General features: G+C 33.0%; 1 protein-coding gene across 1 annotated transcript; it reads right to left on the reverse strand.

Moving 5' to 3' along the window:
* Nucleotides 1-17,115: 17,115 nt before the first annotated feature.
* Nucleotides 17,116-111,937, reverse strand: SI (sucrase-isomaltase). The gene is made up of 47 exons (XM_051983118.1): nt 111,820-111,937; nt 106,991-107,100; nt 104,787-104,904; nt 104,576-104,685; nt 103,270-103,421; nt 101,304-101,475; nt 99,859-99,958; nt 97,933-98,045; nt 95,799-95,924; nt 95,028-95,159; nt 94,821-94,940; nt 92,076-92,189; nt 90,186-90,270; nt 88,787-88,904; nt 86,087-86,258; nt 85,047-85,163; nt 80,738-80,892; nt 77,982-78,066; nt 76,601-76,657; nt 73,900-74,024; nt 67,700-67,788; nt 64,418-64,467; nt 61,099-61,269; nt 60,302-60,454; nt 58,363-58,569; nt 56,038-56,192; nt 51,423-51,591; nt 49,698-49,794; nt 49,476-49,588; nt 49,239-49,364; nt 46,006-46,134; nt 44,426-44,536; nt 43,021-43,083; nt 40,308-40,424; nt 39,565-39,652; nt 38,615-38,753; nt 34,933-35,066; nt 31,670-31,704; nt 31,462-31,578; nt 29,477-29,625; nt 24,343-24,427; nt 24,204-24,260; nt 23,646-23,770; nt 19,860-19,948; nt 18,748-18,797; nt 18,283-18,450; nt 17,116-17,317 (listed from the first exon to the last, which is right to left on the reverse strand). The coding sequence occupies exons 1-47, from the start codon at nt 111,935-111,937 to the stop codon at nt 17,246-17,248; spliced, it is 5,457 nt and encodes a 1,818-aa protein (XP_051839078.1). The 3' UTR covers nt 17,116-17,245.
* Between the last annotated feature and the right edge of the window lie 32,242 nt (nt 111,938-144,179).

The raw sequence follows: 144,179 nt of genomic DNA on the forward strand, positions 1-144,179 counted from the left end.
GACAAAAAGATGCTTCCACTCACCCCAGAATGAGATTCAATATGGAGAGCCTGAGAAGATTATGCACAATGGTGGCAGCAGAAGGAGCAATAGCAAGAGACAAGAGGCAATAGGAATTAAGAGTGACAGTGAATTTGGGAATCAAATTGAAAATCAAGTAACCAAGTAAAGAAGTCTCTCAAACCTGCAGTATTAATACTATGACTACATCCAAAATAATTAAATAAGTGAAATTTTCATCATGTTGCTGTCATACATTATTTACCAGTGAACATCCATGATATTCCTCATTGTCATTTTTCTATAATTTCTATTAGTGTAAGCAGATATTTGTGTTTGCACTCTTATCTTAGATTTCAGACTTCCCTATTACTAAAGTTGTAACTAAAACAATTGCCATAAGGGTTACAATAATCAATATGATTTCCAATTTAACAAATGTCTTTGCCATTGATGGGAGGGAGAGGAAGATATTTGTTTCCATGAAGATGAAGTCAAATTTCAATTGATGTGCCTTATCTGAATGTGATAAATATCAACAAGTAAAGACTGATGTCATGGTGATTTCTTCTATACCTCTCTATGTTCATCTTTCCCTTTCCTTGCTTTTTCTTTTGATCCTGTTTATTTAAATAGTTAATTTATTTGTTTAGAAAATACTTGATGGGTTCCTACAACTAATATGTAGATCTTGAAAGAAATGAAAATAAGAATTCAAAAAAAAAATGAAATCTTGCATTTTGATTAATCTAAGTTGTTCAAATATAGATCTGCCAGACTTGTGATAGTGACATAATTTGTGAAAACAAGCATAATTATTAACTAGACATGAGATTTATGTATACAGTATATATGTATCATGTGACTTGCTGCTAAACACACACACACATATTGTCAAATTGGATACATAGAAAGTTGATATCTATATTGCAGAAAATCCAAGCTTTGCTGACAACTCCTAATGACAATATTTTGTCCAATCTAGGACAAGTCTATAAATAAATTTTAGGGACTATATTTTTCAAGATTGAGATTCTTCCTTTTGCTGATTAAATTGTAGATATGTGTTATAATTATAACAACAACAATAATGAAAATAGCAATAATAATAAAGAAGTTCACCTTAGATCCCTGAAGGACTGTATTTAAGTCCCATCTAGCAGCATATTTGCTATATAATTTTGGGGAAGTGTCACTAGTTATTCTCTAGGACTTTAAATTGCAGAAAAGTGCCCAATTTCCATTACTAGAAGGAATTTCCTGATTGAGTGTTCCTTATACCATCAAAAGATCTGGTCCAAAAAAAAATTAAATTGTAGATCAAAATTCTGTCCTGGTTTTTCTGATTGTTGATATACAATTTGGCCATAGGATATATGTGCTCGTTTCTGACTTTTATCTTAAATTAAGGAGATGAAAATACAATTTCTAGCTCAATTTCTAGACTTTAATTTATCACACTAAAGCAGTTTCATCTTCTTTGTTGATTTCCCATATTCCACAGAAAAACAGGAAGTTTTATAAAGTTCAGTCCTGTGCTATCAAAGATGATTATAGTGGATAAACTTAACAAAGTCCAGAATCCAATCTTGTTTGAAGATTGCCATAGTTCTATTTAATGTTAAAATTTTCATTTGACAACAAGTCATACAAATAACTAATATCCAACTTTTATATGAATAGTTCAATAAACATCATTAGACTTTTCATTTTATGTCAATAACATGCTAATCTGATAATTTTAATTGCAGCTAAATAAACCCTTTTATCTGGGACTGTAAAACAGTCCATTTCAATTGAAAATAAAGCAATTATAAATCACACATGAGACTTTAGCCTGAAATCTGATTTACAAGCAGTGATTCAGTATTCATTCCTCCTCAAACAGGCGGCTAGATTTTCTGAGAAATCTGAAGCTTTGTCTCATATATTCCAAAGACAGATACCATTATCTCTGTACCATGTCCCTGTTCAGAGGAGACTGAGGACATCACAAAATCCTTCCAGTTATTGGGAACTTGTCTTTCTTAATTCAATCTGTCTCCCTATATGTACAGGAAGGAGTGCAAAGAGTACTGAACTTGGAGTAAGATGAAATGGTCACACTCTATACTGTGTGACCATGAAGAAAGAAGATGGTACTATCTGAGCCTCAGTTTGCTCCTCAAGGCTGAAGTGTCATCCCACAGGTCACGCCAAGCAGAGTTGTAACTAAAAATCCCAGGAATTATATTTGGTGAAGAAGGTTAGAAAAAAGAGAGAAGGGTGGTAAACCTTCTGCCACATGGTTGGGTAAAGTTAGTTCAAGCACTGGGTGGATTTCTGCATGATTTCCACACTCCAACTTCACTTGACTCTGGTCCCACAGACAGACTTCATCTCCTCAAATCCCACTGTGGGTTCAAAGCAAGAGAGAACTAAGAAACACAGGAAGAGATGTTTTCAGATCACTATAGACAGGTATTTCCCCCACTATTTTAGGCACTAGTGAAAACCCTACCTACTCCACTCTAGTTAGATTTTAGAAATGAAGATTTTGTAGTGACCTAATCCAAAAGCATTGATTAAACATTAACTATGGACCAGTCACTATGCAAGATTTTGAGAATATAAATCCAAAAATGAAATGAAACCTACTCATACACTGATAATCATTCCAGCTAAAATTTCAAATTATAATAACCAAAACAAAATAATTTAGCATAATTAACAAATTTTCTTTTTCTTCAAAATAGTCATAAATGAAATTTGCATAGCATTTTAACTTGAATATGTATTATTTAATTTTATTCTCTAAATATACATGAATTAAATATTATAAACTGTTTTATCTTCACTTTGCAGATGATAAAGCTAAGGGTCATGAGGAAAATTGATTTTTCCCATAGCCATAAATCATTTTAAGAAGCAGGATTTGAATCCATTACTCCCCTGAGTACAAAATCAGTATTTTATCCATCACAACTCTTAACATCCAATGCATCTCCAAAATAATTAGTATTAGATTTGTTGGCAAATCACACTAGTATTCCACTTAGGAATCAGTCTTGAAAGTGTTCTCTTGACTATATTTTGTGCTTACCTTTACTTCTATTAACACAATTAAGCTTCAATAAAAGGGAAAGATATCTTAGAATCAAAGCTAGGAGGTACCACAGAGACAGGCTAAGGAAGTATAGCTTCAGCAGCAAGCCCAAGTGGTCCTCCAGCCTCTGTTTGAAATGATGGTGAACTCTAGTCAGCATCTCTTTTTCCCTGGTAATTCAATCCATGGTTACAGAACTTCAGTAGGGAAGTTTGTGTTGGTTTTGTCTTTTACCAAGGCAAAAAGATTAGCTGTAATACAAATACAACATAGTAAAAAAATGTAATGTTCTCTGTTGAGGTTTTCTTGGGATCTCTGGGAGCAGCCTTTGTTTCAGTTCAGTAATCACCAAGAGAGTAGCCAGGGGTTAAAGTCCAAAACCTTTATTGTCTCCTTCAAAGTCCTATCTTCTTCACGTGGGGCTTGGCTAGTTTTCTGGAGGCCTTCCGGATCTTGGTTTCAGTGGAGAAATGAAGGAGGACAGCCTGCCACCACTTCTCTGTCTTCCCTAGTTCTAATTCTGGCTGAGTTTGTCTGAGCTTCTATGTTCTCTCTTATCAAGGGTGTGAATCTTGTAGAACTATAGTAAGTACTAAGTACATGTACTGAACTAGAGAACTGTTAAGCACCTTACTAAACAACCATTGTCTCTATCAATTCCACTGACTTAGCACCTTGTTTCAAGTTCTGGCCCATAACATAAACTCAGATATCTTCCCAAATATAATATAAGCTTTTGCTTTCTATTAAAAATTTATTAAATTACTTGAACTGTTTCTCAGTTCTGTGTTCCTGAAAAAAGAATTTTGATTGTGTAAATAATCACATATTGGGAGAAATGGTGAGTTTTTGTTGTTGATGTTGATGTTCACTTATGTCTGAAAAGTCCAACCCTTCTTCACAGATTAGGTAAATAGATCCAGAATATTATAATGACTTGCTTAAAAGAGAATCAGTTAAGTAAGTGGCCAAAAGTTGAACCCAGCATCTCTAAATCCAACTTAATTTTCACTACCTAGCAATTCCATCTGTGTGCTTATACTATAAAAATAAATTAGTTTTATAAAAATGAACTTGGGACAATGCAAATTTTTAAAAATCTTCTCTCATGTATTTTTTTCTTTATAAGATGATTTTCCCTTTTCTTTTCTTTTCTTTTTTTTTTTTTCTGAGGCAATTGGGTATAAGGGTTAAGTGACTTCCCCAGGCTCACACAGTTGGGAAGGATTTTCCCATTTCTTTTTGCTTTCAAATATTTTTTTTCTAATCTTCTTTACTTAAATCAAACCATTCTTCTCTTTTAAATTCTTTAGTATATGATTATTATTTGATTTTCTTCTTATATATTTTCAATCATTTCAATTATTTTCTGTTGTCATTGTTTGGTTGTATTTGACTCTCCATGAACCCATTTGGGGATATCTTGACAAAAATATTGAAATGGTTAGTCATTGCCTTCTCCAGTGGGTTAAATGACTTGTCCAGCTAGTAAGTTTTTGAGGTCTTCCTGACTCCCAGCTATGTAGCCACTGTAACACTTAGTTGTACTATCTACATGCATAGTTCATCACTTTTGGCATTAGTTTGGTTGTTTTAGAACTAGACAGAATCCTACAGGTCATAAGATGTAGAGGGCTGAAACTATTGGGTCAATGCACTGAGGTCAGGACTGCTGAGCACTTGAGGCTAACTACCAATTGGACAATATGGGCATATGCTTGGAAAATTGTCCTTCCCACTATCCTGTGCTGGCTCAACGATTTTTGTGTACAGAGGGTTGTATAAGGGACTAGGGGGTAGAGTAAGACTAGCCAGAGTCACTCTTTGCAGTAGAGGAGGAAGAAGGCGGTCAGGGAGATTCTGCTTCCATCCTGTTCAATCCTGCATCTAAAGACCAAGAATAAAGACTAAGGACTTTTGCTTATCCTGACTCCGGCTGATTCTGGGGTGTTGTGGGTGCTAGCCTGGTCGTCACAATAAGGGAAGTATTGTACTACTGGAAAAAAGAACTTTGTAGATTCAAATTTTATGTTATGAGACCACTTTTTCTTTCTCTACCTCTTACACATGAAACTACATGTAACTCAGGTATCTTCCTTGGGTGGGGTTGCATTTTCTTATATATAAAATTGGTGCATAGGGATTGAACTGAAAAGGCCTTGAGTATCATTCACCCATAAGTTTGTAATGTTTCTAATATAAACATCTAATTAAATAGAGTGTGGTAATGCACTGGAGAAGGGAATGACAAATTATTTCAAGCTCTTTGTCAAGAAAACCCCAAATGAGGTCATGAAGAGTAAAACACAATAAAATGATGACAACAGAGGAAATAATTGAAATGACTGGAAAATATGTAAAAAAAAAAAAAAAAAAGAAAGAAAGAAAATTAAGTATCAACCAGCTATTCAAGATTTTAGAATAAACAAATCATTTGACTTAGGCAGAACAAATGGAGGGGAAAGCTTGAAAGCAAAAAGAAATGGGGGAAAAACTCTCACAAAGGAAAATTTGCATAATCGAATTTTTTTATAATTTGTATTTTCCCAAGGTGCTCATATGAGGACCATAGAGATGCCATCAATGACCAGCAGAGCTGAACTTTATCTAAATCCAGGTGATCTGCCTCCAAATCCAGTATTATGTCTAAAATACCATACATCTGATAAGAGTCTTTCCTTTTCCTCTTTCTCATTCAACATGAGAGACCTCCTCACTGTCTCTGGGCAATTAGCTCCCAGAGCTACTTCTGTTACTATTGCAGCTGTTTTCAAACCTACAATCCTTAGGGTCATCCCCCAGTTCAATGTCATAGATCTCTCTTTGGGACATCCTAAAGATGTATCAAGATGGATAAATGCCTCATCTTGATTTTTTGATAACTCTACCACCACAGATTTCAAGTTGATATTTTATTTTCAAGTTGTTTGGAGGAGACTTGATGCTTGGATTTGACCAGGTTGACTCCCTTCATAATTTTTAAGTTAAAAAAAAAAAAAGGAGTGGAATCAAGATGTCAGAGTAAAGGTAAGAACTTACCCAACTTCTCCCCCAAACAAATTCCTTTAAATAAAAACTCAACAAATTTTAGAGCATTCCTTCTAGCCTCAAAAACAGTTCAGATTACACCAATTCAGACACATGGTTACTCAGTTAAATTATTGCAATTGCCTCCCAATTGGTTTCTTTTCTTCTAGTCTCTTACTGCTCTGGTCCATCTAAAGAAGCATTGCCAAAGTCATTTTCCCTAAGTGCAGATTTATCCATGTAACTTCTCCACTCAACCAACTCCAGTACCTTCCTATTACCTCTGAGATCAAATACAAATCCATATATTTAACTTTCTAACTCAAAACTTTCTTACCTAGATTCATAAAACTGCCATTAAGCTATCTTTCCAGCCTCACTAGCTATTATTCCCCTCTCACACCCTCTTTGATCCAGATAAACTTTTCTGTATGATTCAAACATAACACTGCATCTAGATTCTGCCATGCCTTTGCATGTGTTATTCCCCATCTTAAAATGTCCTCCGTCTTATTTCCACTTCACTGAACTGATCTTTCTCTTTGAGTCACAACTCAAGTACCATCTTCAGTCTGACGCCTTTTCTTGTTTTTAAATATTGTGTCAATTCTCTAGGGATGTATTCATTATATCCAGAATTATGAAAACTCTTTATGAATATGGATTCTTTAGGATTAGTGGTGATATAGGCGATATTTATAAAGCATTTATGTCCCAGACACTAGATTAAGTGTTTACAATTATTTTCTAATTTTATTCTCATAGCAATCCTGGGAGTTAGGTGATATTATTACCCCCACTTTATAGATAAGGAAACCAAGGCAAACAGATGTTAACTGACTTATCAGAGTCACATGTCTAGTGTATGAACACAGTATTTGAATTCAGATCTTTCTGTCTTCAAAATCAGTATTCTTTCCATTGCACCATCCTATTTTCCTAATATAATAGTACAGCCCTGGTGAAAAGAAAAGTTTAATAAATTGTTATTGATTGGTTGCGTAGAAAGACCCATTGGTTCATAATGGAGAGAATGCTGGACTTGAAGTTGATTTCAAATTATGCCTCTGACTCTTAATGGGATCAACTTTGGTCAACTCAACCATTTCAAACCCAATTTTTCTCTTTAAAAATAGGGAAATATATTTCACTTCCCTCTGTATTTTGTGAGGACAAAATGAGGTGACATGAATGACAAAATCATGATAATGACAAAGTGAGATGGCAAAGTTCTATGCAAGTTTAAAATATTACAGAAAACCAAGCTATTATTATTTTCAAAAAAGCACAGACTTCCAATCAAGAAAAAGGAAACATGAATGATTGATATATTCCTTGAGGAGTAGTTATTTTGTATCCACCATTATTTTTTAAATTATATGTTTTGAATTGTCTCCCTCACCTTCTCCCCGACCTAGAGAAGGTCACATATGTAAATATATTTCTGTATATATATATATATATATATATATATATATATATATATATATATAATATATATATATATTTCTGTATGTATGTGTGACATGTATGTTTATGTGCGTATATATAGTGTATACATGAGAGAGAGAAAAAGACAAACTATATTATGCATACTTCTATTTATTAGTTATTTCTCTGTAGATAGCATCTTCCTTCATAGGTCCTTTGTAGTTGATTTGAGTATTTATACTACTTATAGTAACTTACTCATTCGGTTATTTTTCAAACAGCATTATTGTTATATATAAAATATACCTTGGTTTGGCTCATTTCATTCATTATTTCATTAAAATATTTTAATTGTTTCCTTAAAATCAACCTGATCATCATTTCTTACAGCACTGTTAAATGTTAATCAGTATTATTATTATTATTATCACATTTGCTAACATGAAAGATTCCCTAATATGAGTGTACTTTCTAGATGAAACAGTATTCTAGTACCTGATATTTCTAATAATTATCAGTTGTGTGATTAAGCTCAAATTAACCTCTCTAATGGGACCAAAGAATCAAGGATCAAATGCTATTTCCATAAAGAGACAAATTTCTGCAATTTTTTTTAAAAAACAAAAACAATTAATTAATAAAAGAATGAAATCTTGATTCCATCATCTAGGTATTACAGTTGTTGTTTTTTTTTTCTTTTAGATTGAATTATCTTAACTTTTTTTCAGATAACAAAGTGGCAAACTATTATCTTTGGAAAGGACTTCTAATATCAGTTACCATACAAACAACATATTCATCTTGAAATTGATTAGACATGCATTCTTTTTTTAACATTTTTTAAGACATCTTAAAAATATGTCAAATAAGTGTATAGTAAGTAGAAGAATAAATTGCTATTCAATACAATGAAGAATCAATTCATATAAAACATTAATTTTATGAGTTCTTTCGAGATTTTCCAGCTGCTAATTCCTTAGTCTCTCCCATATTGCTTTACATATATGTTGTAAATACATAAAAAAGTATCTCCACATCTGTATCCCTAATGGAATTTAAGCTTCTCAAAGGCAAGAATGTTCTTACTTTCTTCTATGTTTGTCCTCCATGAGTGCCTTCTCATAGTAGGTACTTAGTAAAAGCTTGCTAGTTTTTGTCTTTGTTGATTGACTGATTGATTCATCTTACACAATAGATACTCATTAAGTACCTATTCTGTGCCAGACTGTACTGAGACTAGGGATCCAGAAAGACAGACAGTTCTTCGTCTTTCTCAAAGAACTCACACTCTAGTGAGGAAAAAAAAAAAAAAAAAACATGAAAATAACTGTGTACAAACAAGTTATAATACTGAACAAATAGGAAAATATCGGCAGAAAGGCAAGAAAAACAGGTGAGAATGAAAAAGATTCCTTGTGGAAGGTGAGAGTTTAGTTGAGACATAAAAGAAGCCAGGGATGTCAGAAAACAGAAATGAGGCAAGGAGAATGGAGTTCCATGATGGAGAGTCATATGAAAAGAACCACAAGGAGACCAATGTCACTGGATTTTAGAATATATGGAGAGGAGTATGTGCACATAAGTAGGGCTACTAGGAAGTAAAAATGGAATAGCTTATCAAAGGCTCTAAAAACCAAAGAGAGGATTTTACAGTTGATCCTGAAGGGAATAAAGATCATTGGATTTAATTGAAGAGAAAAGTGGTATGATTAGATCTAATCTTTAGGAAAATTAATTTGAAAGTTAAATGTAAGATAGACTGAAATAGAAGGAAATCAACCAGCAGGCTATTGTAATTATCCTAATGTAAGGGAATGATAAAGTAATAAGGACTTTCATCTGTATGGTGACAGTTTGAGAAAAGTTGAGGGGGTACAAACAAAATTTTATGATAGTATTTTGGTAATAGATTGGATAGTTGGTGTGGAAGATAATGAAGAATAGAAAATAATAGTTCTCTTGGGAACCTGGATGTCAGAAAAGGTCAGCGACTTTAACAGTAAATGGAAAGTTTTAAAGAAAAGAAGGTTTAGGGTTAAATATAATGAGTTCCATTTTAGAAATATTGAGTCTATGAGACATTTGGTTCAAGATACCCAATAGGCAATTGGAAATGTGAGAGTAGACATTAGGATGGAGGGTTAGACCTAGATAATTAAATATGAGAATTATCTACAAAGAGTTGATAATTGAATCCAAAGGAACTGATGAGATGAACAATTATGAATTAAATGAAATAACATATAAAAATATACCTTTACCCTTTAATTTTCCTTAGACATTAGTTCCTTAGGAACTAAAATGTATAAGCAGCATAGTTTGGAGTACTAGATCTAGAAGCAGGATGATCTGAGCTCAGATGCAGCCTCAGACATTTACTAGCTAATGTGACCCTGGGAAATTGGTTATCTACCACAATTTCCTCAACTGCAAAGGAAAAATCAAAATATATACCTTGACGGGCTGATATGAGAATCAAATGTAATAATATTGATATAGAGTTTAAACAAACTGTCTGACACATAATGGCTACATGTTTGTGTGTGTGTATACATATTGCTTTTATTGGTTTCTATTTCTGCTTTCTGCTTCTAATGATAACAGAGAACATTAGTTCACTTTTCTCTTAAGCTTCAAAGTGTCTGTACTTTTTCTTCATTCAGTTTTTTGTTACATATTTAGATTTACTCTTTGCCATATGTAAATTATATCCCAAAATATTAATATACAATGTTTTCAAACAAAGATTCCTCCTGAACAAAATTAATGTATCATAGAAAATAAAGTCTTTTATTTGAAGTCAGAAAGAATAAGGTTTGAATTTCCCTCTTTACCTACTAGCTCCCTGATCTTGGGCAAATCACTTTCTAATTCTTCATTTTCTTATTGGAATAAGGGGCATTGAAAGTACCTGTAACATTTACTTCATAAGATTTCTGTGGGGCTCAAATGATATAATGCATTTCAATATCTTTGTAAATTTCATGTTGTCATACAAAAACCAGTCATTCTTCTTTCCTCGATTTTGTTTGAATATTTTCATCCATTGCTTTAGGCAAGGATGTTTTTGTTCAGTAACTTTTTCATTAGCAACACATGTGCTTAATGGTTAACTTTTTGATATGGGTATCTTCAAAGAGTAGCAACTATTTATACATTTTATATTTTAAAATGTAATTTTGATTTAAAAAAAGCTTAATTGGAGCAAAAGATACTTATTCTTGTACTTTGATCATATTATTACTGTGAACCATATTGGTTATCAATGAGCCTATATATAAATCTCTATTAGGAGTAAGGTGATTTTAAAAGAGAGTTGATGACTCCATTTGTTTTATTGAAAGTGATATATGTGAAATATGCAATTGGGTGATTTTGGTTTTTTTGTTTTTATTTTTGGGAGAAGAAAAGTATATCTCAGAAACTTTGATTATATCAGTGTCAAAAAATTTCAGGGAACAAGCATTTTCTACTAATGCTGATCAGCATCTCCTTCGAATCTTCACCTAAGGCACTGAGACTGGCTTGTTCCTAGTGACAGAGCCCATGGTTATATACTTCAATCAATTATTTAATTAAGAAGTGCCTATTATATGTCAAGCATTCTGCTAGTTTAGTCTCTGAGAACAGGAACAATCACTACCTTCAAGAAACATTTTTTTAGAGATTAGAGAAACAATGATATTTCTCATCTAAGCATCTAAGAATCCATATTAAGTATAGTTTTGCTCCTGAATATCAAGAAAGTCAGCGATTCCTGAATGAGGATAGTAGGCATGTCACTAAAACTATCTAAGGTTCAGGTTTCAAATGCATAAAATAAAAATACTTCTACCCACTTCATAGTATTTTAAGCCTTAACAGAGGCATGTATATGAAGTTCAACTTCAACTTTCAAAAATCTTACAGAGATAGCTCAAAATTATTTATTTAAATTTTTTAAACGAACATTTAGTAAACTCTCTTCAACCCTAGTTATATCACTTGAATATGTTGTATAAAAAGAATAAATAGACACATGAACATGCTTAATTTTCATAAATTTATTCTTGGATGTTGTCTGAAGCAATTCTATTAAAATTAAATCTCAAACCCCAAAGAAAAGACAAATCACTTTCTTATACAAATCAAATTTAAAGACAAAATAATAGCAAAATTAATAGCAAAGGAAAAGCAAAAATAGCAATAGTAATTGTATGAAGCAGTCAAAATAGAAAACCTATAGTAATAAAAAAATGATTAAGATAGAAGCAGAAAGACAGCTTTAAAGAAAAAAAAAATCTAAAGTCTCCTGAAGACTGTATAACACAAGCTACATAGAAGAAATACACATTTTTATTATTGTGCATATCATTATATTGAGAATATAGGGCATGCATTACATCAGCCCTTTATGTATTTATAGTCATGTTAGATAAGGTATAAATACACAGAAATAAAATAGCAGTAGAGGCATAAGTAACAATTCCATGCAACAAATAATATTAAACAATACCTGAATAGTGGTTTTCTGAATAGTAAAGAAAATAAGATTAAAGAGAAGAAAAAATATTTCAAGCTAAATTATAGATAAAATGAGGGTAGGATGGGAAGCAAGGAGCAGGAAGCAAAAATTTTATGGGACATTGTCAAATGCCTATTTTCAAAGTAGTGGCAGGAAGTATAAATACTGAGCTCCAGCAATTGTAAAATAAAATATTATTACATCTCACTACAGAGAGGTGGTTGGTTACTAAGATAGAATATTAGGTATCACATCAGGTCCATTCCTAAAGATTCTGTATAGGATGATTTTGTCTTTCATAGGAAGGGCATAGAAGTAGGAAATTACCTTAACATACTAAGAAAAGTCATTCGTATAATAGAATTTAAAAAAGGACAAAAATAAACTAGGTAAAACAGGCTCAGTCTGAAGAATTGTTAAAAGATGTTTAATCTAAGAATTGCAAAATGGAAAATTATTTTGTTGTGAGGCCTTAAAATTTCAGCTCCAATTTATGTGGCAAAAGTTGTTAAGAAGAAAAGTCACATGACAAAAATAATCCTTTGGGGAAATTGTCACAAAAAGTTCATGTCTCCTTAGACCCGTTAGCCTAATCTAATCAAGGTTGTCCAAATATTTCACGTATGAAATTAATAGTAAGGTTATTGATGTGTTGATACCAAAGTTTCAAAAATATGGACTCTATTTCTAAAATACAATTTGAATGACTACTTAGTTGACATGTTAATAGATCACCTGGCATGAAGAGTTTTTAAATCACACTTTTTCTTTTAAATCACATAGATTTCTGTATATACCCATTTCATACCAAATCCATAAACTCTTAAAAGCAGTTAAATAAAACCAAGTGACAAAATTACCTCATCTAATATTGTGAGCAAAATCCCACACCCAAGTAACTTTTTATTAAAAGAGGAGTAGTTATATTTCATGATCCCTTTGCCAGCACCTAGATTATGTATTAGGATATGGACAATATTCAAATCTCTTTTAAATGTTCTTTTCATTTACATTATTGTAACTTTTCCCCATTTTTCATAAAGCTCAAAATATCCTCAAGTTATCTGAGAGAATGAAAGTGTTTAAAGATATGCACTGGCTTACCATTCTCCCTCTATCCCAGATGTTACAAAAGGATCTGAAATTTTCTCTATGTTTAATAAATAACTTTAATAAGTTTTTGTTGATTAATTCCTTGAAATATTTGTTTTTGTATTTCTGCTTATTTCATTGTGAATCTGATGGTACAAATCTTCCTATGTAAGCGTATGTATAACACAATAATATCCTATTATATATAAATACCATTGCTTGTTTGATCATTCATCAACCCATTAAGCAGCTACTTACCTTCTAAGTTGTTTTTTTGGTACTACAAGACAAAAATCCCAAACAGACAAAAATCCTTTTGCTATATGTGGTGCTTTTATTTCTATATTTGTTTTCCTTATAAGTTCAGTAGTGTGATCTCTGATTCAAAGAGTGTGAACGATTGAGTGATAATTCTTACATAATTATAAATTCTTTTTCATATTGATTTGCCTAATTCATATATCCATACATCACATATTACTATCCATGTCTTCTTATTGCTTCTCCACCTGTGATTATTTCTACTTTTTGATCCTCATGTCAAATTTCTGGGCATGATTTAAGATATCAAAATTGTTTGCTTTGCTTTATCTTATTAACAGTGATTGAACACAGTTATTTCTCATGTGATTTGAGAGCAATATTACTTTTAAGAACATTTTACACTTATATTTATTCAAATATCAAAGAGGTAGGATGGGAAAGGGTTTAGACTAACAGGAGAGGTCTAATTTGGAATAAAAACTCTTAGGAGTGAGTACTCCAGGAGGTAAAAATGGCATGGATTTTTCCATTGTCTGGAAGATAATTTCTAGCTCCAGTTGAGATTGGACTTTGAGGAAGGCAATATTTCACTAAAGAAAAACAGTTGAACCAGGTGAAAGAGAAGAATAGATCTATGACTTAGAATGTAAAGTTTATATAAAACATGAATTTTGACATGGAAGAATGAACTTTGAAATTTAGGCTCAGCTATAACAGATTTCCTTGCTATTTCATTCCCCTAATTTCTTTCAGGGTTCTAAAACTCTAGGCCTTAAAACCTGGAATGCAAACACGAGAATTTTACAGCATTATAATCTATTTCATCCTTCTATTCTTATTGTCATAGGAAAGATTTAATATTTGATTTTCAAATCAAATTCACAGTATATAGAAACTTGTTTTTTTTTTTTTTAGATGGACATATTGGATTTTGATTGAAAATTTTCCCAGAGTAGCTAGTCTAAAGTTTCACTATGCATTTGGATTTGATGAATACTTCCTCCTTTACGTAGATGATGTGAGTGTGTGTGGAATGGGGAGGGGAGGGTGTGAGTGAATGTGTGTGTGTGTGGGTGTAATGAATGAAGGATGGGAGTAGATTATGAAAAATATGGTAGAACAACACTAGCTGTATAGCCCTGGGCAAGTCATTTAATCCCAAATGCCTCAGCAAAAACAAAAACAAAAAAAAAAAAAAAAGTGAAAAATAAAGTCCACAGATATAAAGTGACTCACCATATTCCTGAGAATATATTTCAGAGATTAAATTAGAAGTTTGTTCTCTTCTAATTCCAAGACAGCACTTTTCCATAAGGTTACACTTTTCTTTCCTTTCTTCCCTCTCCTTTCTTTTTTCACTGTCTACCTTCCTCTCGCCTTCCTTCCCTTCCTTTCTTCCTCCCTCCCTTTCTCCTTCCCTTCCCTTCTTCCTTTCTTCTTACCTTCATTTCTTCCTCTTCTTCATTTCCTCATCTTCCTTCTTCATCTTCCTTCCTTCCATTAATCTTTATTGAGGTGAATAAACTATTTATTTTATATAGTTTCTTTAGGGATATCATGAAGGGGACCTTTCAAAGACGCCCTGCTTGTATTCCCAGGGACTGATACCCTGCTTCCCTATTCTTGAACAAGATTTCTTCTATCTATGAATTATAACAAAAGATATCTCACTATAAACCTAAAAAAGCATCCCATCCACCTCCACCCCCTTTAGTCTTCATTTAAGAATGAAGATAAATGTTTACTCAAAGAGAATCTACTCTTCTGGGAGGATGTGCTTTCTTCAGTGGGCCATCCTAGGACCTATTCATACAAAATTAAAGAAATTCCTTTTATTAACAGCAAGCAGAGACATTAAGCACTGAGAACCTGCACAGTATGAACAAGAAGAGAAGGGAAGCTCTCTTAAAATGTACACTTTAATGGAGGTGGCAATTAACTCTGAGTTATTTTAAAAGTAAGGAAAACCATGGCTTTTATACACCCTGTCAATATCGCTCCAAAGTTGGAGAAGAATAGAGTCCAATTTGGAAAGAATTCCAAATGCAGTGAAGTAACCAATAAGATTCTAGTAGTCTGATAGATTTGTACAATCCCTTCTTTGTGTTCAGTTCCTTATGGGTTCCCAATCAATAAGTCCACTCATCAACAACCTGACTTGCTATGTGTTGGAATCCTTACAAAGTGTTAACTCATTAGAGTTGATAGACAATAATTATCTAATTTAGCGTGGTACTTAGCAAATTCTCTAACTCATTAATGTATTTAAATACTCATTGGAGTTCACAAGTATGGGGAGATTCACAAAGTTAACTTTGTAACTTTGTGAAATTCACACCTCCCTTAATTCCTCCCTCGGAGGAGGGGTCAGCCTTTTACACCCAGCATAAATAGAGCTTCAGTGAGCCAGTCACGTCAGTTCAGAAGAAGCCCACTCTCGGAGGGGCAACCAAATTCATTCATCCCATCTCACACCATTGTGGTGGCTGGCCTCCTGCACTTCCCCCGCTGAGACCAAGGCTCCTCTGAAGGGCTCTGCAGAAAGCTGCCCAGCCCCAGGCAAGGAGACAAGACTGGGAAGGAGCACTCAGGGAGATTGAGAGCCAGAAGCCCTCTCTCGGAGAGAGTCATTCCATTTTTCACCTTTGTGCTGGCTGGATGCTGAAGGATAAACCTTTGGATTTGGAGACGTTGGGAGGGAGCTCTTGGAACCAAACAGAGAGATAGGCCACCAAGAAAATTAACCGGGCTATTTTGGAGGAAGCAATAAAAGATCTGAACTTCTAACACTTGGCTGCATTTAGAGTGATTATTACTCTCAACTGAAACTAAGGCTGCCTCCAGAAAACCTCCCCAAGAAATCTGCTCAGAGAGGACGATCATATATTATAAAAAAAAAGAACACCAAAGCTATGGGCCAGGCATTATGGTAAACTCTAGAGATGAAAAGATTAAAATAATATATTCCTTGTATTCAAGGAGCTTACATTCTTTAAGAGGATATTATTTGTGTATGTGTGACTGGAAAAAATAACAATATTTACTTAGCTGAAAATAATTTTGAACAAGAAGAGAGAAGATCATCAGTGGCTCGGTTCACCAGGGACAATGATCACTATTTCATCTTTGTTATATATATGGACAAAAGTGAAATGTCAAAGATTTGTTTTTTCTCTTATGCTGTATAATAGATCAGCATCCTGCTCTTAATTCTTGTTTTCCCCTTCAATAATTCCTGGACTTGTATGCCTGATAGTTGGTATATGGAAAATGGGCAGGACTGGGAGTGTGGATTTTGAATCTTGATCCAGATATTAGGTTAGCTATATGACTCTGGGAAATTGATGAAACCTTTCTCAGACTCATCTATAAAATGGGCATAATACTAACACCTCTCAGGATTGTTGTGAAAGTAAAGTAGATAATATTTGCAATATGCTTTGCAAAACATGAAGGAATAGAAACAGTAACTATATTTAGATGTGAGGGAAAAAAAAACGACATAGTAAATGAGAGAAGATTTCTGGAATAGCTAAGAAAATTAAATATTGCTTTTTTAACTTCCACTTGGTTAATTTCAATCGACATGTTCAGTAAATAGTTGACAGACATCTCTGAGCATGATATCTCTGAAATTATTCTAACTATTCAACAAAGAAATAGGCTTTTAGAGCTCTGTTTAAATTAGAAAAATAAAAAAAACAACACACAATTAATATCTTTTAAATATATTTCATAATATTGAATTATATTACATGGGGGATTTTAAGACAAAAAATTAGACATTAATTGAAATTGTAGTAGATTCATCCTTTTTGAAAATCGAAGTTGGCGTTTGGTTCTCATGTCTTCCAAGAAATTTCTATGTTTTTCTCCAAGATGACATTTTTATTATTAAGATCAATGTCTAATATCTAGGAGAGTTAAAGAAAATACACAACTTTAGTAGTCATTCAGAACTTTATATTCCTAGGTTATCGTGATGAACAGTAATAGCATAAAATATATCAATAAACTTTTTTTTAAAGAAACATAGCCTGTTAGATCTTGACATTAATAATCTAGTCCAACCCCCCTTCTCATTATAGATGAGGAAAGAAAAGATTAGGGAGGAAGAAACTTGCCTAAAGCCACAAAGGTAGTTAAGACAAATAGAATGTCTTTAAGATGAGGCAGATGGGATCAATGACATTGAAGGCCTCTATCAGTTCTAAAGATATGATTTAGTCTTTGTTTGACAATTTCCCAGAGGAATGAGAAGTGAGGGAAAGGAAAGCAATTTGCAATACATGGTCCTATATGAGACACCTACTTTCTAACAGCACCTTCTTGAGTGTTAATGCTTTCTCCATTGTTCCAAAACCGTGAACCTTAATGCTACTGTTTCCCTTGTGAAGCCAATTGTTCTTTTGAAATATTTCCCTTAAAAAAGTTTTTTTTTTCACCTTTCATAGAATCTAAATGTCCTATCCTGACACTTTTTTCTTTTCTTCCTAGTTCTATGCTTTGGGAACAAGAAAACTAATCCCTCTTCCATAAGAAAATATTCAAATACTTTAAAAAAAAAAAAAAAAAACCTAAACCTAACTAGTCTACATTAGTTTCAGGAAAATTTGCTTAAAGAGGATTGATCAATTAAAGCAAGCCAGTACTGTGTCTTCCTATTCAAAGACAACTAACTGTTGCTACAGAAAAAGAAAGAAAGAAGAAAAGAAGTGAAAGAATGGGGAAAATAACGAAAGGGAAGAGGAGGAAAACAATGAAAGAAGAGGCATGAAAAATGTTATTTTTCCACTCAAAACTTAGCTCTCTAATTTTAGGAAGCATAAAAATTCATAAAGGGATTTTTATATAATTGAAATCTTTATCATAATCTTACCCCGTTGGTTGGATCATCCCGAAAGCTGAGGTTTTCAGTCAGGCCATCATATTTGAGTTCCACACTTGAAACTGCAGTCTTATCTTTTCCCCATACTTTGATAGACCCAAGCTTCAGCTCACTGGGGTTTGAATACCCATTATGTGTGACAGTACTTGTCAGAGTAGTCTGAAAAGTTGTAGTAGAAAGACAATGTTTAAGTTGCAATAATTTTAACATGGGCTGAACACCATGAAGTATATACATTATATATACATACTAGTGTATATTTATAACATGAGGCATAAGTTTCCAAATGGGTTAAATAAAAGGGGTACATGAATTTGTTCTCTCCCCCTTGAAGTTTGTAATATGGTTATTACCTTGAAAAAGAAATACCTTACCAATTGCAGAATATTGTGAAAACACAAAATTTCCCCCACAAAGTCAAGAAAACAATAAAGATAATGTTAGACTGATTCTTACCTGATTTAACTTAAACTGTACTGATAAGTATTGGCCTCTTTCGTAAGTATCTATTTTAAAAAGAGACAAAATAGTTTTAATAGAAAAGCATGAAAGAATACAAAAATAGTTTTCTCCACCCTTTAACAATTACTTGAAATAGTTAAAAATCCACATGGATATCCTTCTCCAGTAAAGCATAGAGGATAAGGTTTTAGACTTGGGAATTAAGGAAATACTCTGTGATTCTCAGCTGTAACACTAATTAACTGTATGATTATGGCAAACACTTAGCTTCTCTTAGACTCAATTTCCTCATCTGTAAAATGGGGATAAAATAGACCTGGACTATCTACCACCACCATGAAGGTTTTGTGAGCTTCAAATAATTTAATAAAACTTTGTTAAATCTTTTACAATTACAAGTGCTATATAAAGATCAATTGTTATTTTCTTTGGGGTTATTTACATGAGAAACAGAATGGTGGAGCTCATTATGTTGAGCAGTTACTGACTGGATGAAATGATAAACCTTCTCTGGATAACAGACCTCACCAAACATGATATAGATATATAGATATAGATATGGATATATATGCTATATATGCCTGTATACACATATGCATACATATATATGCATTTGTGTGTATTATTACATGTGTGCTATATGCATATATTGTACATGTCTGTGCATATTCATGTATATACATGCACACTGTATGTATATTATGAATATTTTGTTTATTTATATATCTATATATTTATAAGGATGAGAGCCTTACATTTTCTCTTGAAAGTGTTGTATGTCTCATAAAACTCAATTCTTATTCTTATGTATGAAACAGTATGTTCTAGGTTATGTTTTCTATGCTATGACCTTTAGTGATCATACTCCCTCCCTCTAGTACACACAAGGTTAGTCAAAAAAGATAGCCTCTTGTATGATCCCATTGTGGGACCAGATAGCATGAAGAAGCTCATTTCATACTTGGTCACTTGAGATGTAACTATACTAAATTTCTACTTTACCCAAAAGGCTAAGGAATAAAGGAAGAGAAGAAAGAGAATAATTAGTGCCCTGGCAATATTAGAGGTACTAATGAGCTATTATTCAGTAGCAAAGTGAGACTCACCAATGCTATCTCCATCATCCCAAAACAATGACCCTTGTGCCATTTTGTTATCATCCACAGCAACAATAAGTTTCATTACATTTTTTCGACTGTAAGAAAAACATTTCCAGAATGCTTAATTTTAATTATGTCACAAAAAGCTGTAAACAAGAAAATAACTATGCAAAATATATAAACAATAAATTAATTCATCTCTGCTCTACAGCATATCCAGTGAATCATCATTTTATTTGTCTTATAAAGAAGGACACTGATTAGTAAAACCTGAGTACAATCTGGGCAAGTGCCCTTGTGTACAAATCCAAACAAATAAAAACAATATTGTATAGATCAAATGAAAACTAAGTGGTGACTTTATTATATGTTCATTTTCATATTTTGCCCAATTATCCTCCCTTCATGTTACCCCTCTCCTTCAAACCATATTATGAATTATGACCTTGATATTATGTGCACAGAAGATGAAGAGATATGTGTTTTTCAATAACCAAGAAACTGTTATTAGAGAAGAAACGTATCAGAAGTGAAGATAAAAATGTTAACATTGAAAAAAAGGTTAGTGATGATAAAGATAGTGAGAGACAGTATTGATATGTCTTAACTTTTACAGGACTTTACATTGGCTATTTCATTTTATCCTTACAACAAACCTGTGATGAAAGGGAATGGAGAAAAGCACTAAAATGAGGGACTCATTTTATCTTAAAAACTCTTAAATGCATCTAAATGGGAATTAGCCCAGAAACAGGCTAAAAAGATTTATAATTTTGGTAAATATGAAATGATGAAACTATAATACATTTATGATATATCAGAGAAATACTAGGAATATTCTTTGGTACAAAAGAATGATTTGTCCAAAATTATTCAGCTAGTACATATTAGAAAAATGATTAGAACTCAGGTTTTTGAGATATCAAGACCAATATCATTCATTATCCAATATTTTCTCTATCTTGAATAGAGGTTCTTGTCCCTTTTTATTTTGCTGGGGGTGGAGAGGAATCATAGAATCCCGTGGAGATCTGGTGAGGCCCATGAACCCTTCTCAGAATAATTTTATTTGTCAAAAAAATGCATAGGGAACATAAATGGTTAGAAAGGAAAATATGTTGATATATAATTCATGTATGTGTATGCATTCATATATGTATTATTTATAATATCACATTTCAATTAATCAATCAATAAATTTTAATAAGCACCTACTATGTGTATAGACATTGTGTTAAGCACTGGAGATAAGTAAAGGTGCAAAAGATAATCTCTACCCTCAAAGAACTGAGAATTTAGTGTAAGAAACAATATATAGATATATTAAAATCAAGCTATATAAAGAATAGTTAATAGTACCAAAGAGAAGATACTAGAATTAAAAGGGGTCAGTAGAAGGAGAGATTTTAGTTGAGAAGCTAAACTTTTATCTAGGGAGATCAATCATCTGAACTTCAGAGAAGGGAAGTAAGTCAAAACATCCAGAACCAAGACTTGGGGTATCTTGGAATGACCAGAATTCATTGGATTAGAATGTATATTGGGGAAGAAGGTATGAGAAGACTAGATAAGTAGGAAGGAGATGGGTTATGAAGGGCTTTAAATGCAAAATAAAATGTTTGCATTAGATGCTAGAGAGAATAGCGAGTGATTGCAGCTATATGTTTGGGGTGAAAAGTGACATGACTAGACCTACTATTTAGAATAATCAATTGAGGATGGATTCGAAGGGGAAGAGACTCAAAATAGATAGTTACACAGCAAGCTACACAATAGGTATGGCATCGGATAACGAGGATCTGCAGTAGAGTGATGGCAGTGTTTGAAGCCAGAAGGGGTGTATCCAAGAGATTTTATAAAGGTGAAATTGGCAGGCCTTGACAACAGATTAGATGGGAAGCAAGGGAGGAAAAATAAGAATTTCAGGATGACCCTAGGTTACAAGTCTGGGAGACTGGAAGAATTGCCTTCTACAATAGGGAAAGTGGGCCCTTTCTCATAACCTATTTAATGTTTCAGAAAAAAATCAACATCAATATTTAGAAGACAGAAAATACATACAATATTTAGAAGACAGAAAAAACTTCTATTAATGGGACATGGGGTCAAGATACAAGAGCAGCAAAGTAGGACAAGGACCCTAGGACCCACATGCTTTTGCCTACTTTATCTTTTCTCCTCTCACACAGTCAACACCTTGATGTAGGTCCTCTTTTCTGTTTATTTGGATAATCACAACACTCTTCCAACTCCTTGCCTCATTTCTTCCCAATCTAACCCTACCTACACTCAAAATACCAAAATAATTCTCTTTTTCAGCTCTAATCATGACATCTCCCCATTCAATAAACTGTACTGGCTCCTTAATTATCTCCAAGATCATTCTCTAGATGGCTTTTAAAGCCCTTCACCGGCAAATCCCTTCCTTCCTTGCTAACTAATCATTTTACATTTTTCTCTTCTCTATAATTCTCCAATCTAGAAATTATGGACTGACTTACTTGGTGCTCACCAAATACAACACTCCTACTACCAACTGTATGTCTTTGGAAATATTGTCCTTCATGCCTAAAAAGTGTTTACTCTTTACTAAAAAAGGTGTAGTCTCTTTGATTTTTGTAAAGACTACACTCAAATTTCTAAACATCACCTTCTGCAGATGTTTTAGACACACACACACGTGGATGGATACATATATGAATGAATGGGTGTAAATAGGTTTATGTGCATATGCTTATGTATGTATGTGTATATTTATATGTGCATTCTATAGATAGATAGATAGAGATAAAGATAGATATATCCCATAATTATTGGTATGCTGTTTTTTTCCAATTACAATGTGATCTCCTTGAGGGCAGGAGCTATATTTTTTGGTTTTTTTTTTAGCATCTCCACAGCCTAGAAAATGCCTGTGACACAATAAGTGCTTAATGGATCCTTATTGAATATGTGATTAGAGAGACAAGTAACAATTTATGAACAGGTCATGCTCTGAAAGTTCATTTGTTAGTTGATTATCTAGAACTTGTAACCCATTTTCCCATAAAAATCATGTTATGATTAGGATATTGCAAAAGTCCATTTGACAAGGAATGCACCTGAGTTGTAGTGTTTATAATATTTATATAAAAATGTTATTTTAATAGATATGATATTTATGAGTGTATGTTTCCATTCCAAACTTGTAATTTCAAGAAGGAAAAGTAACATCTCCAATGCCCTCGTATTCTTGGATCAGAAGTCTAATGGGAACTTCCGGTTCTTGGGATTAAAGAAGAAAAGAACTGATTACCAAATGAGTCAGATATAATGTAATCACAAATAATGATTTTTGACCTCATGAAGTAATGGTATGAAGGAATTATTGCTGGTGACAGTTGTGGTCTGGATCTTTTGCCAGTAAATGGTAGCAAGGGGTTGTCAATCACAAAGTTAGGATTTAGGGAGGTAGTGAGGCAGAAGTGGAACAACAATGGAGGCTAAGAATTAATATTTTAGAGAGAAGCAGAAACAATGATGGTAGAAATGGCAGAGGAGATCCTATAAATAGAAAGCTGTAATAGCCTGTAGTAAGTCAAAAAGCTTCACAAGTAAAATTTTTTTCACGAGTAGTGTTGTTCCTAAGCAAGAAACTTAGTGTATCTTTTGTTATATGTAGTATACATAAAGTGTACATAAAGATTTCATATATATTTTAGACCTTGAGGGTTTCCTGTTTGAATATGAGGCATTCAATCATTAGACATAGCAGATCTCAAATGTCACATTTCTCATTTCACTTTTTCTTACCTATGAAAGGTATTCTGAGCAGGCTCCTGACAAGGAAGAATATGACCCCCCCGGACATGGAGATTGATTTTTTCCAGAGGAGCTTGAAACTTTGTAAATCTTTTCCTAATTCCAATATCAAGTCCCTGAATGGAAGAGATTGAGTTTAAATATTAGGAAGAAGAACTGAAATCATAGAGAATATACTCACAAGAACCTATCAAAACATGAATAAAATATTTTATATAAAATAAATTCAATTTCAAAGAACATTATTAGGATTATTATTTATCTCCATTCAATGCATCTGACATACTGTGGTATAGGTGTGTTTTTGGTGTTTCTTCATAAAAATAAGCAATGGTAAAATTAAGCAATGGTAAGATTTAAAAAAAAAATCAAAGGCATTATTATACTAACATTTCTATCTATGCAATGTAGTTCATAAAATTTTTGCACACTTGGGCCGAGCTGTCATGGATGCTTTAATCTTTTTTGCATTATGACCTTCCTTTTTTATGACTATATTAGGAGTTTTCTAAAGTGGATTTTGAAAGAAAAAGTACATTCATCCCTTACTGTGTGGTAATCGAACCAGCGGGCATCAGGTACATATGCTTCTACTTCTGTGGACCCCTAAAAATTAAAAGGAGTTTAGTATCAAGCATAATCCAGTTTTAAATAGCCATCAAATAACTAGTGATGTTTCTATACTTACAGGCTCCATAACTGGGGTGACCAAAAAGCCTGAGCCCCAAAGAAACTGCTTGAAAATATACCAGGTTTCCTGATCATCAAAGAACCTTGAAATAGTAAACATGTAATCAGTCATCATACATATTTTGCAATGAATTAAGAGAATTCTGAGAAATTATAGCTAAAAGGAACATACTATATTTGATAGATCATGTATATGTTCATGTTTATCATATGTTTTATATGATAAACATGAACACATACATATGCAAAAACAAAATAAAGGTGTACATAATACAAAATACACACATCATTTACATTGAAAATTGCCCCCAAAACTATCCAAAAATAATGAAGTGCAGTGAAAATTATAGTGTGCTTTATAGAGCCCCCAAGTTAGGGTGCAAAATATACTATGCTTTCTAAACCCTCCCACACTGGGGTACCAAAATATACCATCAGAACTAATTCTCTGGAGGATCTCAGGACCAGCCCAAGTCCTTGATCTTAGTGGAGGAGTGATGAAGCAGGTCAAAGATGGAATCCATTTATTTCAAGTCCTCTCAGCCCCTAAATACCTTAATACAATTACATCACCATAGCACACTGAGCAAGGGCTAACTATAAGCACCCTGCTATTAATATATAAATGCCTCTCTTTACTGTAAGTATTCCTGCTTCATATAGAACACAGATGGACATGCCTGCCCCCACTAACTTCTCAGAAAGGGTGAGATGTCCCAAGGGGAGATGAGAGCAAGGCAAACCAGACATTGTCAGAAGGTTCCCTCTGGGCTAAAGGGTTTTATTCCTCACTGAAAGTTCCCCCACTGTCTGTGGCTCTCTACAGAAAATTTCATGTTAGACTCTCATCTCTACCTAGAACTATCAATATTACACTCACTACATCATTGCTTTCTTAATTTCTTTCAAATCTTAGCCAATGTTTGAATTTCTACAAGAAGCTTTTCTTGGCCCTATTTAATACTAGTACCTTCCCTTTGAGATGACCTCTCCAGTTAACTTGTATATAGTTGCTCTTTGTACATAATTATTTGGGTAAAGATATTCAATAAAGTTTCAGAGATATTATTTGGAATGAGGATTAGAATAGAAAGATATGAAGGAGGAGGAGGAAGAAGAAGAGGAAGAGGAGGTAGAGGAGGAGGAGGAAAATGAGGAGGAGGGAGAAGGAAGAGGAAGGAGAGGAAGAAGAGGGGAAGGAAGAGGAAGAGAAGGAGAAGAAGAAGAAGAATTTATTTTAAAATTATAACCATTAATCATTGCCACCGCTGGAATTTATCCATTGTTTTATCTTTAGAATAGAATACATTATGCCACTTGGAGAGATTGGATAGACACAGTTTAATGCATCTTGGACTTGGAGCCAAAAGACCTGAATCCAAAGTTTTCGACCCACTGTCCATGTGAAGACAAGTAAAATGGGACTAACATGTGTACTATTTTCTTCTTACCATTATTTTGGGCAAGGTAATTTGCCACAATGCAACTTTAAAGTGTGATCTATTATTATTGATCCTCACACTATGGCTTCTTATGATCTTGTCAACTCTCATTGCCTCACTTATCATTTTTAAGTAGATGATTCTCGGATCTGCCTGTCAAATCCTAATCTCTCTGCTAAGTTACATTGTCATATTTCCAATTGTCTATTGAGCATTTCAAACTAAGCTACTGTAGACATTGTAAACTCAGTATATCTAAAACTGGGGACAACTTCTGGGAGCCACACTGGCAGAGTAAGCAGTAATTCATTGTAACTCTCATTCACTTCCAAACAACCATAAAATATTGCCCCCAAACAAATCCTGTAATAGCAGAACCAGCAAAAGGAGGATGTGAAACAATCTTTTACCCAGATAAACTTGGAAGAATGATGAGAAAGGTTTGTCTAACTTGGGTAAAAGGGGAACTTAGTTCAGGATAGGAAGCATTTCAGGAAGGTAATAACAAATCCCAGGGGGAGATCCTGAGCCCTACTATGGGAGAGCAAATGCCAAGAAGGAGATATCTAACATGCCTCACCATAGCCAGGGGAATGTATATATTCCAGATTCAAAAAATTACAGTGTACTTCTGCATGGCATGGGACAAACAAACAACTGTCAGACCTCCATATACTCTTGGAAAATAGACAGCTTTCCAGATCACCCCACCAGAGCCCCAGGGAAACAGAGAAACATATCACCTGTTTCAATATTCTCCAAACTAGCACTAGCACCCTGATTCAACCCTAGATGAGCTGCAAGACTCCCTGTTGCATCCAGTAGCATTAGTCACCCTGACCTAATTCCCTCAGGCTAGCCCCAGATGTGAGGATTTCTAAGGGGCCTCAGGACAATATCACTGCAGCACCAGGTAATTAGTCAGTATCTGTAATCACTGGCCCAAGAGGTCTGAGCAGGATCTCTTTCATCCTGGGAGCAAAGCTCAAATTTAAAAGAAATGGTAAGAGTTTAAAAAAAAAAAAAGATGAGCAAAACAAACACCAAGCAAAAATAATTTGACCAAAGAAAGTAATTATGGTAACAGGGAAGATCATGACATAAACTCAGAAGAAGACATCAATGTCAAAATACCTATGGGCAAAATTCTAAAAAAAAAGACAGTGGTCTTAAGATCAGAAAGAACTCATGGAAGAACTCAAAAAGGAACTTTAAATCATATAAGAAAATTAGAAGGAAAAATGGGGAAAGAAATGAGAATTGAAATAAAAGAATTATGGGGGGGAGTCAACAGCTTTGAAAAAGTAAACAACTGTTTAAGTAGAATTAGGCCAGTAGAAGCTAATGATTCAATGATATAGCAAGAATTAAATATATTCAAAAGAATAACAAAATAGAAGATAGTGTAAAATACCTCACTGGAAAAATAGCGGCCTGGAAAATAGATCCAGGAGAAATAATGTCAGAGTTATTGGACTACCTGGATGTCATAATCATAAGGAGGACTTAGACACCATCTTTCAGGAAATTATTAAGGAAAGCTTCCCTGATATCCTTGAGCCAGAAGTCAAAATAGTTGCTGAAAGAATCCACCGATAACCTCAGGAAAAAAATCCCAAAATGAAAATTCCATACAATATTATAGCAAAATGTCAGAAATCTCAGGTCAACAACAACAACAACAAAAACTGTTAAGTGGTCAGAAAGAAACGAAATATTGAGGAGTCACAATCAAGATTAGCAGCTATAACACTGAAGGATCAGAGATCATGGAACATAATATTCTGGAAGTCAAAGAAACCTAGACTACAACCAAGAATCTCTTACCCAGACAAATTAAGTATAATACTTCAAAGGGATAAAAATGGTCATTTAATGATATAGAAGGATTTCAATCTTTCATAAGAAGATAGAACTAAATGACAACAACAAATGATCTCTGATATCAAGGCTTAATAGAAATATAAATAAGCAAAAAGGGATTTAATGGAGCTAAATTGTTTGCAACCCAACATGGATAAGTTATATTTGTAATTCTTAAAAACTAGAACACTAGTATTAAGGTACATAGGGAGTACAAGTATAAGGAGAATATGAGGGAATGGCATAAGCAATAGCTAAAATAATCAGCAAGCATAAATAGTAATGAAAATAAGCTAGAAGCTTCCCCAACATGATTAAGGTTCAAATAGAGATGTCCATTATTACCACTGTTATTCAATATTAATCCATGAATACTAGCTATAGTATAAGAAAGAAAAAAAATAAAGTAGACAATGAGGACTCAAAACTGTCTCTTTGAAGATGATATAATACAATGAAATACTTAGAGAACCTTAGAAAGATACTTGAAATATTTAACAACTTTAGCAAAGTTACATAAATATAAGCTAAATCCACATAAATCATCAGCAAGTCTTTACCTGATCAACAAAGTCCAGAAGCAAGAGACTTTTTTTTTTAAATTGCATTTAAAGTAAAGACAATCAATGTTAAATACTTGGAAGTCTACCTGACAAGACAAACTTGGGAGCTATATGAACATAATTACAAAACATTTTCCAAATAAATAAAGTCAGATCTAAACAATTGTGAAAATGTTTGCACATGGGTAGATCAAACCAATATAATAAAAATGACAATTCCTGAGTAAAATTTGGCACAAACTGCCAAAAAAAAAGCTATGTGATTTTTTTTAAAAGGACAACAAAATTTACCTAAAAGAAAAGATTTAGAACATGAAGGGAATTGATGAAAAAAAGGAACTTGACTAAATCTCAAACTATTATAAAGCAGTAATGATCAAAACTATTTTGTCCTATTGAAGAAACAGAGCAGTGAATCAGTAGAATAGATACACAAGAAACAGTTGTGAATGACTTTAGTAAACTATTGCTTGAGAAATCCCCAAATCCAGCCTTTAGAATAAGAATTCATTATTTGACAAAAACTGCTGACAAAATTAGAAAACTATCAGACCCAAAATATATATAGATCAACATTTCACACAATATATACCAAGACAAGGTGAAAATGGTTTCGTGATTAAACATAAAGGGGGACACCATAAGCAAATTAGAAAAACAAGGAATAATCTGCCTATCATATCTATGGAAAAGGGAAAAATTCATTAACAAACAGGTGATAGAGGCATTATGAAATGTAAAGGAGATGATTTTGATTATGTTAAATTAAAAAGGCTTTGTACAAACAAAAGCAATGCAATCAGGATCATAAAAAAAACAGAAATCTGGGAAACAATATTCTGTGTCCTCCAAAAAACATATATATACATACATATTTATACACACACACACATTTGATTTCTCAAATATATAAAGAACAATAGAAGAGAAAATGGCATATTTAAATAAACCTATCTTGTGAAAAAGAAACAGAACAAGCTATGTATGAAATCCCTAAGGGGGAAAAATTGATGAACCAAATGCTCTCCAAAAAAATTAGAGAGACTTATAAGTGAAATAAGTAGAACAAGAAAACCATTGCAACACAGTAACAACATATGGTGAGGTGATCAATTGTGACTAGAAATTTCATATATTAAAAAAAATTCAAGAATGACAAAAAAGACTTTCAAAAGTCATAATTGAAGATTTTGGAAAAAGTAAAAAATTAAATATTTAAAATTAAATCTGTACAGCAATATATATAAGCTTTATTTATACTTACTCATGTAGAAGAGGACGGATGACTGTGCCACCTTTAGCATGGATTTCATGCATTAGTGTGTAGAAATGGGGCAGTAGATTATATCTTATGTTAAGAACATTCCTAGATATATCTTTAAAGGCTTCATCCCAAGAAACAGGATCTTGTCTCTGAACAAGTTGAAAAGCACATTATTATAATAATAAAAAGGTATAATAATACCCCTTACGTACAATAATATTCAATAATAATGACATAAAGTATATATTTCGTGCTCCTTGAAGGCAAACTTCTTGCCCTCAAAAAATTTTTTTCCTTTTTTGATCCCTAATGCCAACCACCAAGCCATGTATATAGAAAGAACTTTATCCTATTTGTTGAAAACAAACAATCAAAAAATTTAAATAAATACATAAATGGATAAATTCATTGACATTTTTGCTTTTATAAATGCAAAAAATGAATCTCATGAATTTTATGTAAATCCTCCAATTCCATTGATATTGTTAAATTCAGAATATGTCCATTTCATGAAGATATTAGACATTAAGTTCAGTTTGTATTTCCAGTAATGTATCAGTTTAAATGGTAACTAGAATTTAGCTTAAAAAAATAATGATAATAATGAGGAGGATTCAAAGAATTATTTATGATTCTATAGGCAATGTGCCTATACTGGCAAAGACTCCAATTGGTTTTTCATTTCATCTTAAAGGTCATCTAATTGAACCTCTGCAATTTGCAGATGAGGCAACTGAGATTTGAGATATGTTTATTCATGCATCCAAAGAGAAGAAAGCATCTTCTTAATCAATCTGTTGCTAATTTGAGCCTTGATTGACATCACTTCTCTCATCCTCCTCTTTCTCTGATTGGAGGGCTGTAGGAAGTACTACCAAACTCTTGCCATTATCTTCTTTTATAACGGGCAGAAACTGGGCTCCTGCACTCTACTCTGTATCTATTACCTTGCTTGTGGTGTTTTTCAGCCCTATGAATAAAATGCTTCCATACCAGGTAACCCCAGTGTTCTTCCTCCTTTCCCCTTCCCTCACTTTTCTTTTCCTCACTTTTTTGTGACCTATCTCTTCATTAGAAGGTAAACTCCTGGGGGTAAGAATTATCTTTCTTTTATTAATTGTATCCTCTCCTCCCCATCTTACTCTTAGTTAATAAGAACTTCATAAGTGTTTATTGGATTTATTGGATTGGAAAGTGACTTGCTAATGGTTCATCAATGCCAGCTGTGAGACCTGAACACAGTTTTAGCTGAATGTGAGTATATTAGCATCACCAAACTTAAACAAAGCTGGGTAACATGGTAGAGTACTACTAATCCTGGTGTCAAACAAAGCTAGATTCAAATTCTATCTTTGATTCTAATTAGCTGTGTGACTGGGGGGAACATCATAATCTCTAGACATTTTCTTCATCTGTAAAATGGGGGTAAAAATGTCCACAGGACCTGTTTTGAATAGTTGTTATAACAATAAAACAAACAAACAAAAAGAATAAAAATAGGAATAGAAACTGAACCAGTCATTGCAATGGCTAAATGACTTTCAAGAAAGGACACTCCCTTTATATTCAGATATCTATCTTTGCTGGAATTTATAGTCTTAGAACATCAAAACATAATTTGGCCAAGGTAACACTAGAACTATGTGGAAGATGAGGGAAAATAAGATAAGGTGTAAAAATATGAGTTATTCTTATATAAAAGATGTTATTAAAAACTAGCTTCATTCTAAATCACTGTGCAATTGCATCATGTATAGAATATAACCAAACTGGGTTTTTTTTGTAAATTCACAAGGTATTCTATACTGCCATTCATTCAATCATCCATTTATAAGATTAACTTGCTATTCATTTGGCATTAAGTGTTCTTGGTTAAAGCCATTTTCCCTAAAGAGGGATTTTTACAGACCCAATTAAAGAAACTGGATGGAATTAAGTATCAAGAATATCTGAGTCAGGGAAATATGAATACATTGACTACATACCCGAGTAAATGCAATGTTATGATTTCTAGAAAATGGATAAAATGATCCAAGTTGCATCCAACGGACACACAGCTCACGTTCTGAATTGTTGAAGAAGCCACAGATGTCAGCACCAGTCTGTAATACATTGCCATTTTAAATCCAATGTTAATTCAGTTTAAAAAAAATTTCACTGAAGTAGGAAAATGTGTAAAATAATGATGCTTACATATGATATCCCAAAGAGACTAAACTCCATCATGCCTAAAACAGAAAGAAAAATGACTTTAATAAGCTATAGATTCCTTAGGCATTTTACAATTTGTTTTACTTCCCATGTTATTATCAGCACAACAATGATAACAATAATAGTTGTAGCAGTATCAATAGGAGTAGGAGTAGCAGCAGCGGCAACAACAATTATAGTACTACTAAAAGTATAATAGTAGCAGTAACAAAAATAATAGGAGTAGAAGTATGAGCAAAAGCAGCAGTAGTAGTAACAGTAGCAGCAGTAGTAATGGTAACAGTGATAGCAGTAATAGACCAACAGCAATAACATTTTTTGGGAAACCTTGTATTGTTATATTTGAGAATTACAAAATCCCTATGAGGTAGATATTAAATGCATAGCAAATACTAGTCACTAAATAAATGCTTGAAGATCCCTTATTATTTCTACTTTATGAGGAAACAGTAGTTAGAAGGGATACCATAGTTGATATTATAAGTGAAATCCAACCTTTTGTCTTCCTGACTATAAATCCAATACTCCATATAAATATGCACACTGCTGTATTATTTAAATTGTATCAAATATACAAATCAATCAACAATATTATTTTCTTTATGGAATAGTATTATATTTAGTCAATAGCATTTAAATGTCCATGAAAGTAATATCTCTCTTAGGACAATAAGAAGAAACATAAATAGTTGGATTCTAAACATGATAGTTATTGGAATATATTTCAGCTTTATACACATTGCTTTTAGAAGAAAAAAAATTAAAGTATTTTTAAAAGGCATACTCTTTGAAATTAAAGAGGATTTTCCTATTAATTTAAATATGGAACTCACATTTGTGGAAACAGTTCTTGCAACTATTTAAATAACTTTATTAAGAGCAATGATTATTTCCTTAAAATTGAATGAATTTAATTTTGCAGATCTCTTGCTCTAGAATTCTGTAAACATTGCCTTCTCTCCATCAATAGCAAAGATAAAAGAAATTATCTTTAAAATAGTAAGAGTTGACTTCAAACACAATTTCTTCTGAACTTAACACTTAATGAAATGTACAACTGAAACATTTTAATATATGATATTAAACAGAAAAGTTGTTGAAGTTTACAAGACATGTCATAATTCCTATAAGGATGATTGTAAAACTTTATTGAGTTGAACCTCAATTAAAAAAAAAATGAGGAGGTAATTGATGAAGCATACTTCGGCAAAATAGGAAAGAAAATTAGAGAGAGGTCATCAAAGGAGAAAGATGAACAGAGACTAAGAGACAGAAATAAAGAAAATGAAAGGGAAAAACCTCAGAGAGATAGAACTTCTATGAAGAAAACAGCAGTTATTGAAAAAAAGTCTATTTATTTGACAAATAAGGAATATAAGTGGATTTCATAGGCCCTCAGTTTGTTTTGAAGAATTCTGTGAATTAAAAAAAAATGTATATCTATTCAGGCATCTTTAAGTTATTTCTGTCAACACAAAAGGGATTGTCATTTTAATCATTTTATCTCTGGATCCTGGCATATGGGTCTTAATAAATCTTGCTGATTGAGATAGCATGAAGACCTGAGTTTGAATCCCACTTCTTTTGCTTACTTACAGTAGGATCTTGGGTAGAGATCCTAGTGGATCTTACTGGATCCGGAAATCTAGTATAACAGGCCTTGACCTCTTCCTAATTTAATATATGCAATACTATTGTTAATCCAAAATCTTTCAGATGGCCAATATAGGCAATCTTAAAAGGGGATTTGAAAAAACCCTGACTGTCAGAGATGTAATGGCTTGTTACTGGGATACTGACAATGGGAAATATTTCTTTATTCCAGAAAGGAAGCTTTCCTGATGATTTTTTTTTTTTCCAGAATGAAGTCATGGGCTGAATAGAGCACTGTCCTAATTTCCAATGACATTTCTTATTTTCCTCTAACATAGACTCTTATAAACTTTCCCTTCCATGTAGTGATGAAGTCCTGTTATCTAGCTCCATGATGACAAATTTATACATTATAAGATTTTGTACATTGTAAGATTTTAAATAAATATTTTTGGTTCTAATTTACCACAGGGAAATATCTGAAAACAATCTATACTTGTCAGTACAATGATTATTAGCAAATACTTTCTGTGCATACAAAAACTGCATATGTTGAAACTTTCAACGAAAACTGATGTAATTTTTTTCTACTGTTGTTTATGGAAATTCCTGCAAAGAGACTGTTTCATTATACATATTCTAATTGACAGTCAGTGAAACTTCTTTATTCTTCCCTTTCTTCTCCTTTTATTCCCTTCTTCTTTCCCCTTTCCCTCTTTTCTAATTTTCATCTAGCTTTCTTCCTGTTTGCTTTTCTGCCTTATTTTCTCCCTTTCTCTTTCTTTTTTTATCTCTTCCTTTCTTTCACTCTTCCTTTCTCTCATCCATTTTCTTTTTTTTTTTTTCATTCCTTCTTTTATAATTAGGCTGGTCTTTCAGGTATTAGTATAAACATAGACCCTTGGCTTCTTTAAAGCATGTTATGGATCTTGAGAGTCAAAGTTTTTTCAGGTTTGTTGAAATTAGAATTATTTGAGTTTAGATTCTACAATGAAATAAAGATGTCTTATTCAAATATGAACCAAGACAAATCCAAAAATAGCCATGATTCGTCAAGCATAGTATTATGCGCTTATAATCTCTGTTATTGTGAAGGCTGAAGCTGACAGATCACTTGAATTCACTTTGAAACTGCAGGACACCTAAAAACCATCAGAGGTCTGCACTGAAACTATCACCAACACAGTAAGCATTGCCGAGTGGGGTTTAGGAAACCAGGCTGCAGAAGGAATGGCATACAGACTTAAATCAGAAACAGGAAAAGTCAGAGCTTCTGTACAGATCAATAATAGGATTATGCATGTGATTGGCCCTTGAAATTCTAGTTAGGTGAGAAAAGAAGACAGAATTGTTCATCACCTTGTTTGCTATAAATTAATGAATTCTTCAACCACCCATCTCAAAATACAACAGATTGCTATATAAAGGTTGTATTCAGAGCAGTGAAAAAGGTATCTTCAGATGAAATCACAGATCTTTGAAGTACTCAAATTTATAATAGACAGATTGAATAATAAAATGTTTTAAATATCTGTTTGATTTCAGCAAAACATTTGAAAATACCTAATATTATATCTTTAAAAACAAAATCAGAACAAAACCATGATGATCCAAATATAAATGGTTTATAATAGTTAATAATCGCTCCATACCAATGATGGATTTGTCCAAATTGTCCCAGTTTGCATAGTTGTCACCAAGCCAGTGACCTCCCCATCGACCACCAGTAGGATATGTGGAACGACTGATAACAATTCCTCTTTTGCCTGTTGTTTTTTGCAAGGCACTATCATAGTAAAGGGAATAAAAAAGGTAAAAAAATTAAGTATGTGTTTAATACATGGGAAACATTTGATTTATCATTCAAATTATGAAGTACATGCTAACATAAAATATTTTCTTTAAAAATTATAATTATATTATTACAATGTGGGAAATTAACCAAGTTTAAATTTTATGCTGTCAGTTCCTTCACATTTCAATTAACAGAACTAAGTGACTATCAGTATTCACTTGACTTGTTGTTTTATAGATTTCTATAGATATTAACAAGACTATATCTGCTTAATTAGAATGTGAGAAAATTATTTATTCATTTTTTCTCAGAAAATATGTTTTGAAATGAAGAAATGATAACATTCAAATGGATTGTATTGCATTCAGTTTGACAAGCAATAGCAACAGCAAAAACCAACAGCAACAAAGAATATGACTGTAGTTTATTAAATTAAAACTATCGGTTACTATGTAGAAATAATTTTAGAATAAGTTACTTCTGTGGAAGAAAATTCTTGATTATTATATCATATATAATACTATAAGATCATTAGATCAAAGGTCAAAATCAATACTAAATTAAGATAATAAAAATTAGAAAAAAATCTTCAAGCAAATACAACAGCTTCAATCAAACATCTAGTACGTCTACAAAATAGGAAATATATGAAAGAAGATGGTGACTTTGATCATCCCAGTGACATTGAGAGACTTCATGAAAATGAATGTCATGCAATTAATAGATCTAAGAGTCCAGAAAAACATATATGGTATATTACCAGAGAAAAAATAGGCAGAGAGACAGAGAATGGTCATGCAGTAATTGCAAGAGAGAATGAATGTGGAATTCTCCCCATTCTGGTATAACGTATACAGTATCAGGAAATTTTAAAAGAAGTCTCCAGAACATTGAGTAGACTTGCCATGGAAGATGAAAGAAAATGAGCAAGAATCACACAAGATGGACAAACATGGATGAATTCCAACTTGCATCATTGGAGGAAGTAAATATACCGATATGATTACGAATGCATAAAATATATTTATATGGATGGGTGGATGGACAATAGATTAATGAGTGGATAAATATATTTTTATTTGTACTAATGGATTAGATGTGTGAAATACACACACACACACACACACACATATAACTATGTTCTGATTAGTGTAAATTAGAAATCCTACAAATCGGTGCTTTTATTCAAATTTATAGAAATAATATGAACATATACCATTTGTAGGAATTTGAATACACAAGTGTATTTGAATCCATTTGCAAGTATTTAAACACATTATGTAAAATGTGATATTGGTTCTAAATTCAAATATGCATTGCAAATTAAAATAATGTGACTACTCCTGAAGTCATTATTTGTACTAAGCAGGAATGAGATATGTGTATGTGTGTGTGTGTGTATGTGTGTGTAATATGTGTGTACACATAATATATACATATATTATATATAAATACACATATGTACATAATGTATACACATAAAATATAAACATATGTTTTTATTTTAGATATATGTGCAAACATGTATTTGTATTGACAAAATAGTGTGTATTTAATGTATCCATCAAAAAAACAAAGACTTAGCTGTAAATTTTATCCTTCCTATAAAGTAACATGAACCTTTCACAAAAACTCTGCATTGAAACATTTAACCTTCATTTAAATCTGATATGAAGGAATAAACATACTATTATCAAGGAACTCTTGAAAAACTGAAAATTTTTTTAAATTAATTAAAAAACAAAGATTTAAAATAAACTATTTAAATTAGAAGGCAATAAAGTTTGTTAAGCTATATTCAAGTGGAGAAAACATTAATTTTATTTATGTTCTTCAGTCTACCTTAATTATCCACTTGGTAAATGTGAATTTTTTTTTCACTGTGATTTTCAAATATAATCCTTAAAGCTGACTTGCTGACATATGACATTTATTACTATCAATTTTTAATTGATTAATTTTGATTAATGATTGATAATGATTGATAAATTAATAATTTTAACTATCCATTTACATGACATAGTATATCAATAGAATGGAAGTTTTTTGATGTTAAGGACTGTTGTCTTTTTACCCCCCAAATTGGGTACTTAATTAATTAATTAATTCAATTGGATTAGACAGAAGATTGTCATTAAAAATATTCTGGTGTTACTGCCTTGCGTTTTTGGAGTTATTTTTATTAGCTGTTATTGTTCAGTTGTATCTAACTTTTAAAGAGCCCATTTGGTTTTATTGTCAAAGATACTGAAGTCATTGTCTATTTCCTTTCCCAGATCATTTCACAAATGAAAAAAAAAAATTGAGACATATAGGATTAAGTCACTTGCCCAGTCAAACAACTAGTAAATGTTTGAGGCTCAATTTAAACTCAGGACTTCCTGACTCCAGACCTGATAGTCTACCAACTGTGTCACTTACCTGCCCTACTTTTTTTTTTTTAATAACTTTTTATAAAAAGCCTAATAACTATGTCTCGATGGATTCGTTCAAGTGAACTTTTAAAAGTTAAAGCATCTAGTTAATTCAAGTGATCAATGTGACAGTTTCTTAATTGACAGCTAGTTGGCCCAGAGGATTGAATTCCAGGTTTGGAATCAGGAAGTCCTGAGTTCAAATTTGTCCTCAGACACTTACTTGCTGTGTGATGCTGGGCAAGTCATTTAGCTTTGTTTGACTTTATTTCCTTATCTGTAACATGGGAATAATAGATGTAGATGGGAACAATAGAGTTGTTGTAAGGATCAAATAAGATAAATGTAAAGCAGTTAGCATGGTACCTGGCACATAGAACAACTATACTGACACTAGTTACTATTATTACTAAATTCCTATAAATTAGATTTTAGTCCATTCAAACTAGTGCTTTGTCTCAGTGTTATCAAGGTATTTTAGTAGAAAAACATGGTAAATTTTCTGTATATTATCATCCTAACATAGAGATGTACACTAGATATTCCTAATAACTTTTAAATGTCAATCATCTATTTGTCTGACTTCTATAAAATGATAATAATATTAATGATACTATAATTAATAATGTTATTGTTATTATTATTTAGAATTTTAAAACTTATAAAGCATTTTACAGCATTGTATTCTCACAACTTCAATTATTATTATCATTATTCCATGTTACAGAAGGGAAAACTGAAGATGGCAGAAGTCATGTTGCTAGCCAAGGGTCCAAAAGCTAGAAAATATCTGAAGTTAGATTTGAACTTATACTATTCTGGAGTATGATCAGTGCTCCTTCCACTGTACCTCCTGGCTGCAATATGGTACAGTAGAAAATGATATTATATTACTTAAACTCACATGAGATCTATGCAAACTTGCAATTTATATGACCTTAGGAAAATAGTAAACCTCCAATATTCAGTTTCTTCATCTATATAAAATGTGAAATTCAGAATACATTAACCTGGCATATATTAATGAGTAACAAAATTATATTAAAATAATGTAATAAAATTATATTAAAAGGATAAAGCCTCAGATAGTTTTATAGAAGGATAAATTGTGAAAAAATGACATACTCAAGAGTTGGTTTCACTTGGGACCATCCATATAAGTTGTGAACATCATAATGCAATACTGAGGTTCCATCACTCAAGATCTGTTCTGTTTCCATACACATTGTTCTAAAATGCAATCCTTCTCCTCTTTTTGTTAGGTCTAAGGATAAGCAATTAAAAAGCAACACCATTACCTTATCAGAAAAAAAACAGTATTAATTTGATTTTATCTCTTATAGTTTATTAGTATTAGAGGAGGAAGAAGAAGAAGAGGAGGAGGAAGAAGAGGAGGAAGAGGAGGAGGAAGAGAGGGAAGAAAAGTGGGGAGGAGGAAGGGAGGAAGGAAAGAAGGAAGGGAGGGAGGGAGGGAGGGAGAGAGGGAGGAAGAGAACAAGGGAGGGAAAAAGGGAGAGAAGAAGGAAGGAAGGGAGGAAGGGAGAAAGGAAGGAAGGAAAGAAGGAAGGAAGGGAGGGAAGGAGAGAGAAAGGGAGGGAAGAAGGGGGAAGAGAGGGAAAGGAGAGAGAAGACTTAAAATGAAGAAAACAATATTCTCGGGGGGGGGGGAATTATAGTTTTCTTCCAATATTTGCGTGGTTGTTATGTGGAAGATTAGCTTAAACATGATTTGGATTGTAAAGGATTGAACTAATAGTAGTAAGTAGAAGTTGCCAACAATCAAAATTGATATAGATAAAACAAATTCCTAAAAATGAAGCTATCTGAAAGTGAAAAAAGATGTCTTGAGAGCTTCAGGAAGAAGCTGGATAAATAACTATTAGCAATATTTACTCATACAATAAAAATAAACGGCCCTTATTCTGTGACACAATAAGAGAAATGCTCTTGCAAAAGGGAGTGTCATATCTCTTGCCTTCAATAGGACCCCAATACCATTCCTTAGCATAATTGATATTCATGGTTCATTTTTACTTATAATCATTTCACAGTGATGACATCAAACTTATTTTTACCTGGAAAATAAGGTGGATAATTCAGTGTATCATTTCGGCATACATTAGAAGTTGTTCCATTGACAAAGCTAGAAGGTTCGTTCATGTCCTAAAACCAATGCACATTAAAAAAATAAGTTTTTTTTTGTTTGTTTATTTGTTTTTATAATTGCATAACTCAATGGAAGATTAAATATAATTTAATTGGGCTATTATATCCTTGTGAATAGATTTTAAATAACCATAAATCTTTGTAAAGCAATGTTTACAGAGACATTATATTTATAATTATAATTATGAATAAATGAAAAGATAGCACAATAACTTGGTCATTTATATGATAACTTATAAGTTTGTAAAGTATTTGTGTACACTATTTTCACCTAAGTGTCACAGCTTCTAGATTGAGTGGCTATTTCTTTTGAAAAAGGAGGAAATTGACATTCAAAAAGGTGATTTGATTTGCCTGTGGCTCCATACCTATTAAGTGTTAGATATAGTACTAAAAACAGGTCTTTCTTAGCATAGATGTAGAATTCTATCCTTTTTGTCAGAAATGACTTGAGATTATTACTTTTTCCCCTTAGGTAAGGCAAAATTTGAATAATCATTTATTTTCAGGAAGAGAAACCACCAAACCTGGCAATTTTGTTAATGCTTTGATAATCAAATAAAATCTTTCCCAAAAACAGACTAAATAGGAAAAGATTAATATATCTCACTTTATCTTCTAAATGAATTTTCTAAAATTTCCATTCACTTACAATCCACAAACCATCAAACTTCATCACATTATTGTAGTAATCATCAATTTCAGTTGCCCACCAATCAGCTGTAACTGGACGGAAAAAATCTGGAAAAGCTACATGAGCTCGGGAAGCCTATAAAAGAATGATACAAAATTAATTGCAGGAAAACAGGGCTAATTTAGGCAATTTTTGAAGAATTAAGGAATTTAATTAATTTTTAAGGAATTTTCCTAGACCTTTTTCAGTTTAGAAATTGTTCAGAAGGAAGAATGAAAATATGATTATATAAACATGAATGTTTACCCTAACAATAATTCCCTTATTGCTATCTAATTACATTAATTTTATTTCAACAGCTATATAGTAAAAATAATAATAGTAATGATATGTCTCATATTTATTATATGCATACACACATATATGTACACATATATGTAATCTTATTATGAAAAATACAAAAATAATTCCTTTTTCTACTCATACTAACCATGGAAAATAGACATTATTATTATTATCATCCCCCCTTTCCAGATGAGGAAACAGAGGCAGAGATGTCAAGTGACTTGCCCAAATTCAAACACTGAAAAACTGTCTAGGGCTAGATTTGAAATCAGGTCTCACAAACTTTAGCATTCTGGTAACACTCTATCACCTAGCTTCTAAAGTACATATTCTATGTCAGGAAGTAGAGATAAAAGACAAATACAAAATGGTCTCTAAAGTTGAAATGAAATTACAGGACTGTTTTGCATGATTTCTAATTCCTCCCTGAAATTCAATTGTATTATAAAACGAGGGTGTTATATTAGTTTGTCTTTTGTAGTTCCTCACAGCTTTAGATTTGTGGCTCTAATTACTGTGGATGATCCTAAACTGATTCATCATATTGAAATATGTATAGCTGTGTGATTATTTGAAGAAGCTGAGACTTTTCAATCTAGAGAAACAAAATTGGGGGTAGACATGCTGATATAACTGTCCTCAGGTATTTGGATGAGTCTCAGATAGAATCTACTAGTTCCTCTGAGGCAGATCTAGAAAGCTCAGGTATAAAGGGAAGAGATTTGTAATAGAGTTAAGCATGTTGTCCCTCAGTTTTTCTGATAATGGAATGGACAGAATCAGAAGATAGAGAATTTCATCACTACAGGCCTTCAAGCAAAACCTAGATGACCACCTTGTGACATTATAAAGAGAATTTTGTTCAGGTAAGAAAAGGAAAACTTGGTTTCAGAGGTATCTTTCAATTGTAAGATTCTCGAATTCTATTTTTTTTCCTTTTCTGGCTTGTTTTGTTTTTTGCTTCTATCCAGAGTTGTGATGTAGATTTTCTCATCCACGCTCTTGTTCATTGATTGACTGTTCATTCAAATGAACAATAAGCTAATTCTTTGAACTCCCATATTAGAATTTCATCAAGTCCTGGAAAATTCTCCAGGTAGGAGTAGTAATGAGTCAGGATTGTGGAATCCAGGACAAAATCAATTAACTCCCTGACCTTCATCACTATGACATTTAATCCTGGTCATATTCTTGTCATTCACCATATTGCTAAAACCTCATGAACATTCTATCTAGAGACAATGCCTTAGGGGATTTAACACCTAGCTAGCACAGTGAAAAGAGCATGGGACCTGAAGTCAGAAAGTGTTGAATTCAAAAATAGTCCCAGACATTTATGAGATGTGTGATTCAAAGCAAATCTGTCTGTTTCAATTTCCACATCTGTAAAATGAGAATATTAGTAGTACTTACCTCCCAAAGTTGTTATGAGAATTAAATGAGAAAATGTTTTCAAAACAATATGCAAAAATTAAAGTACTTTATAAATTCTACTTCTTAATCATGATAATGATAATTTTCAATTCAAACTCATGCCCCAAGTCATACATTGTTCAGATTGGTTAATGTGTTACTTGGAACAAGAGTGCTTAGATGATTTTATTCAACCCCAACTATTTTCTTGTTATCTTCCTTGCCTGTCACTCCCCCTTCCCCTTTTCCAGTTCTGGAACTATAATTAAATCAGTGCTGCTATTGCTACTAGACAGGATATGTATCTTGATGGTTTCAGTGGGGTTTTAGAAACTGAGATCAGAAAGGGTATTGTATTCAAATCTAAATCTATAATGTTATTTAATTAAATCTTTATCTTTAAATAATATCAGTGGGCTGTGTTTTCTAGAAGAATGCTATCCTTGGTAATCATTTACATTTATTTATTTATTTGATACAGATCTGAGTTTTCATCAACACAGGGAAATTTCATTGAGGAAGCTCACTGCCCCATTGCTTATTAGTAGCGTCTGTGACATTTATCGTCTAAAGAATGGTCGTAAGTACTGAAATTAAGAATTGATAAGGTCCCATAGCCTCTGTGTATTAAGGTCAAGACTCAACTTTTGGTCTTCCTGACTCTTAATATGCTTGTCTACCTATTATTCCATTCTGCCTGTCAGCTAACTTTCTATATTACTTTAAAGTTCATGGAGTACTTTATGAAGGCCATCTCCTTTCAGCCTTATGAAATAAGTGCTACCATAATTATTATCACAAAGAAGTAAACTGAGCTTTACAGACTAAGTGTGAGAGAAGGGATTTGCACCACGGTTTTTCTGTCTCCACATACAGCATTCTAATCACTAAGGCAAACAGCAACTCTATAATCAATCAAAGAATCCACTTGCTTATCATTATTGGATTTTGAAACAAATCAAAGAGAACTTACATTTACAGCTTCATCTTCAGTCAAAGATTCATCTATTGTGATATTGGGCAGATCTGGCCAAACCTATTGAAAGAAAAGAGAGAAAGAGATAGCTAGGCGGTGCAGTGGACAGAGTACCTGCCTTGAAGTCAGGAAAACCTGAATTCAAACCTGGCCTCAATCACCTAATACTTCTTAGTTGTGTGGCCCTGGGAAAGTCACTTAACATCCATTGCCTCAGGAAAAAAAAAAAAGAAAAAGAAAAAGAAAGGAAAAAAAAAAAGCTTTAAAAAAAATAATTCCACTGCCATGAAGAAGGTAAACCTAGGAGAGTATGATATTGGACATACACTATATTTTTCTTCCACTAGAGTATTAGGATACTTCATCACGGTACAGATTCTCAAAATCTCTATGTGATCATTATAGTAGAACTATTCTTAGGAACAGTCTAGCTAACTTTGAAGTGGCTCTGAAGCAGAACATTGCTCAGTTCCCAAAAGCTGATGACTGGAAGGGGGGCGATATATATCTCCTTCTTTCTATGAAATGGTCTACCAAGACTAGAAAGATTGTAATCTGTATCATGAGAATATCCCCATGAATGAAATAATGAATGTTATTAATAAACCCTAATATTAATGTATGACTATCCTAAAGCATTGTCTGTTTCTCTCCTCATTGATAGTAAGGGAAATTTGGTGGAAAATACAGTATTTAAGGATATGATAACAAATCTTTTGAGGAATTTCTGCTAACAGATTTTTAAATGAAGCATGAAGATACTTGTTCTCCAGGTAATATCTTATCTAAATTAGGCTCAAGGGATAAAATCGACAAAAAATTGTATGTTATATATTCTGGAGTGAAAGTCATTAGGCAAATCACTCACTCTAATTGGCAATCACTTTTCTTCCTTTAGTAGATATTTCTTTAAATACTTATAGAAAATATATTTTATAAGCAAATAGTCCCCTCTTATATCTTAGTTTTAGAACTGAAAGGGACATTTGGGATCATTTCTTCAGTTTCATCTAAAATCTGAATTCCTTCTTTATTATCCCTGAAATCATTTCATCAAAAATCATTATAATTCAATACTATAAATCTCTACTTGTCCTATGAATTAAGTTTTAATAACTGTTTTTTAGAACTCAGGTGAAAAATGTAAATATTATCATCAAAACAGAGAAAATAACTTTAATAGACACAAACTCTATTCAAACTGTTTCTAAATAGGTTGAGATGACATAGTTTCTAAAGCATTTAACAAAATTTCTGGCCCAAGATAGGCATGTAAAAATGTTTCCTTCCTTTCTTCCTTTTTTCTTTGATTCCTTCCTTCCTCGTTTTCCTGCTTCCCTATTTTACTGTTTTCCTTCTTTTTTTCTGGGCTATCTTAAAGGTATATCTATTAAAGTCATACCTTTGCCCAACAAATTTCATCAGTATTCGGCCATTTGACAAAGACATTTTTCTCAAATCCTCTGGAAAATGCAGGATAGGGTTGTGTCTCATTTCCAGAAATTGCAGGATCCTGAATTAAATATTCATTCATATCAAATAAGTATGTGGAAAAAGTACGGTTGTTATTATTCAACAATCAATCAATACTTATTAAGTGATTATGATGTGACAGGCCTAATTCGAGGTACTGGAGACGCAAAGACAAAGAAATGATTCTCATTTTCAATGAACTTATATTCTAATGAAGGACATTGGCAATCCTTATGACATAAACTGCCCCTTTGTAAAGAAGCCATTGTGTCTTCTCTTTCTCACCACTTAACTATCTGCTCTCATTCTCTGTCAATATCCATTGCCCATATTTCCCTCCTACTCCCATGCTCAATTCAGGGATCCACATAAGCTTTCAAGTTCAATGTTGCCTTTCTTGAAGATAATTTTACTGTGTGGGTCAAGGAAGAAAACTTTTTTTGGGGGGGGTAGTAAAATGCAACAAACTATCATTGAACAATAAGCAAGGGAATCAGCATATCAGGTAATAATAAACTAAATTCTGTGCCCTGTTTATAAAATGTTATATTTGCACAAAAATATTATTCAATACATTAATAAATTCCACATGAAAGACACTTCATGAAAGAGAGCCATTTGGAAGTTGTAAAATTGAATCTCCTTGCCTATGTTTCAAATTTCAAAGTAGCTTTGCTGCTCTGACCAGAATAAAGGACTTCCTCTGGTTTTGATTTTAGAACTGGTAGGTATATAAACATTGTACAGTCATTTTTAAAAATCATCTCTAAATCAAAAGACACATAGAGGGGAATTGTTTTTGGCCTTTCTTGTGAGTTCTTAGTTGTTGTAATAAGATATTTGCTTTAGGGAATATTTTAGGGAATGACTTTCTGGAGTTCAATCAGCACCCCAAAGATAGTCTGGAGTGGGAGTCCTTAACCTTTTCTGTGTCATTGATACTTTGCCAGGCTGGTGAAGCTTCTCAAGAAATTGGTTTTAAATGCAGAGAATAAAATATGGAGGATCTCAAAAAATGGATTTGTATTTAAATATTATTTTTAAACATCTAAAGACCCATGTTAGAAACACCTAAATTAGAGTTAATGGATATTTAGAGAGAAAAGATGAGAAGTAGGGACTTAAAGATGATTGTGGGTTCTAATTATGGTATGCTGGGACTAGGTAATACTATCTTGAAAAAGCTGATCATTAAATTTTCAGTATCAATATTTCTGCTTCAGAAATAGATAAAAGCTACAAATTAGAGTTTAGGTGATTACTTTCTTGATTATCTAAATTAAGTGAAATGATAGAGTAAATGTTAATAATTCAACCAAATTTTGAATTTTTTCATCTGTACTCCCCCCACCCCCCTCAGCTTAGAGAGTCAATTCTTAAAACTCTTAACAGAATAGCCCTGGTTCTGGAATTGTTGTTGATTTTTTATTCAAGATGGGAAAAATAATAATGAAAAAAGATAAGGAGATAATGAAATTCAATCATGACAAAATTAAGATAAACACTCACCAGAATAATAATGTATTTCATTCCATCTTGATGTAGTCTTTCAACAAATCTTGGGAGATCATGGAATCTGTCCCGAAGGGTAAAATCAAGCTGCCGTTCCATGTAGTCAATGTCTGTGTACTGTACATCCTGCAACATACAAGAATCATAACAGCAAAGGAAGAATCTCAGATAATGAAATTTACTGTAGAAAATAGTTACTGTGAACCATTGGTTGGGCTAAATGTATCTAGCATTCAGAGATAGGAGAAATAGGCAGACATGTTGAAACACTCAGTTTTACATGTGGTCATGCTGTCAGTAATGTCAAGTTCATATGACAATAGTCTAAAACACATTCTCCTCATTGCTTGAAGCTTAAGAAATGCATTATTTGAGGACATGGGTTAAAAAAAAAAAGGCACAAGACTAGAAATAAGCAATTCATCTCAATTGAATTTGAGCTCTTTCTAACTCAGGCTAGTAATTCAAGGCCAAATTTCACAAAATGAGAGCATTCTATTTTTCACTTTTCACAAAAAGATTGAAATGATAAAAGTCAGACCAGTTAATAAGAACTTATCAAAAGTTGACTCTGTTCCAGGCAATATGCTAAGGGTGAGATATAAAAAAAGGCAAACCATCGTGATTGTCTTCAGAAATATACACTCTAAATTGTATAAATATGTTTACATTGGATTTAAATATGTTTTAACATGCATAGTAAATATTGGATTGCTTATCATCTAGGGAAGGGGGTACGGGAAAGGAGGGGAAAATCTGAAACACAAGGCTATGCAAGGGTCAATGCTGAAAAATTATCCCTGCATATGTTTTGAAAATAAAGGCTTAAAAAAAAAAGAAAAATCAAAAGGAAAAAAAAAAAAGAAGTAAACACTCTAATAGGGATAAAAGGTTATTATTATTTTTTTGATTCTATGGCAAGAAGTTTGACAAATTTTTAAGTTATTTTTATCCTTTGTCCATACAAAATAATAGTTGGATAGCTAGTTTCTATATTCTGAATTAACAGGTTTTCCCTATTATCTCCCCAAAAAACAAAGAAATGAAGACTAATGTAACTCTACATAACATTTTTGAACGGGGAAAAGCATTACCATATTCATTAATATTCTTCAATTGTCAACTCTAATCAGTTTGTTTGAGTTTGCATCCTAAATTTGTCACTATTCTTAACTGTTAGCAAGAGATAATGTTTTCATTTGAGCTAAAAATGATTGTCCTTCCCAAAGGAAATGAAAACAGAAACCCAATTAATGAATGTTTTTTTCCCTTGATTTCTTCTGTCCATATTATACTCTAAGTGATATGTGGACTATGATAAAAATTGTAGAAAACTGATGATTTTTATTAAATCATGTTGCCATAGAACTTTAATATTTAATTTAAATTTTGATTTCAATTTAAAAATATTTTCTTTAGAATATTATGTTAAGTAGTACAAATGCAATTATTTTGCAGATAATTTTACAGATTTTTTGTAATTTCCAGATTTTGTAATTTTACAGATAAAGCTCATGAAACCCAATCAAATTATTTCACATTATAACTTTGAGGGAAAAGCTTTCAATTTTTATTTTTGCTTTTCAAAGTTTTTAGTTAATTTACCAACAAGTATTTATTAAACGTAAAATATATTCCTGGAAATGTGTTCAATTCTTTTTTTAAAAAAATTAAATAACACATGCATCTCAATAACAGTAGAATTGTTTTAAAAATGATTGTATATGAAGCAGCAATTTTGTTTTTCTTTCCCCCCTCCCCCTCCTGACCTAGAGATGGCTACCATTAGACACAAATGTGTATGTCTGTATTTTTGAGTGTGTATGTGTAAAATCACTCTATACATCTATTTGCCAGTTCTTTCTCTGGATGCAGATAGTATCTTTGTTTACATGCCCATAATTGACTAGTTTCTCAAATATGTTTTTAAAACAAAATTGTTATTACTGTATATAGGATTCTCTTGATTCTGCTCATTTCACCTTTCATTATTTAGTGGAAATCTATGAATATTTTTCTTCAATCAATGAGATTGAACTTGTTTAGTCTTCCCCAATTTATAAACATCCCCACAATTTCCTTGATATCAAAAAAGTGCTTCTACAAAATATTTGTTCTTCTCCTTTTCCCCTAATTATCTTTGGAAATAGACCTAGTAAACATATTGAGGCGTCAAAGAGTATAGATATTTTAATTGGGGATAAGCCTTCAGGTGTGCCTGAATTCAAATATGCCACTTTATACACTACTTCATCTTATTTGCACATAGCTAATAAGTTCTTTAGCTCAGATTTTCCCAGATTAAATCCCAACATCCTTTTCACACTTAGCCTCTCAATATTAGATTGTTGAGATTGTCCTTATTATCATTTTGATTGATGCTAAAAATTATATGGTTGCTAATCATTGGTTGATCTAGGTATATCTAGATTGCTGAGATTCACAGATATGAACTAGAAGATCCAAGATTTCAACCCAAGATTTCTGCCTCTTTTTAATTCACAAATCTATGCCACGCAGTGATATCAATCAAGTCAGATGTTAGTAGCTGAAAACTAGATTCAAGTTTACATATGCAACATTGGGTACTGGAGAATATAGAAATTTCTGATCTTTATAGGGCGTGTGATCTCATATGTTAATGTCCTAAAGTCAATTTTATGTTTCACTCTAAAGGGAGAAAATTGCCACACTAGAGTTCATAAACAACAGAATCCCCTGCCTAGAAGCTTGCTACTTGTCTCTATGAAGGAAAAGAGCATGGGATATCATTTTGTGACAAATATTGTGATTTCTTAAAGACCATCAAGAAGATGCAATAGAACACTCAGGAATATGTTCAGACTGAGTATGAGATTGATAACAGGAGAACTATAGTCTTAGTTGAGTCATAAAAAAGTAGAAAATGAAGTTCACATCTTCCCAGGTTTTCATCCACCAGTAGCATGTGTCAACAACTTGTCTATTGTCAGTATCTATAGAAAAATACCTCTTAAGTACTTTCTTTAATATGTAATTTCACTAGGATTCATTTATCTATTTTATTATTTAATGTAAATGAAAGAATGATGGGTTATCAAGCAAAAATTTCTGGCTTTGGAGTAAAAGAACCTCATTATACATTTGAGAAAGCTGAGTTATTTAGCCAAGATAGATTTTGAAGTTTCTTCATTTCTAGTTTTCAAATGCCTTTAAATAACAAACTTGCCTTTGCTAATTGATATACTTACATAAGGGATTTTGGCCTGTACCATATCTTCATAGAGACTAACAATCTCAGACGTGTTTCGGTATCCATAACGAGACAGCTGGAATCCCATAGCCCAGTAAGGGGGCATAACTGGGCGGCCAATGACCTAAACAAAGCAGGGAAAAGCATGTTTTTTTTTCCTCTGTTATTTGAAAAAATCATAATTTAAAAAAAATCTTTTTTAAATCATTGAAAAAAGATATGTAAGCAATCGTACTTCATGATATTGTTGAGTTGCTCCTTCAGGAGTTGGACCCAGAAACATGTAAAAGTCTAAGATCCCACCAATCGTGCGGTAAGTCAAAGAAGGGGTTGGTTGGAATGTCACATCTGGAATGAAATTACATATTCATCATCTTACAAATTTTCATTTTCATTGGAAATCTTGAGGAGCAAAATCACTTTAGAAAAATACATAGAAGCCTTTCCACATATTTACCCATTCCATTACTGTTGAGCAAAAGAACTCCATGAGCATTGCCTTCATTTTCCATAACCATGTAATAAGGCTGAAAGCCATAGGAATTCAGTTTATACTGAAAAACAAAATAATATATCTAATTGTTAATTGAGATAGTTTTCTATGTTTCAAGGGGTGATGTAGGCTGAGAATTTGTTATGCGATTAGAGGATCAATTAGTCCTGTGATTCTCCATATAATAATCATTTCAATAACAATAGTAATAAATAATTAGTAAATATATAGCACAATAAGGTATGCAGAAAAAAAATAAAACTGCTTCTTTAGAGGTCTTCATTAAGAAAGAAAATTATTGTGTTCTATTCAAGCTTTTGCTCTGCTATTTCACTAAGGTGAACTATCTGTAGTACAGAGGATGTATTTACTCTTTTGGAAAGAAAAAAACTGAAACTTCCATCTCAATAAGGAAAAAGAACGTCAAAAAATAGGAATTTCCCATGAAAGTGATTAGTCAATTAAGGTCACACCAAGTCATAATATCAATTATTGTTTTAGATACAGGATCTTGACCTTTTAGATGTATGTCATAGATAGCACTGGCAGTCTGAGGAAACTATGCAAGCTTTCTCAGAAACATGGTTTTATGTATAAAATCAAATACATAGTATTTCAAAAGAAGCTAATTGTATTCAAAATTATTACTTTAAAAAAAGAATTCATAGACTCTTGGTTAAGCACACCTCTTTTAATTAATTAATCTTAAAAAATCAAGGGGAAAGGGGGGAAAAAAGGGTAGCAACTAAACCTAAATTTGGATTATTCTAGTATGTACCCCAGAAACACTTAAGATGGATGTCAGCATCATTAGCACAGACAGATTATAGTCTCTTACAAAGTTGAAAAGCAAAGTTTCTCTGATGACATAAATAGCTAGGTGTACTTCTGGCTAAATCACAATTATGTTTAGTGTTGACTAAGGGAAACTTCTGCCTAAAAATGTTGAACTATTGGAGAAATTGGAGAAATTATAGAGGGAAGATTTTAATTCCTAAATTGTGATTTGAGGACAGAATTTGAAGGTGAATCCTTAAAAGACATTCTTTCCCTGAAATAAGGTTTAGAACTTGGACTATTTGATTCTCACATCTAAAGTCCAGAACTCCTAAATAAGTCCAGAGGATCATAACGTTCTTATGTAAGCAAAGTTCAAAAGTTAAGTGGCTTGACATAGTACCTTATTCAAACCCAGGTTTGAAATTATTCTAAAGTGACTATTAAAATGAGTCCTTTCTGATTTTGTTTAAAAACAAATCTTGTCTTTTATCTATCTCAATTCAGTGAAATATAGACCAGAATTTAAACAATCAAGAAATGATTCAGAAGCTTGTCATGGCTCATGGTAGATCATTTTCATACCTGAATTATACAAAGTGAAATTATCTATACCAACTCTCATATGTGTATATATATATATATATATATATATATATATATATATATACACACACACACACACACGTATGTGTTTGTGTGTGTGTGTGTGTGTGTGTATTTGAAGTTCCTAGTCTGGAGTCTGGGATCTAGGATATAATCATTTTTTGAAAATATTTCAAGTGCATCAGAAGAAAATGACCATATTCACTTGAGCAGCAAGGACTGTTGAAAATACATCACTTTCATTGAAGAAGTAGAATGTTTTGAAGAAAGGTCTGTGCGATCAGAGAGAATAACCAAGTCACTTACACCTGGAGGCTGGTCTCTAGTGAACATTCCCCAAGTGTGCCAGTTCAGATCTCGCTTAAATGCAGTGTGTTCAACTTCCCCAAATCCATAGAGGAATTCTGATGGAAGACGGGTTGTTATCTGAATGAACTGGTCATAAAAAGAAAATCCAGGCACCTGAGAATCCCAGCTAAATGAAAATAACAAAAATTAGTACAAATATTCTTAGTGATAACTCACTCCTCCCAAAACCCATCAAGCATTGTAACTCCAAACCAACATTGTGATTATCATATTAATCAAAAGTACTTTGGTTACTTATATAATTGGCTCTCCCTCTACCCAATTCTAGCATAGGAACATTACATATATCTATATTAGACACTAGAAAGGTAGTGACAATTTAAATTAAAAAAAAAAACAACAAATGTTCAAATAACTGCTTTGTGTGTGAGTGGGCATCTTTGGAAGATAATTTAATCTTTTTGACTTTTTTTTTAACTCAAACTAAATTAAAATCAAAATTATTTTCTATTCTAATCACTTAGAACAAATAAAGTAAGGATTAAATAACAAAGTATCTAAAGTACTTTAAAATATAAAATAGAATTAATATGATGAATAAGGATATAAAATGAAAATGGTTATTTTTAAAATGAAATTATTGCTTAATGGAAATTTAATTATGTCTCCTTTAAAGACCTGCTCTGATACCTCAGAGAATAACATATCTAGAAGTGAGCTCAGATACCATCCAGGTCAAACTCCATCATTTTACATCTGAGGAAAATGAAACTCATAGAGGCAGAGACTTTTTCCAAGGTCATAAAGCCAGTAATCTTTAGAGGCAGGAATTTAATCAAGTATTCTGATTTCAGAGATGGTGTTCTTTTAATGTTTCACAAAGATGACTCCATTCTTTAAAGCTCACCCATTCAACTATTCATTTGTCTGATCCCCTTATTATCCATCCATCCATCTGTCCATTTATCTATCTGTCCAACCAACCAGCCAAGTGGCTAAGAATTGGAATGTTTAAATTCAAATCAGTCATTTAAAGTCAGTAAACATGCTACCATAACAAAAGCTACCATAACATTTGCCAAGATGTAAAAGTTTGGAAATCAAGCCTTTTGGTGTATCTGAGAACCAGATTGTTATTTCTGGAGACAATGATAAGAAGATTAGCCAAGTGTGATGAAGATTTTAGTGAGTCTTGATCATCTACTAAGTAATAAAAGTCTCATGCTCCACATCAGCAAGAAATGAATTCATGCTGATGAGATTGGAAAACTTTGACATCCTGGAATATTGTGCATTTAATAATAGTAAGAATTTTATATAGTGCTTTAAGATCTCCAAAATACTTTACAAATGTCAACTTATTTGATTCTTACAATAACTCTAGGAGGTAGGTGCTGTTATTATCCTCATTTTACAAATGGAAAAACTGAAGCAGACAGTGATTAAGTGACTTGCTCAGGAACAAACAGCTAGTAAGTGTTTGAGGCTGGATTTGAACTCAGGTGTTCCTGATTCCAGATCCAGATTGCTGTGCACTTTATCAGTATTATTGAACTCAAAAAAAAAAAAAAAGAGAGAGAGAGAGGGGTACCAATTCATATTTAAGGATGCTTGAGGACTGCATGTTGACTTACTTATAAATTTTGATGCAATCTAGAATTTATTGTATTTATATTGTTAAGTATTTCCCAATTATATTTTAATCTGCTTCACAGCTTCACACTTAACTCAGAAATGTTGTGGGCTATGAATGCAAAACCTATGCATTATCCTACCTAGCTCCAATACTTGAAATACTCAAAGCCTTCATAGCAGTAACAGTGTGGGCTGGTAGACAGAGAGACTGCCTTGGAGCTGAAAGGATCTGTGTTCAAATTATGTCTCTCATACTCACTGACTGGTATTGGGCTGGTCTTCTTATCTTTCAGTGTCCTGTGCAATTGTCTGACTAGAACTATAACTTATAGATGAAAAGTGGCTAAATGGAGCAGTGCTTAAGGTGCTAAGTCTGAAATTAGGAAGATGTGAAATAAATTCTGGCCTCAAACATTTATAATTTGTATGACTTTCATTTAACTTGGTTTGCCTCAGTTTCCTCATCTGCAAAATGAGTTAGAACGGAAAGTGGAAAAGCACTACAATGTCTTTGCCAAGAAAACCCCACATGGGATCAGGAAGAGTGAGACACCACAGAAACTGAATAAAATGATGGAGACAATTTTCATATTAGGAATCCCCTCTATCAAAAATAGCATAGCTCTAGATTTTCTGCAACACCATCATGATTGTTAAGACAACTATGATTGCTCCACATCCCCAGACCTTAAAGGAAAGAGAGATAAAAGAGAATGAGGACCTATAGGCTGAGACCTTATCAAAATGAAGTGTAATACACAATTTTCTAAGAGTTTCATTTCATTTTCAAATCAATCTATGTTTCTGGAGAAAATCAAAATGCATTTGTTGTAGATTACTTGATCTCTTAGTCTCCTGAATCTAGTTTTAATTAAGATGAGAAACCTACTAAATTATAATTTTTTGCAAAAATATTGAACATTTTCTGGCCTAAAAGTTTTGTAATATGTATTTTACAGAATGTCCTTCAATGTATAATGATGGCTTAGAAATGTGACAGAACTTTTTTTCTCTTATGATCCACATTATTAATAGCATTTTATAGGTACAATTAGTGAGTGTTTATCACGCAGCTTTCACAGTACTCCAAAAATTATTATATTCACCAGAAATCATTTGTTCATTAATATTAAGAGCATATAATGCCATTCATTGAAATTCCCATAATTCTTTCTACTCCCCCCATATTTCTGATTTCCCACTCTTGACTCTTGGCTCTTCATTCTTTTCTTCCTCCACATCTTGTCCATCCTTTACCTTTTTCTTTCTCCCCTTTAAACTTTCTCTCCAGTGACGATCTTTTGCTAATACCTTGCTCTAGGAGAATTTCAGTATGACACATAAATCACAGGGGTGAAAAGTGATAACAAAAAGTAGGAGGCCAAGTAAATTTTTTCAAGATGAAAATGACAACATAATTTTTTATCCTTACAAAAAAAAGTGAATAGCATAACAAAGATAGTAAATTATAAGTAAAATTGAAATATAGATTTACTTTGTTCACATGTTCACATCTTTTGCTTTTGATATATGAATATCATAAAAAAGTTAAATTAAAATGTTGCCTACAGAGCATCTGTCTTACATATAGAGAAAAAAGAGTTTAACAAAGTATGAGGAACAATTCTATTGGTACTTTTGTGATATCAGTTGCTTTCTTTTTTTGTCCGTACTACTTAATTCTCTTCTAGTAGCCCTGTATTTAGATTGCCCACTTCTAATCCAAAATAATAATTTTAAATATATTTGGTTTGCAGATAAAATTTATTTTGCTCTTATATTCATGAATTTTACACCCTGTTCTGTCTCTAGCTGCTAAAACTTAGTAGGGCTAGAGTTAAAATGCATAATGTTTCTTTTGAATGTGACTGAAAACATTTTTTATTTAAAATGTTTATGATTTACATTAGCCACAAAATATATTTATATATACTGTATGTGCATATAAATATGTATATTTGTTTGTGCATGCACACACATACACACACACATCTGATCAAACTACTTTCCCCCATGCAAATGGTCATTTTTTTTAGATAGAAAGACTTGACTCTGGTATCAAAGATCCTTATGTGAATGCTGACTCTGCCTCCCTCTACCTACATAATTTTAGGAAAGCTGCTTAACCTGCATGGTCTTCTGATCTCTCATTTTAAAATAAGAATGTTGAATAAAATGACTTATTTTCCTATTTTATACCTATTATTATCTGAAAATAAGAATCCTTTGAATGTTTCTTGTTCAGACACAGGGATGCAGTTTTGTTCTCTGTCTTATGTTTTGATTGTTCTTCATCACTGGCATTTAATCACTGTATATCAGCTCCAATTTCAACAGATCTATCAACATCCTAAATCCAGGAGGTTTAAAATAATCTAAATTCTAATAGCTGATAGGCCCAGTAATAATCCTTCTGGATATGTGTCTAATCTTTTGGTTCTCAACTTGATTAGTAGGCAGAAGCTGACATTTTGCAAGGAAATCAATGTCACCAAAAATGTGAATGAAAATCTAAGCAACTGTATTAGAAGATTTTTTAAAGTCTGTTCAATGTTCCCCCAAAACAATGGGATCTATTAAAATATAGAAGGCTATTATTCACTACAAGACTGTATGCTCATAGGAAATGACATTTTATATAGCACTTAAAAATTTATACAAATTATTTATTAACAATCATTTACATAAATAATTTCATTTGAGCTTCACTTACCCTGAAAATTAAGGACTATTAATATTTATTACACCCATTTTACAGGTGAGAAAACTAAATCTCACAGAAGTTGTTACTTGCCTGATATCATTTAGCCTATTAAGTAATAGACGTGGATTTGAACTCGAATATTCATTGTTTCAAGACAGGCACACCAATCACTGTAGAATTCTGCTAATTTAGCTCACTGTAGTCTATTCACTTTTTTCATTTATATAAGCTATGATTTATGTTTTATTCACATCAAATACCCAAATCCCTTACATGACTACTCCTGTGCTCCTTCTTCGGACCTGGATACCAAATGGATTTTCTTTAATTTCAACATCATACAGCCGATCTTCATAAGTGCTTGTAGGACTAGCAGGAATGTTTAGTGGTACTGGAACTTCATATCTCTTTTTGTCCGCATCATAAATCTATGTGTCAACAAAGATGGGCATGGGCAAGATTTATTTTTTAAATGCAACATTGTTATTTCATTCCACTATGAAATCATTTACATAATGATGAAAGCAGAGACAAAGGGAACAGGTCTGAGAATTATTTTGTCCGACACGCATCCCCAAGCTTTCTTTGCCAAATGGAGAAGAAAGGACTTATATGTTGTTGTTGTTGTTTAAATAAATGACAGGCATGATTTTATATCCACAGAAAGAGAATTAGTTAGTAATACATGAAAGCTTCTATTTTTTGGATGTACAAGGGATAAGCCTAACTTACTGAACTATCAATTTTTTAATCAACAAAATTTTACTAGTTCAATAAAATACAGGTTATCCTGCCAAAATTAGTAGTTTTAAACTTATTAGGCAAGTTGTTGGGGACACTGTACATTAGCTGCTGAATTATTGGAAAGTCTTACTTTAATTATTTGATGGAGAAGTATTTGTGAGTTTTATTGTAAATGAACTCTGATGTTTTGTTTATAAGATCAACTGGCACCATCTATGATAACAGAAATATCTCAATAAAGCTAAACTGCAACCCAGACCCAATCTGAATTTGAGTATCCAAATATCCTATATAGTAGGATACAAATTAAGAGTTAATTACTGTTCCACAGTAATAGATTGAAAAAACCTCAGGTTTACTAAATGGTCATGGCAGATTATCAATGCAAAAATATCAACTGGTAATTGATGAGTGACAATTACTTGAAAAAAGTTTTCATACTCAGATATCTCATCCATATAACCTGAATGTGATAATAATAAAACAAAGCTGGAATTTACACAGTGCTCTAAGATTTGCAAAGCTCCTTAAAGTTATCTCTTGTTCCTTACAAAAATCCTGAACTTTAAAGTAGGTGCTGCTATTATCTCCATTTTACAGATTGGGGCACAAAGGCATTGAAGTTACCCTTAATATCTGAATCTAGATTTTGATTTGCACTTTCCTACTTCCAAGTAATAATCACCACCACAACAACAATAATGACTAATATATGGATGTATACATACAAACATATGTATGAAAGTATGTGTGTGTGTTTGTGTGTATATATGTGTGTATACATATACACACATGTGCATGCTTTACATACATTACCTTATTTGAGCATCATAACAATCCTGAGAGACAAGTGTTATTATTATCCCCATTTTACAATTCCCACAGCTATACTTCTATTTGAGGTTGACTTCATTACTCCAAATAACTTAAATATTAACACTTTATCCAAAAATTTAATACATTTTCCCCATTTGACAGCTTTCCTTCTTATCCTAAACATATTCATTTTGTTTGCATAAAATCCTTTCAATTTCATATAATTATAATTATGCATTTTAACTTTTGTAATTAGCTATATTTCCAATTTGGTTAAGAATTTATTTTCTCCCCATAACTGTGAATGTTATATAATTTATTTCTTTTCTATTTTTGTTAGGGTCTTAAAATTCAGGTCAGGTATTGATTTTGAATTCTGTATAAAATATGATGCAATATGTTGGTGTAAGCCTACTTTCAGTCAGACCTCATTCTAAGTTTTCAAACAACTTTTTTATCGAAGGGTTAAAAATGGATTACTAATTAAACTTTTCTCAAAATGAAATGGATCTCCTAGGGAGGCAATTGGTTCTTGTTCTGAGGAGAGCTTTGATGAAAGAAAGGATACCAGCCTCATTGAGATTGGATAACCAATCTCCCAAAATCTTCCAAATCTGAAATGCTGCAATTCTGGGTAATATCTGCTCATTGTATGTTTCATTGTGCAGAATCAAGAAAATACAGTCAAAATTATGATATATACTTAATACCCAACTTGTTTTTAATTAAAATTAAAAAAAAACAAATTATATTGAAAGAAAAAAAAATAAAAGCCTTTAAGAAGTAATCAAAAAACAAATCGACAAAACCAACAAAGAAAAAAATGAGATCCCTTTACAGATTGGTTTCTTGTGTGGATCCACCAATTTTTTTATTTTTTGATGTTTGTTGTTTGCTACTTGTTTTTTGTCTTTGTCTTTGCTTTGTTTCGTTTCATTTTTCCATTTAGGTGAAAAGACTTGATAACTTAAAGTTAATTAATGCTGAGTGTGAGGGTGAAAACCATATTAATAGTATTAACATTCACGTAGATCATACCTTAAACTGAAGCATTTCATTTTTGTGATATTTCACCTCCAGTCGAAGGTTGGAAATAGGATTAGGATATGGTAATGAACGTGCTTTTCTGGGGTTCCTTTTGAGATCAGCTGTTATGCCTGTTGGGGTATAGCTTGCTGAAGTGACTGTATAAGGATTATCATTTTTAGGGTAATAACACCTAGGTGCTGAAGTTCCAGAGGTATTCTGAAAAATAGTCATATAGCATAAATATTAGATCTGATGAGATTTTTGAAACAATAATAGCATAGCTTTGTTTATTCACTTAATTAGACACTTAATTCTTAAGTTCATAATTACTCAACCTTTAATACTTATTGACCAAGTTCATAGGTTCTGAAGCAAGAGATTTTTAAAGACCATCTTAAAGAAGATAAAACTGAGGAATAAGGGGTTACCTGGCTGATGCCAGATCATATGAGTAGTTATCATCAAGGGTAGGAATTCAAACCTATTTTGCTGACTTTGGCCAATGTTATTTCCACTATGCCAATCAACTTACTATAAAGAATTACTCACATGGGGTTATTAATGCTGTTCCTAGGACGTATGTTAAGCCTAAGGTTTGATTAATAATTCTGGATAATGCAATTAATTAAAATCCTGGTCCTTCCACACTGCTAATTACATGTTTAAAAAATTTATTATCTCTCCAGGTCTGTTTCTTCATATGTAAAATGAGAGTATTGGATGATGTAATTATAACATTTCTACTGATTCTAAACCTGTTATCCCTGTGTTGAAAAATCTTTAGGTAGATTACAGAATAATTATTATCTTGCCATATTTCCTCTATTGGTGTATTGGTTGTATTGGTAAAATTTTTGTCCCTTTATTTGTGTGCTTGCTTGATAATATATTTATTTATTTATTCATTCATTCATTTATTTATGTCCACTTATTTGTTTATTTATTCATTCATTCATCCACTTAATTTTTTTTATTGTTTATAACCAAAAGCTAAAATATTACATTTGGAAGGCAATAAAATACAGCAGAAAGCTAGATGAAGTGAGGAGAGACTCATATTTGACTCCTTATAATTATACAATCCTGATCAAGTCACTGAACTTCTTGATGCCTCATTTTCCTCATTTTAGAATAAAGGACTATGTCAATGTATTGTTTAAACATGTGTGTTTAAATATTTATATGACATTTCATTTTATTTGATTTGACCTATACTCTTGCCTTTTTTGGATCTCAATTCTGTCTTTGTGCATGTTAAGTATTTCTCCAAGTTTTGAGCAATCAGTAAATATATTAGGCAGTCTTTCACTTTCCTATCCCTCTACCCATTCATGGATTTCCCTCCTATAAGTTCTAGATGCTCTCATGAAAAATTGCTAGACTACGTTAGCATGGGACTTTGCAACATTGTGTGAATTAGTTGCAAGTACTCTTTCATATGCAAACATATGATTAAACCATTTTCTTATGAGTAAAACATTTTCATCTAGACCAATCCCTCATTTGACATATGAGAAAACTTCAGTTTAACCTGGAAAAGTTGTGTATTGTTCAAAGTTAATTATTTTTTCCAAGGGTAAGATTTGAGCTCAGGGTCCCTGTCTCCAAAATCAGTGTTCTTTCCATACCACTTTTATGTTAAAAGTATCCTGTATTTCCCAAAGTTCCTAACCTAAAATAAATAAAGTACAATTCTCATGAGAAGAGTCTTTGGTTTACCAAACAACAGCTGTCAAATCATGATTAAGATCAAACACACTTGCCCCCAATTCCAAATTCCTAGGTGAACATTATCATATTTTATAGTATCGCTATAAAATATTAATTCAGTTAAGGCACCCACTATATGTCAAGCACTGTACTTGGCCCTAAGCACACATAAATATCTTCCTTTAAAATTTCAATGTTAAAGTCAGTTGTATAAGATACAAAATCATGTGATTATTACCGGGTTCCATTCACAACCACGGGCTAAACAGTTTTCCTGGGTTTCAACACCATCTGGCAAACAACCAAACCTTTCTTTTACAGGGAAGGTTGAAGTCCATTTCACTCTGTAAGACTGGCCTAGAAAAAGTTTCAAGCCTGTAATGTGAAGAACCTTTGAAAACAAACAAACAAAATGATTAGTAACCACATCTGATTACATAGAACCTCTTTAATCTAAGTTTATTATTTTCTTTCTTGACCTGTTTTATTCTCTTTTAACTTTCCTTTATCTTTCTGAAACTCTTTTTCATCCCATTTTTTAAAAATGATATCCTATTGCTGTCTTGATTCAAACAAAACAAAGTCCTTCATTACAGGTATGCTTTTTACAAAAATAACGGCCAAAGAACAATAAGTAATAATTAGGAGGAATGATGTACCGGTTGGTACATATGGTTCAGAGATCAGTCTCTAGGAATGGCAGTAAGCTGAGAATGGTGATCAAAGTAAAAGGAAAAATTCCAATCTGTCCCCAAGTAACCAAAAAAAGGAAGTGAATGGTCATATCAAGAGAATGGGCCTAGTTGAGGGGAATTGATTCCAATTGTACACTATGTTTTAGCCATAGAGCTCACGGTCTGTTAAAAATAGATTTTAAATATTTAATCAAGAAATATTTAACATAATAAATCACATGACTTGATGAGTAAAACATTTTTTAAAAACTGTTCACAGTTAATGAATGATGACTGAACCATATAGTAGAGGGAACCATATAGTAGAGGGAAAATCTACTTGTTCTAATATTATATTTACCTTGTTTGAAGCATCATGGCTCCATTTATGAGTAGATGGTATTACATTGTCATCTGCATAAGTCACTGTGATAGTTGTTGCATTAAATTCAAATCCAAGAATTTTGATTTCCTCAAAAGCTAATGAGTTGAATAGGGATGATGGATGTACAAGAGTAATATCTAACACATCCTAAAAAAATGAAATTTCATTGGTTAAACACCAATCATATCTGAAATTCTTATACCTCTTTAAGGTTAATAATTAATGAACAAACATGAGTTAAGCTCCTACAATATTCCAGAAATTGTTCTAGGAATTAGGGATATAAATTTAAGGATAGATAGGCATTATATTATATTATATTATATTATATTATATTATATTATATTATATTATATTATATTATATTATAGATAAAACAATCCTTAGTCTCAAGATGTTTATATTCTAATGAAGCAGACAAGCACTTATGTAAGTATGTCCAAAATAAATACAAAAAGAAGAAATACAAGTGGTCCTAAAGCAGTTAAAAGTAAGAAAAACTTTGGGATTGAGGTAGGAATTGGTGCTAGCATTTAGAGAATCAGGAAAGATTTCATGTAAAAGCTGGTGCCCAAATCCATCTCTGCAATTTCAAAATTGACTGTCTGCCACACCTGTGATATACTTCCTTCTTCCTTCGATCTCATACATCCTCCCTCTAATTTTGTTTTGTTGTGGGTTTTTTTTTGTTTTTGTTTTTTTTTTTTTCAGTTGTCAATCTTTTACTTTTTTTTCCTCCTACCTCCCACTACTATGGGAGAAAAAAAATAAAAACAAAACCATTTTAAGAAATTTAGTCAAGCCAAGCTAAACATTCCCATCTTGGCCATGTCCAAAAGTGTGTGCTATTCATCATATTTAATCCAACATTTTCTATCAAGAAGCAGGTAGAATTTTTTATAAATGATTCCCCAGAATCTTTGTTTTTTCAATATAATTCATTTTTATAATGTTGTAATTATATAAACTATTTTTTCAGATTATGCTTATTTCATTCTGCATCAATTTATGCAAGTCTTCTCAGATTTCCCTGAAACAATCATTTTCATCTTAACTCTTTTTAGTATTTATATGCCATCAATTATCCAGAATTCCCAATTTATGGGCATATTCTTAATTTCCAGTTTCTATCATTAAGAAAAAGCTACTATAGTAAAGACAGAATAGATAAATAGATATGTATGTGTGTTTGTATATATGTATATATAAAATATATCTGTGTCTGTATGTATATGTATACACACATATTTTATACACTGATAATGTTGTTCTCTTTCTTTGATACATTGGGGTATAGGCCTGAGTATTACTCATTTAAAGAATATGCCTAATAATTGTATAATGTGTTGGGCAGAATTCTAAATTCCTTTCCAAATGTCAGTCACAATTCTCAGATCCAGAAACAGTGCATCAATATGTCCACTTTCCTGAAAACTTTCTAACATCTGTCATTTTTCTCTTTTTTTAATCAAACTTGTTAATCATATGAGTACATAGTAGAACCAGAGAATAACTTTAATTTTCATTTATTTGATTGTTAATGACTGAAAATACTTTTTTCTCATACGGCTAAAAATAAGTTCTTCCTTTGAGAATTGCTATTCATATGAGTATTCCCTCTTTTTAGAAAACATTTCATTCTCTCTATGAAGTGTTTTTTATTGCCTAACTGCTAGTTCCTTCTCTTTCAAATTACCTTACATTTAACTCTGTTGGGTATTTTTGTGTTTATTCCCTTTCAATTTATGTTGTATATACATCAGTGTGTAATTTTGTCTCCTACATCATAATGTAAGCTAGTTTTTAATGGGGATTATTCCATTTCCCCCCCAGTATTTGTATTTCCTAGTGTAAATTTAGTGCAATTACTTCTATATAGTAAGTGTTTAATAAAAATGCTTGTTGACAGATTGAAAGAAGAAAGGGAATGTTTTGGAGCAACACTTTTTAAACTTTAGAGCAAAACTCCATAAGGGTTCACATAGCTGAATGTCGGGGTTACAAAAAAATTGGCAATAGTAAAAGGTATCAAATATTCCACCAAGATTAAATTCTGTGTTAAACTAAACAAGCAATTCTATCTGTCTAGTAAGCAAATTTGTTTTCCTCTTTAATAAATGATAACATTATTTGTGAATCAAAGAAATGTTTTAAAATATTTTCTTTGTGATTTATGATCAATTCATGTTTGATTTGTACAACTATTTTATATGCCTACATACCCTAGGTTATATAAAAATTTCTTAAGCATAAAGGGGTTGGAAGTAGAAAAAAATTAAGAAGCCTTGTTCAAGGTAAAAGTCAGGAGGGAATAGACTTCAGATAAGGAGATGATCAATATAAAGGCACAGAGGTATGAAATGGAGTATTGGAGCATAAAGAACAGAGAAAAGGGCAGAATGGGCCACCAAAAAATGGGTGAGGCATTGGAGGAGTAGGAGGGGTTAACTAGGTTGGAAAAAACTTTCGAACGCAACTGAGAATTTTATAAGTTTAAAATTGATGTAGGGACAATGGGAAGGTACTGGTGTTTGTTGACTGGGGGAAGGGTGATGTGATCATATCTATGTAAAAGGAAAATTACTAGAAGTATATAGGACAAAGTATATTGGTGAGAGACTTGAAGAGTGATTCTGTGAATGGCCAATACTGGTTGACCTATGAGAATCTGTGAAGAAAGAAATGTCACAATTTTAACAACCAATTATATGTGTGTTGATGGGAAGTTCTGAGTCCAAGGTATTAGACATTGGAGAAAGAAATAATTTCACAAAGAGGGCATCTGGAAAAGAGCTGAAAAAGAAAATGTTCCTTTCGGATATATTTAATTTGAGATGCTGATATAAGATCAAGTTTGAAATATCCAATTGTCAGGGTTTTTTTGTTTTGTTTTGTTTTGTTTGTTTTGTTTGTTTGTTTGTTTGTTTGTTTGTTTTTTGGAGCTGAGAGGCAGCCACTCCAAACATAAAAATCCTCAGCTAATAACCATGAGAACTTAAGGGAACTAAGGGTCAAAGAGTTTGTGATTTGACCCCTAATCATATAGTACCATTTGCCTAATTTGAAACCAGGCCTCTTCTCAATTCAGCATATCATGATGTCTGCACTTATTTGATTATATAGCTGGTCAAAATAGAGATTTTCCTAGACCCTTAGTTTATTACATTCATATAAAGTTTGAAAGATAAGCATATGATAATTTAAAATAATGACACAAATAATTCACAATTCTAAGCACTATGCTTAATGGAAAGAAGAAAATGACATTCACTGAGTCTCCAAGGAAGATACTTACAGAAGCAACTGAAAAGTTATAGAAGATGTAGTTTCCTTTTTCTATTGAATCTGAAATAGATTTTTAACAAGAAAGCATAAATAAATTGAACTGTTCCTGAACACATCAGAATTCTACAAAATATCATGCTAACTATAGATTAGATGACTACTAATGCACAAGAAAAACATATGGAGAAAATTTAAGGGAAGCCTTTAAGTAAATATTATTATAAAGGAAAGATTTTGTTAAATTAAATTCATTGATTCTAAAATATATATACAGGTGGGTGGAAAAGTGAATAGAACCCCCGGCCTAAAGTCAGAAAGAGCTGAATTCAAATCCAGCCTTAAACATTTACTAGCTGTACAACCATGGTCAAGTCACTTAAACCCAATTGCCTCAATTTCCTCATCTTTAAAATGAGCTAGAGAAGGAAAGAGCAAACCACTCCAGTGTCTTTGCAAAGAAAAAAAAAAAAAAAAAGAAACAAATCAAAACATAGAGTCAGACACAACTGAAACATTACATAAAGCTAGGGGCAAAAAACATTAAACTGGGGCAATTGGCTTAGAATAAATCTTGGATCCTCTATATCTTCACCAGGTACATGGCAGAGGATCATCAATGAAGAGATATAGCTCTATTTTGTTGTTATTTACACATTTTTCAATGTGTCTGAATTTTCATGATTCCATTTGGGGTTTTCTTGGCAATGGAGTGGTTGCCATTTCCTTCTTCTATTCATTTTACAGATGAGGAAAATGAGGCAAATAGGATTAAGTGACTTGCCCAGGGTCACAATAATGGTCTCAGACTAAATTTGAATTTGGAAAGAAGAATCTTCCTGACTCCAGGCTAGCTTTCCATATCTTATCTGTACTATGAAACTCATTCCACCAAAAGTAAATCAAAATAAAGGCAGCATTTATCAAGCTACCAACAAACACTTAAAAAATGCAAACTATATCTTCAGAATACTAAGCATTAAAATACATTAAAAATAGTGAAACAATTCCTCTCCTCAAGGAGCTAATATTCTTATATATTCAATTGGCAGGGGAAGGGAGAGAACTTATTAAAAATGACTATGTCTTTGATAAATATTGAATAATTATTGACCAAAGGTTCCAATTTCATTGTCAAGTTATAGTCTAGTGGAAAATATATATGTAATTAACTATAGTAATGGATTGCATCACATTTCACACACATCTACAAATAATAAATAGTGCAAAAATAGTTTACTTATAAAACTAATAGATAAGCAAAGTAAATAAGAATTAATTTTCCTTCCTTTATTTCTTCTTTCCTTCCTCTCTGTACCTGACAGAAACAGCTTAAATGTGTAGCATAGATTCTTTCCAGTAACCTCTTCTTATAATAAATAAATTTCAATAAACATATCAATTTTTTAAAAATAATTTGTCATAAATAATTGTTCTGAAGTTTCACAAGCCACACAGCAATAAGAAGAAAAGCTCATTGCTACTTAAATTTCTATTATTTAAGCAAGTGCCTACAGGTACAATAATGAGCTTGGGAAATTAAAAATACCTAAAACACATGTTTATAGCAGTTATAGATAGGACATGGACTCTGTTTAAATATCCAGTCTTCCTTGACTTTCTATAACACTTCCATTTCCATTTCATAAGGATGAAGTTTAATCTCACACCAATAGGGCATGAATAGCATTTGGAAAAAGAATGTTCCATTGATCAGTAGGAAACTATTCCTTTTACTACACCTCCCCAACAACAAAGATCCTTGAGTTTAAATTTTTCCAACATGCTAGGCAGAGATTCTGAATCACAGTTCACTCAATATTGCAATGACTTTCCAATGATCCAAATTCCTTCCATATCAACAGCTCAATAAAAGTGAATTTTTATAAAGCATATCAAGTCCTTTTATAGGAATTAGGATATCTTTGGGCAAAATCCCCCTTGAGGAAATTTCACTATTGATTTTTCCTTTCTCTAATATTTATATGAATCTGATCCTATCCTCTTTCTTGAACTAATCCTATGTTCCTCCTCTTTGTCTATCATTTATTTTTCAAGCCTAAATTTAAATAATTACACAATGACCCCTTCTTCTATAGTTGAATTTATTTATTTAGAAACTTTTGAAAATTTAAGTGAATAGAATCTGGGAACAGAGAAAGAGTGATAGATCTGTATTTTGTGTGTGTATGTATATATATATATATTCATGCCTATTTAAAGGAGTTAAATTGTCTTTTCTAAAATTCCAAAACCAAAAATAAAAAAAAATCTTTAAAAATTAATCATACCATCATAACATGGAGCTAAAAGGACCTAAATTGTTTACTAGATCCCTCCTTTTACAGATGATGAAATTGAAGGTCCAAGAGTTACTGCTAGTAAGTGGCAGTCTAAGGATTTGAACTTCCATCATCTAACTACAAATCCAATGCTCTTTCCAGCTGAGTATAATCACATCAAATGCAAGAACTTATTTATTCTGTCTATGCATCTATGTGTCTGGAATATATAGAAACTTAATTGCTTTTTGCTGAATGGAATTGAACTGAATTTCCACTGTGTTGCGTCACTTCCCAAGTGATTATCTCTCTCAACTAAAAACTATGGTAATTATTTCAAAGTTTGTATTTTTAAGTTCTACTGTCTTTCAGAAATGAAATGCAAGACAAAATAAAACTTCAATTTGCTGCATGACTTTGTTCCATATATTCTAAATATGAAGATTTATGTATATTTTTTTCAATTATCATCTAGATGTTTTGGTATTTTGTTAACAGAGCACAAAGCTTGATTGCAGAGTTTAGCTGGGCTTATTTTTTCATGCTCTCACACAAAAAGCATAAAAAAAAAAAAAAAAAAAAAAGAAAAGGCAAACCTGTGTCCAACCTTCACTTCAAACTTTTTCCAAGTTTGACCTTGGTCATGTTCCTGGGTTCTAAATTATTTATATTTAAATTGTAGTCATTGAACCAGATAGCTTCTGGATTTCAATCCAGCTCTCAATGTATAATCATCTGGTATTAAATTTATCTTTTAATCATATAATTAATAATTTCCTCTTTTTTTTTTTTTTTTTTTTTTTTGGCTGAGGCAATTGGGGTTAAGTGACTTGCCCAGGGTCACTCAGCAAGGAAGTATTAAGTGTCTGAGGTCAGATTTGAACCGGTCCTCCTGATATCAGGGCTGGTGCTCTATCCACTGCACCATCTAGCTTCCCCCAATTAATGTTTCTTTATCAATTTTTTGGTATAGTTAGAGATTACCATCATCATGGAATTTCATTATCATTTACCTTTACTTTCTCCATCATCCCAAAAGAAGTCTCCTTTGGCTGCGTTATTGTCACCCAATGCAATGATGAGGCCAAGGGGATTCTGACGGCTGAAACAAGAAAATTTTAGAGATGATATTTATTTAAAGTAATAAACTCTCAACTTCTAAGTACTTTCTTAGGTCATTACTCCTGTTCAGACTTTATTTTTCTCCCTTTCTTATACAGACGTTATAGTTACCCAATTATACTCAGAATCGATCTTTGTTCTCAAATCACTTGCTCCTTTGTTTACTGCTGCTATTATTTTAATCAAACCTCTATTATCGATTACTCTTACCATTTATTTGCTATGCCCTAGTCTCATCTTACTGAAAAAAGCTAGACAAAATCTTATAATCCTGCTAAAGACACATTATTAATTCACGTTATCCAACTACAGCTGGACCCTCGCTATAGCAAGGCAATCCTTTTAAGCATCTATCATTGATTTCTTAAGCATTCGCCATATAAACTAATCTAAGACATCTCTTCTTTCCTCAAGTCTCACACAGCTCTCCTCCCTCCTTTCTCAGCTGATGACTTTGCATTTTGTTTGACTGGGAAAATTGAGGATATTTGACTTGAGCTCTCTCTTTTTTCATTCTTTTTATCTCAAAACCCTTTGATTTCAGTTTTTATACTCATCTCCTTTCCCTCAGTTTCTAATAGTGAAACTGTCCTGTCTTTTCAAAGCTATGACCTTCCACAGGTATACATAATCCCATTCCATCTCCTATAATTTAGCACATTACAATTTGAATAATCCCCCCTTTCTTTAAGATCTTCACACTTTTCTTAAGTATTGATCCTTTCCTTATTGTTTTCAAATATATCCTATATGCATTCACTATAAAAAACTATATTCACTAAACCTTACCATTCCTTAATGTTATCATTGTATATCTCTCCTCCCTTTCTTAAACTCCTTTAAAAAGGCACTTTCACTGGCTATCCTCAGTTTCATACTTTTCACTAACTCTTTATCCCTGACCACACACTCATTATTTACCTGAAACTTCTCTCTCCTAGAGTTACTATCTCTTAAATGCCAAATTTTATCATCTTTTAACATTCTTTATCCTTCTCTGCTGAATTTCATACTGTTAGCCCCTCACTTCTATTTGAGACTTTTCCTGTTGTTGAGTTTTAATGATATTAATCTGTCCCAGCTCTCTTCTTATTAGTCCAAATACTTCTCAGTTTCTGTTGTAGACACTCGACCTTTATCCTGCCTCCTAAATTTCTCAGGCTCTGAACTAGGCCTTTTCCTTTTCTCTCTCTAAAATTTCCTCTGGGACAGCTAGTTGGTGTAGTGGATAAAGCACCAACCCAGAAATCAGGAGAACCTGAGTTCATATATGACCTCAGACACTTAACACTATCTCGCTATGCAACTCTGGGCAAGTCACTTAACCCCCGATTGCTTCAGCAAAAAAATTAGTTTCCCTCTTAGTGATCTTACCCATTTCTGTGGGTTAACTTATTATGTCTATTCAGACAACTCAAAGATCTATATATACAGCTCCAAACTTTCCAATGAGCTTCAGTACTGAAGGCATCTTAAATTGATTTCTTTTCAAAAATAGTCATTAGCATTTCTTTCAATACCCAATCTTCCTTCAAATGCCTCTCTTTCATCTTTACAATCCCTCAGAATCATAACTTATTTTCCCTTTCAACTCTTCATTCTCCTTTACTCCACTATCTAATCAGTTCTAAAATCTTGTCATTTTTAACCTTCTCAATATCTCTTGCATCTATTCCTTTTTTCTCATGGAGCACAGAGATGATTACAAAGACCTCAAGTCAATTCCTCTGCATTTCATACCACACAATGTTAACAAAGTGATTTTCCTTCAGCAAAGATCTGACCAGTAAGTTCCCTATCAATCAACTCCTATGATAACCAGATGCTTCTGTGATTTCATATAACTTTCTCTAGTTTTTAAAGTTCTTCAAAACTTGTTCCCAGTCTTTCTTTCCAGCTTCACTATATATCATTCTGCCCCACCCCAGCCCTTCATTTGATTCAAACTGACTTGCCTTTGTCTGTTCCTTACACTCAATATTCTCTCTCTCTTCCTGTATTTTTTTTACTTGAATTCATTCTTTCTTCACTTGTGTCTCATACAAAATCCCATTTTACCTCCCTTTAACAATCAATTCAATCTCCACATGAAGCTCTTACTGATTCCCTCTAATTGCTATGGTCTTCCCTCCCCAGCTACCTTATGTTTTTAAGAGGATATATGAATAGATATATAGACAGACAGATAAATATACATACCCACACAATCACACACATATGATATGTATATATGACATAGGTAATATATATACATCATATGGGTATGATATTACATAGTATATATGAAACATTTAATAATGTGTATATTATATATGTGTTGTATATATTATGTGTGTATACATCCATATATCTATATACAAACATACATGTAAATATATATACATATATATATACACACACACACACATACATACACACATATATGTATACACAAAGTAGCTGTGGAGGAATGGCTTTTGATCTGAGTCTTGAAGGAAAAATTGGGATTTTCTATGATTTAGATATATACATATACAGATATTCATATATGAGTATGTATTATTTTATTACTTATTCTATATGTATTTACATAGGATATTATAGTCCTTATTTATTTTTTTATTTGTATTCCCCACCTTCTAACACATCTGTCACATAATAAATGTCTAATAAATGATTTTTCATAGATTGATTTAATCTGTTCTAAGATTAATCAAATGGAATTCTAACATTTAAAAAAAATAACACCAATATATAGATAGTTGTAAATCACATTGTAATATTTTAGAATTTTTTTTACAAAAAGATTGAAATTTAATTTCTAAAATTATATAAAATAATGCATAATAGATAAGTTGAGAATCTGTCTGAAATAATGAAAATGTGTTTTTTTCTACTTGTAATCTATTTAATAATATTATTAATAATTAACATTTATATGGAAAGACAGTATCACAGAGAGATTCAGCTTCAGAATTAGAAAAATTGAGATTCAAGTAATTGTTCTAACATATATGAGCTGTGTGATCCTTGTCAAATGACTTAATTTCTTAATATCCTCATGTAAATCTCTAAGACTGTAAGTTTAAATCTAAGTACAAATCTGCTTTGGTAAAGGAAAGTTCACCAGTGGGAGTTCTTTTAAACAATTAAATCACAGATTTGGTCCAAAACAAACTATTCTTCAAGTGCTTTAACTTTTGCAAAGAACTTTACATATTCATGTAAACACTGTGAGGTAACTGATTCTATTATTTTATGAACAAAGAAACTGAGACTCAGAAAAGATAAATAGTTTTCCCTATCATACAACAATTAATAAATGATTGAATCAAGATTCCACTCCAGATTTTTTTCTCTATAAAATTACCAATGATCTTTTATTGTCAGTTCTGATCATTTTTCTCAATCTTCATCCTTCCTTACTTCTCTATAGCCTTTTACACTCTTTATTGACTCCTCTCCTATTTCTGCTTAGATAATCTTTCCTCTCAAGATTTTAGTGACACTGCTCTCCCTGGATCTTCTACCTATTGGACATCTACTTCTCAGGCTCTTTTGTTTGATCTACATCAGATTATGATCATTAACCCTGAGCATTGCCCAAGGCTCTCTCCTATACCTTCTTCTCTTGTCCCTAAAAAGGATTTTACTTGATGATCTCATCAGCTTTATGGACTTGTTAATTGCCTCTATTTTCATGATTGCAAGATATATTTATTTATACTTAACCTCTAGTCTCACATCTCCAAATACAAATTGAACATCTCCAAGTGGAGGTCCTTTCGATCAATGAATTTACATTGTGTTCAACATTGTAATCATGATCTTTCCCCAAAAGCTTTTCTTCTTCCTAACTTCCCTATTAGAATGAAGGGTACCATCATCCTTTCAGGCACCAAGCTCATAATCGCCATGTTGTCATCCTCAACTTTTCCCTCTTTCTTATCCTCCAAATCCCATCTATTGGCTGTTGATTCTACTCTTGCAACATATCTCCTATTTCCTCCTTCTCAATTCTGATACCATAACTATTCTGGAGCAGACAACTATCACTTCTTGCCTGAATCATTGAAATGACCTTCTGTTTGTTCTCCTTCATTGAAATCTCTCCACACTTCAATTCACTACCAACTCGGCTATCAAAGTAATCTTCCAAAAACTTTGTCACCTCTATTACTCTAGGAGCTCTTTATTACATCCAGCTTCAAATATTAAAAATATAAAATTTTTATGGCTTTTCCTGTCTTTCTGATTTCCTAGTACTTCTCCCCTCCACCCCCTCACCATTTATTCTTCTTTAGCCTTGCACTCCATGATCCAGTGTAATTGACTTCTTGCTCTTCCTCATATAAGAAATTCTATTTCCTGATCCCATTTTTTTTTTATCTCATTGCTCCAGTGCCTAAAATTCTCCCCTACCTCATCCTAATTTACCTGGTTTTCTTCAAGCCCCAGCTAAAATTTCTCATCCTGCAGCAAGCCTTTCCTGACCTTCCTCAATGCTGGTATTTAATCTCTCCCATTTCTCTCCCACACTAGACTGTAAATTCTTTGAAAGTAGGGACTATCTTTTAGTTCTCTTGGTATCCCTGGTTTTTAGGGATACATATGGACACATGGGAGACAATAAATTTCTATTAACTGACTCACTGACTCCAAGTCAAGCACTCTGTCAAGTATTTTCATTTTGCCAAAAACTTTTATTAACCAATTCCCATATTTGTTTCTATGCAAAAATAATGGGGTAAGAGTGTCAAGATATGCAGATGGATTTTAGCTAAGAACGTTACTGATATTATTCAAATAAATTCATGAAAGAGGAGAGACAAATTTAAACAACAAAGATTGTTTTTCCTTTGACACATAACTGATCAGAATAGGGATGGAGTTTCCAGAAACCTAAGGATCTAGATCCCTGTAATTATTTGCTGTTTTGTAGAGTTTTATTTCACAAAAGTCTATTGATATAACATACCATATTTTTAAAAATTGCTTCTATTTAAAGAGTGCTATATTTGGAGTCATGGAATCTGAGTTTCAATTACAGTGCTACTATTTACTATATATGTCTGGCCTTGGGCAAGATACTTCTTGTTTTTTTATTCATTCTCTTCAACCATAAAATATAAAATGTAAAAGTGGTTACACTAGCTGCCCTCTAAGTTCCTTTTAAACATCATCCATGGTTAAATAATGTTATAATTTATTTTAAAATCCCAGCATATATTAAATATTTTATTGTTCTCAGGATTGTTGTAAGGATCAAATGAAATCATAATTGTAAAGTGTTTAAAACAGTATCTGACACATAGTAAGCACTGTGTAAATGTTAGCTGTTATTATTACCTGTTGTTTCCAAATTAACTTGCCAACATCACCTTAGTAAAGGTTATTCTTTATTTGGGGTTGAAAGAATATTGAGCACATAGAAATGATGAAGTTTTTTGCTTCTAAATTCTTATCTTTGCAATTTTCATATGCATTATTATCTGGATTTTCTTAGAGTTTATTTGCCTTTTTGCTTGTTTTTACTATGTGTCAAGAGGATGATGGGGCACTTATTTATTCTAAAAATATTAGGAAGTACTTGAATCTTGTTTTATATGTGGCATAGATATTTGAGGAGGGAAAAAGCTTGTAGAGTTTCCAAGCATAGTGCATTCTAATCAATGCTTGATTTACAAAGGGAAGGTGACAAGATGGGGGAAAAAAGGCTTAGAACATTGAGATAAAGACATCTTAATGATAACATTCAGGTACTATGGAATGAAACAGTACTAAATTGTCTACTAATAAGCAAGTCAACTGCCTTTTGAATGCCAAAGAAAATTTTGAGCCACAGCTAGGTGATTGACATGGCTGATTTCCCAGAAGAAATTTTTAAATTTGATTCATTTCTTTAAGAGAAAATTTAAAAGTGAACTAGTGATGTTATTGATCGATTGGCATATAGTATGACTCATAATTTACTTTCACTAACATTCTGACTTCTGTTTTCTTGGTTTTTCTTTTCTCACATTTCTCCCTTTGTTACTATTTCCATCTTCAACATCCTGATTCATGTCTTTCCAATGCTTCAAACTAAAATCAATGTAGTATGCAACATTACCTGGCAGTTGTGGTTACACTGGGTTGCTGAATGGGGAAAATGTAGCCTCCTCTCAAATGTAATCCTATTTTATCTATTGGGAGATACATTTCAACTCGTTGTTTTCGCCATGGTCTTTTGACACCCTGTGTTTAGTGAATAAAATAAAGTTAAATTGGCATTACCACCAATGCAGAATCTATCTCTATTTCCTCTTAGGATAGCAGAGGCATCAGATTATATGTGTAAAAACCAATTGGCATTTTAAATGTCCATGAGACTTGAGTGAATATTTACAAAATACATCTATCTGAAGTTTATAAGAGAAGCTTTCCAAAGCTATCATGCAATAAGAGATTATGTTCCATTGATCTCTCAAAGAAACCAATTAAAATAGAAGGAAAATATCTGAATTTTATATATTGTAAAGTGGAAAGGGTTAATTTTCTGAGTGGCATTACAGTATATATAATACTAAACTTGAGATTTAGAAAACCTGAGTGTTCATTCCACTTCTGACAATAATTCTCTTACTCTGGGTAAGTTATTTAACTGTATTGTGGTTCAATTTCTCCTTCTCAAATTCAGTTTATTTTACTGTACTAAAATCACAAAGCCTTGTAATATGACCATCAAAAGTGATCATATAAAAAAAACTTCGAAATCTCAAAAATGCTGTATAAATGTTATTACTGTTGTTGTTGTTGTTGTTACTTTCCTATTTTACTCTCGTTTTGAAATGAAGAAAGCCAAATTCAAAAATTCAGGATCTATTCTCCTTAGAAAACTCAAACTGAAAGAAAGATCATATTAAAACCAGTTTATTATCAAATAATGTACAATTAGATTATATTCAATCTAATAATCTAATAATAATGGCACTATGCAGTTTGTCTCCCAGAAGTCATCTTATCATAGAGAACTTCCAGCATCGAAACATCCTCTAAGAGCGTACAAATCAGCAAATTAATCTGGAGTACCTCCACGATCTGTTTAACTCAAGATTTATTATTTTATAGTCTTTTCTTGGATAATTTAAACTCAGAGTTGACTGAGGGTAAGTGTTCAGCCCATGATGACACTACAAATATGGTTCAGATGCAGTTCTTAAACCATTCTTTCTGATTCCAAGATCAGTTTTCTATCCAGAAAGTCATTTTGTCCCTAATTTTCTTAGCTATATAAATGAATACATTACATGTTTAACCATGGAAAAGATACCTATCATTGTCAAACAATTCTCTAAATGAAGCCTAGGGACTGACTTGAATTGTTGAAAATATTTCTGAACCGAGTCCCTTATGCCAATGAAATCACAAGTCTAGTCCAAATTGTGACATCATTGGTGTAGAGGGCTCCCAAGGAAGGATTGGGTGTGTTCTTTACTTGTGCATAATAGCAATAGCTCATCAAGAGTGAAGCCTAAGTTTGCACAGTCAATATCTAGCAGACTCTGAAACCTGAATTGTTGGACTATAAGCTCCTTGACAGCAGGTTCTTTGGGTTATCTCAGATCTATATCCCTAACACTTAGAACTATATCTGGTACATAGTAAGTCCTTAATAAAATTTATTTTTTTCCTAACACCATTTCTAAGAAGCATATGATACTGTTTCTATAATTTGCTGATTGTGCATTCAAGCAAAAATACACATTTAAATATGCATATATATTTATACAATCTACATATTTACATGTTTCTGTGAATGCTGACCTCCAAGTACAATACTTTACACACTTAAATGCCCCATGTTAACTTTAACATGTATATATATATATATATGCATTATATACATATGTATTATAAAGATATGTGTTTTCTATAGATAGTCTATTAGGTCATGTAAATCAGCAATATACATATGTATGTATGTATGTATGTATATATATATATATATATATATATATGGTGATAAAAATGAGTCAATGAAAAGTGCTTTACTATGAAGTTGAATAGTTCTCATTTAAATACATGATTACAGGATATATATTTATATGCATATGTGTATATATTGAATGAATGGATATAGATACATTCATATAAAATCACAAAAAAGTTTTAAGTGTTATATTTCTTCCTAGAAGTTTAGAAATATTCTAAAATATTTGTTTTACTAAAAAAATCCTGTATAAAATAACTTGAAAAAGAATGTATTATTAATTTTATTAAAATAATACACTAAAGTCTTTTCATTAGAAATAAGATAATAATGAAAAGTATTGGCTTATAGCAAAAAAGGAACACCAGAGTATTGACAAGAATGTTTTTTTGTGCATCAAGATGGCAATAAAAACTATGCTTTTCCATGAAGTTTAATCTTTTTTTTTGAAACATATGATTAGAGGTTTTAGAAAAGCCCTTGAAATTTAATCTCTAGTACCACAATTTGATAAACAGATAAATGTCATGAAATTAAGGCTTCTTTCCATCATAAATATAACATTGACACTTCCTTAGTCCAAATTGCTAATGACAAGAATGTACATCATTTCATGGCTCATTAAATTGTATCCAAACTCATTTAAGCAACAGGTTAGCTTCTGTTTGTGATCCAAGGTTATATTGCCTCATATATACTCAAACTTTGGGAGTTCCTGAATAGAACAACTCTACTCACATGAAACATTGTTTTGCATATAAATTATGAAAAAAATCTCATAATTTTTTATTTAAATTCATGACTTGCTCTAAGTATAACATTACCTGCTAATGATACTTACGGTTTCATAGTCATACCAGATTGCATCAGGAATATAAGCACTCACTCTATCAGCACCCTAGAAGAAAATCCAAAAAGACCAAAAAAAATTGGCTATCAAAAGATAAATTTAATGTTAGGTAACCTGAATTTCTAAGAATGTTCAGATGCCCACAACAAACTTACTAAGACTAGTCAGCCCATGTTCAACATGTATTTGGGAACTATACTAATTATGAGGAGACATATACAAAGAGAGACAAATACTAAATCCGGAAGTAAAGCTATGAGTCTGGATAACTGTATATGCCCTTGAAAAAAAGGTAAGACTGAGCAGGGAAAGGACCATCATTTTGTTTTGCTTGTTAACAGTCTATGGTGAATCCTACTCTTTTTTTTTTTCCCACATTCTATATGATAAAAGAAAGGTTCTGTAACCAAAATTGATAATATTAGCTTGGTAATTGTTCTAAAACTAAGGACATTTTGATCCAAATGTCTAGAGAAGTAGGCATGAGTGATGATTTGAAATCACCCTCAATAAGGAAAAGGGAAGCAAATTAGCCAGAATGGGTTTACAGGAATACTAAATTCACAATGAGTAAAAGAGAGTGACTTTTTTGAGAGGCCCACAAAATTATCATATATTGAGAAATTGTACAAGAGACATGCCTAGAATAATGTTAACTTAGATCACTATAATTAAAGGAGATTTTTCCCTCTGAAGATGTGATACATGTCCTATTTTTTTCCTTTTACGAACAACTAAAATGTCACTTGACATATTTTAAGAGATGCAGCAAAGCAAATACCAATAGTAAAATATCTCGGTGCCAACAATTAACTTACTTTTTTAAAAAATTGAATATTCTAACAATTATTTTATTGTATTTCTAAATTATTTTATTTAGATTTAATCTATGACATCTACACTATATTTTTAAACAAAAATGATTGCTTTCTTTTGTTTTTAATCATTTAATATTTATATTTCCTGTGATAGTCCACTCTGGCAATAACAAATTTTGTATTGAAAAATCATTGAGATGTTTAAAAGATTGTATTAAGACTATTCTATAACATTCATTGCTCACAATATTGAAAATATACTGTGAAACTTATGTATGAAAGACCCTCTTTAAATTAGTGATGTTAATTTCATATGGAAATGAGACTGCCAAACCATACATAAGGATCCCGAAAGATCATATATTGATTAAGAGAACCAAATATTAAGTTTTATTCTTTTGTATTTTTTCTATATTTTGTTAATTATTTCCTCTTTTCATTATAACCTGGTTGAAGTATAATTTGGGATGGTATAATCTGAGCAGAATAGTCAGCCTTTTTGATACCTCTGCTTTAAATGACCAATAGAATAATTGCCAAAATGTAAAACCTACCTGTTTCAGAACAGGTGTGATAAGTAAGGAGGGGCCCCATAAGAACTGAGTGTCCTCAATCCAGCTGTTTTGATCTGTATAAAACCTAAGGTAAAGCAAAAAACAATTCTAAAAACAATATGTAACACATACCAAGTCAACCAAATGACTGTTTCATAATCAATAAAATAGAGATTGTATTTCTCACATCTACTTCATCAATTTGTTATTAAAAATCTTTGGTAAACTTTACAAGGAATGGGAATTTTTTTATAATTATATTTCGAAGTGTTATGGGCCAGAACTCTGTACTCAAAACAAGGATTCTTACAAGGTGCTAACTCAGTGGAATTGGTTATCTAGTTTAGCATGTTGATTACTAGTTCTCTAGTTCAGTATGATTGACTTAATCTTACCACAAATAATGGTTCCCTAGTGATATGATTGGTTTATACTCAGTATAGTGTAAATGATCAAATTAAAATAGAGCATATAAAACTGGGACAAACTCAGTCAGGGTCAGACTAGGAGAAGACAGGGGACCAGAGGGGAGAGCTCAAGCTCTCAGAGCCAAGAAGAGAGATTCAGTCCATCTCACACACTGTGGTGGCTGGCCTGTCCTTCTGCATTTCCTCCACTGAGACCAAGCTACCCTGGGCCCCAGGAAAGGAGACAATAAAGAATTTGGACTTTAACACCTGGTTATTCTCATGGTGATTACTGAACTGAAACAAAGACTGGTCCAGAGATCTCCAGAAAACCAACAAGAACACTACATCAAAGACTTAATACAGTCCTTGGGTGGGATACTACATCAGACTTTCCTTTCTTAGTGATATTATTAATTTTTTTTATTTTCTTCTCATATATGCTAATGAACAATATCTCTTACAATCTTATTTTTTCTCCTGAAATAAGGTTCTCAAGCAAAATCCTTGGAGAAACAGCATGGCATTATATAATCATCACTGAGAACCAGCATGGTAATGGAAAAAGACTTAATATTGAATGAAGAAAAAACATGACCTCACATCCCTCTTTTAACAGTGAATATGTATTTAACCAGGAAGAAGTCACTTAACCTTTCTGAGTTTCAGTTTTTCTTTCTATAAAATACAGATAATATTCATATCTGTTTCACAGGATTTGGGGGAGGAATAAATGAGAAGAAGTTTGCAAAGTTATTTGGAAGCCTTAAAGTACAACATAAATGTCAACTTATATTTCATATACAATACAGCTGTTCAGCATTTTTGTCAAGGAAAAATTTACCATAACTCTCTTAAATTCTACAAATCTATCTTCAACTTTTCATTTTATGACCCCAAATTTTGACCTGGTTTTAAAAATGTTTAAGAGACATGACATGTAAAAGGAAAAATTGCAAATCTGTTCATTAATCTACAAAAACAACTATTTCTGGCAACTATATATTTAGGAGGAAATGTTCTGTGAGAAATTAATATCCTAAAAAAAAGCTCTGAATTTGGGCATATTGATGTGAAAGAGTACAGAAGTCGACATCAGAAAAGGCCAGGGATCAGTTCCTAATATTTACAAGCGTTTTGAGTTTTGGCTCAATCAATTTACGTCAATGAAATTTAGGCTATGTCCTAACTATTGAGTCAAGGCTTTAAATGTGATCTGCTTTGTTGGAGGGAGTTCTCACACCAGGAGCATTGTGAAGTTTCTCCTAATTATATTCTTTCTGTCCTTCCTTCATTTTAAAAAAGAATCTAGGCAGTTATTAATTAGAGTCCAGTTTATCATTTAATAGAAACTTCAATAATGCATTATTCTTCAACTATTTATCCCATTAGAGTTTGAGATTCAGCCATAGGATCATTAATCTAGAGCTTAAGAAGAAATGAGAAGATATCTAATGCAATACCCTGGATTTGCAGTTAAAAAAAAAAAAAAGAAGGAAAAGGCCCAGAACAGTTAGTATTTTTTTTTCTAAAATCACTCAGATAGTAAGGGACAAAAGTAGAATTTGAATACATGTCTCTCTGAAAATAAAATTTAATGTTATCACATTTCCACTAGTTGCTTTATGCCTTCTACAATTATAATTCTTATGTTTATATTCTGTATATAAGTATCTAAGATGTTTCTTAAGACAAGCACTGAGAGATCTACAAGTAGAGATCAGCAGCATATAACTTTGTTGAATTACATAAATACTATTGTACTTAAAGTCAAAGAACTTGGGGTTTAACCGTGGCTGTGCTCTTTATTTCCTATGTAATATCAACCAAGCTTCTTAACCTCTCCTGATCTCAATTTTTTCATGTATAAAATAAGTAGGTTACATTTTTTTTTTTTTGGCAGGATGAAGAAGGTCTGGACCCATTACATCACTGCAACTGCTTTGTTAACTCCATATACTGATTTGCACAAGTAGATCTTCAGTAAGTCAATCAATAATATTTATTAAGCACTTAGCATATACAAGATAACGTGCTAAATCCTGGAGATACAAAAAAAAAGCAACCCCTGTTTTAAAGATCTTAGGCACTATGAGCTATTAAGCAGATAGTTATATTGATGAATTTGAAATAACGTCTTCTTGACCTGAAGTTTGTCCCTTTGAATATTACTGCTTGTCTCTTTTGTTCTTAAGGATTGCTCTTTCTAATTTCTTAGATGATTTTGGGCATGATTATTATTAATTCCATAAAATTTTGATATACAAATTGTCACTTCTCTAGATAACAAATACAATTTTGACCTTAAGGATTTAAAAACAAATTAAAATATTTTAATAATGTACTCACTCATGAAGGAATGGCCTGGATACTGTGTCTCCATACACATGAGCTTTGTAAAACAGGGTATAGAGGAAGGGCAGCAAAGTGTAGCGGATCAACAAATAATGTCGTGATGATTTGACCAAAATAGAATCTTGTCCAAAAACAGCTGGGTCTTGAGGCTGAAAAAAATGAATAATATTGTTATTAGTAAGCTAGAGCTTGAAAGTGTGGGAATGTGCTGTCTTTCTAACACATCTTTTTTTTTTTTTCTTTATCTCATCATGAGAGTTGACAAAAAGCTGAATGTGGCAAAAACCTTATAACCAATGAATAAAAGGTGACTCATAATCTTTTCCATTTTAAGCTATTTTTTTTTTTGGATTTAAGTTTAAGGACAGTCTATTTAGAGCTGGGCAAAAGCGAAAAGGAAAGAGAGCCATATGGAAAAGGAATGGAGACAGACAGTGTGACCTATACCATGCACACAGACAAACATTTACATTTTCATCATGTGATATTGAAAAATGTTTTCTAAAAGTTTGAGCAAATTTCTCAAAGTTGAGGGGAGAGTAGCTAATAATAGAAAAGTGGCCTTGAAGCACAATCCAGGTGAATTAGAAGAGATCAGCAATAAGACTGAAAGATTGATCTGAAGTACAATATTTCCAAGGTCCAACCTTCAGCCAGGACATGGTAGCACATTTCTGAACATGATGTTTGGATGCTGTTTGAAAATGTTCTTTACACATGCAGGTGGAAAGAATTATATTCAATATAGGCAAAGGATGAGTTTATTATTAATACTATTCTCACTAATTATTTTCACTGTTCTTTTTTATTAAAGTTTTTTTTTAATTTTCAAAACCTATGCATGGATAATTTTCAATGTTCATCCTTGCAAAACCTTGTGTCCCAATTTTTTTTCCTCCCTTCTTCTTCATCCTCTCTCTTGGATGGCAAGCAATCCCATATATATTAAACATATGCAACATATGCAAATCCATATTTCCATAATTATCATGTTGCACAAGAAAAATCAGATCAAAAAGGGAAAAAAGGAGAAGGAAAACAAAATGCAAGCAAACAACAACAAAATGAGTGAAAATGCTATGTTGTGATCCACATTCAGTTCCCACAGTCCTTCATCACAAGACCATTAGAATTGGCCTGAATAATCTCATTGTTGATGAGAACCACATCTAGCATTGATCATCATATAATCTTGCTGTTGCCATTTATAATGATCTCCTAGTTCTGCTCATTTCACTTAGCATCAGATCATGTCAGTCTCTCTATGCCTCTCTGAAATCCTCTGCTGATCATTCCTTATAGAACAATAATATTCCATCACATTCATATACCACAGCTTATTCAGTCATTCCCCAACTGATGGGCATCCACTCAGTTTCCAGTTTCTTGCAACTATGAAAAGGGCTGCCACAAACATTTTTCACATGTGGGTCCTTTCTCTCCTTTATGATCTCTTTGGGATATAAGCCCAGTAGAAACACTGCTGGTCAAAGGTTATGCACATTTTGATAGCCCTTTAAGCATAGTTCCAAATTGCTCTCCAGAATGGTTGGATCACTTCACAATTCCACCAACAATATATTAAACACTATCTTTTCTTAAAAAAAAAAAAAAAAAAAAAGGGGGGGGGTTGCAACACAACCTTCTGCAGCAGCCATCTTCTGGGAATATTTAATCTTTTCAGTCAAGTACAAAACTCAACTATTGGAGAAATCCACTTTAGAAGAGAAAAACTAATACCTGTTCTCCTAACTTCTTGTACCCACAACAAAACACTAACTTTATAAAGAACATACCCAAATATCCTTGAAATAACTTTCAAGTAGAACATTGACCTCATTCAATGAAGACATTGAAAACAGTAGGAATATTCCTTACATGCAATATAATTTGGTATTAAACTTACTATTCTCTAGAGGATCATAAAAACCTTTAAGGAAAAACATGGTATGCCTTATTTCAAAAGGGTTCTCCATATATCTCTAACTAACATTCTACTCTCTTGCCTCATCATGAGATCAGATAACTGTAATCATGAGTGTGAAAAAGTCGATTCTATTGTCTGGCTGGTCTTACTAACAAGTAACAAGTTCTAGCATAAGCTCAGTAATGACTGAACACGTATTATCTAAGGACCAACCAAATTAGGTATAGAAAGACAGCCTTAATGATTTAGTCATCAGAAGATTTCTTGACAGAATGAACTATAGAAATTCATTAAACTCTATTGGAGAGAGCAATGATTGTAATCACAGTATAGAGTACTTTATATCAATGTTGTCCCAAATCCTTGGCCCACTGACTTAATAGTAAGCATATATGTGAGCACATTTGTACAAATATGCATAAATATTTACTCTTTTCTTATATTTGATTTATTTTAAAAACTTTTTTTTTCTTCCAAGGAAAAAATATTTTGTTCTGATAGAAGGAATCAAAGAAATTCGATATTGAAATTGATTCTATTAGGATCAATGAATCCTTGCATGGAACCTCTGTATCCTGAGAAGATCTGGCCATACTAGTCTTGCTATAATCTTCTGCCTCATTCTTTAGAGTCTTCTAAATGTCCATTGATAGCCCAGCCTAAATCAAATTTTCAACTACTCTTTATATATTATCTTCCCATATTAGGATGCAAACTGCTTGACCAGACATTGTTTTGGTTTTAGTTTTTATATCCCCAGTGTTTATTATATAGTGCCTGATACAAACTAAGCACTTTATAAATGCTCTGTCTACCTAATAAAAACACTCAATAAGTGAATGACTTTTAGGAAATCATTCGATTCTAATAAAATCCAGTTCATATTATAAATATGGGATTAAACTAGAACATGGGATTAGAGATTTAAATCTAAAAGGAAACCTGGTGATTGTCCATTTAGCCCAACCACACTTGTTTGACAGAAGGATAAATTGAGGCTAGGAAGGTTTGATGGTTTGCTTAAGATCATACAAGCAGCAAGTGTTCAAAACTACTTTTATGAGGGTCAAAGTGGCAAATTCATATCCTTTGACACCCAAACTCAGTAGTCTTTCCATTGTTAGTGAATCAAAACTTTAAGGAACAGTCATTTTAAAGTGAGATTATGGAATTAGCTAGTAAGTGACTTATGACTTCAAACTTTACTTATTCACTAGCTCTTCAAGATTGACTTGAGAATTTCTACCCCTTTAATTCATTTGTCTAAAGACATAAAAGTTCTTGAGACTACTTCTGTACTTCATACAAGAAACCAAAATATATTTGCAGTGACATCAAATGATGGGAGAATATAATAAACATCATCCAATGAGGCACTAGAATGAATCTGCATATAGGACCATTTTTTGTTGTCCTAATCTATATCTTGTCACAGGACGCAGTTGGTTCTGGAGGAGAAAATGAGGATGATGATTTTGTATAGCCCCACCCTCACTTTGAGGTGAATGAAATCCAATTTACTTGCATATCATGATATTTCCCTGATGTCATGATCCTCTTTAATAATCAATGACAAACAACAACTTTGGTGACTAGAACTGTCCCAATGGGGACAAAACTTAACTGATCAATCCAGTAACACAGCTCTTTCTTTTTTACTTATTCCTTAGTTTCTTCCTTCCTTCCTTCCTTTCCTTCTTTTTTCTTGCTTTCCTTCTTTCTTCTTTCTTTTTTTCTTCCTTCCTTCCTTCCTTTCTTTCTGCATAAGATACCATAGCCTTACCTGTAGGTGCTCTGTCCAAAGGAATATTTTTTTGTTTAGGTTTGTTTGCTTGCTTCCTTGGGAGGATCACTGAAACTTCCAAAGATATATTGCATTTTGACAGCTAAATTTCTTTCTTAAAGATCATGCCTTAAACTTAAGTCTCTCTGGTTTTCATTGATTGGCCAACAGATCAAGACTAATTAGATCATTGTTTGGCCCTCAATTGACTCAGAATCAATGTAAATAGCAATTGTTTCTGTTTTGGCCGGAATTCTTCCCCTCTGAAAATGTTGTTAACTAGGTAAAAGAGGCCATTCTTTCCCTCAATTCTTACCTAGCCCTAATCACTAAAAGGTCATTGCCTCAGTCAACTGAGATCCTTAAAATGACCAAGGCCTTCCACTGCATCCAGGACCATCTCTAGTTGTCCTGATATATTTTTTGTCATTGGACTCAGGTGATTCTGGAAGAGAAAGTAATATTGGTAACTATGCACAGCCCAATCTCACTTAAATCTGTGTTTTTAAGTAAAACTTGCATGTCATAGCATAACCTCCCTGATGTCATGGTTCTCTTTGAGGACAAAGAATGATTATCAGAAGCTTACTTACCTTGAATGTTTCCCCATTATGATTTCTAGAAAATGGATAAAATGCTCCAAGCTGCATCCATCTAGTGCATAGCTCTTCTGTGGTATCAAGAATAAAGCCACAAATGTCTGCTCCAGCCTAAAAAACACACATATTCACATTCTCTATTGTAAATTTCCTCAATTCTTTTTCCCATGTCAAGCTCCTATGCCATTTAATGAGTTACTGTTTTACACCCTCTTGTTTTCCTCTTCTTGTTAGTTCACTCTCTCTTAATATCACCACATATTGATTTCACCAAATTCAGTGTTCAGCAGAATCCAGAAAGGTTTAGAATCCAGGACTAGGGAAGTATGAAAGACTAGGACTCTTCCTATCTACCATCCACTATCATCACTTACTTCTCCTACAAATAAGTTGTAACCTATTTTTCTTCAAGGCCTCCTAACAACTGTAAACTGAACCCTTTATCATGTCACATTGGGAATATTGTGTTTGGTTATAGACACTGCATTTTAAGAAGGACACTAATTTCCCAGAAAATATCTAGAGAAGGACAAATGGGGTGGTAAAGGGCCTCAAAGTCTTGCTGTTTATTGAAGGGACTGAATGTGATTAGTTAGAAAAGACCCTGAGGGGACATAATTACTGTCTTGAATTGCTTGAAGGACTGCTGCTATGGATTAGACTAGTTCTATTAGGCCTTTTACAGATAAAGCAGCTTTTAGTAGTAGTTGCAAAGAATCAAGTTTAACTTTTAACACCAGGAAATAGTAGCTGCTTTTCTTAAAACATGTTCTTCTTAGGCTCCTTTCTCCTTTAATTATTTCTCTGTTTCCTTCTTCTGAATAAGAAAGAATACAGATAATAAGTAAGAATGTATAAAATAGTCCAATATGGACCCCATTTTAGAGCCAAAGGACAAGGATGCAGATTCTGTAGTTGTTTCCCTATTCTTTACCTTCAGGTATTCTAAACATATAAGATGACATTAATTGAATAAGCTTAAATAAAACATTTTCAGGGGTAATATTTGATGCAAAAAGGGAAAATGTTCTTACATAAGGTATTCCAAAGAGGCTAAATTCCAGCAGACCAGTGATTGACCATTCCATGTGTTCCCATAAAGCAGTGTTATCACCTAACCAATGGCCAGCATGTCGTCCAGAACCAGCAAAAGTTGAGCGGGTCAAAACGAAGCCTCTTTTATTTGGAAATATTTTTTCAATGGCCCTAAAATGGGAGAAGATTAATGAATAAGTTAATTTTCAAAACTTTAATGGAAATGTATGAGTTTGAGGAAGGTTTTTCATGGACATGCAGGCATGTTTATCAAAAATAAAAATGTTTAACAAATCTATATCCTCAATAACACCCAACCACTCTATATAGAAAGATAGATGTGAAATTCATGCTAATATATATATATATATATATATATATACATACATATATGTATATATACACATATGTACATATGTATACATAAATATATACCTATTTACATATATATGAATATAAAACACATTTAAACATATGTAATACAGAAACATAGTTATTTATGTGTGTATATACATACATATATATGTACATACATACACACTAAAACCACAAAGCCTATTTTGTCATACCATTTTGTTATGCCATTTTGTTTTAGTAATGCTATGGAACTTAGAAAAAGGTGTGTGTGTGTGTGTGTGTGTGTGTATACACACACACGTATATATATATATATTACATTTAAAGCTCTTTACAATATGGTTTAAGGCCTACCTTCCAAGCTGATTACTCATTACTTCAAGTTATACATACTGTACTTCAGTTTAGCTGGTCTACTTGCCACAAAACTAATGTGAAGTTTTATCTCCTCCTCTATGCTTTTATCCAAGTACCCAATATTTTCTATATACTTTCTAACCTCATTTTTGCCTCTTGCAACTCTTATCTGCTTCCAAGGCTCAAAATAAAGTGGTACTTCCCAAAAGATACTTTTCTTAATCCTTACAGCTGCTGGTTTTCCCTAATGCCTTACAGCTTTTAGTGCCTCTCTAATTACCTTTTATTTAATTTCAATTTACTTATCTGCGTACATTTTATATCTCCTAATAGGATGTAATCTCCTTGAAGAAAGACATTGGTCTTTGTCTTTGTCTTTTTTCTATCTTGAACAGTTCCTGGCTCAGAGTTAATGCTTGTTGAAAGGAATGAAATGATTTATTTCTTGGAGTATATTGTCTTGCATCTCAGGTAGTGTACTCTTCTAAATCTACGTTTGAGAAATAATTTTTTTTCTGCAGCTTTCTTAATTGTTTCCATAGGATTAATCACCAAAAGTAGTATTTACATTTCTACATGAGTTCTCATTCAATGGTATCAAGAAGAACTTAAAATGAGGGAGAGGTAGACTCTCTCTGAACTCTTCCCTACCATCCACTATCATTCACTTACTTCTCCTACAAATAAGTGCTAACCTACTTTTCTTCCAGGCCTCCTAACAACTGTAATAACCACTTAGAATCACAATGAAAATGTGAGAACTAGAAATTACTTTAGAGGTCTCCTGATACACAAAGGATGAAACTGAAGTTCTGAGAGATGAATTTGCCAATATCACTTGGCTACTTAATGACAGAGAAGGAATTAAGACTCACCTCTTTTGATTTAGGAGCCAGAGCTCTTTCCTACTATGTTTAACTTGATTTTTATTTGTCCCATATATTTACCAATCACTTCACCAACTCCCTTTTCCAAAGAAATTCTTAATGGACTAATCTCTACAAGTTGCAGTTTCAAGTGATTGTAACCAGCTGCTCTGCTGGGTGTCTACTCTACCATCATGTTCATAGTGCTCCACTTGGTAAAAACTCATAATCAGGATGTCATCACCAAGAAACTCATAATCATAGATATAACTTTAGCTTATTAGTATTCTCAGTTTCTTCAAATTCTCTGATTGGAGTCTAGAGGGCAAAGCAAAAATCCCTTCCTCTAATTTCTCTTATAAAGGACTCAAAATGACAAAATGTCTTCTCTTCATTTGCCTTCAGCACCTCTGTCTGATTTTTACTCCATCATCATCCTAATAGTACCCCCACATACTGGTCACACCCTAACAATCTGCCTCCAACTTTTCCATACCAACTTTTCAACTTCTTTTTTGTATTAGGAAGGAAGGAAGGAAGGAAGGAAGGAAGGAAGGAAGGAAGGAAGGAAGGAAGGAAGGAAGGAAGGAAGGAAAAAAGAGAGAGATGAAAGGGAAAGGGAAAAGGGAAAGGAAGACAAAAGGGAAGGAAAGGGAAAGATAAAGGGGAAGGAAAGGGGAAAAGGAGAAAGAATGGAAGAGGAAAATGAAAGGAAAGCTGAAAAGAAAGGAAAAGAGAAAGGAGAAATGGGAGGGGAGGGAACAGGAGAAAAGAGAAGGCGAGAGGGGAAAAAAGTAACTACTAGCATCAAATAAATATTCCAACGGTTTTTAATTGCATAGTATGTTGAGCTCTGCATGTTACCTTGGTAGTGTTCTTTGCAATTTTCACTAAGTTGCAGAGAAGATACGAACCTGCAATTGATTAGGAATCTCTCAATTCCCTATTTTTGAAAATTTCATGTATTTTCCTACAATGCCTTGAAAATTTTTAGGCAGTAAATGGTAACCTATACTGTGATTTATTTTAATTTTTATACATTTTATTGTGTGGTTTGATAAAAATGAGTTTTCTCATTTTTAGATAACAAAGACAGCAAATAATGCCTTTCTCCCTTACTTTTCTGTAGCTATTGCCATGCTGTATCCATAAAGACTGTGGACATCATACTGCTTCCCCCAGTTCTGCACAGCATCCATGCAAAGGGTCTTTGAGTACATGACTCTGTCAAGAATTTCTTAAAAATACAAAACAAAATTATTCACAAAAATTTTTCTCATTTTTTAAAATATGAATTCATATCAATAAACTTTTACTAAGGAATTATCATATATAACTATTTATAGTAATGGTGTTATAAAGACAGAAACTAAGCAGTTCATACCCTGGAAGAACATATATTCTATTCAATGAAGATCCATTTTTTTTTGTTTTTTTCATTATGCATAATACCAATATGAAACTGTTTTGTGACTTTCATTTTTTTTTGTAGTACGTCCTGCATTGTCATACATATAAAATCATAAATCATAATTAATTTTAAATATGGTTGTCACTTCCAAGAACTTATGTTGTTTCATAGACTTTTAGATTAGTTGAGAAGATGGTAGCATGATTCATCATTCTACTCATCTCAATAATGAGATAGAAATAATATTCATTTTAAATCTTTAGAAAACTTCTATCATAACAATTTCATGAAGTCCATTTTACAAATAAAGAACCTGATATTCCAACAAGAGAACTGACTTGTCCAAGATCACAGAGATTGCATCAGAGACAAAATGTGACTCTAGCTCTCCTGACTTGGAATAAAGCAATGTGCCTAATACATTGCCCTGCCTCTCTTGGCAGATCATTGCCAAAGACAGCTCAGGCTTCATGCAGAGGCAACTAAGTGGCCCAGGGTATAGAAGGTTTGACCAAGAGTTCGAAGACTCAGTTACTACTGGGTGACCCTGGGCATATTATCTAACCTCTCTGCTTCAATTTGTTCCTCTGTAAAATGAAGTTAGTAATAATTCTTCCATCCTGAGGAGGAAAACAATGGTGATGAGAATAAATTTTGTAAAATGCGATTTTTTTTCAATTAATGAGTTGTAGCAAGAGTTCATCTTTTTTCTGCAATAAGAAGAACTAGCTTTTCTGGTAAATGACATGTAATGTCATGTAATGAGCTATGTTGTTATTTTGCATAGACTATGTTATGGCAAAGAAAAGTCAGTAGTACATAGAGTACATTAAAAACATTAAAAACAAAAAAACAGATAACATTGTTTCTGTTATTAAGGTCATTGCACCTATAAATAAGAAAAATATATCTCTTTGAATAATAATCTGATATATTTTCTCTTTCTTCTACTAGTGCCTTTGAAGGCAAAAACAAACAAACAAACAAACAAAAAACATAAGTATGTGGTTTTGTAGTAAATGAAAAAGAAACGTTTTTAGTTCAGAGCAACTCCTTTGGGGTAGGGGGAGAAATGGTGTTTTACATCATAAAAGGTCTCAAACTTACCTGGAGTGAAAGGTGGGTAGTTCAATTTGTTGGGCTTACATCCGTCCTTTGACCCTTTAACAAAGCTGGAAACTTCATTCATATCCTGAAAAGACAGAGTAAAGGACAGTCTCGTTTATGGTAAAAATTATCATAAGGTCCTCAATGTACATTCCCAATTTTAGGAAGGCAATTGGGTTGCTTTATTGTTTTGGAAAGAATTTTTGAATTCCCAAACAATAGTCTACTTATAGAGTGTGATTAATGGTATTCTAATGATTTAAGTGTAAGTAGAATTTTAATCCTGGTCTTCTGGCCTCCAGGTCCAACATTCTATTCTAGTCTGTTACCTTAAGTGTGTCACAACCTCTTAAGTCCCTCACTTTCCACATCTGTAAAATGAGCCACCTGTGCTACAGGGTTATTGTGAAATTAAAATGGCATAATATGAGAAAACCTTTTCAAATCATAAAGCTCTTACATATTATAGCCATCATCATCTCATCATCATCATCACTATTATTTGAGAAGGGAATATTAAATCTGGGAACAACCTAAGAGCCAGGGAGATCTAGCAAGGTTAAAGTCATGCTTTTGATATATATTAGTTATATGACCTTCCAGCAAATCTTCCACTCTTTACAAATGGCTGTTTAGCAGAAGCATATGAATATAAAATAGAACTTTTATTTTATATGTAATCCACCAACAAAAAAAATAATCACAGAAAGCAAAGATATTTGAGAGACTATTAGACAAGGGCTTTGGTGGTTATTCCAGAAAAGCAAATGCTTAATTATCTGCAGGATCTATTCTATTAAGATAGCAATAACATGAAACAAAAAATTAGTCTCAAACAATGAGACATGGGTTCAGTAAAGTTCTGCCTTTGATAAATAAGGTCTGTGTTACCCTAGACAATTCACTATCTTTCCAAATCTGAAGCAGTTCTCTAAAACATGTATCCACCATCCATAGAAAAGGAAATTTCATACTAGATGTTCCCTACAAAAGAAGTATCAACTCGATTAAAAATATTGATATTGGTAGAGCTTTTAAACTGTAATGATTATTGTTGATTTTCTTTCTAAGGATTAGCCAAAAGAGAAAACTAATTAATGAATAAGGGAAACATTCTTTTCCCCCCTTCCTCAAATGTTACTGTAACACCCCTCCTATTCATTTAATCTCCCCCAAGCTTGTGTTTGGTTATGTCTTTTCTCCCTATCAAATTCTTTCCCATAATTTGACGTGTAGCCCAAACATCACCACCTCCACAAAATCTTATTACTCCAGTTGAAAAAATGTTCTCTTTCTCCTCCACTGAGATACTGTCCCCACCTCTCTTAAGGCACTTATCACGTTTGCCTGTACAGAAATGATATTCTTGTGTAGCTTATCTCCCTTTGACTCTAAACTTCAGGAGGATAAACTTTCCCTTACTCTTGTCAATCAATGGTCTATACTTGTGAAACAGATAAAATAGGACAGAGGTGTATGTATATGGCTGTGGTACAGAATGTAATTCTGGACCATTTGGTGATTGGATTCATGACTTAGGCAATATACATAAACAGTCAAGACAGAAGGGAACAAAATTAAGCAGGAAAAAAAATGATTATTGTTGTTGCTGTTTTTAAAAGTCAGTGTCTCAGTTTCCACATTTTAGATTGTATATAGGAAATAAAAATGGATACATCAAAGAATGACAATTATCAGTAAATTACTGGCAGAATCAAAAATATTTTAATTTGTATTTCTGAATTTTCTTTTCAATATTTATCACAGAAATCTTGTCTAAACTTTTATGTTGGTGAAAAATGTCCTATTATCCCACAGTTCTAACGATGAATAAATAATCACTTTAACTTAACTTTCAGATATATGAGTTTTTAAAAAAAAATTACTTACAATCCATAATCCATCATAGGGCACTGTATCGTGAAAAATTCGACATTCTTCTACCCACCAGTCTGTACAGTTGGGGTTGGTGAAATCTGGATACACTGTTAAACCAGGCCAGACCTAAATATTAAAGGTTAAATGATGAAGTTATTAACAGCTTTACATAGACATAGAGTGAGTAAGTTTATGATATCCTAGGAAAGAAAACAGTTCAAACCAGAATATATATAATAATTATACTGTATCTAACTCTTATTTGGTGTTTTCTATATTAAAAGGTTATTCCATATTATGATTTCATTGGATTTTCACAAATTTTCTGGGTAGACCACAGAACCCCACCATCAAAACAAATCTGGGAGAAGTCAGTTAAATCTCTTGTCAGATTACACATGCTAGCTATCTTCTCTGTATCTTATTTTCCTTTGCTTTGCTTTAACCCTGAAAAAAATTTTTTTTTAGATTTCAGAGGAAAAAATCTAACAAGTCTGGCCAGAAATAGCTCTGTCTTATTAGCTACAGTAGCTGATTTCCAAAACATGTGTTACTTATAGATTTGAAAATACAAGATAAAAAGGTTTTCTTTTATTTTGTTTAGTATTGTTTTAAATTGCTTTTCCTATTTCACCCAAGCTGATTAGTCTGGAGCTCTGAGTGACTCTCTTTCTGATCTTAACTAATTCACCCCTCCTTTGACAATGTGGTTCACCCACCCCCTGCTCCAATTGGCTCACTATATTGATTCAAATTCAACATATATATCTACTTTGCATAGCTCACTAAACCTCTGCTCAATGATCATGGGTCATTGGATACAAGAAATGATGTTCTCATAAATGTTTAACAACTAGTTCTCCAAATTAAAAACAAAACAAAACAAAACAAAACATAATTGACACACTTTTAAATTATAACTACATTGTTATTTTCTCCATTGCCTTCTGACATTTATATAATCAACAGAATAATAAATCAATCCCTGATGTGTATCATTTGTTGATTTCTAATATGTAAATGTTCTCACTGTAAATTTACGAAGGGGATCTTATGGGCTTGCTTGACCTAATCCAGAATAGCTTTATCATTGCCATATCCTTTTAATAGTGCAAAAGCCCAGCCAATACGTGGTACACTTTGCTATGAACAGATCCCTAAACTGACATGATTACCATGATACATCTTTGAAACAGTGCTTGCTATTAAAAATTAAATCTTCTGGTCATTGAGCAAGGAAATTTATTTTTTGCTTTTACATTCTAGAACTTTTCCATTCAATTAAAGGACATATCAAGTATTTGCTGTATTTTAGGGACAGAAGATCTAATGATTCAAACAAATAATAATAATAATATAAAAAATAGTCCCATCCCTCTCCTAAAAAAAGAAAGAAAAAAACATGCATTCCAAGATGTAAGCCTAACTCTGATCTGCTGCATGATCTTTCTGTGTGATATTTATAACCACTTTATATTGAGGTTACTTTTATTATTTTCATCAGTGCGCTCTCCTTCATTGAGAGCAAAGCATTTTTGTTTTATGCCAAATGCTAGAGGCAGTGTGATATAGTGGGAAAAGTCTAGAATTAATTCATTGTCTCTAAAGAACCCTCAAATGGCACAAATCCAAGTCCATGAACAATGTTAATAACATTTCTGTAGCAGTTTAAGATTTGCAAAGCATTTATATGTGCCATTTCATTTAATCATTCTAACAATCTTGAGGAGCAGGTGCTATTATTATCCCCATTTTACAGGTGACAAAAATGAAGCTAAGCAAAGTTAAGTCACATCTAGGATCAAATGGCCAGTAAATATATAAAGGAAGATTGGAGCTAAGACTAGCTCCAAATCCTGTGATTTCTTCACTGCACCACCTACAGCCATCACATCTTGATTACCTTCTAATAGACAGTCCATGTGAGATAGGGAAGCCAAAAAATAAATAAATAAATAAATAAATAAATAAATAAAAGGGCTACTTTTAATCTTGTAGTTGCAAATCTATGAATGACATGTGATTTGATCCTTATGACTTCAGAGCATGATCACAAAAAAAACAGTGAAATGACATATTGTAATTTAGTTCTCTGAATAATGCAGTTTCAATATGATCTAATAATTATATTTTCCTCCTTTTAAATCAGTTATTTTGGTTGTTAACCATTTTTGTTGTTATTGAATTATTATGATATTTTTGAATTTCTCCACATTTCCTGTTCCACCAGAAAATAAGTGAAAGTAAAAGGTGAAACTATAATAAAGTAATGTTGATACTAGTTATCTGCTCTATATTTTAGATAAGAAAAATTAAAATGAATATATCAGAAGACCAAAGTCCAAGTCCTGACTCTCTTCCTAGATTATCTAAAGCAAATTACCCAACCTTAGTTTCCTCATTAAAAAAAGGAGTTAGACTTAGATGGTATGAAATGATAAAAAAGAGTATGGGGTCTTGAATAAGAGGACCTGAATTTAAATTTTATCTCTTCCACTTAATTTGGTGTGACTTGGTCAAGACATCACAGTTCTATTCTTGGAAATTTCTTCATTGCAAAATAAGGAAGTGAGACCATGATAATCTCTAATATCCCTTCCAGCTTTAGATATTATTATGATACTATCCATTATTTTCTAGAGAACACATTATCTACTATTGAAATCAGATGTATCTGGTGATGTAAACTTTTCAGTACTAAATAAAAGGATGAAGGGATAGTAGAATGAGACCTCATGTCTATGAATTCAAGATTACCTCTCCAATAAGTGGTGTTTTCCCATCTGCCATTTTTACCCACACATCTTTTGCTGATCCCCTATCATATGTCTCATAAGGAGCTCCATTAAGTCGTTTGTTTATAGAAATGGCAGGATCCTAATAACAGAAGAGAAGAAATATTAGGACAATCTACTATTTTTTTACAACACAAAATTATGAAAAATATATGTAGTGAATCATTACCAGAATGATGATATATTTCTGCCCATGATCGTGCAAATCTTTAACAAATTCAGGGAGTCCTGCAAATTTGTCCATGTCATAAGTAAAGTCTTTCTTTTCCTCCATATAGTCAATATCAGTGACCTGAACATCCTAGAAGTCAATAAAAACTATTTCAGTTAGTGAAAAAAGAATGGGTATCAAGACACTAGTTTTTTTAATTACAGATTAAATTTTTATTAATAATATTATTGAAATTTCAATTACATTCATTAGAAATAGTTGGATTTAGACTAAATATGATTTTATAAGCAATAATATAAGCAAAAGTAAATAATTTTTCTAAATCTATTTTTAATTTTCTATATTACATTAAGATCATTTTATTCTACTGATTAAAATGATACTTTCTAAAATCTAACTTTTTTCTATTTGTTCACTATGACATTGATATTATTTTTCTTTTTATATAATTAAAGACTCATTATCACTTGTTACTTTTGGGAGGGTCATCACTTAAAATCAATAGATAGATAGATAGATAGATAAAGATATAGATATATAAAACCAACATAATAACTGAAATATTAAAATTATTGCATGAATATATTATAATTCAGAGTATATGAAAAGTATGGGAAATGAGTATAATTTCCAGGACACATAAGGAAGAAATATAATAAAACTTACAATAAAATCTCTTCATATTTTCATTCAGTTTAGGACTATTAAAATAGATAGATAGATAGACAATCAGGAATCTATGTATGAAAAAATTGTTCTTCCACTTACAAAAGGAATGCCTGCTGCTCGATTTCTCTGTACCACCCTTTTCACTTCATCAAGAGTCAGGTAATTCCAGCGGCTCAGTTGGAATCCAAGACCCCAGTAAGAAGGCATTGCAGGCCGTCCAATAAGCTAAGGCATGAAAAAATATTGATTAGTCATAAAGAGAAAGATGTCTCATTTTTATTAGCAATGTTATTATTTTTCATTATCATTGAAGAAAATTAAGATAGGAGTGATAAAGGGAAGGAGGGAGGAAAGAAAAAAGGAAGGGAGGAAGGAAGTAGTGTGTTTAAAGTAACTTTTACTGTATAACATGAATATTATAAATATCCTAGGAAGTTACTTGTAAGTTTTTTCTAAATATATTGTAATATATTATGCCATGGGGAAAAAAATGAGATGCTTAGCCTATATTCCCTCGGTTCCTCTATCTTCCCTTCCTTTTTTCTCTTCTTTTCTCCTGCCTCTATCCCTATGTCCTTTTCATTTTTCCAAATTAATCAACCAAGGATCAATACCTGAAAAGGAACAAGATATCATAAAAAGTTTCAGTAAGCAAAACAAAAGACTACTACAGAGAATTAAAAAAGAACAATAATTTTAGAGTATTGAAAATATTAGGGGAGGAAGACAGCAATAAATTACATAAAAAGACATTTGCAAAGTTAAAATCAAGAGAAATGTTTAATAGTGACAGTCCATTTCACCCCATCTCAACAACAATTGTCATGTTATGGATCATGGCAAAAGTTGAATAATTTTATAATGGAAATCTTTGTTTTATTCTGAGATCATCAAACTTATTGGGTTACTTAATACAAGGTCAGTATGAAAGATCAAAGGCCCAATTTCTCTTCTTAAGACCCAAATGAAGTTCCTGTTCCTCTAATCCCCAGATCCCAAGGAAGCCCCACACAGAAAACAAGTGTATCTGTGCTGATCATACATTTATACTGATGACATCTTGTTTAAAAAAGAAGAAAACTCCAAAAGAATATATCCATCTCCCTTAGTCTATGTAAATAAAACACTACTAAAATATTTCAGAAGGGGGAAAATTGGCATACAATTTTAGTGTAAAAAGAATTACTGATTAAGGGAAACCAATTAAACCAGTTATTTTCTTCTCATTTAAACTGCTCCCTGATCGATTAACAATTGTGTAGAGAAAACTCCTATTGGACTGCTCAAAAAGTGATTTATATTCAACTTAAGTCTTATTTAACACTAAGTTCAAGCTAAATTTAAGGATCATCTATTGGTAAGGAAAATGTAAAAAACCTACAGATACTTGGCTTTTTGTATGGATATTTTTGAATGGAGAGGGACAAGTGGAGAATGAAGAAGAGGAAAATTACAACAACGTTAAAGTGACCTCACATTTCTCTCTTATGTGGGAATTTCTCCCCAAAATGGACAAGATACAATCACAGTCACAACCAAGAGATCGATTTCTAAGGCAACTCAAAGAGTGTGATTAGAGATTCAGTACTCTGAAGTGTTTGACATTAGTAAAATATAATACCAGAGGCAAGAAATATATAATCACAAATATAATCACTTTCTTTGTATCTCTAGCACTTAGCTTAGAGCCTGACACATAGTAACCGGGTAGACTTTTCTCTATATATTTACATCCACCCATATCATTTCCTAATAAAATGTAATCTTTTTCATAGTAAAGATTATTTCTTTCTTTGTCATTGTTCCCCTAAGTCCTAGGACAGAACCTAGCAAATTGTAGACCATAAATGCTTGTTGAATGAAATCGGAAAATTAAAAGACTTTGGACTGAGGGCTTGCTATGATACTACTTCTATAACCCTGGATTTCAATTTCCCCACCTCCAAAATGAGAGGATTGATCTAGATGTTTCCTAAGACCCATTTTTTATATGTCTAATGTCCTATAGACTCTAAAACAAAATATTGTTTTGAAGTATCATATATTTGTGTTTATTATAGGGCAGCAGCAACCTGAAATTTATATACTTACATACATATATATGTGCGAATGTGTGTGTGTGTTGTGTGTGTGTGGAGAGAGAGAGAGAGACAGATAGACAGACAGACAGAGATACCTTTGAAAAAAGAAAAGAAGATATTTCTATGTCCTGTAAAGGAAGCCTTAAACATACCTCAACATATTGTTGGACAACATGCTCTGGATTATCTCCTACAAAAATGTAAAAGTCCAGAATTCCACCTGTAACCCTGTAAGTTATTATAGGAGTTGGCTGGACAAAAATTTCTGTTGAAATAAAATTTGAAAAAGCAAATGTCAACAGTAAAATTATATGCAGAACTAAAATAATCACTACATATAATTTAGATAAGCGTCAATACAACACAGACAATTCATAGATTTCTACCCTTTCATTTTATACTTTTTAAGGAAAAAAAGTGTAACACGCAGAAATTTGTACCTCTCACCAAATACTTCAACTTATTTAGAGTAAAACTATAAACACTAATAAACCATTGCTCATATAATTTCTTTCTGAGTATTGTTTGTTTTTATTTGGTTGTTTTTTTAATCCCTCAAAGTAAAATGACATGAAAGCTATCTACATCCAAAGCATACTCTTGGTGGGAAAAAAAAATATCCCTTGCAGATGAAGATTATCAACACATGGTTTTACATTTAGTACATTTCAAATACCTAAATTTCTGTGGTAGATATTACTGAAGTTTAAGAGATTTTATTGGCAATTTAGAGCAGCAGAAGCAGCTTGAAAATACAATTTCATATATATATATATATATATATATATATATATAATATGAGATACAGAGACAGGAGGAGAGGGGGGGAAGGAGGGAGGGATGGAGGGAGGGAGAGGGAGGGAGAGAGGGAGAGAGATGCACATACAGAGAGAGACAGAGAAAGAGATAGAAAGACAGAGAGGGACTGTTAAGGACCATACCAAGGGAAGGGGCAGGTCAATTCTCTGAGAGCCTGAGCGCCTCCACAGCTGTAAATCAGAACATCTGAAGGAGTTGTGGGGCAGCCTTTACTGACACAGGTGTTGCTTGTGAACTGGAAATGACATAAATTGGAGGAAGAGGGAAGAGGAAAGAGGTCAGAAAAGGCAACTGCCTCTCAGTGGAGAGGTCAGAGAACAACAACTGATTCTCAATCTCCTTGTATCATCATCATCATCCTCTCACAAGAAGAGATCCATTCTACAGGTCTGAGTTAGACCTCCAGCAGCCACTGGCAGGTGGCTCCCTTATTCCTACAAGTGACAGAGGGAAAGATGGAGACAGAAAGAGAGGGAGAGTAAAAGGCAAAGAGAGGACATGGAAGCGAGAGTAGAAGCAGGAGCAGGAGCATTCTTTTTCTATATATGTAGCATATATATTTTCAATTGTTCCATCATTTTCAGTTGTGTACAAATCTCAGTGAGCCCATTTGAGTTTTCTTGACAAAGATACCAGAGAGGGTTTTCCATTTCCTTCTCCAGTTCATTTTAGAGATGAGGAAACTGATGCAAACAGGGTTATCTGACTTTCCAGGATCATGTTACTAATAAATGTCTAAGGTCCAATTTGAACTTGTCTTCTTGATTCCAAGCCTGGAACTCTATCTAGAGCACCATTTATCAAATATGTAGGTATAGAAATTACTTGTAATAAATTACATGGTTATTTTACTTATTCTAATTCTTTCTTTTAAATATCTCTTTCAAGTATCAATATTTAAATATAATATGTTTGGAAATCAAGACACTCTAGTATACAAAAGACAGAATTGGAGAATACTCAGATGGGGAAATGTAGTACATTACAAAATTACCAAAACAGAAATAATATAAAGCATGGTCATGTTTTGAGAATAAGGAATACATGATAGGGCTGGCTGATAACACTCTCAACAATTCTAAGACTCAAGGAAAATCCCATTACACGCTGAAGAGTTTCCGTATGGTTCTTAAAATATGGGAGGACATGGACAATATGAGCAAGACTGACAAAGTTTCAGTCTTCATTACTGGAAGGAATGTCCACCATGATAAGATCAGAGATTTTATAGTGCATGTGTTCAGACTAAAGATCCTTACCCATTGCATTGCTGTTTAGTAGGAAAACTCCAAACGACAGTCCCGTATCATCTTCAATGCATGTGAAAAATGTGTGCTGGCCATATAAATTATGGTTGTTCTATAAGAAAAGCAAAGTATTTTTTCTTGGAATGTTAGAATCTAGTAAAAGTAAAAAGCGAGCATGCTAAAGAAACATTTCAAACCTTGTTTTTCCTCTTTCCATGTTCATAGTAAGGACCTAAAATTCTTACAATCTTTTATCTCTAATTCCCAAATACTCTACAATTTAGACCCTAACTGCATCAAAAAAAAAAAATTCCCATAAAGCTGTCACCAGCCACAGGGGCCTGAAAATATGTTGGAAATCGCCATTAAGATTCAAAAATTCAGCAATATTTTCAATTTCAGGCTGAGTCTAAGAGAGACTATATAAGGAACTCTCTCAGACAGGACAGGGCTCAGAGTATCAGTGTTCACTGTATACAAAGTCTTCTTGCTTGATGACTCCCAACCTCACTGCACTTTTAAATCTTTTCACTCAAACCTCTATAGCTGGAGGATGTAAGCTTTTGCTATCTTTAGCACAAATCCATATTACCTGGAAATTTTTCTTTATATATTCTGATGTAGATGTAAGATATATAATGACTTAATTCTAATCTTATTACTATATAGAACTATATGATAGAATTCCCTCTCCCTTTATAATTTAGCATTATTTTTGCAACTTATAATCTTAGAGGGCTTTCCTAGAAGCTAAAACAATTGTCTATCTGGGGTCCAGATAAATTACTTGGCCAGGATCACCTAGCTGGTATGTGTGCCAAATGTAGAATTTGAAGGCAGGTCTTCTCAAACTTCTCAAACTCTCTAATATTATGCATAGAACCTTTACTATAACTTTATGCCCCAAAATGCCTCTTTTAGTTGCCTCAACATGCCATGAAAATAAGTCTAGAATATTGAAGGCCATCCCAATTGCCCATTAAACTTAGATTGATCTCAACATGTTATAAAAGAATTGTGTAATGCTGATATAACTGCAGATCCAAGGATGAAATTACCCATCCTCCTACTGATGAGCTTCTCACACATAGTCCATCACGAGTGTATACATTAACATGTTTTAGCTCTGTAGGACTAGCTCTGTGGCTCTGTGATATATGATCTCTCTATAGCACAATCAGCTTGAATCTGACTATTATTACTATGAAGTATCAAACTTCAATAGAACTCCTAATTATCGAAAACAAGCTATCTCTTAAGGCTGAGAATTAACATCCTATAATTTTGTAGTAAAGATGCTCTTTGTGTCTAAATGATTGTACTAGATATTATTGGCTATTAAGAAATTTCATTGGAAATTTACAACAACAGATAAAGCTTGGAAAACCCACAGATGTGTAATCTTCTCTAACATTCTTTTCACTATTTATAGAAAAACATGGAATATGATTTCTTACATCACCAGGCAGTTCATCCCGGGTAAAGATGGGCCAGTTTTTCCAGTAAGTATCATGACGGAACCGTTTATGGATATGTTCCCCAATTCCATAGAAATAGTTGCTAGGTAGTTTGGTGGAGATTTGTAAGTATTGGTCTGAGTAAACCAGAGGCCCAACAGTTGTGTCAAACCTAAAAATATAATAGTGTTGATAGATGGACAGATAGGTCAACCAGCATACAGATAGACAGACAGATAGATAGATAGATAGATAGATAGATAGATAGATGATAGATGAATGGATAGATGGATGAATAGATAGACAGACAGACAAATGTGGAAAGAAAATAGAGTTAGAGATAGAAATATATCAACTTAAGGTTTGTAAAAAAAAAAAAAAACTTTACAATCTTTATTTTATTACAAAAATAACAAAAATCCTGTGAGGTAGGTATTATTATTGTTCCCATTTTAAAGATGAGGAAACTGAAGCTGAGAGAGATTAAGTGACATAGGATCACAAGTAAGGGTCTGGATTTGAATTCAGTTTTTCCTGACACAATTCCAATACTCTATTCACTGTGTCACTTGAGCCATATATCTGTGCTCACAAGTAGACACAAAGCAGGTATAAATAAAAACAGAATGATGAAGTAGATAGATAAATGGCTTCATCTAGAAAATATAGGCTCTAGTCTTGTATTTGATATACTGCCTGTACAACCATAGAATAGTCACTTCAGTCTTCACTAGAATAATTAAAAAAGGTCAAGGCCCGTTGTGTCCAGGGCCATCTCCAGTTGTCCTAATCTATAGCTAACTACTAGATCCAAATGGCTCTGGAGGAGAAAGCACTAGTGATTTTGCATAGCCCTCCTTCACTTAAGTCCAGTTCACTTGGTCATGACATCACCTTTCCAAAGTCATGGTTCTCTTCAAGAATAAAGGACAAACAACAAAAACAACTCATTACAGTGATTCTTAGCACTTAATGATAAGAGCTTGATACTTGTTTGTTGCCCCTAAAACTACAAAATGGAAATAAGATGCTGATATTCATTGGGAAGGGAAATTTCCTCATTTGGGAGTTCCCTATATCATTTAAACCATGGGTTCAGACTCTATTCCTAGGTAAAAAAAAAAAAAAAAAATCTATCTATCTATATGTATATATATACAAGTTTAGCTAACTATATAAATTGTTAATTTAGCTGATAAAATATTTCTCATTACAAATAAAATTTATATCTAGTAATCACTTATTGGAATATATATACATATGCAAATTTGGGCACTCATTAATTCATGGAGTTACAGTCTATTAAGGGGACAAGACACAATCACAGATAGCTACTTTGTGTACATAGACTAATCTACTAATGAAAATCATATCCTGAACCATTAAGATATTATTAATAACCTGCTATTTCTTTACTTCATCAGTCTTTTTATTAATACTTTTAACAGTGATTTGGAGTATTTAAAATTTACAAAAATATAGAAATTCATTTTTAAAATTGAATTTAAATTTTTCAATATTTATATTTATAATTATAGACAGTTGTATGCCCATAAGGGCTAGAAAACTAGACTTGGAGTGAGGCACCTAATGTGAATTCTTCCTAACTCTGCCTCAGTCACTAACAAACTGCATGATTCTATATAAGTCCCTTTAAATCACTCAGTTTATTAATCTATCATATGGAGGTAATTATAGCACCTAATTTAAGGTTGGAAAGTTGTAAAGCTCAAAAGAGACTATCATCTATATAAAATCTAATAGTACAGTATGGTACAATTCCATTCCATACCAATAACATGATGTGAATATCATTAAAGCATATATGGAACTTAAAAAAAAAAAAAGCTTAAAACTACTAGATAAATGATTAAATTAAGTCTTTTCTGTTTGTGATCTTTGTAATGAAAATAGAAAGGCCAAAGTCTTGTAGGGAGGCTTATAGATATCAAAAGAAATCACTTACAAAACTCTGTTGTTACTTTTTCGAATTACTTTGAGGCCAAATGGATTTCGAGTCATTTCTATCTTATATTTTGTATCCACTGCTCCTGGTCCAGTAAATTTTTGGATGTACTGATGAGGAACTTCAAATCTTTTGGTTTTAGGGTCAGTAATCTGAAAAGATTTAAGATTTTTAAATCAAGTTAAAATTGTTTGATATGAAACCAACTAATATTTAGTGAAAATGCTCTTTCTGATGATCCAGGTAACAAATCAATGAGCTACAAGTCTTGTCAATCTAAAAAAAATAAAGAGACCGAGTTCATTTTCAACTTTCTGAAGTCATTTATGGCCATATATCTACACATACATAGAGCTGATTTGATATATTTGAAAAGATAATTACATTTCATGAGAGAATGGGGCTTGAATGCTATTCCTGAACCTACCTCAGTGTGTCCATATGATTAAGTCCCTTCATTTTTCTGAACCTCTTTCCTTGTCTGTTAAATGAGGGTCATACTACATGTAGCAGTAACATTATAGGGTTATCTTAAAGGTCATTTGTATAAAACATTTTAAGCCACAGAGCTCTATATAAATGGTAGAATCACAAAAATGTATAGTTACATCTATTTTACAAATGAGACAAGTAAAGCTCAGAGGGCTGTTTTGCTCAAACTCTAAGGAGAATTTGTGTTTCACAATTGAAAGAATGCTTAAATGTTATATCATAGTTTATCATTATTGTTTATATATATATGTGTGTGTGTGTGTGTGTGTGTGTGTGTGTGTGTGTGTGTGTGTGTTATTATACAGGTCAAAACAATAACCCTGTATTAAACTTTGAACTGACTCTTTTAGCATTTATAATCAGCTAACATTTGATAAAGTGATCTTGTAGTCTATAAAACAACAAATTTCATCAAATAAGTATCCAAGTAGAGGACTAGACATTCAGAATGCAAAGATAACACAGAAAAAAAAAAAATCCCTGCCCTCCAAGAGTTTTCATTTTAAAATTATTTTAAATTCTCTGTTAGGAAATAACCTTTATTTTTTCAAAAGAAAAAAAATTCTTCATGTAGTATCATATGTCTATTGCTTTCCTTTTAAAATTAGTTCCAATTGCATATGTTTAACATATATTGGATTACTTGCCATCTTAGGGAGAAGATAAAGAGAAGGAAGTGAGAAAAAAAAAATTGAAACACAAGGTTTTGTAAGGGTGAACATTGAAAACTATATATGCATAAATTTTTAAATAAAAAGCTTTAAAAATAAAAATTAAAAAAAAATTAATTCCAAAGCTTAGTTAGAAAACAGACCTTGAACCGAAGTCGACTGGGTGTCTGATTTTCCGTTGTGAGCAAGACATACTCAATGTCATTTCCAAATAAGGTAGGTGAAGAGATCCTGCTTAATTTAACTTCCATTCCTTAAAAAAAAAAAAAAAAAAAAAGGAAAGAAAAAACAGTGAGTTATTGAACTATTTATTTCATGAATGGATTAAAACTTGAAAAGTAAACTAGTCTTTACCAGCTTTAGTTGCCTGCTGATTGTAAACGTCGTAGCCATGATTGTACCCAAAGATACACCAAGGGTAGGTGGTACTGTTCAATGGACTCCAACAACAGCCACGCTGGATACATAAAGTCTGGACCAACATCAAATAAATGTCATTTGTGAGATTGGTTATTTCCATTTCTAACTTTAATGTCCAACTCCCTCCCCAAGAATATTCCAGTTTCCTCTTTCCCCCAAATAACTATGTATAAATTCAATTAATTCCCTGATTTTTGATGTAGATAGATACTGGGAATTCAGAATCAGACTGTTTTTTTTGACAGTAGTGTTCACTAAAAGGTTCTCATTCAAGGAGTTACAAAGATGTTAAAAGGATGCTCCCTTCCTTGCAAATGCTTCCAATTTAATTCATTCTCATTGTTTTGATGTAAGGATAAAAAAACAAAGAAATGTTACATGATACTCCTGATGAACACTTTCAAATATGGCATTGCATATGGTATATTTCTCGTCAGATGGAACATGCTTCCAAGGTTAAATTTAAAATAGAATTGCATTTCTTTACTTGTTTGCTATGGGGGGAGGGTGAAATGATGGGAGTTGAGATAGCCTTACACTTGTAAATTATAATATTATAGTATAACAACATTGAAGCCAGGAAAAATCTCTTACAAGATAATCACCTTTGTCTAAGTCAGACTATATTGTTGCATGACTTCCTTTGTGAATATGATTATTTTCCACGCAGAATTGTATAACTTTACTTAGCCAGAAAGACAATTGACTGTTTACAAAATCTGTTATTTTTTCCTCTTTGCTTCTCCCTTTTAATTTTTTTAAAAGTAAAAATCAAAACTGTATTTTAACTGTATAAACACTTCTAAACCTCCACAAGTTTATTTTGCAGGTCGGTCATGGATCAGCTTCAAGGAAGATGGCTCATCCCTCCACAATTTATCTTCTGATATATTTTGAACTATTAGCTCAAAAGCTGTTAGATGGCTCTTTAACTTGAGTCATAAGCACCTGACCTTCAATTTATATGCTTGTATCTTATCTGTACAAATCCCTTATTTATAAGGGGGATTACTTTTATCTGTCAGGAGTGGTGAGCTATGGAATGATGCAATTACAAAGGAAAGGGACTGATGCTCCTTAATGATATGGACAAATATATTGCAGGTATATCAAAAGGAAATTACAAAAAGGAAAATTAATGAATTTGAAGGTTCGCAAACACCAGTTGCTATGGGGGGGAAAAGATTAGAGAATGATCACCTAAAGAAAGTCCACAGTCTCCTCAGCGTTAAAATGAGAAAAAGAATGAATGTATGGAAATCTTGCTTGGTTCCAGAGAACTCTCACTGCCTACACCCAATAATTATTTTTCACATATGACTCCAGGAATAAGGCAATACTTTTTCTCATACTTTTTGGTAGGCAGATTCCTTTTTATTAGAGATCAATGAGTTCTTTTGAATAAACAAAATATCATTATCCTTTGAAGAGGCGCTCTCTCAAGATTCTAGTATCAGAAATGTAAAAATATTTAAAAGAGAGTTTTAAAGATATTTCCAGGTATGTCAGATTGAATGGGGGGGGGGGGTAGGAAACAACAAACAGTAATGACTGAATGCTATTTTTTAAATCAAAGGACAATAGATTAAGTGTTGAAAATGCTCCAATTCCTTCATTTTATAAGTAGGTAAGGTGACTTGTCCAAAGTAACCAGAAGAGTAAACATTTAAACCTAGTCTGCTGATACTTAAGCCAACAGTCTTTTCATTGTTCTCCCAGGGGAAAAAACATGTCACAATGAAAACTCATTTGTTTTCCTATATAGACATTATTCACCGATCCAACTAAGGGATAGAAGTCTCCCTGAAATTAAAAGGACAATAGACCATCATGGCTATATAGACCATTAAAACATAAGCTTCTTCCTATCATTCTTTTATTTTTGATAGAGTGCTAGTAAAAAGCCTCACAGTAAAAGGTCAAAAGCAGCCTAATTTATATACAGATATCATGAAATATGGAATTGGCCAATTTTTAAAGTCATTAATTCAATAAATGTATATTAAAATATCTATGATAGGTAAGATATACTAGGCCCAAAGAGATAACATATTTCCATAAAGAAATGTATAGCCTCCAAATGGTGCCATTATCCCTTTTAGAAAGAACAAATGAAAAGAGAACAATATTTTTCAAACCTCTGTTGCAAATTGGTCTGGTATGCAGTTTATCCTCCCATCTATGTTGACATTCACATCACTTGGGCATTTTCCTGGAGTAGATGGGCTTCCACCTCCTGAAATAATTTCTAAAATAAAAGAAGATGCCTTGTTATTCCAATGTTTCATATGCCATGCTCAAGGCAGTTTTTAAGTAATATAATCTTAAGTTCATGAAAACACTGACTTAGGTGATAACATACTAATTAAGGCATATACTATAGCTGAGTACTATTTTTATATTTTGATTATTAAGAAGTGACAAAAATTAACTGATATCTCTCACACATTGAGTCTTGACAGTTTTTTTTTTTTCTGTGTGTGATGTGCTTTGGGTGTCATGAAAGTTCTTTGAGGTAAGGAAACTATATAGATAGGGTATTCAAAAAAGCTTAGAGCAATTTTAAGCTTTTAAAGTTTTTGAAACTTAATACTATACTGCGCCTTTGGGGACACTCTATATTATAACTTTATTTTACATAGGAGACTACTACTGTGGTCAGACAAGTAAGTGATTTGTCCAAAGTATCATATCCAGAAAATACCAAGATGAGAAATTAATGTAATTTTTCCAGATCCAGATTTTTGCATCATGCAACTCATAAACTGCCCTTGATAGCATAGCCAGAGCTGCATGATGGCTTCTCCCATAACCCCTCTCACTTGATCTTGAAATGAAAAGAAATAAGGAGATAGAAATGTTCTTTCTCATAGTCCCTATCCATCTTAACTTCATCTTGCAATATCCTTCAATTTGGTATAAGGTGGAAGATGTGAGGAAGGGAGAGTTGATGGTAAAAAAAAAAAAGAACATAAGAAAGGGAAAAATAAGATGAAAAAATTGTAATTAACAATTTTCTAATACATTACACCATTGCACTATGTATTTTATGAACACTATCTCATGAATGTCACAACTTTAGGAAGTGAGTGCTATCATCCTTTTATTTCCATTTACATCTCCCCTAGCTTTTCATCATCTGTGAATTCAACAGGGCTTTTACCTTCACTGTTGTCTGAATCACTGATGAAATTTTTTAGCAGGGAGATCACTAAGTACTCTAGAAGGGAGCTTTCTTTCTAAACTGAAGTCAAGATAATAATTACTCCTCCTTTTATCTGACTATTGAGTCAATTTCCATATTCATCTAACTATGGTACTGTGACTATCCAGGGATGACCTCCCTCAGCTTGTCTTTGTATCCCCAATGCCTGGTACACACAGTAGATACTAAATAAATGCCTGTCTTCCAAGAGCTATAAAACTGTGCATACCCTTTGCCCCAAAAATGCCACAACTGGGTCTGCATCCCAAGGAAATCATGAAGGAGGGAAAAGGACCCATAAGTGCAAAAATGTTTGTAGCAACTCTTTTTGAAGTAGCAAAGAATTGAAAAGTGAGTAGATGCCCAGCAGTTGGGGAATGGCTGAAGACATTGTGATACATGAAGATAATGGAATATTATTGTTCTATAAAAAAATTATGAACAAGCTCATTGTAGAAAGGCCTGGAAAGATTTATATAAACTGAGGCTGAGTGAAATAAGCAGAATGAGGAATACATTGTACATAATAACAGCAAGAATGTGCTATGATCAACTATGAAAGACTTGGTCCTTCTCAATGTTTCAGTGATCCAAAGCAATCCCAATAGAATTTGGAAAGAAAATGTCATCTGCATCCAGAACTAAGAAGACTGAATGTAAATCAACATTATGCTTTTATTCACTTCTTTTTTCTGTTTTTTTAAATCCCTCCCATGTTTTTTTCCCTTTTACTCTGATTTTTCTCTCCCAACAAATTCATCAAACAATGTGTATGAAAAATAAATTAACTTTAAAAAAGATTAGCTTTTGTCACAAAATAGACATTTCTCTCCCTTTACACTATTTGTCACTTGGAAAACTGTGGTGATTTTTTTTCTTCTTTAAAATATATAATATAGATTCTCTCTCGGAGAAGGTAGGTTTCTTGGGGAGGTTTTCTGGAGGCAGCCTTAGTATCAGTTCAGATCAATAATTACCCCAAATGCAGCCAGCCCAAATGCAGCCAGCTGGTAAAAATACAAACGTTTATTTCTCCTTCCAAGTCTTGTCTCTTTCCTTGGGGCCGGATAGCTAGATTCTTAGAGGCCTCTCTCTCTGCTTGGTTCCAAGAGCTCCCTCCGAATGTCTCCAAATCCAAAGGTTTTGTCCTTCAGCCTCTGCCTCTGCTTTCTTCAGCCTCCAGCCAGCACAAAGATGGAATGAATGTCTTGTCTCCTTCACTTGGGGCTCGGCTAGCTTTCTGGAGTGTCTTTCAGACCAGCTTGGTCTCAGTGGAGGAAGTGCAGGAGCCCAGCCACCACAGAGAGCCTTCTCAATTCTCCCGCTCAACTCTCAACCCGTAGTTTCTTCCTCTCAAAATTCTTCTTCTGCTACCAGCCAGCCAAGTGGAAAATATTGGAATGAATCACTCTTCACTGGCTTATATATGACTCTTCTGAGAGAATGGGATTATGGGTTTTCTCCCATAATGCTCTCTGGCCCTAAGAGCATCAAGGGAGGTGTGAATTCAGATATCTCATACTAAACCCTGAAATTTCCCAAACGTGTGAACTCCAGTGAGTAAAGGTGCAAACATAAGCATTGTATCAATTAGTTCTACTTAGTACCTTGTTTCAGGTTCTAGCCCAAAACATGTTCTTTGTAAGAGCAGATCAATAATCTATCAACTCTAATGAGTTAGCAGTTTGTAAAGATTCCAATATCTCCCCCTTTCTTTTGCCATAGGTAACCCTAGAGAACTTCTAAATTTAGTTCTCTATACCATTAATTTTTTTATAGCCAATTGTATTAAATTATATGTATAAAGTATATTTTTAGAAATTGAGTTTGGATCAGAATTGTAGAATTCACCTAGCTGTTCTCCCACTAACTTCCACTCATTTGGATCCAAATCTTTTTCTGTAAAGAACCAAGGAGATGTGTGCTATACAGTTTTTAAAAGATCAACGACATGCTCCCAGGTTATAATTAAACCTTGATTTTTTATAAGTCTAGCAATGATCTCTGAACATTTTCCTTGAATGCTCTCTAAACATTTTCCTTGAACAGAAACAGGCTGTTTTCTAAACATCTGTCCCATCTTAGCTAAAATTCTACTTTAACTCTTTTAACAAAATTTCTTTGTTGTACTCACCCTAATTTCTGGGTTGAGGAGTCTTTTCACTGGATCAGGATCAGAGGCTTTTCCACAGGATCAGGATCTGAATCAGCCCCACGTTGGGCGCCAAAATGTGGTGATTTTCTTCTTTTTAATATAATAGTTCTCTCTGTGAGAGAAGATTTCTTGGGGGAGGTTTCCTGGAGGCAGTCTTAGTTGCAGTTGAAAGTACCCAAAACGCAGCCAGCTGGTAAAAATGCAAACGTTTATTTTCTCCTTCCATTATAGCCCAGTTAGTTAAGGTCTATTTCTCTGCTTGGTTCTAAGAGCTCTTGCAGATTGTCCTTTGCTTCTGCCTCTGTTTTCTTCAGCCTCCAGCCAGCCAAGTGGAAAAATGGAATGGATCTCTCTTATCTTGGAGAAAGGCCTTCTGGCTCTCAATCTCCAATATAGTCCGGTTAGCTTTTCTTAGAGGCCCTCTCTCTCCTTGGTTCTAAAAGCTCTTGCAGTTTTGTCCTTTGCTTCTGTCTCTGCTTTCTTCAGCCTCTAATCCAGCTCCACTCTTCATGTAATTCCGCTGAATTCTCCCTGAGAGCCTCTGTCTGTATCTTATATATGAGAGAGAGGAATTGTGGGATACGAGAGAGAGGGATTATGGGTTTGCTCCCATAGTGCTCTCTGGCCCTAAGAGCTTCAAGGGAGGTGTGAATTCACAAAGTTACAAAGTTTACTTTGTGAATCTCCCATACTTGTGAGCTCCAAAGGTATAAAACACAAGCATTGTATCAATTAGTTCTACTTAGTACCTTATTTCAGGTTCTGGCCCAAAACATCAACTCTAATGAGTTAGCAGTTTGTAAAGATTCCAATAGGAAACACCCTTTGCTAATTGTCTGATGGCAATGTACACATTTACCTTTAACTGAAGGAGTTATTTACCCACATGTGCAAATACAAGTCTTCTATTGGCTTAAATGTGGTTTGTGTGTCTTGTTGATTTCACAGGTATCTCTAAACAATCCATGAACCACGATACTTAATGTCTCTGTACAGTGTATTTGTATAAAAGCATCAGATACCAGTGTATGTACATTCAACTTGGATTAGAGGTAGTCATCTACATTTGTCTGTACTAACCCAACTCAGACTATAGAGGGTCTTTTGTGTGTATATTTATACTTTTAACTTGAACTGCAGATAGAGGCCTGTGGTCTTGGCCCTTGTTCATGACACCGGAATACAAGACCAGATGATTAATTCTTACAAGAACTGTATCTTTATATGTGTGTATGTATTAAACTGGCCTACAAGCAATAGTGTGGGTCTATTTCTTCCTAACTACTCCCTCAGGTATGAATGGATATGTGTGTACTTTTAACTTCAACTATAGGTGCTACAGTTTCTCTGTAACTTCCATCTCAAACTTCAGATCTTAGCATATGTATCTGTTTGGATATTTTGATTGTGAATCAAATATGTTCTATATGGTTCTATGAAAAGACATTTACCCAAGTCTACAGGTGTTAATGCTTGTATACACTTTTTATTTGGACCTTGTGTCAATAAAATATTTATAGCATGCATATACATGTGTTTGCGTGTGCATGGGGGTATACATAGGCTTAAAAAGACACTGTCTGTCTTTCAGGGTCTGTGTTCCTTACCTTTGACGGCTGTCCCTTTTGTTGCTAATACTGCAATTAAGGCCACAGCAATTATAGACACAATTGCAAATAGGATGATCAAGGAGATTTCTAATCCACTGAATTTCTTTCTTCCCATCTGAAAGAAAAGATGAGCTTTTAAAGTTGCTGTTCACAACAGTGAAGTTTCCAAAAAAAATATAAACTCCACGAGAGCAGAGACTACTTTTTTTTTTTTGGGGCACTGGATCTCCATACTAAACTTGCCACATTCCTGGAAAATAGTTACATGTTATATTGTATGCATGTATATACACATGCATGCCTGAAATGTTTATTGATTTGATACAATTCATCATTATTGCTTGTAAGATTAATCTAGGTTCAGAATTTGCACTTCAAATGGCATAATCTCATATTATATATTACATATTAATATGCATATGTTAATATATTAATAATAACATGTGTAATATTATTAATACCTAACAATTAACATGTAATAACAAATAATTAAATCCTTAATTATTGATGTTAATGTGTTGTGTTATATTAATAACAATGTTTGTTAATTGTAATAGATAATTAAGAATTGATGGTTATAGTGATTATTAATATAATTGTATATGATAATAAGCGCAGAACCTTGATTTTAATAAGACAGAAGGGAAGATAAAAGTCAAAGCATAAAAGTAATACACAATTAACAAACACAATGGTCCCATAAAGACACTATAACAAATAGCCAAATAACATATACATAACCGATGATGTACCAAGGATATCACAAACATCCAAATTCCTTGGGTGCAAGGATTCATGGTCACAGCTATTCAGAGTCTCAAGTAGGAGCCATTGCTAGACAAACTGTATAATACTTCCTAGCCAGATCCTCAAAATCCTTTTCCACTAAGGGATTTTTATAGACTAAGAACAAAGAAGGCACTATTCTAAGTATTCTCATTTGATACAAGCAGCTCCATTAGGTTCAAGATGCTCCACCATAAGAGAATATTCCATCACCAAGAATAATATTTGTTCATTTCTTTAGGAAATTATGTTTACTCTAGACACTGGCCAGGTTTCCAGGGGATAAACACAGGCCTGTCATAAAGGATACTCATGAATTAAGGCACCAGAAGGATGGCCAACTTTTTTTATGTGTTTGCTGAGATTCTATCAGATAACTGTGAGCATGTTCCAATGTTCTCAGCAAACAAATTTATCTAAAGACTCACTGGGATTCTCACAAGAATTCCCTATACTATCATTATAAAAATATTTAAAGTATAGATTTTTTTTCTCTTTTGAGTACTATACAAAGTGAATTACAAAGTCTCCTGCATAGAATAAAAAAAGTCTCAACAATAATAGCTAATAGGTAAAGAGTACCTTATATATGTCATATTCTTCTATTTACTCTATTAAGACTACTATTTGCTTTGTACACTGGTAGATATGAAAGAAGATTAAAAAGAAATATTAAGCATAATTGCTGTTCTTGAAAGCTTCCTATTTTGTTTGGGGAAATGAGAGTAATTTGCATTTGTGTGTGTATAAATACAAACACATACATGTGTGTAGGTATGTGAATTATAGAATATACAATTACATAAGAACACTTTGAAGGTTTATGAGAACAAATTAAGGAGAAATTACTTTTAGCTGGGAAAAGCTTGGAAGTCTTTATGAAAGAGCCAGCATTTGAGTTGGACCTTGAAGGAGGAATAAAATATTAAGCCAATTCTGACAACTAAGTAAAACCTAACCTAAAAAGGAGAAAAGTCATAAACCAGGGAATAGCAAATTAATTAAGCAAGGAAATATAAAAAGAAGTGTATAAGTGTATAGTCTTGGGTTTATAATATATGTTATTGGGATATAAAATCAGATGAGTAATAATTGGTCACATTTCTATAATGCTTTAAGATTAACAAAATTCTTTAACCACCTATAACATATATATATATATATTAATACCTAATTTATTATTATCATTTATAATTATTATTTAATTAAAAATTTTTAATTAAGAAACTAAGGTTCTAAGATATAGTGGCTTTTCCATGGACACATAAACATTAGGTATCCAAAGTCAGATTTTAAGTACAGATTGCCTGAATTAGTCTACCCCAAGCCCCAACCTTTCTTCTTCTGTACACATCTGGTCTGGAAAACACATTGATATTTTGTCCTCATCTTAGAAATAAACAACAAACAAACTTTCTTTTGAAAAATGAATAATTAATTCACCTTGGCTCTATCCTGTTCTAACATGATAAAATGAATGAGTACAAATTTATCTTAGATACTATACAACAAGAACTAGATTTGCCTGGAATCCAAACTAGCAAACAACCAGAAACCACTTTTGCCCATATAGCTTGTCATCTGCTCTGTCACATCACATTCCCTTTATTTTCTACATCGTATTCTGTGAACAATATTTGAATGTGGGACAACTAGTCCCACATCACTAGCTACCTATTAAGTATTTTTTTAAATTAGAATTCCCTAAAGGCATTTCAAGCTCAACAGATCACAAAAAGAGCTTATCTTCCTCTACACAACAAAAATAGACATCCCTCAAACTTTTGTATTTCTACTGACACTGCTCCTATCCTAATATTTTAAAATTTCTTGTCTTCATAAAGTGATCTAGTCACACTGAACAACCTGAAGGTCCTTTCACACAATCTTTTGTTATATACCTCTTTGTCTTCCCACTACTTAGCCACCATGCCTGCAATTTTCCCCTTCATCCCTTAGCAGTTTAAAATACCCAGCTTCCTTCAAGATGCTTAAATGGGATTTTCCACTTTAGTTCTTTGCTAGCCTCCACAGAACTAGTGCCATCTTCTCCAAGGTTGCTTTTCACCTACATATATATATATATATATATATATATATATATATATATATATTATATATATATATATATATATATATATATAAATATAAAATTTTTTTAAATGTTTATGTTGACTTTCCCATTAGAAGGTAAGATCCTTGTGAGAAGGTTCTTTTTTGCTTTTCAGTTATATCCTCAATACTCAGGATGAAGAGGAAAGGGAATATACATTTACATAGTGTCTAACAATAGCAGGCAATCAAAGGTGATGTGTTTAAAGAAGCTATTGACATTGAAAAACATTTAAAAAAGAAAAGATTTCACTACAGAGAGATGATCATGGTTTAATGAGGAAAGTTTAACTAAGGTAGGCTAGTTTAACTAATGTAAATGAGGAAGCCAAAAGAAATTAGTACTACTACAGTCAACAAACATCTGATCTTTAGTCAAGAAGAAAGATATGGCAACCAAGAGCAACACCAATATAGAAGAGAAACTCATTTGTAGACTCAGATGGAGGAAGGGAACAGAATTTTGTGAGCAATATCAACTCATAAAACAATGAAAAAAGAGGAAGAAAGAATAAGTTTGCAAATAACCTAGCAACAAAACCAACAAAGCCATCTGGGAGATTTTAAGATAAAATTGGAAGGAGGCCATAATACATAATATATTTTTAAATCTATAAACAAAGTTGCTTCCCAATGGCTGCCATATTTGTATTCTAAAATTATGTCTTGCATGAGCAACTAGAAATGGCACTAAAGAAAACAAAAATTAGAATAGATGAATTAGAACAAGAACATCCAGAGGAGAACTCTAATACAAGTTTTTAAAAATGGAGGATTAAGAAAATGATTCTGAAAATCTTTGAAAAGGAGAGGGAATGCTAAAAGGTTGGGGATAGGGAAGGAAATTCAGTGTCTTATAAGTACTATGAAAAAATGAGCCCCAAATACCAAAGATTACAAACTCATGTGCTACATCCTCATTTCTCCAAAAGGATCATGAGATTATCCTATAGGAGTACTGAAGGCATATTTGACAGAAGTATGACTGGAAAACTAGTAGACTTCATAAACATTCTGTAACAGATGATCCCTTTGCAATCATAAGATTGGCTGAAAGGAATGGAGAAAAAGAGATATCATTGTGTTGTTTCACTAAGAAACAGAAAAGGTACTTGACTTAATATATCAAAATATCATCTTAAAGGTTTTCCCTTAACCAGGTACTTGTTATAGTTGTATGAAATGCCTTGAAACATGTAACCAGAGAGACACAATTGATTTTTGACTCTGATTATTATTATTGTTCCAAGTCAATGGTATATATGGGATAGTTATGCTCACTAGAAGTGTCTGGTAGTACCATGAAGGATACCAAAGACGATATTGTTCAGATGTGCCTTTGTGTAGAAGTTGAAACCTTGTGGGAGATATACCTGAGGACTTGGACAAGAATCAATGTTTTGGAAGATATTTATAAATTTTTGCCTTCGCTATAGGACCAAATATCTACTGCTCTGAGATCATAGATTCATCACAATATCTTTAAAATTGCTTCCTGATGCATATAAAAAAATCTCAGTATAATCTATAATAATAAAATATAAAATAATAAATTTAACAATAATAGCTAGAATTTATTATAGCTAATTTAGGTTTATTGTGTTGTACTATGTAATTTCATAACAAGTCACTCAATTCCAGTTCTGCCATGATAAATGTTGACTACTAAAAAACAAAGTTGGAGCCTTCAAACAATCATCCATAATATTTGTCTTTTATTAAATTCTAAATAGTTCATAACTTCTCTCTATAGCTTTGTACCATCCTTTCTTAGCTATTGTGGAAATGCTGAAACAATTTTAATTCTTACCACCCTAATGACTCCTGAAAAATTGTAATTATTTAAAACTGAAAAAGAAAGGGAGAACATGTATGTCTAAATGACAATTATTTCTATTACTTTGACTTCTAGTACAATATCCATAGAGCACTAGACTTGGGATCTAGAAAGCTTAGTTTTAAAAGCATCCTCATATATTCACTAGCTGTGGAACAATGACAAGTCCCTTACACCCTCTCTGAGGTTCCATTCTTCTCTAAAAGGGGAAGTTAATACTCTATCTTTCTGCCTTAATATAAGATCCTATCAGCCTGAAAGAAATAATAAACCATTATAACTTCTGAATAATCCAACTCTCACCATTTTCTATTTTAGATATATTCTCTCTTATACATAAGTAGTTTATAAACATATTCAACAAAGTTTTAAAAGCTATGATTCACCAGAATATAGTTCCTTTCCCCAATATTTGTCCTCTATGCTCATCCTACTTGATGAGGCTATGTATTGACTACCTCTCTTATCCCTTTATTTTCATTCCTTTTTCCAACCCATTCCATTGCTGTGTTGGTCTCATCTCCTGAATCTCAATTTCCCTGTAAGTCAGCCCAAGGTCATTTCAGTGAGGTGTACCTTTTCCATAATCTAACCTTAAATGCTAGTCGAGGTAAACAGACCAACCATGACATCTTTTCACCTTACTACTCTGATGGCCCTCCATTTCTTCCTTTCACTGTACCCTAGTCCCAGATAATTAAGCCTTATTTCCTGACCACTATGTTCAATCCCTATTAAATCCTTAACTCTAAATCATTTCTCCAACTCCTTTAAACTTCCATTATATAAAAAGTAAATTTTCAATCAAACAGATTACTTAGTCAATTAATTAACCTTTCCAATTTAGTAACTGAATATACATAATCATCAAAATGGAATATGAAGAATATATTTATCCCTCTAATTTGAGATAAATCCTTCTAATTAATCACTTATTTTCAGTTAGTGTGTCTATAGAGAGATAAATCTATTCTTATTCAGATTTCAGGATCAGACTACCTCAAAAAAGACAATTCCCTGCCCAAACTGCCCCTGAACAAACTTGAAATTTTATTAGTCATGAAAAGCAGTCAAAGATCATGCAGCTGCTATCTAGTGAGCAAAGCATGGGGGAAATGTATTTGCATATGTATACCATTATATGTACATATAGAGGGGCAATGGGCATGGGGCAAAAATTGTCTTTTTGGGGTAGTCTGACAGCTTAAGCCACTGTCAAGATGAGAAATTAAGCATCAAATGCTAAATAGGTGACAATCATGACAATAAAAAATATATCTGTGAATTGGAAACCACCTGTGTTATATTTAACCTTGTCACCAGAGCTTGCCTGGGCAACAACATAGATTAGCAACTATTGTTACTTCTTTTCCTGAAGAGAATTGGACTCTAGACATCTGGACTTTAGATGAATTTCTTGGCAAAGACATGATCTCTAAGGCAATTGTTTTGCTTTTTTTTTTCTTAACACAATGGGGAAATTCCATTTAGGGAGGTCTTCATAAATATATCATCATCATCATCACTAGCATTGCTAGCATTTAGATATTGCTTTGAGGTTTGTACAGTACTTTCCATATTTTATTTCATTTGGTCTTCAAGACACATGTGCTCCCAGAGCTTCTAGAGCACAGAAAAGGACAATAAGCAATATGATAGATGGGGTCCATTAAAATAGCTCTATGGAAGCCGACTTTTAAGACTGATATATCCATAAAACCCAAAATAATTTAAAGCCCTGGACTTCAGCATATTAATATTCCAATATCAATATATCCTTAATGGTATACTTATTAAGTAACAAAATAACACATATCTTCAATGCAATAAATAAAACATTGGATATGTGAAATCACCTACTATTCAACCATATAATTTAAAATCATTAACAGGATAACCAAACAATCTTTGTAATGGGTTACTGCCAGGGATATGGTAGAGAGATCTATTTTTATTAGCACTACTTTTTAAATGATAATTTCTGGCTACTAGGAAATAAAAATGCAAATTATAATTTCCTGACAGTTTTATTATCCTTCTTTAACACAGGGTGGGATTTGGGGGCATTGCTAAAAATATTTTTAAATGATAAATCAATTTCAATGCAATATATTTGTGTGAGAACACATGTATGTATATGCATCTATGCACGTGTGCATATGTTCGGAAGCACACACCATTATCAACATGGTCATTATGCAAAGATGTTTATTTAGAATTGAAAAATTCATGCTCTTTCTCAATTTTTTAATACCAGTAATAGCACTAGTAATAACAACAATCATAAAACCTAACATTTAAGTAGTATCAAGTACTATGCTAAATGTCCCTTTCTCTCCTCTAACACTGCTGTAGGTCCTCATCACCACGTGCCTGGAAAATTCAATGGATTTTTTTTTTGTTTTTGTTTTTGTTTTTCCTGCCTTGAGTCTCTTCCCACTTCAACCCAGTCTTCATTCAGTTGAGAAAGTGCTTTTCTTAATGCACAAGTCCCATCATATTACCTTCCCAATAAACTACAGTGGCTCCATAAGGCCTCTAGAATCACATACAAAATCCTCTTTATAGCATTCAAAGTCCTTCCTAATCTATCCCTTTCTAACTTTCCAATCATCTTTCATGTTACTCCTCACCAGGTTCTTTTGGTTTAAGTGACATTGTCCTAATTACTGTTCCAAGAAAACCACATTCCATCTCCAAACTCCAGGCATTTTCCCTGCCTCCCATGCCTGGAATGCTCTCCTTCCTTATGTTTATCTGCCAGATTTCTTGGTTTCCTTTACTTCTCAACAAAAATGCCATTTTCTTTGGGAAGCTTTTCACAACCCTTCTTAATCTAGCTCTTTCCCTCTCTTAATTAGCTTCTAATTTTCCTCTATATAATGTATTTGAATATACCTGTAGGTTTTTTTCTTCCTCATTAGACTGGGAGCTCCGTTAAGGGAGGGGTTGACCTTTGTTTCTTTTTGTATCCCCAGCACTTAATACAATATTTGGCAAGTAATAAACCCTTAAAAATGACTTACATATAAAAAGAGGAAGGGAGGGGTAGAGAGAGGCAGAGACAGAGGCAGAGAGGGAAGGAGGGAGGGAAGAGAGGAAGGAAGGGAGAGAGAGAAGGAGAGAAGGAGGGAGGGAGGAAAGGAGGGAAGGAGGAAAGAAAGGAAGGAGGGAAGGGAGGAGGAAGGAAGGAAAGATGGAAGGAAGGAAGAAGGGAGGGAGGGAGGGAGGTAGACATAGAAATATAAGTAGATAAGTATCTTAGGCTGGATTTTAACTCAGGAAGATGATACTTCCTGATTCCAAGTTCAGTTTTCCATCCACTGGACTTGTTGCTTCCTAACATTGAATACAATTCCTCTACAACTTAGTAGATAGTTTTCCTTAGTTTCTATGCTTTTCTAGTTGCTCCAGAACTTAGTACAGTGACTAGCAAATAATAAGTATTTGCAAAACATTTATTGCTTGAATGACAACTAATACTAACTACTACTGCTGCTACTAATCATCATCATCATTATTAGATCACCATTATCCTTTTCTAGTGAACTTTATAATGATCTTCCCAATGACCTAGTCTTCATTAAATAACAAAATCACACATATACCCAAGTACAATAAATAGCACATTGGATATATGAAATGATCTACTATTCAACCATATAATTTAAAAACATTAACAGGATGACCAAATAATTTTTGTCATGGGTTACTACTGCCCATCTAAGATATAATAAAATAGGAATATGATAAAAAAAATCCATTTTTATTAGCACTGTTTCTAAATGATAGTTTCTAGCTACTGGGGAATAAAAATACAAATTATGGTTTTCTGAAAGTCTTGTTACAATTCTTTAACATATGGTAGGATTTTGAGGCATTACTTGAGCCTTTTCAGCTTGATAGAATTTATGTTCTTTTGATATAATCTTCTAGAACCCAGGACTACCTCTTTCCCCACAGAGCCCTTAGAGGAAGACAATTCTAAAGATATGATCTAATTAATTACTGGAGTACACTAACTTATTCTATTAGCTTAATCCTGGACTTTATCCCTAAGATTATCTTGTAGCTTTATGAAAGTAGTTGGGCTGGATATTATTAGCCTGCATTTTTAAAATGATAGTACAAAAATATTTACTGATGGGTTTTAGTACTTGTTCAAACCAGAGTCGAAGATGAAACACTGAGTTTCAATAAAAAGAAGCTGGGTTCAGTTTTTAAACTGTATTAGGAGAGATTCTGAACTTGACGCTGTTGAACTTAAAAAATATTTTAATTAATGCATTTTAAGATAGATGGTTTCTTTTTTAAAACCATGCATCTATTTCATCCATCCATTATATTTGTCCAGACTACCAGTGCTCATTCTTCCCCTAGGTCTCAGAATATATTTAGAAAAGCATTGCTTTATCATGACTAGTATCTTATGAAATATTCTCATTTAATTGACTAATGCCTATTCCTTTTTGTTTATTTTATTTTCATTGGGCACTTCAGTAAGGAGTTCTTGATATATCCTGTGATGCTGCTACTTTAGATATTCTAGCAGCTATCATTAACTTCTAAATTACACAAATGTTCTCATTATATTTAAGATTTGAAGGAAATTACACATAGTAAAATAGCTTTCAGGAATATCTAATATGTTATTATTTACTGCAGCCTTGAAGATAAATTTTATCTTTTAATTAAGTCTTAAAATTTCTATTCTAGTTGTTAGTTTTCTCAGGAGGAACAAATACCTTTTGTAGGTCCTTGTCCAGGCAGCACAGATCCAATGGACATATGAGGGTTTATGAGGGTCATTATGGCAGGTAAAATTGCTCACCATCTATTTCCATTAATTTTTCAAAAACAAGAATTATTATGTTCTTTTTTTCTGCCTGGAATTATCTCAATTACTATTACCTTACTTGAAATCTTTTCCCATAGCTTTAGACCATATTGGTCTCTTCATTTCCATTTGCTTTTTTTAGAGACAATTGGGGTTAACTTACTTGCTCGGAGTCATATAGCTAGTAGTAAGTATTAAGTGGCTGAAAACAGATTTGACTCCAGGATTGAGGGTCCATTCACTGAACCATCAAGTTATCCCTTGGTCTCTCCATTTTCAATCATCTAGTACACCTACTAGTCTCTATTTTATAATTGGTGTTTTATTTTAGATTGGTCCTGACTCTGGTTCATATTGTAGGTAGGGAAGGTAGGAAATTCAAAAGTCACATAGTCCAACTCTGTAACTGAATAAATGTGAACATTGAGGCCCAAGTTAGTTAAATGTCTTGACTATGGTCACACAGCAAGTGGAAGACCTGGAATTTGAACAAGATCCTCTGATTCCAAATTTAATTCTTTTCCCACTGTTCTGTTTCATTTTTATGAATAGATTTTAAACCCATTTGAGCAAAACTTATACTGTAATCTCTTACCTCATAGGGCTATGGTGAGAAAGTGATCGATCTATCTTGAAATTATTTATTATTAATTAGTTGAATACCCAAATAAATCAGTGAACATTTGCTAAGCACTTACTATGTGCCAAACACTGGATCAAATGGTGGTAATACAAGGACAAAAGCAAACAGTTCTAGATCTGAAAGGGATGACATTGCAACGAGTGAAACAACATATACATATGTGTTTATGTGTATGCATGCATGTGCATGTGCATATATGTGTATACATATACGTTCATATACACATATTTATATACATATATGTGTATACATATACACATATTTATTTTTTATTTATACATAATATTTTATAGATTTATAATTCTGTATATATATACATATATACATATGTGTGTATGCACATGTGTTTGTGTATATACATATTTTTATTTGAATATGTAGAGATAGACCCAAAGAAAACAAATATAAGGTAACCTTAAGTCCAGTGAGGGGAAGGCATCAACAGCTGGAGGCCTCAAGAAAAATTTCTTCAAAAAGGGTAACTTGAACGAAATCTTAAAGAAAATCAAGAATTTCAAATAAAAGATTAAATATACTATAATATCTCCTCAGAGTGCCTCATACAGAGCTAGAAGTAATTCAATAAGCATTTGCTATTTGACTGATTTTCCACTGTGCTTCATCCCAATAGTCAATCTGGCATTAAATCCTAAAAATTCTTCCTTTGAAATAGCTCTCACAACCATATCTGCATTGTCATAATTGCAGCCACCATTCTAATCCAAGCCCAGTGCCCAAATTATTGTCATAATATTTGGTCTCTTTCTTTGCAGTCCCACCTTCCTTTCATAAATCATACCTACAAATAATCAACTGGTCTTCCTGGATCATAAAGTTCTCATCACAAACATGGAGCTGGTAAAATATTTTGTCCACCCTAAGTCTATGATAGGCTCATGATAAAGGTATTTTTTATTATTATTAGCTTCATATTATTGATGAGAAAGCAGAAGTCAAGAGATTATATGATCTGTTGAAGGATAGTTGATGATGTCAGAATCTAACTCCAAACATGAACTTTATTGATCGTTTATTTAATGTTCATTAGACTTGTCCACTTTTCTTCCTATTAGTTTACCATATCACCCCCCTGGCTTCAAAACTTCTAGTTTCTTTAGATTGCTTCAATGATAGTCCAATCTCTTTAATTGCCTAAGGATTTAAGGACATATACAATCTACATTTGTTCTACCCACTCACAAACATTCACTATTCTCTAACATGAGCACACTCAAAAATTTTTGTGCTCAAGCAAACCGTTTTGACTGTACCAGAAGCAGAACCTTTTCACTATTTACTTTCCTCTAGGAATGACCGATAGATGATTTCATTTAGCTTCATAAAACTATTTTAGAAATCAATTATATCTGTGTATTGTGCAATTTGTAAACATAAATTGACAATGTGGGACAAACATGGTGAAGAATCCATGATTCTTGACCTCTTGAATATTACAGTTTAGTAAAATGGATATGGAACATATTCTAATGGCTAGTTGTGTGAAATTGAACAAATCATATATCTCATCATTAGTTTCTTTATATGTGAAATGAAGACCATTCTAGTACTTCTTAACTTTAAGAACTGCTGTTAGAAATTGCTTTATAAACTTAGAAGAATGATAATAATAATATGCCATTTGTGTTATTCATAAGACATTATTTTATATCATAAAATAGGACATAATAAGTTCATTTATTTCTAATAGAACTAATAAATATTTAAATGAGAAAGAGGAGACATTTGATCACAATTTTGAAGGAACAGCTCAACTTAGGATATCTGCAAAAGAGTATTGTGGTAATCATGCAAATACATCATGCAAATAAAGCTAGGGAGGGGAGAAAGTATGGAACTCATATGGGAGATGGCAAAGAAATTAATTCTCTGAAGCACAAAATAAATGGATCAGAATCTTTCATAATCATTTTGGAAAACTGAAATCTAAATGACCATTTAAAAAACTACTTCAACATTTGAGGTAAATGGTAATAAGAACTTGTATTCAGGTAATGGAGAAGCATTTGTAGATTTGAGAATTATGTCAGAATTAAGAATGGTGCATATATTTGTGATCAAGGAATGTCTACTAGGCACTAAAGCACAGTGTGTAAGTACAAAATACATAACCACTTTAATAATGGCCACGAATGATTATGAAAGGTCAATCAATTTCTGACATCAAGTTGTCTGCGAGAAATGCAGAAACTCTTCATTTTTGAAACAGCAAAAGCAAGAAGTCAAATCAGTTCCTTAGCATTGGGAACTAAGCCATCAAAAACCTGATGTTTAGAATGTAAATCTATAGAACAACCTGCTCTTATCTCACCCAAAAAACCACATGGTACCACTCAAACATTTCACTTTCCAGTACATCTAATCCTCAGGTTCAGATTAATCAAATAACAGTCACTGCAGTTTTCATTATGTTAATAATGCCTTAGCCTTACAAATCAATAATTACCATGAAACAATCTCTTTATTGAGTAGGAAAATCACAGTAATATCAACAAACTTCACAGAATGAATCATTCATGAAAGTATCTACAGGGATATGGCATCGTAATTATTTTGATACTATAGATAATGCATTGATCACTATTTACAATAATGAATTGGGAAAGTTGTTTTAGAATGTATAAATAAATGCCTTTTTGCCTTATGTATTTGTATATCTATTTTCATTTTTAAGACATTTCATTAGTTGGCAGTTAACTTATCTAAGAAACATTTATGAGTGAAAGAAAAGGCTTTTAAAAGTCAAAACTCATTAAGCCGATTTAGTTTTCACGAGGGTGAAATTTATGCTTTAATTATAGGATGGGACAACAATTGTGCTTTAATTTCAGTAAGGAATTCTAATGAAGAAACTCCCTGTGTCAATTTATAACAGTGCCATTAGAGTGTTAGAATTCTAAGGGGTTATAAACTTCTCCAGGGTCACAAAACCAGGGATCAGAAGCAAGACTTCCCAGAAAAGTTAAGCTATCTGCTCGAAGTCACACAGGTTGTATCCTTCTTGGACATTAACCTGAATCTAGATGGTAGCAAAGAAAGCCAGACTAACATGAACTAGGGACTGCATCAGAACTGTCCATGAAAAAAACATTTTTTAGAATGTCCATTCTAAACCAAGGCTGAGCCCAAGACTTACCTCATAGCCTGTATTGTCTCTCCCCTGTAGTCCTTTCTTTAGAAGCTGGCTCCCAGTCCCTCAGTAATGAACCAGCAAAACCACTTGGCTTTATATTTTGAATTATTTCTGTGGGTTTATGACACCCAGAACCAGCCTATTGGAGGATAGCAGAAATGCAGCCAACACACATCACAAAACAAGTTAGCAGCCAAAAGCGTTGTCATGGATATATCCACCTGGGAGCAGCTAGTTAATTAATAATCACTTTCTTTGACATGATCATTGTTTATTGCCAGTAATTACTTTTCAGCTGATATTTATCAGGTATCAATTAAGTTTGTCCTTGCTTGATTGTAAACTGATTCTTCTCCACCAAACTACCATGTAGTAGAGAATAGGTTCCCTGAGGGCAATTTTTTTTTCCTATTTGTTTTTGTATTTCAAATACCTAGCCCTGGATCTGGCACATATTTTTAATATAAATAGTTATTTATATGTTGTATCCCACATTTGAATGTAAGCTTCTTGAACATTATACACAGCAATAGCAATGTCAACAACATTATATGGTGATTAACATCGATAGACTTACATTTTTCTCAGCAATACAATAATTCAAGACAATTCTAAAGGTCTCATGATGGAAAATACTGGCCGCATCCAGAGAAAAAACTATAGAGTCTGAATGCAGATCAAAACATACTATTCGCCTTTTTTCTTTGTTTTTCTCCATTCTTCCTGGTTTTTCCCTTTTGTTCTGAGCCTTTTCACAACATGACCAATATAGAAATATGTTTAACATGATTGTACATGTATAACCTATAACAGATTGCTTGTTGTTTTGGGGAAAAGAAGGAAAAGAAGGGAAGGAGAAAATTTTGGAGCTCAAAATCTTACAAAGATGAATGTTAAAAATCGTCTTTACATGTAATTGGAAAAAGAAAGTGCTGTTACTTGAAACCAAAAGAACAACAACAAGAAGAAGACGGAAGAAGAAAAAGATGGAAGAAGAAGAAGAAAAAGAAGAAGAAGAAGAAGAAGAAGAAGAAGAAGAAGAAGAAGAAGAAGAAGAAGAAGAAGAAGAAGAAGAAGAAGAAGAAGAAGATGGAAGAAGAAGAAGGAAGAAGAAAAGAAGAAGGAAGAAGAAGAAGAAGAAGAAGGAAGAAGAAGAAGAAGGAAGAAGAAGAAGGAAGAAGAAGAAGAAAAAAAGAAAGAAGAAAAAGGAAGAAAAAAAAGAAGAAGAAGAAGGAAGAAGAAGAAAGAAAGAAGAAGGAAGAAGAGAAGAAGAAGAAGAAGAAGAAGAAGAAGAAGAAAGGAAGAAGAAGAAAAAGGAAGAAGAGAAGAAAAAGGAAGAAGAAAAAGAAAAAGAAGAAGGAAGAAGAAGAAGAAGAAGAAGAAGAAGAAGAAAAAGGAAGAAGAAGAAGAAGAAGAAGAAGAAGATGAAGAAGAAGAAGAAGATGGAAGAAGAAGAAGAAAAAGATGGAAGAAGAAGAAGGAAGAAGACAGAAGAAGAAGAAGAAGAAAAAGAAGAAGAGAAGAAAAAGGAAGAAGAAAAAGAAAAAGAAGGAAGAAGAAGAAGAAGAAGAAGAAATGGAAGAAGAAAAAGAAGATGGAAGAAGAAGAAGAAGAAGAAGAAGAAGAAGGAAGAAGACAGAAGAAGAAGAAAAAAAGAAGAAGAGAAGAAAAAGGAAGAAGAAAAAGAAAAAGAAGAAGAAGAAGAAGAAGAAGAAGAAGAAATGAAGAAGAAGAAGAAGATGGAAGAAGAAGAAGGAAGAAGACAGAAGAAGAAGGAAGAAGAAGAAAGAAAAAGAAGAAGAAGAAGAAAAAGAAGAAGAGAGAAGAAAAAGGAAGAAGAAGAAAAGAAGAAGGAAGAAGAAGAAGAAGAAGTAGAAGAAGAAAAAGAAGGAAGAAGAATAAGAAGAAAAAAGAAGAAGAGAAGAAAAAGGAAGAAGAAGAAAAAGAAAAAGAAGAAGGAAGAAGAAGAAGAAGAAGAAGATGGAAGAAGAAGAAGAAGATGGAAGAAGAAGAAGATGGAAGAAGAAGAAGAAGAAGACAGAAGAAGGAAGAAGAAGAAGAAAAAGAAGAAGAAGGAAAAAGAAGAAGAAGAAGAAGAAGAAGAAGATGGAAGAAGAAGAAGAAGATGGAAGAAGAAGGAAGAAGACAGAAGAAGGAAGAAGAAGAAGAAAAAGAAGAAGAAGGAAGAAGAAGAAGAAGGAAGAAGAAGATGGAAGAAGAAGAAGAAGAAATGGAAGAAGAAGAAGGAAGAAGACAGAAGAAGGAAGAAGAAGAAGAAGGAAAAAGAAGAAGAGAAGAAAAAGGAAGAAGAAGAAAAAGAAAAAGAAGAAGGAAGAAGAAGAAGAAGAAGAAGATGGAAGAAGAAGAAGAAGATGGAAGAAGAAGAAGATGGAAGAAGAAGAAGAAGAAGACAGAAGAAGGAAGAAGAAGAAGAAAAAGAAGAAGAAGGAAAAAGAAGAAGAAAGAAGAAGAAAGAAGAAGATGGAAGAAGAAGAAGAAGATGGAAGAAGAAGGAAGAAGACAGAAGAAGGAAGAAGAAGAAGAAAAAGAAGAAGAAGGAAGAAGAAGAAGAAGGAAGAAGAAGATGGAAGAAGAAGAAGAAGAGATGGAAGAAGAAGAAGGAAGAAGACAGAAGAAGGAAGAAGAAGAAGAAGGAAAAAGAAGAAGAGAGAAGAAAAAGAAGAAGGAAGAAGAAGAAGAAGAAAAAGGAAGAAGAAGAAGACAGAAGAAGAAGAAGAAGAAGAAGAAGAAGAAGAAGAAGAGAAGAAAAAGAAGAAGAAGAAGAAGAAAAAAAAGGAAGAAGAAGAAGACAGAAGAAGAAGAAGAAGAAGAAGAAGAAGAAGAAGAAGAAGAAGAAGACGGAAGTAAAAGAGGAAGAAGAAGAAAGAAGAAGAAGAAGAAGGAAAAAGAAGAAGGAAGAAGAAGGAAGAGAAGAAAAAGGAAGAAGAGAAGAAGAAGAGAAGGAAGAAGAAGAGGAGGAGGAAGAAGTGGAAGAGGAAGAAGAAAGAGGAGGAGGAAGAAGAAGAATAGGAAGGGGGAGGAGGAGGAGGAGCTAGAAGAGGAAGAGGAGGAGGAGGGGGGAAAAGAGGAGAAGGAAGAGAAGAATGTAAAGTTGAAGACAGGAGCTCTGTTTGCCTCTTTTTTTGTACTCACCAGTCAACTTATTGCATGACATAGTGTGTACTAAATAAGGCGTTTCTTGGCTGATTACTTCATAAAGATTTGTTTATTAAGTGAATATGATTTTCCCACATTTGGACTGAAACCCTCTTGGAAGAGGGCTCTGTCGGTGCTTCTTTTTTCAGTCATTTCAGTTATGTCCTCAGTTATGTTCCGTTCTTCAAAACCCCATTTGGGGTTGTCTTGGTAAAGACACTGGAGGGGTTTGCCATTTCCTTTTCTGGTTCATTTTACAGATGAACTGAAAAAAAAAAAAAACAATTAATATGTCCAAAATCATACAGTTAATAAGGGTCTGAGGTTTCATTTAAACTATGGTCTTCTTGGTTCCTGACCCAGCCCTATCCATTGAGCTACCTACCTACCCTAAAGCATAGTCATGGTTATGCAATTATAAAATTCTGGCCAGGGAGGTGGCTCTGGAGTGTTTTAGAAGGAGAGTGGGATGGGGAGCTAGTATCTGGATTTTGGCACTTTCTGTACTACTGCAGAAAGACAGTGTAGAGCAACGAATAAAAAGTCGAAGGGCACCTGAGATTCCCATGAATTTAATTCAACTCAGACACATTAGTTGTGTGAGCCAAGAAAAGATACTAAAGCAACTATCAGCTGCTACCTCAACTGTAAACTCTAACTTGGAACACTATCCTCACGGGGTTATGATAAGGATCAAATGAGATCTTTTCTGGGAAAGTTTTGAAATGTTAAAAGGATAACATGAACACCAGAGTTTATTATTGCCTGTTTGCTATTGGGTAAGTTACTTAACCTTAATAAACCTTCGTTTCCTTATCTGTACATAGCCAGGATTATCCTAGGAGCCCAATCCTTATGAGCATGTAGAGAGTGCTTGGCTCACATAATCCCTCTGCGGATCAGGAATAGACACAGATATTCTGTGACTAATTCTGCTCTGCTGACCTCATGATGAAGAGAAGCCTTTGGACTGACTGAGTAGCGAGAAGAAGGTATAGTAAAAAAAATACAATAAAATAAAAAAGAGCCCCTCTTTCATCTTTCTTCTTCCTGCCTGACTACATTGCAATGAGAGAAGAGAGATAATGCTGTAAGGTAAGAGAATTCAGCCCCTCCACACCTGAAACTGATTGTAGTAGCCCATGAATACACAGGCTAAGCTCCTCTGTCATTCCTTACCAGAAGCACTAGTTGGGATAGAGAAGAGTGTGGCCCCCAGGTATGGGGAACCCTGATTATACTTCTATTCTTGCTACATCTTCAAAGTAAATACCTTTTTGTAAAAACTAATCGAGGTTATTTGTTAAACTGGAATTAGGTTATTAGTCACTAGGAATTAAAAGTAGGGAGAATTCATTGGAATAGGGACTTGAAGCAATTGAAAAAAAAATCTACTCCAGAGATTTATGCCTAAAACCATGAGAGGAAAGTACAGCCAGCAAAAGACTTCAGCCTCTCGTTTCTCAAAAGGAACTCACTTTGTTTTCAGTCACCCCATGACACCGGTCCTAACATTGGGTCATTTTAAATTTAAGGCACTTGATTTGCTATTTATGATTCTTTTATCATTATCTCTATCTTTGAAAACTTATACTAGTGATTCTTTTTATCCGTTCATTTTTAATACTATTCTCTTTCTTAAAATTATGAATGTAGAGATGAAAAGGACTTCAGAGGCCATATAGGGTAACTCCTTAGTGCTTTATCTAATACACTGGCAAACCACGTTGGTGGCCATAGTTTATTACTTGGTCTTTGTCCCTGTGCTCCTTAACCTGGGCTTTCCTATTTACTGAACAGAGGAAACAGAACCTTCACTCACCCTAGATAATGGAAGAGCAACTTTCTTTTTAGCTCTATTTTTCCTCTTTTTCTTCTTCCTTTCCTTTCATTTCTTTCTTTTCCTTTCATTTCCTTCTTCCTTTCCTTTCCTTCCCTTTCCTTCCCTTTCTTTCCCTTCCCTTTTCTCCTTCCTTTCCTTCCTTCCTTTCCTTTCCTTTCCTTTCCTTTCCTTTCCTTCCTTTCCTTCCTTTCCTTTCCTTTCCTTTCCTTTCCTTTCCTTTCCTTTCCTTTCCTTTCCTTTCCTTTCCTTTCCTTTCCTTTCCTTTTCCTTTCCTTTCCTTTCCTTTCCTTTCCTTTCCTTCCTTTCCTTCCTTTCCTTTCCTTTCCTTTCCTTTCCTTTCCTTTCCTTTCCTTCCTTTCCTTTCCTTTCCTTTCCTTTCTTCCTTTCCTTTCCTTTCCTTTCCTTCCTTCCTTTCCTTTCCTTTCCTTTCCTTTCCTTTCCTTTCCTTTCCTTTTTCCTTTCCTTTCCTTTCTTTCCTTTCCTTTCCTTTCCTTTCCTTCCTTTCCTTTCCTTTCCTTTCCTTTCCTTTCCTTTCCTTTCCTTTCCTTTTCTTTCCTTTCCTTTCCTTTCCTTTCCTTTCCTTTCCTTTCCTTTCCTTCCTTTCCTTTCCTTTCCTTTCCTTTCCTTTCCTTTCCTTTCCTTTCCTTTTCTTTCCTTTCCTTTCCTTTCTTTCCTTTCCTTTCCTTTCCTTTCCTTTCCTTTCCTTTCCTTTCCTTTCCTTTTCCTTTCCTTTCCTTTCCTTTCCTTTCCTTTTCTTTCCTTTCCTTTTTCCTTTCCTTTCCTTTCCTTCCTTTCCTTTCCTTTCCTTTCCTTTCCTTTCCTTTCCTTTTCTTTCCTTTCCTTTCCTTTCCTTTCCTTTCCTTTCCTTTCCTTTTCTTTCTTTCCTTTCCTTTCCTTTCCTTTCCTTTCCTTTCCTTTCCTTTCCTTTCCTTTCCTTTCCTTTCCTTTCCTTTCCTTTCCAAGTTATGTGCTTATGGAAGTGAGCCAAGTGGGGAAAAGAGACTTCACCCCAGTGGAGCTCAGGGAATCATCTTTATACCTTAAAGCCTACACAAAGGAGAATCATGGAGCAGAGATTGCTTCTTTATATCATGGAATGCCAACTCAGTAGCCATTTAATTGTATTATCATGACATTAATACACCTGCTCTGAAACAGAAGAAAGATATTCTCTAGTAAGCAATGAAGACTTTCTTTCTCTTTTCTTCTTCCTTCCCTTCCTTTGCTTCCCTTCCCTTCCCTTCCCTTCCCTTCCCTTCCCTTCCCTTCCCTTCCCTTCTCTTCCCTTCCCTTCCCTTCTCTTCCCTTCCTTCCCTTCCCTTCCCTTCCCTTCCCTTCCCTTCCCTTCCCTTCCCTTCCCTTCCCTTCCCTTCCTTCCCTTCCTTTCCTTCCCTTTCCTTCTCTTCCCTTCCCTTCCCTTCCCTTCCCTTCCTTTCCTTTCCCTTCCCTTCCCTTCCCTTCCCTTCCCTTCCTTTCCTTTCCTTACCTTATCTTCTTCCTTTCCTTTTCTTTCTTTTTCATCTAAGGAACCTTGATAATACATTAAATAGAGAACCAGAGCGGGAGTCATAGAAAAACTGAATTTAAATCCAGTCTTAGGTACTTACTAGCTGTATGACATTGGGCAAGTCAATTAACATTTGTTAGCCTTGGTTCCTTCATCTGTAAAACAGAGACAATTACAGCACCCAGTTTCTAGGGTTATTGTAGAGATAGGATGAGATGACATTTGTCCAGTACTTCAGAAATCTTAAAGTTATATAAATGCTAATTATTATTATCATCATTCTCTCTAAGAAGTTCTCTTCAGCAAAGGAGCAGGGAAGTAAAAAACGGGCCATACCGCAACTATGAATTGGATATAAAAGACACAGTTATAATCCCACACAACAAAAAGAATATCAAGCAAAAAATTAATTAATGGATTGATTTGTATGTCTGGTATGTGTATCAAACAATTTTATCACAAACAATTATTGTAAGCAATTGACAATTTAATATGCACTATTGGGATATTTGCAGTAGGGCCACTAGGTAGATATTTTATATTTGATTTTCATGGACCAATCAGCACTAAGTGGAAACTCTCTTTCTTTTTTCTATCACTGTGTGGGTCTCTGTCTCTGTCTCTCTCTCCCTCTGTGTGTCTGTTTCTTTCTATGTGTCTGTGTCTTTGTGTATGTGTTTGTGTGTCTCTCTCTGTCTCTCTCATGATGGTGCTGCTATGATGCAAAAGAGAGAGAAGAAAGACACCAGCTGCTTTTTAACATGTTACATGACCTTGTTCACAAGGAAAGATGACACAAATAGGAGGAAAGGGGGACTCACCCTGGATATAAGCCACGTGCTTATGGAAGTGAGTCAAGTGGGGAAAAAAGACTTCACCCCAGTGGAGCTCAGAGAATCATCTTTATACTTTAAAGTCAACAGAAAGGAGAACCAGGGAGTAGAGATTGCTTCTTTATATCACAAAATGCCAACTCAGTAGCCACTTAATTGTGCTATCATGACATTAATATACCTGCTCTGAAGTAGATGATCTTCTCCATTAGTCAATAAAGATTTATTAGCACCTACTATATAATAAGAACTTGGGGATAATACATTCAAATGAGGAAACTGAGGATTAGAAATATTAAATGACATACTCAGGTCATACAGCTAATATCAGAAGAGGGATTTAAACCAAGGTCCTTTTACTCTAGAAAAAAATGTTCCAATTGTTTTCATATTTCATAGGAAACAGGAAGATCAATAAATGGGAGCCAGTTCAGGAAAGAGCACAAGCCCCAAGCTTCCTCTCCCCATTAACCTCCTTTAATTTTCATACCCTGAAACAAACCTAGCATCTCATTTTCAGTCCTCTGGGAAGACCAATGATCTTTTTCAATGAACAGCTTCTTAGCAATAGAGATAAAAACTTACCCTTCAAAGAAAAATGAACCACATCTCAAGGGTATTTATAACAGAGTGTGAAATAGAACTGTTTTCCTCTACCACAAATCTTTGGGGAGGCTATATCTTCAAACCAATTTCACTAATTTCTAATCTCCCTAGCTCCCTGACATCAGATAATCTTCCTTCTCATCTCAGACTATGGCCCGAGAAGAAAAATGAAAGGAAAATGATAAAGTTCATAGATCATAAGTTTGGAATAGAAGAAACTTCAGAAGGCAATCAAGTCCAATCAAACTATTTGTCCAACATCGTGTAGGTAACAAGTGGCAAAGCTAAGTCTTGATCTCAATTTCTATGACTGAGTTCATTTCTCAGAGATCAAATTATCTTCCCCGTTATAGTAAACTTCCTTTTTTTATACAACTTTTATTGATAGAACCCATGCCAGGGTACTTTTTTACAGCATTATCCCTTGCATTCATTTCTGTTCCGATTTTTCCCCTCCCTCCCTCCACCCTCTCCCCCAAATGGCAAGCAGTCCTTTACATGTTGAATAGGTTACAGTTATATTAAACTTCCTAACTATTGTGATAATTATTGTGATGGTTAAAAAAGAGTTAAAAGACATAAACTTCTGGGTAATAATCATTATATTAATAATGCCAGCATTTTTTTTTTATTAAATGTCTACTATTTAACAAGCCCTTTGCTAAGGTCTGGGAATACAAAATGAGGCAAAAGACAATCCCTGCCTTCAAAAAGCTTATAATCTTAAGGAAAAGAGAGAGAACAAAGTTCAAATCCTGCCTTAGACCCTCAATACTTATATGGTTTAGAAAGGCATTTTAATCTCTCCATACCTCCATACCATTTCCTCAACTATAGAATGAGTTGATTGAACTCAACAACCTCTGAATTCCATTCCAGTTTTAAATATATGATCTTATGACCTTGCTTAAGAAATCTAGCATAACTTGGTAGCTATTTAATTGTGTTATCATGATTTTGATACACCTACTCTGAAGTAGAAAAAAGATGTTTTCCATTAGTTAATAAAGATTTATCAGCACCTACTATGTGCCAAGGACTTGAGGATAATTCATTCAAATGAGGAAACTGAGGGCAAGAAATATTAAGTGACATACTCAAGTCATACAGCTAATGTCAGAGGAGGGATTTAAACAAAGGTCTTTTTACTGTAGAAATAATCTTCAATTGTTTTCACATTTTATTATTTTCAGTAGCAATTAGGAATATCAATAAATAGGAGCAGTGGGAGATAGTATAGTGGTTAAAGTTTAGGTCCTGGAGTCAAGAGGACCTGACCTGGAATCTGGGCTCAGACACTAAACACTTACTAGGTGTATGACCCTGAGCAAGCCACTCAACCAAATGTCCCCCGCCCCCCCCCAAAAAAGAATCCAACACAGTAGGAATACCTGTGTGAAATTTAAGCTTCAATAACTCTTCTGTCATGGAAAATATTTTCTATGTGGCATTAAAAAAGTATATTTATTTTTCTCATTATAACTAAATGAAACTTCATTAGTATTAAGCAAAAGACAACTGAAAAAAAATTTAATCTAAGAAGCCTTTTTGGTTGTTATTTGTTGTTTTCATTGTTGGGAGTTTTTTGTTTGTTTTCTCTTGCATAATTCAAATTATATGCATTTGAATTTTCTGTTTGTTCTCATTCAAAAATTACCATGGATCTGGAATCTCACAGTTATATATTCTTTTGCATGTAATCATCCATCACTCACCATAATAATTAACAACTGAGTTTATATTCCAAAGCATTTACATTTGGCTACCATCTCTATCTGATTGGCAAGAAAGTTTAGAGTTGGATAATGAAAGTAGGTTTTAAATTTTGCATCTCTAACAACTTATTTAATTTGTTAAATTTCTGTATAAATTTGAACAATTGGCTAAAATGTGATTTCTGCTTTTCATTACTTATTTTTTAAGATCAGTTACAAGCTTCTTTAAATAGATGAGGATTGAATTGTTTTCAGTCATGAGCTTAAAAAAACCAAGTTTTCTAAATGTTACTTATTTTGAACTAGACAAAAGCAAAAACTATCAAAAGAAGCAGCATCACTTAGATAAAGCTCAAATTCATTATGAGCAATCATATTGGATCCCTGCATTGGAGACTGCCTCATTTTGCAAACATTGTAATTTTAAACACTTAATAAGCAGTCATTCAAAACTGACTTAGGAGCCTTTAGTGAGAGGAACACATTATCTCCCAAGGCACTCCCCTCTACTTTTGGATTAGTCTAATTGTTAAGAAGGTTTTAGTTTCCCTTGTGCCTCTATTTGAATGACAACTTTCAATCTATGCTCTTGGTTCTGTCTTCAAAGCCTAACAGGATAAGTCAAATCTCTTTCCTACAGGACAGTCCCACAAATACTTGCAAGTATCTATCTTATTAATTGTGAGGTTATGTTGTTTGTTCTTTTCCTATACAAAATGAACTTCAGTTTCTTTCAGTATTTATAAGTTATGAACACTAGGATCTCACTGTTTTGATTGCCTTCTTTTGGACTCTTCTTTAATCAATATCCCTAGTAATCAATGGTAAAGATAAAACTACAGATATTCTCTGACAAAAGCAGACTACAGTATAACTATCACTTCCTTATTAATAGAAGCAAAGATTTTATTAATATAGTAAAACTAATTGCATTTGTTTTGGGGTACCATTTCTCACTGTTCCCTGACATGGAAATCACAGTCCATTCAAATCTTCAATTTTATTTTTTAGACAAGCTGCTGGTTTCATTTTTTGTTTGTTTCCCTCTTTTCCCCCATTTGGTAGACAGTAAAAATCATAGGTCATCATACTATAAAAGAATCTTCTGCTAGTCATCTCCATTCAATCTAAATAGAGTACCAGCTCAGCAATATATGTAGCTTACTTCCACTGATACCATTTATTATTATTAAGACACATCAAAGATTTGCCATGTCATCATATAATAATAGAACTGACATAAATTGTAGAGTCCATATAGTCCAAGTCTTTCATTTTACAGATGAGAAAACAGGACCAGAGAGATTAAATGACTTACAAGGTCCCCATGTAGTTTCAGAAATAGAATTTGAATTCAGATCCTCCAATTCTTTTTTTCCCCTATCAATCATACTATTTTCCTTACTTTTTATTACATTTTTCTTTGTGGATATCTTACTCTTCTATTAAGAATCACTACGGTCCCAGAAACCTGAGTTCTAAGGTACGAAGGCATTTGTATCCATGTTGCTTTTTTTTTTTGTTTGTTTATATACTAAAAATTATCATTGGATCAGCTTACCTTTTATTCTTATTGGTAGTATCCAATTTAGCCTTTCTTAACATATTGTTGAAATGTTGTTGTCTATACTGATCTGAAACTATGTTCCATAAGCATTATCTTGGAACTTTTCAGTGACAGCATTTTTCTGGTCCCAAACTTCAAGCTGTAAAGGGATTTTAGTTCTCACTGACAGTGAGTCCCCAGCTGGCAAAAGCAATGGATTTATGACAGCCATCACTTTCCTCACTCAAAACTGTTCCCAGGCCATCCAGGATGGCATCTGTGTGTAATACAGAGGGGTTGCTTGGATCAGTCAAAGCGAACATTGCTGCATGTGAGAGCCAGTTAATTAGATCTTTGAAGGCCTAGTTAAATCACTCAATCCAGAAATTTCCAAATTGTTCCAATAAAGTTCTTTTGTCTTTGAATATAGTTCTGAACTCCCATTATCTTCATCTGTTTATGATTGTTTCTAAAAAGTTATACATTGTTAGGAATACTGAGGTCTTAAAATGATAACATTTCCCCCCTGAAATCTTTGACATTGACTCCTAAAATAGAAATGTGACTTCAGTCCATTTTAACTCCTAATCACGTAGGGTTCCTATTTTTACACTGTCGATACCCATTCCCATTTGAAATATTATAGGGCCCACATTTCTACAAAATCTCAGCAAACTAACATTTTAAATTAAACATCTTTGGACACATTTTAATGGGTGCTTAGCAAGCTGATATTTGCCATTGAACATCTTCAGATTCATGGGCTCCGCTCAAGCAAACACCTCTTTTTCTCTGCTTCATGCTCTGCCAATATCTTGACAAAGAAAATAAAGTTAGTAAACAAGACCAGTACCTTTAAGCAGTTCATATAACCCCCCATATTTCAGAGGACCCATGAAAATCAATGAGTGCTCAGCAATAGATTATTCTGTATATTAAAAGTAATAGAAACTCAGTGAGCAGATGAAAGCAGCATTCTTTTTCCACTTTCTTCCAGAAGAAACTGATAGTGCCTACTCCAAAAATTTTAAATTCAGAACCATTACTATTCAGCAGGGAATTTTGGGCATCCTGAATTTTTATTTTAGGTATTTAGCTATTTATTAATCTTTTTAAAAATTTCTATGATATTTCCACCCATGTCTCCTATTTCTAACATTTGGGACCAAATAAAATAAATCTAATTGCTCTTCTGTATTATTTGAAGATTTTTGTCATACATTCTCTGGTCTTCTCTTCTTAAGCCTAAACATCTTCAATTCCTTCAACTGACATCCAAATGGTCTGATCTCTAATTCTGTCACCATTGTTCTTTCTGCTCTCTGAATGAAGTTAAGTCTGTCAGTGTCATTCCTAAATTGTAGAACCTAGAAGCAACCATCAAATTCCAAATACTATTTGATCATAACTCTGGTAGGATCAGAATTCAAATCTTGACCGATGTGACATTGAGCAAATCAATTCGTTTTTCTCATCTTCAGTTTTCATAATGGTAAAATGATGAAAATAGACCAGATGACCTCTGTGGTCCCATCTAGCACTCCATATATGATCCTATCGCTATGATCTGCCATCTCTTAAATATGATATATCTGTAATCTATTAATTCATGTCTGTTGTGAGGAAAGATGATATGTGGTCATTAAAGAAGCCTTCTTTTTGGAACAAAAGAATTTTTCTTTTCTCCCCCTATGCATTTTTTCCCTTTACAAAGAACTTGGAAGGATGTAAATGTAGCTCTCTCAGAAGCTGGCATGAAAGGATCAACTTAATTACATAACTGATCAAATATATATCTTTGGAATCGACCAGAAAAAGAGTTTATTGGAACTAATGAGTGTGTTTGAGTAGTTGATGGATATTTAAATGGTAAAGGCATTTAAAATGATGAATTATGGATCCACTTAGAGTACATTTATCACATGAGTGTGTTTCTGGTCATTTTTTTAATTACTGCCAAATGCATCAACTTCATCCCCCATTTCACCTTTTAAATGAGAATCAAAGGAAATATATTTATTTGAAATTGAAAAACAACAAGAAAAAAAAAAACTAAAAACCGCAATCCTGGACAAAGTCAATCTTCTTTATTATTATTGATTTCCTACTAGAAGAAGGCTCATTACTTTATTTTTTCTCTTGTTTGTTTTTTTTCCTCTGCTTACCTCTCCTTTACATTTTTTTTCTAATATTCTTTGTACTTGCTAAATATTGGTCTTCAACCTTCCTCAGACAAACAGAAATAAAGAGCAAAATATTTAGGCTGAGAGGGAGCTTATATTTATAAAAGAGTATGTACATTACAAAAGACCAAGGTGGCTGAATTCTCTGTGCTATCCATGTATGACATAATAGTGAAAGATCTGAGAGTTCTGGGGATGACACAATAATTGGGTGAACAGAAAGTATAATTGTTATCCTAGGTGAAGACTAAGTGAAGATTAGAAGTAAGGAGATGGGCTTCCCCTCCCACCTAATTAAGGACTTTTTCCCTTCTTATCAGTCATTAATATCTTCCTCTATGAGATTACCTTACAACTACTTTGGATATGTCTTGTTTACACCCAGTTAATTGTAGGTTTTCATCATTAGAATATAATATCCTTGAGGTCAGGGACTCAACTTTTTTGCCTTTTCCTGTATCCTAGCAGTTAGCAAAAAGTATAAGCATACTGAAAGATTTACTGGCTTGAAATAAGATTTGGACCTTACAAAATTCTTTAGAGCAGGACTTCTTAAACTTTTTCCACTTACAACTCCTTTTTGCCCAAGAAATTTTCAAGCTACCTGGTATATGGGTATATAAAATAAGTTTACAAATAAAGTAGGATGGACTCTTGCACATATCAAGAAGGCAATATTGTGTGCAAAATGAAGTTTCTTTTGTTGAAATTCTGTAATTTTTCACTCAACTTCTGATCCTATAACCAAAGAAATTAAATTAAACCAATTGAAACTAATATTATTTGATTAGCATATTGAGTGAAATAGAAAAGTGAAGCTTTTTCAAGAAGCCTATGAGACTCGGCTTAAGTCATCTGATCCCTATTCCCAGAGCAGGAAGATCAGGCCTAGGTTGCAGGAAGTCACAAGATCTCAAGGCCTAGAGGTCTCTAAAGTTCAGACCTTAAGTCAGGGACAGGAAATTTCAGAAGTGATGTGACCCACAGGAAGCAGAGAATATTGGTGACCATTGGTCAATGACGGTTTATTCTATCCAATGAAAAGACTTGGATCTTTTGCTATTTAAGTGCTTCTGCTTCTGACTTATCAGGTTTGAGAGCCAAGATGTTTCCCAAGTGTGCTTGGGCCTCTTCCTGTAGGGACTAAATAAATGCTTTCTCTTTGTACCTGAACATGTCCCTGGTTAGTTAATTTGGTGAAGAGGGTCTAGCACCCAACCCACACAATGTACAGTATTTCATATGTGTAATCCTTCATTTCTTAACGGAGAGGTAGAAGTAAGCTTCTTTATCTACCTTCTGTGACTAAAATTGGTCATTGCATTTAAGTTCCAAATCCTCTAAGTAATTAGTTTTTAATTATTAGTTTTATTGATATCTTTTTTTAATTATTAATTTCCAGATATATTTCTACCATAACTCCACTACACACACAGATCCTGTCATCATAGAAAACTTTTTCCTCCCCCTGAGGCAATTGGGGTCAATTAACTTGCTCAGGGTCACATAGCCAGAAAGTGTTGTGTCTGAGGTCAGATTTGAACTCGGGTCCTCTTGCCTTCAAGGCTAGTGCTTTATCCACTGCACTACCTAGCTGGCACCCTCCCTCCCCTCCCCTCTACTCCCCCATCCTCCCACCTCAGCCTTTTTTGATATTCATCACCTTATCAAATTTATTATTCCAATGGCACTAATACATCTGTAGATGTTCATGAAGACAATTACACTGAACAAAATTTTCTTGCCTTCTAGTTTCTGACCAACTAGAAAATATCTCAACTTTCCTCTCACCATTCCTGAAGATCCACTATAGGCCATTTACCCAAGCTTCTATGAGCTTGGGTAATACACTTGTAGGCCTAAATTTCTCATTTGTAAAATGATAAGATTGTATTTGATATTCTTTCCTTAGTTTCTCACTCCAAATCTGTGAAAATGTTTTGCATTATAAAATTAATGGTAATTAATGAAGACCTAATAGTCATAGGGCTTCAGTATTTTACATATATTAGCACATTTCATCTTGACAACTATTTCACCTTTTGCCCAAACAACTCTTCCGATTTTTTTTATCTCTGTGATCTCTCAGGTGAGAAAAATTAATAATATATTATTATATTAATAGTTAATTATTATTTTGTGATGCAGCCTTATCCTTTTTATTTCTGTTAAGACCCACTTCCTGAAAAAGTCAGTCTCTGAAGAGTATGTCTGCATAATGAGATTACTCCTAGCCCCAAGGAATATTAACTGGGCTAGCTGCAACTCAACCATTTTGGAAAACTTATTTCTGTTTAGAGAATAAACAAAATCCAGTCTGGACAAACCCTTTCCTGGGGGAGGAAATCTCAGTCCCTGATCCCTTTTTTAAGAATTTAGGGCATGAAAAGAAATCTGGAACTTTGTCCAAAGAGCTATAAAATTGCATATTCTTTGACCCAGCAATGCTATTACTGGGTCTGTATTCCAAGGAAATCATGAAGGGAAAAGGACTCACCTGTACAAAAATATTCGTAGCTGTTCTTCTTGTGGTAGCAAAGAATTGGAAAAGGAGTGAATGCCTATCAATTGAGGAATGGCTAAACAAGTTATGGTATATGAAGATAATGGAATATTATTGTTCTATAAAAAAATGATGAACAAACAAACTGATTATAAAAAGGCCAGGAAAGATTTACAAAAACTGATGCTGAGTGAAACAAGCAGAACCAAGAATATATCGTACATAATAACAGCAAGAATGTAAGATGATCAACTATGAAAGTCTTGGTTCTTCTCAGTGGTTCAGAAATTCAAAGCAATCCCAATAGACTTGACAGAAAATGCTATCTGCATCCAGAAAAAGATCTAAGGAGATTTAATGTAAATGCTATGTTTACTTCTTTTTTTCTGTTTTTTTAATCTCTCCCATGATTTGTTCCTTTTGCTCTGATTTTTCCCTCCCAATATGATTCATAAAGCAAATAAATAAACTTACAAAAAAAAATCCATTCCAAACCATTGAGAAATAATCAATCCAAGAATTTAAATTGTTTAGGTCTTTTTTTTTCCCAAAAAGTGAATTAACAAATGCAAATTCTACCTTAAAAAAAATAATTTAGGACAATTCCCCTATTTAGGAGAAAACTAACCAAAGAAGTCCTTATGGAAATGATTGCCTTGAGACTGCAGCTTCACAATCAAGCATCTTTTTCAGCTGGAGAGCTACAGATTTTCAGTTTACCTCCTCATTAAATGTTCACCAATCAGTGTGGAGTTTCACTTATCAGAGTTCCCTTTGAGTAGGTCCACTTTTGATTTAAGGTATTTTAGAGCCTCCCTTGAGGTCTTTGGTTACTGAGAGAAAGTACTAGCAATCAATTTATCTCTTAAGGGTTTTATTCATGATACTGGTATACATGCCCCTCTTTCTAGTCACATAGCTACTACCTTATTTCAGTCCAGGATTGTTGCAAGTCTTCCAAAAGTCTTTCCCCTCCCTTTCAATCAAAGACTCAATCCATTAATAATGATTTATTTAGTGTTTACTATGTCTGAGATATTATTTGGGGCACTAGGCATAGTATGTCAAAGAATGAAACAATCCCTCCTTAAAATAGCTGACCATATTACTTCCTAGTTAAAGAAATCCCAATGGTTCCCTGCTACTATGTGCCATTAAAAGTCATTCACAGCCTAGTTCCAGACTATGTTTCTGGCATATGTTAATTAGACTCTTTCACACATTCAATAGTATAGTCAAACTGGCCTCAATACTGTTCCTTACATACAAAAATCCATCCTTTCAAATTTTACTCAGGTTGTCTTCCCATACCTAATAGTTTCTATTCTTTGATTCTTGTTCTTTCCTGTGATGTAACATGGCTCCCTAAAATCAAACAAGGTTAAAACATGGAATCTCTCCAGACTGACTACATTAGTCATGGTTTTTGTACAACTTCCACTTTTGATGGTCAACAAAATGTAAATATATTCTCACATCAGGAATTACTTGTATTCATTTGTAATATCCTCATAGAAAATTTAAGCTTCAGAAATGAACCTTTTTTTTTTTGCTTATATACCCTAAAAATTTGGATTTCATGAATAGTATATAAGAACATTATTCAATCATCAATTTCCAATTAATGGGATAATCTATGAGCAATAGTTAGGCAATATTTTCCTTAAAAAACTATTTTACTCTTTACTATTGGGGAAGAAGAACTATTTCTAGAAGCATGACTATTTTAAATTTCAACCATTTGTTCCCATTAATGATTTTTTTTATAATCTTATATTTGCTAACATAGTAATTTCTTCCCCATTATTTTTTTTTTAGTAGAAATGTTATTTTCAAGAAATCTGACTTCTGGATATTTCTAATAAACATTATAAATGTGCATAATTTCAAATTATATCTCAAAATCAAACAATAAAGAGACTATAGTCAGATGCTGCTGACATAAGAGGAAAGAATAAAAATATAAATGATTCAAGTATCACCATTCTCCCACCTAAATCAATTATCGAGGTATTTATTTTCTTTTTTTACATTATGTGGAATATTTTCTGGATTCCCTTTTTTTTATTTGCACATTTTTATTAGGTTGACAGCATGTGCCAAGACACAAAGATAGGAAATATAATTCTGTATATGAGATACATAAAGTAGGCTATTTTAGTTGGAGTATAGAATTGCAAACAGGGAAGAATATAAAATCTGTATGAAAAGAGAGATTGCAGCCAGTTCATTACTCCAGTAGCAGTATGTTAGTATACCTATTTTTATTTCATTTCCTTCAGCATTTGTCTTTTCTGAAAGGTGTAAAGTAGTACCTCAGAACTGCTTTCCTTACATTTTTCTAATCAATAGTGATTTAGAACATTAAAAAAAAAAATGGCCAGAGATAGCTTTGAGTTTTTCTGGAAACTGTTTATGTATTTTTTGGTGATTTGATTGGTCTTGTTTTTATAAATTTCACAAAGTTTTATGCCTAATATAAATTTGAAAAAATAAGGTCTATCAGAGAAATTGGCTGTATTTTTTTTAATATTATTTCATTGTTTATGGTATCTTTTAGCAAAATGTAATTTTCCTAATTATCTCTTTTATTCAGCCCTATTTCTTTTGGCAATTATTTTATATACCATATTTTTATTAAACAGTTTAACTTCACGTTTCCTCAAAATGAAGTTTCAAATAAGGCAGCTAATGCCACAGTAATTCTTTCAAACAGACCTAAGGAAGGGGAAAGTATAGGACAAAAATTCATTAATAGCCCAGAGTAAAGACTGATAAGAAGTCCAGAGTACAACACTAAATGTTCTCTTATCCATTAAATATATTTTATTACAGGGTTGTTTTATTTTTTTTTTTAAAGTAAGAGAGTAACAGGAGATCACAGCCTAAGCCCTTGCCATAAAATAAACCAATATGAACATTAATTATGAAACAAAATACTAGACATATTTTAACCCTTCTAATGTTATATTTTATTTTTAACAGTCTCTTTAATTCCCAATTATCTCCCTCCCTTCACCACGCCTCTAACCAACTGAGAAGGCAAGCAATATGATATCATTTATACATGTGAAGTCATAGAAAATATATTTCCATGCT

The sequence above is a fragment of the Antechinus flavipes genome, chromosome 3 (genome assembly GCF_016432865.1).
Source record: "Antechinus flavipes isolate AdamAnt ecotype Samford, QLD, Australia chromosome 3, AdamAnt_v2, whole genome shotgun sequence".
NCBI classification, from domain to species: Eukaryota; Metazoa; Chordata; class Mammalia; order Dasyuromorphia; family Dasyuridae; genus Antechinus; species Antechinus flavipes.

Excerpts from the sequence above, each read along its gene's own strand:
- SI (XM_051983118.1), bottom strand. The coding sequence starts at position 111,937 with ATGGGAAGAAAGAAATTCAGTGGATTAGAAATCTCCTTGATCATCCTA. Across the intron at positions 51,592-56,037 it reads AGGAGCACAGGAGTAGTCAT|CTGGGATTCTCAGGTGCCTG; the intron begins GTAAGGGATTTG and ends ATTTTCATTTAG. Across the intron at positions 23,771-24,203 it reads GCTGGTTCGATTACCACACA|GGACTTGATATTGGAATTAG; the intron begins GTAAGGGATGAA and ends TCTTCCATTCAG.